General features: G+C 42.4%; 3 protein-coding genes and 1 pseudogene across 3 annotated transcripts; all 4 read left to right on the forward strand.

Moving 5' to 3' along the window:
- Positions 1-5,779: 5,779 nt before the first annotated feature.
- Positions 5,780-9,230, forward strand: LOC130485116 (beta-1,3-galactosyltransferase 5-like). The gene is made up of 2 exons (XM_056858228.1): positions 5,780-5,860; positions 8,307-9,230. The coding sequence occupies exons 1-2, from the start codon at positions 5,780-5,782 to the stop codon at positions 9,228-9,230; spliced, it is 1,005 nt and encodes a 334-aa protein (XP_056714206.1).
- A 351-nt stretch (positions 9,231-9,581) lies between these two features.
- On the forward strand, positions 9,582-27,814 carry LOC130485117 (beta-1,3-galactosyltransferase 5-like). The gene is made up of 2 exons (XM_056858229.1): positions 9,582-9,588; positions 26,808-27,814. Exons 1-2 carry the CDS (start codon positions 9,582-9,584, stop codon positions 27,812-27,814), a joined length of 1,014 nt encoding a protein of 337 aa, XP_056714207.1.
- An 8,304-nt stretch (positions 27,815-36,118) lies between these two features.
- Positions 36,119-86,018, forward strand: IGSF5 (immunoglobulin superfamily member 5). The gene is made up of 8 exons (XM_056858230.1): positions 36,119-36,159; positions 46,803-47,164; positions 50,075-50,380; positions 52,832-52,963; positions 55,007-55,031; positions 60,993-61,108; positions 64,694-64,770; positions 85,923-86,018. The coding sequence occupies exons 1-8, from the start codon at positions 36,119-36,121 to the stop codon at positions 86,016-86,018; spliced, it is 1,155 nt and encodes a 384-aa protein (XP_056714208.1).
- Positions 78,546-79,206, forward strand: LOC130485185 (60S ribosomal protein L13a-like; annotated as a pseudogene).
- Positions 86,019-102,427: the final 16,409 nt, after the last annotated feature.

Here is a 102,427-nt window from a genome sequence, read left to right on the forward strand (position 1 = left end):
CATCATAAACCCCTACATTCAGGGGACTCTGCCCTCCAATGGGACATATGTTGTTTCCTGGTCCAAAGTCCAGTTCTTGTGCTGTTGTGCTCCCCCATTCTCATAGAGTCCAATGAGAGCAATGAGGGAAGGAGGTTGGCTGAACTACAGCTTGCTTTATTGGCCAAGAAGTCATAACTGGGTGAGCCAGGATCCCAAAAAACAGCTCCGCGATCCTGTCACACCGGGGCAGGGCAAATGCAAGACGTTTTATAGACGTTTGACATTCCAATACAACAATGATACATTTCCTGAACATCCGATGTTAGCTTGGCATTAGCTCCTGCGTACACGCCTTGCTACATGAATGAATGAAGCCTGTTTCCTTGAGAAAGCTCACAGTGTCCTTTTGCAAAGCGAAGTGAAAGTTACTGAAGGGGAGGGGAAGCCTTTGGAACGTGTGTGCGTACGCGCTTGATGCTAAAGGAATGGGGCCCACTGGGAAGCGGCTTAAGCGGTTTTGCTTGTAAGCAGCTTATGCGTGTATCTTGCGTGTATGTCTGAATAGTGATGCAGGAGTGATTACTCAGGCACAACAGTGCCAGCTGCTCCAAAGTGGAGTGCCCCCAGGCAAATACACATACAGACACTGAGGCCTAGCTGCACCCCAAAACAATATTTGGACCAACCTGTGAAGTTCTTGAGCTGCCCTCAGCAATCCCAAAAAGTCACTTGCTCAGACAGGTAGAATCGAAGCAGGTAATTCTTTATTAAGGAGCATGAAGGTATACAGCATAAGCAATCCACGGAGTCAAAGCTGCTAACGGCGGCCAATACTGTAATGCCCAGATATAAGGGCTGGTTTAGAACACTATGTATTCATACACACCCACATGGAAGCTTTGGGAAGTTGGCATCCGGGAGCCATGAACCAACAAATCATGCTCTCTGTGCCTGGTACGGCCTCTCACCAGTAGAGAGCTCTGGGTTACGTTCATCTTCAGGAATGCGGTTTCTGCTTACCAAGCTCACAAGATCAGGCACTCACTAAGTGACGCCTTCAGCCAATGTCTATAGGTTGTGCTGGTTGGAGTGGGGTGGGCACTTAATGTGCATTGGTGCTTTTGTGTCTCCATCTGCTTGTCAGCAGCCATGGGCCTGCCCCATGTGAAGGCATAAGTGATACTGACTTCCCTTTGTTTCTCTGGTGAGTACCCTGCATCTTAATTGTGGGCTATTTCACCCCAGCTCTGTTGTTTAGCTAAATAAAAAACTGATCGTAACCTCCTCCTAATTGCCTTTATTGGACTCTATAAGACAGTGGTTCCCAACCTTTTTTTGACCAGGGACCACTAGGACTTTTTTGTTCGGTGCAGGGACCCCAAGGTTCAAAATAAAAATTCTGAGAATTTGAAAATAAACTTTAATCATAACTGTTAGTTAAACATTAAACTTAGAATTATATTTGAATATATATTTTTATAATAGAGAACTTTTAATTGAAAATATTAATTTATTATGGGTTTATAACTTTGTTTCACGGACCTTAATTTAGTTCTCGCGGACCCCTGGGGGTCCACGGACCCCTGGTTGGGAACCAGTGCTATAAGACAATTACGCACTTCAGTACTACAAAGCATAACTTCAAGCATGACCCCATCCCAGGTGCACAGCGAAGCAGCTTGGGAACTAAAAGATAACAGCGCCTGGTAGGCAGCAGGGGAGTGAGCCAGCCACAGGTCTGAAGCAGCAGACCTGTAAGAGTTAAAAATTAAGAAATATTATTAAAACTCCAAACTCAGAGGGCCTCTGGAGAAATATGTTTAGAAGTTAGAAACAGACAAGAATTAGATAACTATGCAATGCTACTTGTTCTTCCAAGGTTGAAAGCAGACAAGATGTCTGGGAACTATTAGGGAGGAAAAGGTTAATTGCAACTAGATAGAAATGCCAGGTGGTAGAACAATGACTGTACACACAACTTTCCTTAACCAATCATGAGTATTGCGGCTTTATGATTCACCAATCAAATGTCTGTATAATTAAAACCAATGAAAGTTATTCTAATTTGTATGGATCATCCCCTAGACCTCTGAAACCAATGAAAAGCTATTACGTAACGTGTATAGTTAAAATATTATAATGAGCTAATTAAAAGGTTATGTAAGTCTGAACCCAGTTTTATCTGGTGCTCCAGCTCCATCCTGAAAAGCCTCTGAAGGGCAGAGTCTGGAGACTCAAATAGCAGCTATTTGAAATAATAAATCTGATTTTTCCAAAGTTGGTTTTGAGTCTTTGTGTTTGAAAATCTAACTCCTAAAGTCTGCTATAACAGTACTGAGAGGCCTGCTAGGGGCTCAAGGTCGGAGCAGGGAGGGAGGGCGGGAGAGTGGGGCTGCAGGAACAGTGCAAGGGAACGAAACTCGACGGAGACGTGAGCAACGGGCCCATAATCCGATGCACGACAAAACCAGTATGAGACAGCCAGGACCCTGACCCAACCCACAGCACGCATCCTCACACTCCGGAGACTCTCCCCTGCAAGAAAACGTACGGCGGTGCCTGGTCCAAACACTGGTTCTCCGGCACCATGAGCTTGCATTTGGGCCGCCACCAAGAAGCCAGAGTTGCAAAGAAGTTTTGAATAAGGAACTGGAAGAGCTGCATGCCCTCCGCACCCCAAAATAAGGTTTGCACCAGCTCACATCCTGCACCCCCACATTCAGGGGACTCTATCCTCAGGATTCAGGATCTAGGACACTGGTTCCCAACCGGGGGTCCACGGACCCCCAGGGGTCCGCGAGAACTAAAATAAGGTCCAGGAAACAAAGTTGTAAACCCATAATAAATTAATATTTTCAATTAAAAGTTCTCTATTATTAAAAATATATATTCAAATATTATTCTAAGCTTGATGTTTCACTAACAGTTATGGTTAAAAGTTTATTTTCAAATCCTCGGGATTTTTATTTTGAACCTTGGGGTCCCTGCACCGAACCAAAAAAGTCCTAGTGGACCCTGGTCAAGAAAAGGTTGGGAACCACTGGTCTAGGATATGTGGATGAGAAACTGGGGACGGACTGGGAACTGGGAACCCACTTCCGCCTCGCCAGGGAGGGAGGGTGGAAAGACTGGATTTGGGGACGGAGGGAGAGAGAAGGAGGGACTGAGCATGCGGGTGAGTAGGTTCAAAATGAGTGCAAACAGCAAGGAGGGGGCAGCATGGAGGACCTCGGGAGGGACATCGGTAGATGGGCTAAAATGCCTGCGGAAAGCATGGGGAAGGGACAACGGGGTGGCCTGCGCGAGAAACGTCTCTGGGCGAAAACGTGGGGAAGGGACAGTGGGGTGGAACATGCTTGGGACTGGGAAGCGGCAAGGTGTCCCCAGGCCTGGGGCCTAGCAAAGAAAGGCTGGGCCTAGCCACGCAGGCCCAAAGGGACCGGGCCTAGGCCTAGTGGGACGGAGCCACGAAGGCCACAACGTTTGATGGAGAAGGAGGGTGGGAGCTCGGACGGGATGGTGTATGCCAGGTATCTGGGGTTTAGGAGAGCAAAGGCAGGCGTTTGAATGAATCCACCCAACGCTGGTGCAACGGCGCTGCAACTGCACAGTTTGTGGGTTGCTCAAACCCTACTAAGAAACCAGTTCCTTAAACTCACTTTGCCACCACGCAAACAGCGGGGTGGGGTTGCCGGCTTCCAGGTGGGGCTTGGCGTGCTCCCAGAATTATAATTGCCCTCCAGGCTGCAAAGACCAGCTCCCCTGGAGAAAGTGGCAGCTCCAGAGGGTGACCTCCGGGGCATCCCATTTGTTGGTTACAAACCAAAGGGGTTGAGCTGAAAAATGCTAAAAGTGCAAATATATAATTTTTTAATAAGGTGCACGTATAGATTGAAAGCATAAAACTCCTAGTACGGACAAAACTTACACATTCAATAAATACAAACGTGAACAACTGCGATGTACATTCTTTCATTGACCAATATGAGATCCAAAAAGGACCAGACGCGTTTCGGCCTGGAAAGGCCTTCCTCAGCGGTCAGTATAAAATTATAACTTATCACACATCCTAATAAAATAATCGTATCCTAATGGGCAGTAAGAAATATCTAAAGGCCCTTCTAGTACAGTGAAGCTCCCTGTAAGTTTCTTTGCTTCTTATATGTTAAAACCCGGCTTCACTGTCTCCCCTTCTGTTGTATGCCGGGCTCTTAAGGATGAGGATATATCCAGCAGTGTACTAGGTCAAAATCACATTTGTTGTGCCTTGTGGTACATTTATTTTACTGACAAACGTGTCATGCTCTTTCCAGAAGTTACAGGTGAAAGGAGGAAACTACTAGGATTGCCAGGTCCCTCATTGCAACCGGCAGGAGGTTTTTGGGGCAGAGCTTAAGGAGGGTGGCCAATTGCCAAAGCAGCCATTTTCTCCAGGTGAACCGGTCTCTATTGGCTGGAGATCAGTTGTAATAGCAGGAGTTCTCCAGCCTGGAGGTTGGCAGCCCTAGAAACTATACACATTCAAGCATACATTGTCTCCCTCTCTTTGTCTCATGCACATTGTGCTGTAAACACGAAGGAAGAAACATATCCCTAATAAGCAAACAATAGTTGCAAAAGACTAATAACTGAATCCACTATGTAAAGTGAGCATTTCTCTCTCTTACGTGCACATTTGCACAAGGCAAACAGTTAAAACCTGTAACTGCAGCAATACTTTATAAACTTGCTCATTTTAAAGAGAAAATCTGTCACAGCCCATTCTATGTTTCATGGTAGGAAAGGACTTGACCTGATGCTTCTTCAGAATTGATGAGATTTAGAATTATTTCTTAAAGGTTTGGGGAGGGAATTATGGAATATGAAAACAGAGAATAATTATGGTTAGGGTTGCCAAACTCCAGGTGGTGGCTGGAGATCTCCTTCTATTACAATTCATCTCCAGGTAACAGACATCAGTTCACCTGGAGAAAATGGCTATTTTGGAAGGTGGATCCTATGACATTATGCCCCATTGAAGTCCCTCCCCAAACCCCGCCCTCCTCAGGCTCCGCCCAGAAAAATCTCCAGGTATTTCCAAATCTGCTGCTGGCAACCCTAATTATGGTCCTGTAAGGCTACTTCTACACAGCAGTTTTTCTTTGTTTCGGCTACCAAACAGCAGCACTTTTTTGGGAGCACCCTCATAATAATTACAACTGAATCTATAGGCTGGAGATCAGTTGTACTAGCAGGAGATCTCCAGCTAGTACCTGGAGGTTGGCAACCCTACTAATTACTTTTTCTTGGGTCAATGCAATCTGACTCCTGGATGCTCAATTCAGTCACAATTTTTTAAACTAATTTTGTCGACTATTGTTTGTTCCTTTAGATTTTTTAGAAAGCAGCTTTTCATATTCATTTAATTTTCAAAAAGCTGGCAAATTGCGGGGTGTGTGTGTGTGTGTGTGTGTTCTGTGTGAGGAGATTCAAATCCCTCATCAAAGGCTTCAAAGCAAAGTAACGTTTCTACTCCGAGAGACACTCAACTACCCATCCACAATGTCAAACACATTCCTTTGGTAGTGTGGTCTTTGTTGAAACAGGATCTTAAAAGTCAGATGCTCTCATCATTGCATGTTTCCTTATTATGTACAGATGTAGTAAAGAGTCTCATCATCGTTTGAGCTGTTGATATATCACCTTTTTACCATCTTGGACTTTAAGAAGGGAGGTGCTTCATTAAGTTGAAGAGGCATCATCAGGGGATTGCTGCAAGATTCTGTGTCATAAAAACTGTTATGTGCATGCAACAACAATGATGTGCACACAGCAATATTCTTTCGGCACACATACACGACTGTTTGGGTGGTGGACCAACAATCCCTTGCGGTTATTGGTAAGTTAACAGATTATTGGTAAATTAACGGATGGGGGCGGACTTATCCATTTGGCCAATTAGACATAGGTCCAAAAACCCCATAGAAGAGTATGGCCCACAAGGCATGTCATACAAAATGGAGAATAAAAATGGCTCACCATGAGGTTCTAAAATATGGATACCATTCCTGAATCAGCAAATGCACGGAGATCCTTAGGGTGGTGCCTGGGGAGGGTGGAGTTTCAGGGGGATGGCTATGTATCTTTGTTGCAAGCCTGGTCATTGTTGGGTTTTGCCCTGTGTGTCAGATTGGCTTGGCACCACATCTGGGCTGGCAGCAGTGCCCCCAGACCTCCAGCTACCTGGCATTGTGTGGCTGGACGTGGGTTTTGTTGGGCATGTGCCACCAGAGCGTGCCTTCTGGGTGATGCTTCTGGGTGATGCTGTAGGAATGTCCCCTACCTCTACGATAAAGGCCATAGAGATGGGGAAATTCCTATACTGTCATGGATGATTTGATGTTATTTCTAAAATGAGACCTCACATCCAGGCAACCACCTAGGGAAATTCCCTCTACTCTCCTCCCCCCATTTTTTTCTGCTGTTCCTTAAATTATCAAGAGCAGGGAATGGAGGGGTGGAGTATTGCCCACTGTCAGTAAGGTTGCCAGGTCCCTCTTTGCTATTGGTGGGAGATTTTTGGGGCAGAGCCTGAGGAAGACGGGGTTTGGGAGGGGAAGGACTTAAATGCCATAGTGTTCAATTGCCAAAATGGCCATTTTCTCCAGGTGAACTGATCTGTAGTGGCTGGAGATCAGTTGAAATAGCAGGACATCTTCTGCTATTATCTGGAGGTTGGCAACCCTGTCAGTGAGCAAATAGCCTATTCTAAAATCCTTTGCTGTAAGTTGAAGGTGAGTGCTATAGTTTGAAGGTGAGTCTGTGGGGGTCATCTAATACTATAAAAGCAATCTTAGGGAAAGTTGCCACCATTTCCACTCTATTAATGTTTCCTGCAGATTAGAATTTTAATTTTGATAAGTTTTTATATTGTATTTTATCTGAAATGTTGTATGCTTGCAACATATAGTGTACATTCATTGGTCTTTGACTGCAAATAAAAGTCATTCATACAGATAAGAAACCCCTAACTATTGGTCAGGCAATTGAGGCTAAATTTGTAGAGGAGTCACTTGATAAGCACTCTTTTCACCCATGCCATGAGCACTATTGGTTAAAGTGGCACAGCGTATATGCTTTTTGACACATGCAGACCTATGTTGGTCACACAGTCACATATTCCCACTATGATTTTCCAGCAAAATGGCTCTCTCAGAGTAGGGACTTCAGGAGGTAGAGTACTTGTCACTTTTACTTATGCCATCATTTTAATAAGTGGTCCACCCTTATGTTTATTCTATCAGTTGCATTAGAGGCATAGAAAGTAACCAAATAATTATACGTAAAAAAACTTGCAAAACTCTCAAAATTTGGTCCTTTCTATTCATTTCAGCCTTTTCACAGTTCATGTTCTCTACATTATAAATGGTGCCATTGCTTGGTTATGTTGCAGAATAGATTGGCAAGTCTAGATTTTTAAATCTGGAGTCTGCTAAATTGGAAAAATGTGCTTCTGTAATGCATTATCTATTATGGATTCTAAACACCTGGTTATGCCAATGAAGTAAGTAGGAGTTAGCAAGTTGTAGTGGGTTCCAGTAGGATGATGCTTCCAGTGCCAGCTGGGAATTGCACTTTCTCAGAATCAAATCACATTTTTAAATTGCTGGAAACATGATATTCCCACATCCTTGAACTATGTTTAACCGTTGGTAATTAGAGCTATATGGATGGCGATTGTTGAAGCCCAACAGGAATATACCTGGAACAAATTAAATGATTGTTTTGTTTTCTCCACCAGTGTTGCTAGTCAGCTGTGTCTTAAAATGGAGGACATTTTCCTATTTATTGTGAGTGTGTATACAATTATATAAAGTATGAAGAGGTTCAAAGAAAAATTACATTAGAGATCTTTCACAGTGGGTAGCCGTGTTAGTCTGTCTGCAGTAGTAGAAAAGGGCCAGAGTCCACTAGCACCTTAAAGACTAACAAAAATATTTTCTGGTAGGGTAGGAGCTTTCGTGAGCCACAGCTCACTTCTTCAGATACCAGAAGTGAGCTGTGGCTCATACGAAAAGCTCATACCCTACCAGAAAATATTTTTGTTAGTCTTTAAGGTGCTACTGGACTCTGGCCCTTTTCTACTAATAGAGATCTTTGTGATGACAGATCTGTAGAGATCTCTGAAAAGTCCTACTTCCCTCAGAAACTGAATGGTGTGACCTTGTACACCTAGCAACAGAAAGAACTTGTTAAGCTGGTTAGATATATTACATTGAAAAGGGCATTGAATAGGAATTTCCCCCGTTATATTTATTTTCTTCTTTTTTCAGATAACCTTCAAGAGACATGGCTTTTTTTTCACGATGGTATTTGCTGTAGCTTGTTTTGCCATGTTGAATTCTATTGGAATCTGCCCAGTGTGTCAAAGGGACATGCCTGTTATTGACAGAAACACTGGAGATTTTGTGAAGCTGCCTGATGCAAATTGTGGGAGGAATCCACCATTCCTAGTAATACTGGTGACATCTCAACTCAGTCAAACTACAGCCCGGCTGGCTATCCGTGAAACATGGGGCCAAGAAAGAATAATCGCTGGTAAACGCATTGTGACATATTTTCTCCTGGGAAATAATTCACGTCCCTATGACCAGTTTGTCGCTACTACAGAAAGCTCACTATATAAAGACATAATCCAAAAGGATTTTCTGGATACATATTACAATTTAACTTTAAAAACTTTGATGGGCCTTGAATGGGTTCACAAATTCTGTTCACAGTCTAGCTTTGTCATGAAAACTGATTCTGATGTGTTTGTTAATACTTATTACTTGACAGAACTTCTTTTAAAAAGAAACAAAAAAACTAGATTTTTCACAGGTTTTTTAAAAATGCACGAACACCCCATAAGGTATCCAGGTAGTAAATGGCATGTTAATAAACAGGAATATCCAGGAAGCAAGTATCCTCCATTTTGTTCAGGAACTGGTTATGTATTCTCCACTGATCTTGCTAGTCAGGTGTACATCATTTCCAAAAAGGTCCCATATATTAAACTGGAAGATGTGTTTGTTGGTCTGTGCCTTGATGAACTCAAAATTAAGCCAGAAATGCTTCATTCAGAGCCAACATTTTTTGCAGCCCGGGTTGAATTTTCTCCTTGCCGCTACAGGAAACTTGTCACGAGCCATTTTATCACTGCTAATGAAATGATGGTGTACTGGAATGAAATGGAGAAGTCAATTATTAAAGAATGCCCAGGTGGTTAGTATTCTTCAATTTACAAAGATCTAAAAATATTGGTCAAAAGACTAAACAAACAAATAGCAAAGTTTTCAGACACTGGACTAGGAATACTGATATGTTAATTAATTTACATATAAAATGCAGTTCTACTTCAAATTATACATTTTTCAATTTTAAAAAAGCAGTTGGTTCTTTACATAGACCATAGTTTTCCCGGCTTCTTCTTCTTCTTTTTTTAATAAAACCTTGATCCCAAACATGTTAATATGGTCATAGGTCCAATTTGGTTTAAATGAAATTATTTTCCAAAACTGGCCAGGTTTGCACACACTAATTATCACATAGTAAAATTTTCTTGGGCTGTACTGGTTCAGATGGCAGGTGAGGAATTGCATGACTAAATGCTCCCTCATAAAATGTGGTTCTACTTCAAATGGTGCATTTTTCGATTTTAAAATAGCCATTCTTGCTGCATCTGGAAGATGATATGCTCAGAAAATATGCTTCCTTAACATGATAATTTTAAAAATATATTCAGAATTTGCGTGTCTAAGGAAGCATCTTAAGATGCCGTTAGAAGTTTGACAGTCCAGGAACAGATGATGACTTGTGTGTAGATGACACTTTAGTGTGGCTAGGACTGGGATGTTGCAGATTTTCTTATGAAAATCCTGTAGGAGCAAACCAGTTTTCTTTCTCAAAGCGATGATAATTATGTCCCCAAACTAAAGAGTATTTTGCCATGTTAAAAACTAAAATATTTACTGTAACATACACTTTTGTGAACTAGAAACCACTTTAATCAGAAGGTCTTGGTTCAAATGTTTGTGTATTGGCAATTGTATTTTGATGTCACTGCAATTTTTCTGTCTATGCCATGGCCAAGTGAATTCTAGTCCACAAAAAACTATCACAATAAATGTGTTAGTCTTTAAAGTGCCATAACAGGCTAACAAAAGTATGTCTCTGGAACTCTGATAGGGACAGTGGCGATGCAATTTTTTTCATCTTTCCATTTTTCCAGCTGATAATGTTCGCTTTATATTTAATTGTCAGCCATTATTGCAGAAATGAGTAAACTTTTGACTTATGCGTAAGAAATGTGCAGCTTTTACATGTGTTATTTACTTATTCGTTTACCCTGTCTTAAAGGTAATAATATTAAAGTGGTTTACAGAACCTCTGTTATCTGTTTGAAATGGGCTCCACCCCAAAAACCTCCCACAGGTGGGATTACTTTGGAGGGCACTAAGAGGCAAGGGGGCAGCAGGGGGGCGCTAGAGGTTGGTCCTTTCAACTGTGTTGTCCAGTAATTTACAATAGATCAAGCTATGGCACCATGCTGGCAAATTTGGTGGAAACTATCAGAATTTTTTTCCAGACTTTGAAGAGCTGGTACCATTAGATCAAGTTCATCAGTTTTGTTGAATAAATTTCAACTAAAGAGTTTTAATTTGATTTTGAATAGATCTGCAATTAATTGTTAGTGTTTTGAAATTTTATTGTTATTCTTTAGTGAGTCATGCAAACCCCTATTTTGAATATTGCTTTTTATAGGATAGGGTTTGTGGGACCAAGGGGACGATGGCCCGAAATGTTTGGGAACCACTGCTCTAGAGGAACTAGGGTTGCAACCTCCAGATGAGGATTAGAGATCACCTGGAACTGCTCTCCTGCCTTACCCCAAAGGCAGGCGGGTTAACCCCTCCAAAGGAACTCTTCTGCACTTGAGCAGAGCTGCCTTCGGCCCCACCATTGCTGCGTCTCTTCAGCAGCCTCTGAGGTAGTGAGGCAATGATGCTGCAAGTGGGGGAGCCTGGGGTAGCACTGAGCAGGGAGAGGATGAACCACCACCAACACTAGCCCTCCCATTGCTACCTCTCCTCACCAGCCTCTGAGGCAGCAACATTGCATACAGAGGAGGAAGACATAGGTGTAAACTTGGGGGGGGGGGGCTGAAGGGCTCGAGCCCCTCCCCAAACTTGGCTGGGAGGTGGGCTGAGCCTCCCTGGGCAACCAGTGCCCACATAAGGGGCTCAGTTACAATGGCAGCCGAAGCACAGTCCTGTTCCTATAGCCCAAACAAAGGATCTTGCCACTGAACTCTGCAGGTTTGTTCTCACCCACAACTACTTCAGGTTTGGTGAACCTTCAAATCAGTGGCACAGCCGTGGGCACCCGCATGGCTCCACAGTATGCCATTATTTTCATGGTGGATCTAGAACAGCATTTTCTGAACTCCTACACATTGGCATCTCTCCTTTACTTGAGATTAATTGATGACATTTTCTTTGTCTGGACTCATGGCAAAGAAGCCTTCAAAAGATTTCACCGGGCTTTCAACAACTTCCACCCCACCATCAATCTAACTGAGAATTTCTCTGAACAAGAAATAAACTTCCTGGGCACCGCAGTACAGATACATGAGAGACACCCAAGCACCACATTATACTGGAAACCAACTGATCAGCAAACATATCTACATGCCTCCATTTACCACCCCAACCATATCAAACAGTCCATTGTCTATAGCCAAGTCCTACGCTATAGTCGTATCTGCTCCAACCCCCCAGACAGAGATACTTACTTGAAGGAGCTACAGTGAACATTTTTGCAACTACAATATCCTGCTGAAATGGTAAAAAAGATGATTGGAAAGGCCAGAGTGATACCCAATCACAGCTTGCTACAAGACAAACCCAAAGAAAATGACAATAGAACACCTCTGATGGTCACATACAGCTCACAACTCAAATCAGTCCAACATATTATTAACGACCTACAACCAATGCTGGATTGTGACACTTCCCTCTTCAGAGAAGAGAGCTTCTAACGTGAAGCAAAAGTCAGGCTGACACCTAAATGTAAACAGGAATGAAAAGTTGCAGAGTGGAGTGATTGCTTAAGTTGTATTGTTGACCAGTTGTTTTAACAAGGGTAACCTTTTGTATAGTGTTTTAATTGTATACTGTCGCTCTGGGTAGGGAAATGTTCCTGTAAATATTTTATGTTTGGTCAAAGGACCATAATAAACTATTTATAAGTTATAACATTAAAAAAAAAAGTCAGGCTGACAGTACCAAGATACTTCAAAAAGAACCTGTGAATGGCTCCCTTATGATGTGGCAATGGGAAAAGCATATTGTGACAACTGTCACTTAGTAGCAAATGACATGAATGTTCCACCTCCAAACACATGAAGAGACAAGGATGCACATGAAACATTTGTTCAAAGTGGCTTCTCAGACTGGAAGAAGTCACTATTTAGATTTCAGACCCATCAGAATTCTAACTTGCACTATGCAGCTGTCCAAGCTCGGTTAAAGCAGGAGTAAATGTACTGAGCAAGTTTTCAGAAGGCCAGCAGAAGCAAATGTGAGATGCTAGAGAGAGGTACTGCTTACAATTTTAGCAACAGTAAGGTACCTTGCCTGTCAGGGCATGATGAGGAAGAATCAAACCTGAAACAGCACTTACTGCTATGTGCTGCAGATGTTCCACAGCTGAAATCATGGTTGAATCGTACAAACTACAAATGGATTTCACCTACCATTGTGAATGAAATGCTTGAGATCGTGGCTCACAACGTTCTACGTACACTAGTGAGAGAGATTAAAACAGCTGTTTATTACAATTGTAATTGTTGATGAGGCCACAGATATCAGCATACAAGAACAGGTTTCAGTTCGCTTCTGCATTGCAACAGAGGATATGTTTGGGGAGGAATTCTTTTTTGGATTTTATGAAACTGAATCCACCACTGCTAAAATTCTCTTCTATTCTGAAAGATGTACTCTGTCGCTTTGATCTTTCTCTTGACAGATGTGGCAAATGCTATGATGGAGCATTGAATATTGCTGGACATCCTAGTGGAGCTCAGGCTCTTGTAAAGGCTGAGGAGCCAAGAGTACTATATGTTCATTGTTTTACACTTGTTTTGAACATGATGTGTCAGGAAATGTTACTATGTGTAAAAATTTCCTGAGTGAAGTCTCTGACATGATCACCTTTGTGAAAAGTTCACCAAAAAATCTTGCTTGGTTTAAACACTTTCAGCAGGCAGAGAACATAAATCTGAGACACTTTTGTCCCACTAGGTGGACTGTAAAAGCAACTTCCTTACAGTCAGTGGCTTCAAATTATAGGGAGTTGATTCAGTTCTTTGAGAATATATCATAAGAAAAGAACATAAGAAAGGCCATGCTGGATCAGAACATGGTCATCAAGTCCAGCAGTCTGTTCACACAGTGGCCAACCAGGTGCCTCTAGGAAGCCCTCAAACAAGATGACTGCAGCAGCACCATCCTGCCTGTGTTCCCCTGCACCTAATATAATAGGCCTGATCCTGGACAGAATAGGTATGCGTCATGGCTAGTATTCATTTTGACTAGTAGCCATGGATAGCCCTATTCTCCATGAACACCTCCACTTCCCTCTTAAAGCCTTCCAAGTTGACAGCCATCACCACATCCTGGGGCAGGGAGTTCCACAACTGAACTATGTGTTGTGTGAAGAAATACTTCCTTTTTTGTGTTTTGAATCTCTCGCCCTTCAGCTTCAGCTGATGACCCCACGTTCTAGTATTATGAGAGGGAGAAGTTTCTCCTTGTCTACTGTCTCCATTCCATGCATAATTTTATATACTTCTATCATGTCTCCCCTTAACCGCCTTCTTTCCAAGCTAAACAGCCCTAAGCGTCTTAACCGCTTCCCATAGGACGGTTGCTCTAGTCCCCTAATCATTTTGGTTGCTCTTTTCTGCACCTTCTCAAGCTCTGCTATATCCTTTTTTAGGTGTGGTGACCAGAACTGTACACAGTTTTCTAGGTGTGGTCTCACCACAGATTTGTAAAAGGGCAGTATGATAGCAGCAGTTTTATTCTCTATTCCTTGTCTAATTATGGCCAGCATGGAATCTTCTGAGGAGAAAGGAGATCCTGGGGCAAAAGCAGATGCATATGCTCAAAGCTTGTTGAGATTTGCTACTTACTTCATGCTGCTTGTGTTTGGTCGTTTGGACACATTAAACACAGCTCTTCAAAAAATAATCTATAGTTCCATCAAGCAGAGCTGCTTCTTGCTTCTGCAAAGGAGAGTACAAAGCACCTGCGGAACAACTTTGAACAGTTCTGGTCACCGACAGTCATGACAGCGCAAGACTTAGATTTAGAGAGTCCTACTGATCCTAGGTGCAGAAAGCCTGCACGACATGTTGATGCCGGGTGTGATCCTCACCAGTTTCAAACTCCTAAGGATTTCTACAGGAAAATCTTTTATGAAGCCATTGATAATATGTTTACACAATCACTTTTCTTCAGATGTGTCCCATCACATTAGCAAAATTGTTAGATAATTGAGCCCATGGATCGGGATTGTGGTTAGAAAGAGTCAGGTCAGAGCACACAATAAAACAGAGTCAAAGACTTTCTCTTAATCAAACAAAAATCCTTTACTTTCTTAAGCAGGGTAGGTGACATGGGATGAAAACAAATAACAATCTTTCTATCTAGTTCCCTATAAAACTTGCTAGAGATTCTAGCAGGTACTATGGCTTAAATCCCTTTGTCTGTGTCCCAGCTCAAGAGAGCTGAAACAAATATCTTGCATCTGTGAGATTCAAAAAGCAATGGGCCATCCTGCCCTAAACTTTTACAACCTTAACAAAGGAACAGGGCAATAAAGACAATTCTAACTCCGTGACATTCTGCACGCTTGCAATGGCGATTTACTAGCCAATAGACTACTGACATCTGTCATTTCATCTTCATCTTGAGACTATCTAAACTGCTGATATAAAAAGTTAACCCTTTAACTGCCTTGATAGAAATGGAACTTTATTGAATCCCTATACCTTCAGATCCCTAGACATGAACGCCTATGCACATGCGGTTTAAACTTGTTAGATACAATTGACCACATCCTTTTAGATTGCCCCTTCTATGTGACTCTGCGGGATAAACTGCTATCTACTTTGCTCCAGTACAAGACATACAGGAGTAATGAAGTGAAATGCAAATTTCTTTTGAGTGACCATGATCCTAAAATTACGGCTACCATGGCTGAATTTCTTACAGGAGTTCTTAAAGAACAAAAAAAGTCTTATTAACCCGACTGTAACTTATATGTATTGCCCTTTGGAGGTATATTGTTGTTGTTTTTCTATCTCTGTCTTTTGGTATGCCAATAAAGGTTAATGAAATGAAATGAAATGAATCCCAAACAAAAATTGAAAGGTTTCCTTAAGAGAGGATGACAGTACATACATTCTAAACTTTTACAAAACTGGCTTGGATGCTGCCCGACTACAGCTTCATCGGGAGTTTTTTTTTATATTGCAAGGGAGAGGAAAGTCAGACTTTTAGCTCTTTGTGTTGTGATTGATCTATCTAGTGGAGATCAAGGGAAATGTCTGCAACAGCTACTACCAGTATTAGCTAAACTTGTCAGAATAGCCCTTACCATACCCGTTTCCTCCTACCCCTCAGAAAGGCCATTCTCCTGCCTTCACAGAATAAAGACCTTTCTATGGTCAAGCATGAGACAGGCAAGGCTCAATCACATGGCTCTTCTTCATTGAAATAAACAGAGCTCTCAGGAAATTGATCTCAAATTGCAAATCCCTTCCCTCATAATGTGTTCTGTTTATGCCATGTTGAGCACCACCTCCCTCACAAGAAAAGACGGAGGAAAAATAGGAATTGAGGAGTTCTGCTCTCTCTTCATCTACCGTTACAATTTCACTTTCGGGTCCCTGCAATGGGCATATCTAGTCCTTGTTCTTTTTTTAATTTGTAATATATGTGTTTTATTTTAATGAGGGGATACAGGAGGAAAAAAAAAGGGAAGGAGGGAAAGGAAATCATCCAATATAGAAAAAGCATTTTCCCAAATATATAAATACATAAACTGAGTCGGATTTGAAGAATTATTAAACAAGCAAACGTAACAGTCCAATATGTTTATGTTCAACTAAATAAATGTTTATATTCTTAAGATATATATGTTGATCATTTTATCATCCTATATATATTAAATGATTAGCTTTTCTTAGGAAAACAATTCACCATAGAAATCAACCAATTATCGTTCTAACTAGACTTTATGCAATTCACATATGTTTGTCTATATATTTTTTGTTGCTTTTTGTGTTACAATAATAATTAATCTGTTGACATATAGTTATAAAATGGTTCCCATTTCTCATTGAACTGTTCTATGGTTTCATTGTAAATAGGATTTGCCATAAAGGTCATTCTGGCCATATTAGCATATTGAAGCATTTTATCTTTCCATTCTTCTATATTAGGAATTTGCGTTTGTTTCCAAGTTCTTGCCAATACTACCCTTGCAGCAGTTGTGGCATATTTAAAAACATCTTTAAGTTTCATTGGTAGATCAGGTGGTAATATACTGAGCAAGTAATATTTAGGGTCTAATGTTATTTTAATTCGGGTTATTATCTGTAATTCTCGTTGAATCTTCTTCCAATATTTTCTTTCCTGACGTTTCGCCAGCAGCTGTGGCAGGCATCTTCAGAGGAGTAACACTGAAGGACAGTGTCTCTCCTTCAGTGTTACTCCTCTGAAGATGCCTGCCACAGCTGCTGGCGAAACGTCAGGAAAGAAAATACCAAGACCACGGTCACACAGCCCGGATAGCCTACAAGAACCGATGAACTCTGACCGTGAATGCCTTAGACAATACTTCTTCCAATACTTTTGTAATCTGGGACAAGTCCACCAAACATGAAAATAAGAACCGTCTGTCTCCTGACATTTCCAACATTCACCTTTTGTCCCAGAAGAGGTCATCTTGGAAATCATGTTGGGCGTCAAATACCATCTGTAGAATGTTTTGTACCAGTTTTCTTTCACTTCTTGACTCGCGATATATTTTAATTCAGAGGTACAGAGTTTTCCCCAGGTTTCCATCGTAACCATCTCACCGACGTTTTGCATCCACTTAATCATATTAATATTTACTTGTTCTTCCTCTGTATCATATTTCAGTAATAATTTATTAATTTTTCCTAGTAGATAGTCTTCAGTCTTAGTTATTGTCATCTCGAATTCAGTTAATTCTCGGAATGCTTCAGATATCAGACAATCTTTTTTTAAATTGGATCTCAGTTGAAGATATGTCAGCCAGTTTAATTTTTGGAGGTTATCTTGAAGTGTTAATAAACTTTTAATCTCTCCTGTAGAATCCACCACGTCATGATATGTTATCAGTGATGTAGTTTTTAAGTTGATATCATCATGGTATGCTTTGATCGGAGACATTATAGATGGCGGTGAAGGACTGATCTTCCTTTTGTATCTTTTCCAGATTTTTAAAATAGCTGGTTTAACATCACAGTCTTCGGGAGTTTTATCTGGTTGTGGTGTTAGTGAAGAGTTCCATAAGACTTTATGAAAACCTTGCCTAAGACCTGCTTTTTCCAGGGTGATATTTCTGTTGATGGGATATTTGATCCAGTCTGTAATCCAGGTTAGGCAAGCAGCGAAGTAGTATAATTTAAAGTTCGGCAACACTAGTCCTCCTCTTTTCATCTTGTAATACTTTAAATCTGATTCTTGACTTCTTGCCATTCCATACAAATCAGTTTATTCTTTTCTGCCAATTATCTATTGTCTTGTCAAATAGGTGTATTGGCAAAAACTGAAATAAAAAATTCAGTCTTGGTAGCACATTCATCTTTATTGTAGACATTCTTCCTAACCAGGAAATGTTCATCTTTGACTTAGATCGTTTTCTATTTCACCTCAGATTTTTGCATAATTCATTCTGAAAAGTGTCTTATTTTGTGAAGATATGTTAATACCTAAGTATTTAAGTGAGTATTTCATTATTTGACACCCTGTGATTTCATTGATGAGCTTGTCTTCATTATTTGTAGTATTAAATGTCATTATCTTCGTTTTTGCCTTATTCAATCTATAACCCAAATAAGTTGCAAATTCCCTGATGTGTTGTTGTACAAATGGAAGAGTTTCAGTTGAGTTTTGGCAAATTAGTACCACATCATTTGCATAACTTTTGATTTTGTGTTCTTCATTACCGGATTTGAGACCCTTGATGTTAGAATCATTTCTTATACAGTTCGCTAAGATCTCCATTGATAAATTAAAAAGAAGCAGTGAGAGTGGACAGCCTTGTCTGGTGCCTTTTGCAATGTTAAATTCTGTTGACAGACAACCGTTAACTAAGAGACAGGCCTTTTGAGCTGAGTAAATTGCATTAAATACTTTGAGGAAGATGTCTCCACAACCCATTTGCTCTAATGTCTTTGAAATAAAATGCCAAGAAACATTGTCAAATGCTTTTTCTGCATCAAGGAAGATCAGAGCGGTGTTTAATGATTTTGATTTAATGTGTTTAATTGCACTGAGAACCAATCATGCATTGTCTTTCATGAACCTCTTGGGAATAAACCCGGTTTGGTCTGGATGTACCAGTTTGGTGATGCATCTTTGAAATCTTTTAGTCAATATGGAAACAAACAATTTATAATCAACATTCAACAAGGACATTGGTCTGTAGGCCTGAGGGAGATATGGGTCGGAACCTTCCTTCGGTAGCAGAGATATATGCGCATCTTGCCAAGATACTGGAATTTTTCCACTGTCTATTGCATCATTAAATAATGATAACAAGGTGGGTGTAAGTTGTTGTTCGTAGAGCTTGTAGAACCTTGGTGTAATTCCATCTGGGCCTGGTGCTTTGTCAGGTTTCAAATTGTTAATAGCATCAACAATTTCTTGTGTTGTCACCTTCTGATTAAGAGTTTCCTGTTCTTCTGATAGCTTGGGTAATTTTGCAGATAACAGATATCTTTGTAACCCTTGTTCTTATAAATCATCCTTTGTATAAAGTTGTGCATAGTAGTCAACTAATATTTTTTCAATTTCTTCTTGCTTATTATAAGTTATTCCATTGCTTTTGGCCCCTATTATCTTCCTCTTAATCTCTTGTTGTCAAAGTTGATTGGCTAAGAACCGGCCAGGCTTATTTGCTTTTTCAAAAAGTATTTGCTTGGCATATTTAGTCTTTTCATGGATTTTTTCAGTCGCCATGGCATCTACCTTGTGTTTAGTCAACTTAATATTACAATTTCACTTTCCAGTCCCTGCAATGGGCTTATCTTGTCTTTGTTCTTATTCTTACTCTTTACATAGGAAAAGAACCTTTTTTTGTGTGTGTTTAGCATCTCTCGCTAGCCTAAGCTCATACTGAGTTTTAGCTTTCCTAACACTCTCCCTACACGCACTAGTTATTTGTTTATAAGGCCCTGCTTCCACTTCCTAAAGGAGTCTTTTTATTTGGTTTTAAGGCCCTGCTTCCACTTCCTAAAGGAGTCTTTTTTATTTCTCAACTCTTTAAAAAGTTGTTTATGGAGCCACCCTGACCTCTTTAAGCTCCTCCCTTCTTTAAGCTTTTCCTTCTCATAGGAATGGTGTGTGATTGCGCCTTCATTTTTAAGAAACTCCCACCCTTCTTGAACTCTCTTCTCCTTAAGTATTTCTGACCATGGGATTCTACCCCGCATCAGTTTAAGCTTGTTGAAATTTGCTTTCCTAAAGTCCAACCTATATGTCTGACTACATACAGTTTTTCCTTTCCCCAAGATTGTAAATTCCAAGATGACATGGACACTACTACCCAGGGTGCCTACTACTTTAACCTCATCAACCAGTTCTTCCCTGTTGGTGAGAATCAAGTCTAAGATAGCAGATCCCCTTGTTTCTCTGTCCACTTTCTGGAACGGGTATAGCAAGACAAGTCAGGAATTTATTGGATCTTGTATTTTTAGCAGAGTTGGACATCCCTATCAAGAGCTGGCAGCAGTACAGCAGAGGAGGAGCAACCAGTGCCCATCATGCCACCAAAAGAGCCGTCTCCCCTGCCATGGGAGCTGCCCCTTCCTCCCACCATGCTATCTGCCATATCCCGAATCCCTGTGTGTGAAGTAGGAGTGACAGTACCACTAGCAGGCTAAATCCAAGTAAGTACTGGGAGGGGGCAAGAGAGGAAGAGAAAATCATAGGGGTTGGGGAGGGAGAAAGAAAGAAAGAGAAAGATAAGGAGTGACAGTACGTATGGGTGGAGAGAAGGAGATAGAAATAGTGACAGTTTGGGAGAAGAAAAATAGAACAAGAGAGAGAGAAAGAGAGAAGGTGTGGGGGAGGGAAAGAGAGAGAGAGAGAGAGAGACTGAGATAAGGGATGAGACAGTAGGAAGCAAAGTGGGGGGAAGGGGTGCACCCTCTCCTCAAGTTTTTTGCAGGTTCCCACTTGTCTATGTACTAATAGCAAAATCAGATAAATCTGAGGACACTTAAATCTGGTAACCGGACCTGTGAACAGGCAAGACACATCTTTCTACAAACCTGAACAACACCCCAGGTTTGCAGAAAAACGTGAAATCTTTAAAAATAAAATAAAATGGGAAGTTTAAAAAACCTCAAAATGGTAAAAGGAGAGCGTGTCGCTTAAAAAAAACCCTGAAGCCCTCAGTGGCTGTTGTTAGGCAACCACAGCTTTCCAAGACTTGATTTCTCTCATTAAAAAGTGTGGGGAAGGGGCAGGGCCCTTTCCAGGGCTTTTTTTGGCCTTTGAGGTAGGGTTCATGAAGCCTCGGCCAGGCAGCAATCTCTGGGTGACTTGATTCCACCTGACTGCATGACTCTCCTAGGCCTGGCTGCTTGCTACTGTTTAACAAAAAATATAAACTCCTATGCTGCAAAAAGTGGGTAATAAACCAAAGTACAGTACAAGGCTCAAAAATATTAGAAATAGAAATAGAAATAATGACAATACTTATTTCAGTGTGATAACAATCACGTCAATATATTGTGCATGTAAACTTCATAAATGTATTAAATGTTCTTAGCATGACATTTCCAAGAAACAACAATTCAATTAATTTTATAAATACAATAAATATTCCTATATATAATTAATGGCAGTACAAATTACTAGCATCTGTTGTTAACTGTGTGCAAAAAAGCTCTAATATATAACCACAGACTGTACCAAACAGCAGCTAGTATTAATGGTAGAATGCAGTTGTGAACAGGCAAAATCACTAATAAGGCTTTTCAAAAAGCATAAAGTAAATGATACCAATTGAAACCCCTCCACATGCACAATTGTATAAGCATATAAAGCAAAGGGGCCAGCTACGCTGTGAACTTAACTCTCATTACAAAGACAATAATGCAGCTAGATTGAACGCACGCACTTGGGTGTGCCGCTTGAAGCGGAAAGAAGGAGCATGTGTGTAAGGCGTTACAAAGTTGAAATCCCCCGGCGGGGGGAGTTGGGAGTGTCAAAGGTGGATCAGTAACAGGCTGCAATAACAAAATAAATCACAAAAAAAGTTCGCTAAAGAAAATAAATGCGGCTGCGTAGCAGAGCTGAAACAAGCGATGTAGACAAAAGAAATACACAAGGAAATGTCCCGATATGAGAGTTAGGAGCTGGAAAAAGGTTGTAAATTGAAGGTGTGAGCCTGGTGAATGGTTGAAAAGCCCAAAGCAATGCTAAGGGAAGGTGGAAAATGTAACAGTGTTGTACAAACTCTCACTTCCCGGTGGTAGAATTCTTGTCCGGGACAGTGGCAAAGCTCGGCAAGGCCGGGAATCCAGGAGGGATCCCGTGAGAAGTTGTAATGATGGAGAGTTGTGCTGGTGGAAATGCTTTTTCCGGAATAATCTTGCACTTTCACTAAGAATTTAGCTTCATCAGCCTATTTAATAAATATATAGTGCATTTAGCTATATTAAATTGTCTGTAATTATAAGACTCCTCCTCCCATTAGCTGAACAAATCATTATACATACCAATAATTAAGTTCAAATTCTCAAGAGGAACCACTCTTCCTTCTGACAAGTTTTGAACTGGTGTTCTACTAGTGTGTTCTGTGTATCTTTTATATAGGTTTCAGGAGAGTAGTTAATTGGTAACAGGTATGTTCTCATTGCCTCAAGTTTAAAGAGCAAATGACCCAAGGTATATATAATATGTATAAACTCAAGAATAAAGAGCCTAAGCATGTGAAACAGTTAAAAAAAGTTATACATAAATACTATTTGTGATATTTTAACATTTTAAAGATATTTTAACATATTTTTGGATTTTATAAATTTAATTTTTTTTTAAAAAAAACACTTTTTCAATTATTATAACATTTACACTTATACATAATAATACTACATGCCAATGTTATTTACAAATTATATTGCACATTTTCAAACATTTTTAAATATATTTTAATGATTAGGAACTCTTAATAACTGTATGGAACTGCATCAGTCATAAAAAACAAGACAAGTCAAATTCTGTATTGAGTCCAGATAGATGGAATGTTTTAAATAAATATACAAAACGTGTTTCTTGTCTGTGTAGAATTTGTTGGACGTTACATGCATTGTGAGGATGATTCTTATGTGCCCAAATGACAAAAAATCTCAAATCTTCAGCTTTGTGGCCTTTGGCTAGAAAATGTGAAACTAATGAATCGTCCATAATCTTGGCATTGATACGTGAGCGGTGTTCTTCATTTCTGACTGTAATGGCCCTCACTGAACACCCTATGTACCAAAGCCCACAGGGACATATAGTGGAATAAACAACATTCGCTAGTGCCACAATTGGAGAACTGTCTCAATTGAAATCTAAACCCTGTACTCAAGGAACTCATGTTTTTCACAGGGAGACATAAATTGCAAACTGAACAAGAGCCACAACGATGGTGGCCATTAATTGGTACAGAAGAGCTTGAAGTTGTCAAAGATTGTCTTTTGTTGTCTACTGTTTAACAGCAAACACCCTATTAAAGTCAGTGTGGTGTCGCAATTAGAGCTTCAGAGCAAGGTCTGCGAGACCCAGGTTCACCAGTCTGCCAGGAAAGCTTACTAGGTGATGTTGGGCCAGTCACATAGTTTCAGCCTAAGCTACTTCACAGAATTGTTGTGAGGATAAAAAAGAGGTGACGAGAATAATTTAAGCTGCTTTGGTTCCCACTGTGGTGAAAGGTGGGGGATGAATAAAGTAAATAAATACATTCCTGGAGATTTGGGGATAGAGCCTTGGGAGGACAAGGTTTGGGGGGGGAGGGAAGTGATCTCAGCAGGGTACAATGCCATAGAACCCATCCTAAAAAGCTGCCATTTTCTCCAGGGGAACTGATCTCTGTCATCTCGAAAGCAGATGCAATTCCAGGTGATCTGCAGCCCCCACCTGGAGATTGGCAACCCTAGTTCCCCTGGAGGAAATGGCTGCTTTGGAAGGTGGAGTCTGGCATTCTGTCCCTCTCAGGTCCCTCCCCTCCTCAAACCCTCCCCTCCTTGGGCTTCATCTCTCAAATATCTAGGAATTTTTTAACCAGGAGTTAGCAGCCTTATCTCCTTCCCACCCAGCAGCCTACTTGCTTTATCTGCCCCTCTGTCTTTTCTCCCGCCCCCACCCCAGTAGCTCTACCTAAGAAAACTGTGGTCCAGTTGTGTGGTGTTGGCCACTGGGCCAGGCTCACTTGCATGGAAGGAACCCTCAAGGACCTGTGAGGAAGCACCTCATTTCCTCCATGTCCCCCTCCCCACATTATTTCCTCTTTCCCTCTGCCTGGCAACCCCCTTATCCTCTCCCCTTCCCCTGCCTCAGTCTCTCCTTCTCAGCCATTCACCAACTTACCTTTTATCTGCCTCCCATCTTCATCTATATTTATGATTTATTTACTTCATTTAGACCCCACCTATCTCCACGGTGGGGACCAAAGCAGCTTACATTTTTCTTTCTTCCTTTTGTCTCCTCACAACAACCCTGTGAGGAAGGTTAGGCTGACTGGTCCAAAATCATCCCCAGCAAGATAGGGATTTGAACTGAGGTCTCTCAGACCCTACTCTGAAGCTTTAACTGCTGCACCACACTGGCTTCTCAGGGTTGTTGTTGTTGAAGAGTAGCAAGCAGCCAGGCCTATGCAAGTCGGGTAGTATCAAGTCACCCAGAGGCTGTTTCCTGGCCTAGGGTTGTCAACCTCCTGGAGATGTCCCAAAATTACAGCTGAACTTCCGATGACAGAGAAATAATCGCGGAGGTGGTTTCCCAGCCATGTGCCCAATGTGAGAAACTGTGTCGTCCACAGACTACAACTTGATCAGAGTGGATCAGGAAATGACAGCTGTTAGAGGACTTCTAAGGGCTGAAAGGGGGAAATGTGCACTCTGGGGATAGCTGGAAAAGGAAGTAAAGTTCATATGCAAATTCTGAGTTAAGATGCCCTCTGAGCTAAAATGGGAGTTCTACAGTGATTGGTGTCCAATAAGAAGAGAGTTATAGGAAAATCAGCTGTTCATGTAGATAATTTTATAGACAGCAGAACTTAAAAAAAAAAAAAACCCTGATACAGTCTTTAAGAAAAAACATGGATCTGCTAGGGTCCTACTGCAAAAAAGGACAGAAATTATTTTTTGAAAGCAAGGAGTTGTAGCTGCTAGAATGGAGACTGGTGTAAATTTAAGTCAGAGGGCTATGGGAAGATCTGGAAAAAAATTGGAAAGCCTAATTTCATTTATTATAATTTATCATGATTTCGCGAAGGAGTCAGCTGTAGCTAAGCTCTTTGAGAATGTTCCTGTCCAAATAATTTATGATTCATTTCAGGCATTTTGCTTGTCTTTCCCATTAATGAACACTGTGTCAGGGAGTTGTAAGGAGCATAGATGAGAATTGCTCGATTCTCAAAGTCAGCCTCTTTGAAGGTGACTGAAACAGTATAAATACAGGCAAAGAGAGAGCTAGAAAGGATCTCAAAAGGGTGTTTTGAGGGTCTCAAAAGATGGTGTTGGTATGTATAGCTTTACAAATATATTATTCTAAAGTGTGAATTAAATACTTTAAACTAAATCAAACTTCTTTAACTGTTATATTTTAAGTGTTGGATTTTAAAACTAAATAGTATGTAAAACTTGCTTGCTTTACTGTATACATTGTTACTAAATATTAAAACTTTGTAATACTTGCATATACACACATATACACACACACAATTACATTGGAGTACATCAATAAAAAACTTACTTTTTAAGGGAGTAAATAGTTAAGTCCTGCTTAGTAGGTGACTAACTAAAATAGCATACCACTTCTCAGGAAGGGGCCAATTCTAAGAGTATAGTCACTCAAAAAGCACTGATCCGCTTCAATTACACTGAGTCAAAAGTTGTTTAAAGTAGGATTAGGTGAGACAGAGCAAGCTACGCCCTGAAAACATCTCCAGTTCTTATGTTTTCATATGCTGTTCATCCTGCATGACATTCTTTAGACTGCTGCTACATAATATTCTTTAGGTTGCGAGAAAAGACAATCTGAACAGTAATAAGGTTTCTTTATTTGTTTTCTTATGGGCAAGATCTTTGTTCAGGTTTAAACCCAACTTTTGGGGGGTAAAAAAACATTTATTTGGAATTGACATCCCTCCCACCTGTGCTTTTGAGTGTATATACTGGATACACTGGATTCGATTTATCATTGATCCTGGAAAATTCCTTCTCATCCTGCCAACTAGGGCTGTCAAAAAATAAATAATTCGGTACAGTTCGGATTCGGCCGAATTTGGCCCTTGTGGGTTCGGTACGTGCCGAAGTCCGAACTCCCCCACTTCGGATCCGTTCAATTCGGCGGGAATTCAAAGTTCGGAAAAAAAATTCGGCCGAATAAAGCCATTAAAAACACAATCGCGCCTTTCCGCGGCTCTGGAGGGGGCATTTTTGTCCCAAACTTTCAGCAGAGCTTCAAAGGACGTATATTGAAAGACTCCCCAAGTTTTGTAAAGATTGGGTCAGGGGGGGCTGAGATATGGGCCCTGAAAGGGGTCCCCCCCACCCTTAATGTGTATCTCTCAGCAGAGCTTGCCGCCCATGCACAAAGCTCCCAGCCCCGACAAACAGCTGATGAGAGCAAGGGCGGGGCAGGTGTGAAGAATTTTGCAAAACAATACAACTGCAAAGCAACACAAGCACGCAATGCAACACCTTTGCAACAGTGCAAAGCAACACCTGACACCTGGGAGTTTGCATACCATGGAAAGGGATAGAGGCAGCTAGCTATGCATAATGAGCAGGAGGGGGTGGAATTTCTCCTTTTGCATTGGACTTGGGACCAGGCAGATGCATTCTTTAAGTCACCATTTGAAAACCAGTTTTGAGCAAGCATCAAAATAACCTAACTGATCTTATAAATGAGGAAAAACCTGAAGAATAAAAATGAACCCCCCCCCTCAAACCAGGGAGAGAGAGACTGGAGGGGGAACACACACCCCAGGCAGAACCGGCAAAAGCCCCCTTTGGCTTCCCCCCCACCCACAGAAACTGCTCCCTCCCCACACACACAGAGAGACTCTGCTTTCCCCCCCACACACACACAGAAAAGAAAAATTATAGATTAAAGCCCCCAAAGGGGTCTTACTGTGGCTGTCTTCTGTTCCAGCAGGAGGGGCTGGGAGGCTGGGTAATCCAATATGATTCCATTTGTATCCAATATAAGATCCATATGTATGCATCTCTCGAGGGTGATCCATTCATCCCAATAGGGAAAAGGGGAAAGCCCATATCTCGGGGGGCCCTGGGAATTTGCTATATTATATTTATTTTCCTCTTTTTCAGATGATCATCAAGATAAAAGTTTTTCTTTTCACTATGGCATTTGCCATACTTTGTTTAAGCATATTCACAATGCTGAATTGTACTGAAGTCTGGTCATTCTTTCAAAAGGATGCATCAATTTTCAAGAGAAAGGATAGTGATTTTTTCAAACTGCCCGATATAGATTGCAGTAGAAATCCACCATTCTTAGTAATACTTGTAACATCTCGTCTTGGCCAAATTAAGTCCCGGATGGCTATCCGTGAAACGTGGGGCAAAGAAAGAGTAATTGCTGACAAACGCATTGTGACATTTTTTCTCCTGGGAAACTCTTTGCAGTCCTATAACCAGCTTATTGTTACTGCAGAAAATTTACTATTTAGAGACATCATCCAAAAGGATTTTCTGGACACGTATTATAATTTAACTTTAAAGACACTGATGGGCCTTGAATGGGTTCACAAATTCTGTCCACAATCTAGCTTTGTCATGAAAACTGATTCTGATATGTTTGTTAATACCTATTACTTGACAGAACTCCTTTTGAAAAGAAACAAAACAACCAGATTCTTCACAGGTGTTTTAAAAATGCATGATGGTCCAATAAGAGATCCAGGGAGTAAATGGTATGTGAGTAAAGAAGAATACCCAGAGAATAAATACCCTCCATTTTGTTCAGGAACTGGTTATGTCTTCTCTGCTGATGTTGCTAGTCATGTGTACATAGTTGCAAAAAAGGTTCGTTTTTTAAAGCTGGAAGATGTGTTTGTAGGTCTGTGCCTGGCTGAACTCAAAATTAAACCAGAAATGCTTCATTCAGAGCCAACATTTTTTGCAGACCGGGTTGAATTTTCTCCTTGCCGCTACAGGAAACTTATCACAAGCCATTTTGTCACTGCTACTGAAATGATGGTGTATTGGAATGGACTAGAGAGGTCCATGGTTGAAGAATGCCCAGGAGTTCAATGATCTACAACCCCCACCTTTTTTTGCCTTTAGGGTAAAAACAGCAAACTGTTCAATGTTGCAATGTTAGTTAATTCACTGATTAGAATCACCAACAATCACCTCTCTGTGATTGACACAGATCATTTTGAAAATATATTAAAATAATATGTGAACAGAATACAGCATATTAAATTAAAATATTAGCATATTATTTCCTTTTGTTCACTGTTTTGTCCCTTTGTAACAAAGCAGTCCTATGAATATATACCAATAAGTAGTTGTCCCAATCATGTTTCCAAAAGAACTCACTTGATCTTACTCATTCAATTGCAATCAGATTAAATAATAATTTGGTCAATTTTAGTCTATTATAAATTATTTGGAAATTTTAATTAGGAATGTTTTAGTTGAACTGGAATAATTTTTTACCTTTTGTATAAATGATACATGTGTTTTACTGGCTTATGCTGTATGAATAATAAATCTGAATCCGATTTTAATCATTCTGAGTAAATTTAGGTGCAGAATGAAAAGTATCATCATCATCAATACTGCCTTTTGGTTTAACCTTTAAATTCCCCTTTGTCTTTTTACAATTTTTGTTATAAAACCTTGATTCCAAACACATTTATTTGGCAATAAGAAAATTATGCTTCAGCTCATAGGGGTCATACAGTTTCTCCACATAAGCCTGTTGCATATTCATGAATCTAATCACATATATGCATTCATGTCAATCTATTGGAACTTTCACACAGCCCAAATAATGCACTTTCCATCCACTTTCACTGTTTGCAAGTGGATCGTTTGCAAGTGGATCGTTTGCAAGGAATTCGCTGAGGTTCTCTGCCATCTCCCTGTCTAAGGGTAATCTTAAGGATTCTGGAGATCTGAGCAAAAGACAGGGATGGGGCTTCCCACACCCCATTTGTTCTCACCCAACCCTCTCTGGAAAAGAATACATGCAGTACCAAATGTACAAATGGTTTGAATTCCAGAAGTTTATTTTTAAGGGCTTTCTCCACTTTTTTGCCCCCCTGTTAATTCTGGCTCCAGGTTGGGAAATTCCTGTAGATTTGGGGGTGGAGCCTTGGGAATGTCAGGTTTGGGAAGGGGAAGTGACCTTAGCATGGTATAATGCCATCGACTCCACCCGCCAAAGCAGCCATTTTCTCCAGGGGAAATGATCTGGGTCATCTCAAAAGCAGTTGTAATTCCAGGTGATCTCCACCCCCCCCACCAGGAGTTTGGCAACCCTAGTTCCCCTGGAGAAATTGGCTGCTTTGGAAGGTGGAGCCTATGACATTCTGCCCGTCTGAGGTCCCTCCCCTCCTCAAACCCTCCCCTCCTCAGGCTTCATCTCCCAAATATCTAGGAATTTCTTCACCAGGAGGTAGCAGCCTTATCTCCTTCCCACCCAGCAGCCTACTCGCTTTATCTGCCCCTCTGTCTTTTCTTCCCCCCAACCCCGGTAGCTCTACCTAAGAAAACTGTGGCCCAGCTGTGTGGGGCTGGCCACTGGGCCAGGCTCACTTGCATGGAAGGAACCCTCAAGGACCTGTGGGGTGGCACTTGGCAACCCCCATATCCTCTCCCTTTTCTTTGCCTCATTGTCTCCTTCCCAGCCATTCACCAAACTACCTTTTTCTGCTTACCATATTCAGCTGTATTTATTATTTATTTACTTCATTTACACCTCACCTGTCTCCACAGTGGAGACCAAAGCAGCTTACATCATTCTCCTCTCTTCCTTTTGTCTCCTCACAACAACCCTGTGAGTAGGGTTGCCAACTTCCAGGTACTGCTGAGATAAAGATGCACTAGTACTACAAAAGTCTGGCTGAGAAAGCAATAGTACAAGGCTCACAAAATCGATTGCAAAAACATGTATTGGACAAGTACAAAAGTGAAAGTGCAAGCGTGTGTTGAAAGGAAACTTATCGAACTATATACACATAAACGTAATGTATGTAGGGTACAAATCAATTAATATGCCTTAGTATGTAGTCAGAATGACTCTATTACAGTTCATAAATAACGCGTCCTTTGGAATTCATAAGGATTGAAGACAGAAGACCATAAGACGGAAAAGATCGGAACACCGTCCGGATGCTTCGCGTTTTCGCCGCCCCTCGAGGGCAGCTTCTTCAGCTCTCCGTTCAAACAGGAGGCAGGACTCCTACAATTACAATAAATATATACAAAAACCTCTCAAGACTAGTTCTCTCATTGTTCTAAACTTACAGTGTGAATTCTAACATTACAAACAGAAAACATGGATACAAAACCATACCTTAACTTGCACAAAAGTTCTTATATACAAAGTTCTCAGAAAGACTCTTCTTGCTCCCAACAGGGTTGCTCAATGGAAATGCATGATGGCTAGAGCACCGGTGTTACTGATTATAAAGCTCAACAGGTAAGGCTTCATTATGGCCACAGCTGGAACTGATTGACCAGGTAGGTTGTCAAAAAATATGTAATCATATAGTCACAGAAAGCAAGAAAAATCTAATTCATTATTCAACCCATAAGGGTGATATGACTTAAACATACTAAGGCATATTAATTGATTTGTACCCTACATACATTACGTTTATGTGTATATAGTTCGATAAGTTTCCTTTCAACACACGCACTTTCACTTTTGTACTTGTCCAATACATGTTTTTGCAATCGATTTTGTGAACTTCCAGGTACTAGCTGGAGATCTCCTGCTATTACAATTGATCGCCAGCTGATAGAGATCAGTTCACCTAGAGCAAATGGCCGCTTTGGCAATTGGACTCTATGGTATTGAAGTCCCTCCCCTCCCCAAACCCTGCCTCCTTAGGCTCCGCCTCCCAAAAAATCTCCTGGTATTTCCCAATCCGGATCTGGCAACTCTACCTGTGAGGTATGTTAGGCTGACTGGTCCAAAATCATCCAGTAAGCTTCCACAGCAAGATGGGAATTTGAACTCTGGTCTCTCAGATCCTACTCTGAACTCTTAACTGCTGAACCACACTGGCTTTCTCAGGGTGGTGATTGTTGAACAATAGCAAGCAGCCAGGCCTATTTGAGTCATGCAAGTCAGGTGACATCAAGTCACCCAGAGGCTGTTTCCTGGCCTAGGATTGCCAACCTCCAGGTGGGACCTGGAGATGTCCCAGAATTACAGCTGAACTTCCGATGACAGAGAAATTATCTCTGAAGTGGTTTCCAAGCCATGCGCCCAGGGTGAAAAATTAAGTGTCGTCCTTATCTACAAATAACAAGCTAGAAAGACAAAACACCTAACTCCTCCTAACACGATGTGCCCTTAACTAACCCCAAACAAGAAACAAAAATTAACTTAAAACACAAATAAAAATATTAGTACGTCAAATTAAAAAAAAATGGATGAGGCGAAACACAGACTACAACTTGACAATCAGAGTGGATCAGGAAATGACAGACGTCTAAGGGCTGAACGGGGGAAATGTGCACTCTGGGGACAGCTGGAAAAGGAAGTAAAGTTCATATGCAAATTCTGAGTTAAGATGCCCTCTGTGCTAAGATGGGAGTGCCACAGTGATTGGTGTCCAATAAGAAGAGGGTTATAGGAAAATCAGCTGTTCATGTAGATAATTTTATAGTCAGCAGAACTTAAAAAAAAACAAAACCCTGATACAGTCTTTAAGCAAAAACATAGATCTGTTAGGGTTAGGGTTGACAGGTCCCTCTTCGCCACCGGCGGGAGATTTTTGGGGTGGAGCCTGAGGAGGGTGGGGTTTGGGGAGGGGAGGGACTTCAATGCCATAGAGTCCAATTGCCAAATCGACCATTTTTCTCCAGGTGATCTGATCTCTATCGGCTGCAGATCAGTTGTAATAGCAGGAGATCTCCAGCTACTACCTGGCAGTTGGCAACCTTAGTTAGGGTCCTACTGCAAAAAAGGACAGAAATGATTTTTTGAAAGCAAGGAGTTGTGGCTGCTAGAATGGAGACTGGTGTAATTAATCAGCCTCTGAATTATAAGTCAGAGGGATAGGGGAAGATCTGGAAAAAATCTGGAAAGCCTGATTTATTGTAATTGGTCATGTAAATTTCCCTTTGAACTATTTATAATAAAACTTACTTATTAATAACATTGAGTTTTTATTGTTATTATGTTCTGGAACTATGTGGTTGGCATATTAAACTTTACAATGCAAAATTAAAGTTTGCTGCCCATTGATGGAAGGCCCAGTGTATGGAATTAAATGTCCAATGGAGACAGACGGGCTGCATCTATTGAGTACTGCGCTGTCATTAGGGTTGCCAGCTCCAGGTTGGGAAATACCTGGAGATTTTTGGGGTGGAGCCTGAGGAGGGCAGGGTTTGGGGAGGGGCTTCAATGCCATAGAGTCCAATTGCCAAAGCAGCCTCCAACCCAAAATAATCAAATCACTCCAACCCCTCCCCAACCAACAGGCCAAGGACTGCTGGCTTCTAGCAAAATTTAGTAAATAAGCCCCAAATACAACAACTTGTTTAAAAGGAAAATGATGATATCTCAGACTAGGTCCCTCATCACCACCGGTGGGAGGTTTTTGGGGTGGAGCCTCAGGAGGGTGGGGTTTGGGGAGGGGAGGGACTTCAATGCCATAGAGTCCAATGGCCAAAGCGGCCATTTTCTCCAGGTGAACTGATCTCTATTGGCTGGAGAACTGTTGTAATAGCAGGAGATCTCCAGACAGTACCTGGTGATTGGCAACCTATCTCAAACACTTCAGTGTCCTCTCCTCCAGGCAGCAGGCTGTAATCCAGCAGGCCAGGATGAGGCACCAGAATTCAGGATCGCAGAGGAAGAATCAGACAGTAGGAACTAAAGCCAAACTATGACACCAACCTCTCTTAAATGGCCTGATCTGCAAACCAGACCTGCTTGTATGGTCTTTGGCCAAGCACAGAATATAATTCCAGCCAAAAAACACCTTCTGGTATTGGCGAAAGGACACTGTTCCTCCTTACCTGTGTTCCTATTGGCCACTGAGAATTCCTGGCCCTCCTCCTCTCTAGGTTGTCCTCTGTTCCAATCCAGGCAGATTGCACGAGCTGGTTTTGCAGCAATGCAAAATGCATTTCTGCCATTGGCCACATTGGGAGGGTCAACTGAGGAAGGGAGGGTCAAAAGCCGCCAACGGACTGAAGTCAAAAGCCAGCAACGGACAGAGTCAGAGACACTGTCCTTCAGTGTCCCTCCTCTGAAGATGCCTGCCACAGCTGCTGGCGAAACGTCAAGAAAGAAAATACCAAGACCACGGTCACACAGCCCGGATAACCCACAAGAACCAATGGACTGAAGCCTCCTTGGCTGAGCTTCTGTTTATATTTTGCATGGACGGACCCCCCAGTCCGTTCTGTTCCCCCCACACACCTTTTTTCAACAGTCATTAACTGCTCTCTATTTTTCACCCCTCCCTTTTGCTCTGGGGGAGAGAGCTGATTGGCCACCAGGCAGCAGCCCCCCGAGCCCCTAGCCCGGCACAAAAATGCCACCCTCTCGCCAATATTAAGATGCCGCTGCAGTTTTGATGCTCCCACGCTCAGGCGAAAGGTTGGTTCAGTTTGCTTCAGCTTTTTCCAAGGTGTGCTGTGCTTCGCGATGGCAATAGGTGTCATCATTTCCTTACCTTCTCAGAATATTCCTTTTGAAATGAGTTTTGTATCTGCTGCCTTTTTTTAATCCATGTTTTGGCAGGACCTGTTAATGATTGAAAACTGGAGCCTGCACATTGGTTGCAGAACTAAGCCTTATCTTAACAGAGACAAAACCTTACTGACAAGAGGGCAGAGAAAACATAGCTGGCATGAAATGTTTTTCCAGTGAATTGTGAAGTGAAACCAAATGGATAATCTGATTGTACATAGGAGGAGTCATTCAGATGCTAAACAGAGCAAAGAAGAAATGATTTTCTTTGAAAGAATCACTGGGACTTCACAAGAGGCTTTCAGGCTATGATCTTCAGATAAAAAGGTAAAGTAACTCTCAATCTGGGGGTGGGGTAGGCTACTGAGTGACAAAAGGTACTGGTCATTGTATCTTTTCTCTCCTGGGGTGGAGAAAAAACAGAGAAAAGGGCGACTTTGAGTAAAGAAGATCGTTTCAGAGGATAGCCATGGTGGTCTGCGGTAGAACTGTTAGATTTGAGTCTTGTAGCACCTTAGAGAAATTAGTGGGAAGGAAGACTTAAACTTGGGTTCCCACCTCCGCGTTGGGAAATACTTGGAGATGTTTGGGCTGGAGCCTGAGGAGAGCAGAGTGTGGGGATGGGAGAAACTTCAATGCCAGAGTCCAATTGCAAAAGCAGCCCTTTTCTCCAGTTGAATTGATCTCTATCAGCTGGAGATCGGTTGTACTAGCAGGAGATCTCCAGCTAGTACCTGGAGGTTGACAACCCTACTTAAACTGCCCCCTTCTTTCTTGTCTTCTGTCCAAGGTGCAACCACCCACAGCTTCTGCACCTGATAAAAGAAAGCCCTTGAGGAAATGGATGTTAACTCTCCAATGTTAAATCCTGAAATGGATACAAGTTAATAAATAACAAAATCCAAATGTGGAAATGAAGCGTGATAGTCTAAATGCCTCTTCTTTTGCATTTCTCCTTTACCTTAGCTTTCTAATATCACAAGTATGGACATAAACCACTTGACAGAAAGTTAAGGGGGGCCCCCAATGCCAGAAAAGTTTGCCTCTCTTCGCTTATGAATGTAACGAATTTTTATCTGAATTGTTCTTACTGAACTTTGCTGCCACCATCCCAAAGAAACTTAGAGTGATTTGTTGTGTTAAGGGCCTTCAAGTCACTTCTGACGCATGGCAACCCTATGAATCAATGTCCTCCAAAATGTCCTATCATTAACATGAATGTAATCAGTTTCTTCTGCAAATAAATAAAATAAAATTTAAAAAAGAATGGTAATTCAGAAACAGAATTTAATAAGCCCATTCCTGTCTGCTACTGCACCTATTGTGGGTCAAGAACTGAGGTCTGCCATAACAACTCTAATGACATCTTGTCCCAGGTAAGCATGGAAGAGCTATCACAAAATAATTTTAGCTTTTCCATATGAAAAAATATTTTACCAGTGCTAAAACTCTGGGACTATTCTGACTGCCTTTAGCATGTTTTACTCCCTGTCCCCCACCCCTGGCTCAGCATCCTTTACACCTGTGCTCACCCAAATGCAATGTTACGTTGCATCAAAGTTAATGTCTTTAGAAATGTGTAACTGTGCTTAGGATTGCACAGCCCTCTGGACAAATTTATCTGCTTTTTACTTTGTGCTTTACACACATATGTATAATATATGCATATGCAATATACACACAAACTCAAAAGAGGAGACCCATGAGGAGAACAATATCATTTTCTCCTTCTCTCAGTTGCATGTTGCCTCTGTTGGCTCTGGATTCTCTGTACTCTTCTAAGGGCTTGTTGTCTCGCCTTCTCCCTCCCTGCACTGGCTCTGGCTCACTTCTTGCTTCCTTCTCACACTGGCCACTGGAAGCTTTGGATTTAGCACCCTGAGAATGATTCAGGTTTGCAGAGCCCTAAACTATATCCACCCTGATCTGGATGGCCTAGGTGAGCCAGATCTCATCAGATCTCAGAAGCTAAGCAGGGTAAACCCTGGTTAGTAATTGGATGGGAGACCACCAAGGAATACCAGGGTAGTTATGCAGACAAAGGCAACGGCAAATCACTTCTGTAAGTCTCTTGCCTTGAAAATCCTACGGGGTTGTCATAAGTCGGTTGTGACTTGATGGCACTTTGCACACACACAAACTATATCCAGCCCTAACCTGGATGGTTCAGGCTAGCGCAATCTTATCAGATCTCAGAAGCTAAGCAAGGCCAGTCCTGATCAGTATTTGGATGGGAGACCACCAAGGAATTCCAGGGTAGCTATTCTCTATGGGGCCACCATAAGTTAAGTGTGTCTTGACAGCACTTTACACACACACGAACTATATCCAAGGCTAGCCTCATTGTGCACAAGCAGGCTTGCCAACCTCCAGTTAGTGGCTGGAGATCTCCTGCTATTACAACTGATCTCCAGGCAACAGAGATAGTTCACCTGAAGAAAATGGTCACTTTGGAAGGTGGACTCTATGGCATTATACCCCACTGAAGTCCCTCCCCTTCTCAAGCCCTGCCCTCCTCAGGCTCCACCCCCAAAATCTCCAGGTATTTCCCAACCCAGAGCTGGAAACCCTAAAGGGAGCCAGCCCTTGACTATTAGGTGTGTGACAACACAGTGAATGCTTCTCTCTTTCAGTTTCAAGGGAGGAGTATGCCAAATGGATAGCCTTCAGAAATGCTTTTGGATGACATTGAGCCTCTTGGGCTTTTTAACAGGTATGTTCCTCTTTGGATAGACAAAAGAAAAGTTGCAGCCTTTAATTTAAGTCACCCGCTTGTCATGTCATTTTTAATCCAATTACTCCATTGAACACTGAATGATCAGAATGAAATTTGGTAAATGTGTTCAGGGCACAATTCTGTGATTCTTCTTTGAAAGGAAGCTCAACCCTCCCTCCAGTTATATTCAAAAGAAGTAGGAAACTGCCAAACAAAACAAAATTGTGTTGCCTCCTTTGAACAATGAGGGCAGAACGATATATTATGAGAGAAATCTGACATTAGATTACTTCTTTTTAAGGCTTCAAAGCAGTTGTGTGGGGAGGGAGGGATTGGAGCAAAACTCCAAGGGAGAGTGTAATGTTTCTGGGTTCCAAAATACAGACTAGACGAACGAGGAGTTGTTCAAACAATTTTAATCTCTGGAGCAACTCCAACACATTTGCACAAGCACTCTCCACTAGCTGAACTGCTTACTTGAACATACGCTCTTAGGGAAGTTCTTCAAATCAACACACTAGACTAATATAAGGGAATATCTTTAAGTTATAAATTCTTACACTGCAGAGGGGTATATCACTTTCCTCCCAGTACCTTTCACTTCCTTAAAATCACCCTCCCTTCAAAGCTGCTACTCACCATAGAGAAGAAAAGAACTATTTGGTTCTCATATGGTATCTACATTACATGGCTAATAGCAACACTGGAATGAAATTTTCAGCAAAGGAAATGCCAGGAGGGAGGGTTAAACCACCATTCCCAGAACTGTGCCCCCCCAAACCCAGTATTCCTAAGGCTATTTGGCCTTTAGAGGAAGCTAGCTGATTCCCCCAGGTCGGATGGCACTCAATCTGCTACTGGTGTAGAGCAGAGGACAAGTACGAGTAGCGCTGTTCTTAATGATGCGATTGGACTAAAGCCGAAAGGACGTTCAGTGGTTGACATGAATAGATGCAAAAGGAAAGCTGTTCGAAGCATATAATAGGAACATGGAATGTGAGGAGCATGAATCAGGGTAAGCTTGAAATTGTTAAACAAGAAATGGAACGTATGGACATTTCAGTCCTGGGAGTAAGTGAATTAAAGTGGACTGGATTAGGACATTTTCAATCAGAAAATTACAAAGTGTTTTATTCAGGGAATGACAAAAAGAGAAGAAAAGGAGTTGCTTTAATAGTGACGCAAGATGTAACAAAGGCAGTCAGGAGCTATAATGCAAAGTCTGACCGAATAATATTAATCAGACTTCAGGGAAAGCCTATCAACATAAGTATCATTCAAGTTTATGCCCCAACTACAGATGCTGATGAGGAAGAAATTGAAAGTTTTTATGCCAGTGTTCAGGAAGAAATTGATCACACACCTAAACAAGATATGCTGATAATCATAGGTGATTGGAATGCAAAAGTAGGAAACAAAGCAGAATCAAATGTTGGCAGATTTGGGCTAGGAGCACGGAATGAAGCATGAGAACGCCTCGTAGAATTCTGTGAAGACAACAATCTGTTCATTGCAAACACATGTTTCAGGTAACCAAATAGATGATTGTATACATGGACATCACCAGACGGCCAGTATAGAAATCAAATAGATTATATAATTGGAAGAAGATGGAGAAGCTCTATTCTCTCATCCAAAACAAGACCAGGAGCCGACTGCGGTACAGATCATGAATTGTTAATATCGAAAATCCAGATAAAGCTTAAGAAAAATACCAAAACATTCATAGCACCGAAATACAATCTAAGCAATATTCCGGAAGAGTTTAAAGACCATGTAAGGAACAGATTTGCGTTACTGAGTTCAAGTGAATGTAAACCTGAAGAACTATGGGTGGTAACTAGAGATATTATCAAGGAAGAACGTGCAAAGTCTATTCCTGTAGCCAAAAGAAAAGAAAAGCCTCGATGGATGTCTGAGGAAACTCTTAAAATTGCCAGAGATAGACGAGAAGCAAAAGTAGAAGGTGACAGAAATAGAATCAAAAGTCTAAGTGCAACGTTCCAGCGACTGGCACGTAGAGACAAAGAGACCTATTATAATAACCAGTTTAAAGAAATAGAAGAGAACAACAAAAAAGGAAGAACACGAGATCTGTTCCACAAGATCCAAGAAATCAAAGGGAAATTTAAAGCAAGGTTAGGCATGCTGAAAGATCAGCATGGAAATACATTAACTGAACAGGACAAAATAAAGAAAAGGTGGGAACAATACACTGAAGAACTATACAAAAGAGATGAAAGGATAAAAGATTCTTTCCAAGAAGAATCTTTTGAAGAAGAACCTACAGTTTTAGAAAGTGAAGTGAAAGCTGCATTGAGAGCAATCGGGAGAAACAAATCACCAGGAGCAGATGGGATATCAATAGAGTTATTCCAAGCCACAGAAACAGAGTCCATCAAAATCTTGACAAGAATATGCCAACAGATATGGAAAACAAAAAAATGGCCCACAGAATGGAAACGATCCATTTACATTCCAATTCCTAAGAAAGGAGACATCAAAGATTGCAGCAACTATCGGACCATCGCATTAATTTCTCATGCAAGTAAAGTGATGCTCAAAATCTTACAGCAAAGGCTGTTACCATATATGGAACGAAAAATGCCTGATGTTCAAGCTGGTTACTGGAGCATACGAGAGAATTTCAGAAGAAAATCAGCTTGTGTTTCATAGATTACAGCAAAGCTTTTGACTGTGTGGATCATGAAAAGCTATGGCTGGTTTTAAAGGAAATGGGTGTGCCACTGCATCTGATAGTTTTGATGCGCAACCTGTACTCTGGACAAGAGGCCACAGTTAAAACAGAATATGGAGAAACGGAAGGGTTTCCAATTGGCAAAGGTGTCAGACAAGGGCCGTGTCCGCACTTACCATTTGCAGCTCTGTTTTCTGAGGGGTTTCCTTGCATGTTCCCACTTCATCTCACCCGAAGGATTCCCAGGACGTCTCCAGAGCGCAGTTTCTCCATGGTAAGAGGACCCGCTGATAAGGCGAGTTAAAAAAATAAAACGTCCTCCACACTCGGTGCCTTAAAGTGGGAACATGCAATGTGTCCTCAATCCTGCTGCCAGCCAACCCCTGCACTCCCCCCGCCTCCCTTACTAAAGCTGAACCAATCGCTGTCCTTGCTTGGAGCGCCGACTGGGCATGGCTGGAAGCTTGCCGGTTTGGGGATTTTCAAGTGCAGCGGGGAAAGGAGGCGCGGTGGGAACAGGAATTTAAAGGCGGTCTGGATTCTTGTGTATTGGATGCGTGTGATTTGCGAGGTAAGTTGCTGGTGCGTCAACGGGCAAGGATGTATTTTATCTCCCTATCTCTTCAATCTATATGCAGAACATATAATTAGGAAAGCAGGATTAGATTTAGATGAAGGTGGGGTGAAAATTGGAGGGAGGAACATTAATAATTTGAGATATGCTGATGACACTACATTATTGGCAGAAAATAGGGAAGATTTGAAACGACTACTGCTAAAAGTTAAAAGAGAAAGTGCCAAAGCAGGACTACAGCTGAACATCAAGAAAACAAAAGTAATGACTACAGGAGAATTACACAACTTTAAGGTTGACAATGAGGAAATTGAAATTGTTCAAGACTTTCTATTCCTTGGCTCCACCATCAACCAAAAGGGAGACTGCAGCCAAGAAATCAGAAGGAGATTGAGACCGGGAAGGGCAGCCATGAAGGAGCTAGAAAAGATTCTAAAGTGTAAGGATGAGTCACTGGCCACCAAGATCAAGTTAATTCATGCAATCGTATTCCCTATTACTATATATGGGTGTGAAAGTTGGACAATGAAAAAAGCTGATAGGAAGAAAGTAGATTCCTTTGAAATGTGGTGTTGGAGAAGAGTGTGACGGATACCCTGGACTGCCAAAAAAACAAAAACAAACCAGAGGGTTCTAGATCAAATCAAGCCTGAACTGACCCTAGAAGCTAAAATTTCTAAACTGAGGCTGTCGTATTTTGGTCACATCATGAGACGACAAGAGTAACTGGAAAAGACCATGCTAGGAAAAGTTGAGGGCAGCAGGAAAAGAGGAAGACCCAACAAGAGATGGATTGATTCAATAAAGGAAGCCACAGCCTTCAATTTGCAAGATCTGAGCAGGGCTGTCAAAGATAGGACATTTTGGAGGACTTTCATTCATAGGGTCGCCATGAGTCGGAAGCGACTTGACGGCGCTTAACACACACACACACAGCTAATTCACAATTAGAGGCACTGCAGAACATGCAGTTTGTCTTTGAGACAGCAAATGACAGTTGGAATGCAGGACAATTTTCTGTATTTCAATGAGAAACCCCAATTCAACCCCACATATATTTTCCAGGAGAGCAGGAAGCTGCAAAACACAACGTAGTACTAGTTCTTCCTTGAAAACTGAGACACTGCAATGAAATTCAGTGTGCAAATTCAGGAAAACTTTCTGAATTTCATAGGAATCACAGCCCAATTCATGCATCTGTTTGCAAGTAGACAAATAAATATACTGTAATATTGTAGGTTAAGTTTTTATGGAAATTGTCGACATGATCTTATAGATAATGAGTTTGATGTCAGAGAGTGTAAAACGTCTCATTGTCAAAATGTAGCACTTATTGTGAAAGAGGGGCCCACACACTTTCAAAGAAGGCACTTATAGATAGCAAAGAACGCTAAATTCCAAACCTTGTCTCAGTTTAAATTTCTAGAGTAAATGTCTTAGAGCTATTTCACACATTGCAAAATACACACCCAGAAGGCACTTCTGTTTAGGGATCAGTATGATACTCACATTCAGATAACAGGGAGTAGCTTTTTTTTCTGTATAAATGGTGGAAGTTCAGATCAGCTGTGGCTGAATCAGGCTTGGAGTAAAGTGGACATGCCCATGTTGTGTTAATTCCACCATAGGGAAACTGCCTCCTGCAGTGGATCTTCACAATGCAGTGCCCTTTATAACGGAGGTTTTACAGTAGACATATATCAGTTTTGCATGGCTGGTTTGTCTCATGATTCTCCTGCGATTGTACCGGTTCTCTGTCGGGGTTATGCAAGATGTTCCCTGTGAACCAGTGGGCTCAGCTGACTTCTGTTCCGTGACTTCCCTGGGTTTCCCAATCCCTGTTTTATCCCAAAATTAAGTTCCAAGCTTATCTCAGATGTGAGTAGGTGCATAGATCATCCAAGGGTCGATCTTCCCACACGGCCCCATTCTCCAACTCCTCCTTCAGCCATCCTCTCCACAATGCCCCAGGAAGCCATATCGGAGATGGAGGCAGCTCGTGGTCGCATTGGTCGGCTCCTTCTCTGGGTTCCCTCGCTGTGTTTAAAATTTTATTTCTGCTGCTCTGATGTAATATCGCTATATCATCAAATCACCCAAAATACTATTCAAAATCACAGAGAAAGGCAGCGGAGGCTAGGATCATATGTTTGCTCCCCCTCCCTGCATTTTGGAGATGATTTAATGCGGAGGGGGAGCAAGTGCAGAATTCTAGGCTCTGCTGGATCTCTCTGCGATTTTGATTAGTATTTTGATGTGCTTTGATGATATATCAATATTACATCAGATCAGCAGGAAATTAAAAAAATAAAAAACCCGGCAAGGGGGCCCAGAGAAGGAGGCTTCTTTCAGCAAGTTCGTGTATGCAACCATGGGGGGCTTTTCTCCGGCCCGCAGAGCTGAGGCAGCCAGCCCCCGCTCCCTCCTCCGCCGTCCCTTCCTGGGATTCCTGGGGTGGCGGCGACCCCGCAAACCCAGCCAGCCACCCTCTGCCGTCCTTCTTTCCCTCTCTCTCCCTTGCTTTCTTTCTGTTTCTTTCTCTCCTTGTTGGATGTAAATACACTTTTTTCTGTGACCAGATTTTATTATCACAAAGCAGAGACGACGCCAGGTTTAAGAAGCAAAGGGAGAAAAAAGCTTTTTTTATTTTGCCAGGCAAAAGAGGAAGACATTTCAGCCCTTTTCGGGTTCAAAAGTGAAAGTTTCCTAACAGACTCCGCCTATTCCTCATATTTATACTTTTCCAGAGTTCTTTGTTTTAAGAGGATTTGAATATCTCCTCCTCTCAAATCCACCCTAACTTTGATTTCATCTTTGTGGTCACATGCATATGATCTCATCTGTTATTTGGTGATATCCTGTACCAGATACGAAAAATCACCTGCTTTGTTCAGTTTAAGTTAGACAGGACTATTTTCTACTGACTTATATAAATAACCACAGCTTACAAATATAATAGAAAAATAACATTTTTCTAATATGCTAGAATAAATTAATTAAAATTTTACACATCCCACATCCTCTCACTTTCTCTTTCTCCCTCTTTCTTTCTCTCTCCCGTCCCCTTTCTCTCTTTCTCCCTCTTTCTCTCTCTCCCTGTCTTTCTGGAGTGGGGGAGGGCAGCGGGCTCACCAGCCATGGCAGCCACCCCTCCCCTAGTCCAGATCGGGGCTGGTGAGTCCGCTGAGGGCTCACCAGCCAAGGCAGCCACCCCCACTCTAGTTTAATTTTTTTTTATTAATGCCAGGGACCAGAGTTACAAATTTTATGGAAGACACAGTCAAAGCCAATTAATGATATTCTTTTTAACTTTATTTTAAATTTAAAATACAAACATGCTTAAAACGATAACACTCTTACGGAATTTTCTTTTCTTTTTCTTTTCTTTAACAGTGTTATTGGTTTGAACCGTCTGTTCTAGCCAGTTGCAGCAGTGTGTGTGTAGCCGAGAATCCCTCCCCACTTTTCTTTTGTGGATCCAAATCTGCACTCCATTTTGTGAGAAGTGTTGTGAAATGGCCACTGCGGGGGGGCGGTTACATTTTTGTCAAAGTAATCACAACTGCTAAAACAGATTAAGGTTTAGTTGGTGGGTGAGTGGGAAGGGGAGAAGAAAGGAGGGGAATCCAGTACTCAATCTGGAGCCAGTGCATCTTGCTGGGCACAGGTGTTATATGTGCCTTCCATGGGGTCCCAGAAAGGACCCGTACCGCTGCATTCTGGACCAGTTGAAATTTCTGGGTCAGGCTCAAAAGCAGCCCTGCGTAGAGTGAGTTACAGTAGTCTAACCTGGAGGTGACTGTTGCATGGATCAAAGTGGCTAGATCGGTGCAGGACAGGTAGGCAGCCAGTTGCCGGGGCTGATGAAGATGGTAGAATGCAGTCCTGGCAGTGTTTATGACCTGGTCCTCCAGGTGATTTGTATTAGAAGCAATCTGTCTAAGAATGTAAGAACATAAAAGTAGCCTTGCTGTATCACACCACTAGTCCATCTAGTCCAGAGTCCCATGGTCATACAGTGGCCAACCAGTTGCCCTGGAGGGCCAAGAAATAGGTCATAGAGGCCAAGGCGTTCCCGGATGCTGTCATAGGCTTGCCAACCTCCAGGTGGTGGCTGGAGATCTCCCATTATTACAACTGAACTCCAGCCAATAGAGATCAGTTCACCTGGATAAAATGGCCACTTTGGCAATTGGACTCTATGGCACTGAAGTCCTATCCCTCTCCAAACCCTGCCCTCCTAAGGCTCCACCCCCCAAATCTCCAGATATTTCCCAACCCAGGGTTGGCAACCCTATGCTGTCATCTAGCACTAGTATTCAGAGGTTTGCTTCCTCTGCATATGGAGGCTTCCTTTAGTCATTGTGGCTAGAAGCTATTGATGGACTTCTCCTCCTTGAATCCCACTAATTTCCTTTTCAAGCCATCTGTGCTCACTGCCATCATTACATCTGCTGGCAATGAATTCCACAGTTTGATTATTAGTTGAGTAAATAAGTGATTCCTTTTGTCTGTCTGAACCTATTGCCCATCAACTTCATTGGGTGCCTCTGAGTTCTAATGTGAGAGAGGGAGAAAAAGTTCTCTCTATCCACCTTCTCCACCCTCTGCATGTTTTTGTAAACCTCTGTCAAGTTTCCCCTCCGTAGACTTTTTCCCCTTCTAACATAAACCCAGTGTAAAGGCAGGAGAGGGGAGAGAAGAAACAGGGCCTCTCCTGAACTCCCAGCTAGAAACTTCGATAGAACAGCAGACTTCTTTCCAGGAGTGGTAAGATAATATGCTGAGATGAAACCCACCTGAAAGCCCCAAGGTGGCTAGGCAACCACAATGTACCCCACACCTGTACCCCAACCCAAATAAAGCATAAAACACACCTATAAGCAAGCCTTTTATGATCCAACTGTTCTTGTGCGACCATGCAAGAGTGGTTCAAACTGCCCCAACTCTCCTAGGGCTGACAGAGGGATAAAAATGTACCTAATTAAAAAACAAATTTTAAGGCCAGATCATTTTTAAAAAAACAACTTCCTTTTGGTTTCCACATTGATGGTTTCTATTTCATCTTTTCCTATTTCCCCAAAATAGCAGAAGTGAAGAATGCTTATGTGGGTCAGCCTGTAATACTAAGAATACTTCTATACTAAGAGTAAGCCTGTGAAATAAATAGGGTTGCCTGCTCCACATTGAGAAATACCTAGAGATTTTGTGGGTGGAGCATGAGGAGGCACGGTTTGGGGAGGAGAACAATATCAATAGGATATAATGCCATAGAGTTGACCTTCCAAAGAAGCCATTTTCTCCAGGTAAACTGATATCTGTCGCCTGGAGATCAGTTGTAATCCCAGGAGATCTCTAGCCATCACCTGGAGGTTGGCAACCGCATGGGAAATAGTTCTCAGTAGACCTGCTTAAAATTGTGCCATCTCTAACACTGGGTAAAAGTGTAATAATTATTTTATTAAAACTAAGGGCCTTTCTGCACACTTGACTTGCTCCTGATTTTCTTGGCAGTCGATCTACAAGCATTGGAATTGCCTTGGGCACATCTGCCCTCCTGCTGCATTTTCAGAGTTGTGGAGTCAGTTTATTTTCTTCCACGCATGCCTTGAATAATCAGGATTTTCAAGGGCAGGTGCTGTTGTCGTCATAGGTGGTGTCACAGTACCCCTTTTAAAAATGGCCCTAAAATATTGTTATATCAATATAGCATTGTGCTGATAGGTTAAACATGTTCTCTGAATTCTCAACTTTCAGTACAACAATATATCAATATTTTAGGGCCGTTTTAAAAAAAATTATATGGAGGGAGTGGGTTGACGATGACAACAGTCCAATAATCAAAAAGTGGGTTTGAGGTGTGTAGGAGCGGGCAGGACAAAGAAAACCGACAGAAACAGTATGCACAAGGAAAAAGGTGACTCAAAATCAGCTACCAGAAAAAGATTGGGGTAAAGGTGATCTCAGAAAAACGGGAAAAACAAACAAACCAAGAAACAAATAAAATCAAAGTGAAAACTAAAGGCACAAAAATACATGCGGAAATCAGGGGATAGACTGAAGCACTATGGGGCCTGAACTGATGGGGGCAGAGGGAAACCCATGCAGAAAAGCCCTAAGTTGTATATCCATCTAAATTTCAAAAATTTCACAAACATGCCATTTTGTGTGCTAAGCTCCCTCTCTCCCTCTTTCTTTTCCTCCCCCCTCTAATTATATTTTTATTCATTGAGCAATAAAATAAATTTGAATCTAAAACAAACTGTGCATATTTCACTTGTCTGATGTAGAAAGATACACCTTTAAAAAATAGCATTTTTTTACATTTAAATGTCGTCCCATTGATTTTAGTAAGAAAAACTGGTGACAGCTAACACATGTAAAATGCCCTGGTGCTTTTTTGTTTTTTGTTTCTAAGTCAAGCCATGGGAATTGTAAGGGAGAGATTACTTACAGCAGGAAAATGGTACACTAAAGGAAAGGTGTCACCAAATCCTTGCCCTGCTCCCTGCTCCTTGTTTTACCTCCTCAAACTGCTCTCCTAGTTGTTTCCTCTCCCTGTTTCAAAGTTCGTTTGAAAAAAAATCATCAGGGCACATCAGTACTTATTAGCATGTACTGTGTACTTTGACCCATATTTGCTGCTCAGCAGGTCACATTGGGCGGAAACGCCCGGTCGCTGGAGCCTCCTTTCTTCCCTGTTCCAGCCAGGATTCAGCCAGGATCGAACGCACGGACGTGCGTTCGATCCTGGCTGCATCCTGGCTGGAACAGGGAAGAAAGGAGGCTCCAGCGACCGGGCGTTTTCGCCCATTGTGTTCAAGCACATCTGCAGGGCATCTGTATAGTACAGAATCACTGCTTGCTTTTTATTACTGACATACACAGGGCTTTTCATCCTTATCTGGTATCCCTTTGTGTTTCCAAAGCGCTAACCAAGTTAAATGGATCACTGACTCTTTTTTTTCTTTCGATTAAAGTTTTAACGCTAGTCAGGTATCAAACACTTTCAAGTACGTTTTATAGCTGTTAGCATAACAAATGTGCAGGATAATCTAGAGCACTGGTTCCCAGCCGGGGGTCCGTGGACCCCCAGGGGTCCGCGAGAACTAAATTAAGGTCCGTGAAACAAAGTTATAAACCCACAATAAATTAATATTTTCAATTAAAAGTTCTCTATTATAAAAATATATATTCAAATATTATTCTAAGTTTAATGTTTAACTAACAGTTATGATTAAAGTTTATTTTCAAATCCTCGGGATTTTTATTTTGAACCTTGGGGTCCCTGCATCGAACAAAAAAGTCCTAGTGGTCCCTGGTCAAAAAAAGGTTGGGAACCACTGATCTAGAGACATCTTTATTTAGGTCTTGGCCTAACGGTGCCTCCTGTTTTTTCTCCTTTTCAGATCCTGGGTTTGGCTCTTCCATCAAAGACGGCCCCAGCAATGTAACAGCACTTGTTGGTACGGAGGCCCGTTTTAACTGTACAGTGTCAGAAGGCTGGCAAATTTTGATATGGCTTTTTGAAGGGCAGCCTGTACTATCTATAATTTATCCTGAAACGGTAATAATAACAGATAAGAGCTACAGTCAACAAGGGTACAACAGAAGTACCGAGTTTACCTCAGAGCTGATAATATACAATGTTCAGCTGAATAATTCTGGAAAAGTCGAATGCAGCATCCAGACGCCGGGTGGCAGTCAGTATGCATTTCTTTCTGTTCAAGGTGTGTATGTTTTCATTGGTGCATTTTATGTACAAAAAACTCTATAGGTAGTAGGATTGCCAACCTCCAAGTACTGGGGAGAAAAACGGCACCTCTGTACTCGTACCAAAAGGTTTAGAAAAACAGTACAGGAAACTGTGTATACACAAAGTGCAAATTTTTATAAGCTACTGAGGTGAAACATAGACCATATACGTGACATATACACAACACAATTATATACAATATGTACAGTTCACACAAAAAATGTGTAATCCTTGTGTACATATAGAGCCACATCGATGATTGTGGCTCTATATGAACTTTACACAAGGATTACAATATTATCATTCATTTGGTACTCAGTTGAGACCTTTGGAACTTCCTCTACATTTTTTGTGTGAACTGTACATATTGTATATAATTGTGTTGTGTATATGTCACGTATATGGTCTATGTTTCACCTCAGTAGCTTATAAAAATTTGCACTTTGTGTATACACAGTTTCCTGTACTGTTTTTCTAAACCTCCAAGTACTAGCTGGAGATCGCCTGCTATTACAACTGATCTCCAGGCGACAGAGATCAGTTCACCTGGAGAAAATGGCCACTTTGGCAATTGGAATCTAGGGCATTGAAGTCCCTCCCCTCACCAAACCCTGCCCTCCTCAGGCTCCGCCCCAAAAACCTCCTGCCGATGGTGAAGAGGGACCTGGCAACCCTAACTATAGGCTTATGGCAAGAATAGTACATGTTCCATGTAGATGTTATTTCCTTTTTCTTCTATATTTTGTTCTCTCAAAATTCTTTTAAAGGCTTGTAGCATTTTTAAGACTAATACATTTATTGTGGCATAAAATTTTGTGCACTGCAGAGTCCACTTCGTCATATGCATAAAGTGAATTCTCAGTTGACAGACATACATTCTCACACATAAGAATGCAGGAAAATAATTAAACCACTGTGCCAAAAGATCATGACCTGGACGTGGCTGCAGTAGGTCTGTGACATTGCTGTGTATCACATGAGAATATAGAGGTAGGAATAATGACCTTTTCACAGCATCAGGAACCTCACTAATTTAGAATGGCTACCCACCAGCAAGAGTGGGCCTCCAAACAGAGGACAAACTCTGGAACAAACCCAAACCATCATTCTGCTCCCATATCTGCTCAAGTATTACCGAAGGACATGGACACACGTTATGACTAGAACTACAGCCATGACCAGTATGGTTGTGGCACTTACATAGCAGATGGATGGGGGCTCCTTGACAAATTCAGGCCTCATATAAAAATGTTCTTTTAGATCCCTCATCATTATAATAATATCAAGTTTTACACACAGCCTGCTCTGACATGAAAAATAACTATATTTATCCTTGTGTGTGTGTGTGTGTTAAGTGCCGTCAAGTCGCTTCCGACTCATGGCGACCTTATGAATGAAAGTCCTCCAAAATGTCCTGTCTTTGACAGCCTTGCTCAGATCTTGCAAATTGAAGGCTGTGGCTTCCTTTATTGAGTCAATCCATCTCTTGTTGGGTCTTCCTCTTTTCCTGCTGCCCTCAACTTTTCCTAGCATGACTGTCTTTTCCAGTGACTCCTGTCGTCTCATGACGTGACCAAAATACAATAGCCTCAGCTTATCCTTGTCTATGTGTATAAAAGAGCCCTGTGGGGCAGAGTAGTAAGCTGCAGTACTGCAGTCCAAGCTCTGCTCACGACCTGACTTCAATCCCAACGGAAGTTGGTTTCAGGTAGCCAGCTCAAGGTTGACTCCATCCTTCTGAGGTCAGTAAAATGAGTACCCAGCTTGCTGGGGGTAAAGGGAAGATGACTGGGGAAGGCACCCCGTAAACAAAGTCTGCCTAGTAAACGTCGGGATGTGACGTCACCCCATGGGTCAGGAATGACCCGGTGCTTCACAGGGGACCTTTACCTATTTTTTACAAGTTTATAAATTTTCTGTGACCACTGAGGAAAGCCTTAAGGCTGAAACACATCTGGTTACAATGATTTATGTGTGCTACCAAACTGTATTTTTTAAATATATGGTGCCTTTTATACCTTGATGAGGCTTTGGTTTTGAATCTTTTTATGAATTTGTGCACACAACAAAGAAAGTACTATTTTGTTGTTTTATGATAGCTCAACCTTTTAGGTTCCTAACCTGGTTTTTGGGTTTGGTTTGGTTCCCTTCTTCGTCGTTTCAGTTGCAAGAAAAACAACAAAACCAAACCTTTTTAGGAGATGAAATTATGCCCTTGGCTGTGTTGCTGACCATGGCCCAAACTGCTAGAATCTTTCACAAGATCCACCATTATCTCCGAGGATCCATCCATTGTTTGCATCTTTTTCTTTCTTTTTTTGTGTGCTTCAGCTAGCAGTCTCCAACCACCCCAGCGATTTGCACCTTGGTAACTCCTCCCCAAAATTTCTGTGATTGGTGGATACTGAAGCAGCAGTTGGGAATCATTGCAAGAAACATTATTTACATATAGCTGATGTACTGCTTGTGTAAACAATGCTGTCAATCACAATTTTAGCTAATGCATTCAGAAAGGTGTCATCTGCTTCCATACATTTGCACCAAAGAGGCAAAATGTTACCTTTCTAAAAATATTGCTCAGTCAAAATAAATGGCATGATTTTAAGGTGGCAATAAAAGAAAAAAAAATAGTATGTGGATCTCTTTTTTGAAAGAGCGATATCAGCATGTCTGCAATGTTATCAGTATTTTTGCTTCTGTATCTGAAGTTACCTTTGGGATGTTACTTGAACAGACAATGAAAAATTATTTAAATTAATCTGTTTTAGAAAAAAAAGTAACAATATTTTTTGTGCAATTTCATAACGGAGTATAATGAAACCAGAACTATGAACACTGTAAAATAAATTATTCTGAAGGAAGAAAACCATCTTTTGTCCAACAGTTAATGGATCTTTGAATATCGAAGATCACAACTTGACAGTAAGAGAGAACCAAACAATTGAAATAGTTTGTGAAGCTGTTGGATGGGATCCTGCTCCACACATTACCTGGATGGTAAATAATGTTTCAGTAGATAATTCAGATTACATTACCAACCAGAGTCAAGGATCTAATGGCTTGTACAATGAAGAGAGCATCTTGACCCTGACTCCAGTGACCAATTCCACTGTGATTTGCTTAGCTGCCATACTTGCGCTCTCTAAACCTCAATCTGCTACTATGACACTTGTTGTGTATCCTCCTCCAAGTAAGTGAATAGTCTCATCTGTGCTTCTTTGGTTACTATTGTGGGATGGAATAACTCAAAACCAAAGAAAACTAGATGTCACAAAATGCAATTGCTATGTACTTACTGAGGTCTCAAGGACCACCCTTTATTGTATTTTCCCCAGAGAAAATGGTTGTGCAGCAGCAAGTTGTCATGGTTGGGGAACCACAACTGTTTTAATTATTGGAATGTTGAAAATAGTCATTTGTTCTCTCATACAGAGTTTCCTGATTGTTTTTTGCTCCCACTTCACATAGCTGTAAGAAGTTTTTTTTTTTTGGGGGGGGGAGTTTTTTACAGGGTCATTTTTTTGTATGGAGTATTAGTTATATTTGTGATTTATAAATGTACCAAAGGATATTCAAGTTATGTTTCTGCATATGTTAACAGCTGCTAGAACAGATTTTGCGAGAAACTGGAAAAGCAATACATTCCCTGATTTAAATAATTGGCTCAACAAGGTTAAAGAAACCTATGCCTTAATTAAGCTGACGTACTATAATAACGATAAAAATACCAAAGAACTTGATGCTCGCTGGAATTCAACAATTTTATGGATGGAGAAAGCATTCTAATATGTAAATTGTAGAGAGGGAGTGATGTAATAATGCTGCGGATTTTAGTTAAATAGACAAATAGAGTATTATTTGATTAAGTGCTATGGGTATTTTAGTTATATTAGCGCTGTTTTAGGTGGGTTTTTTTAAAATAATTTGTACCACCAGTATTTGATTTTTTTAAAGTAATGTTATATCTAGTTTCCCCCCTTTTTCTTTTATTGTAAGATTAAATGTTTCTAATAAATTTGAAAAAAATATGAAAGGCATATTTGTTATGCTTTCATTAATTCATCAATAATCTCCTTTTTTATATACTTGTACATCACTAATTCTCCCTGGAGTTGCTGGCTTTCCTGTACCTGAGAGTAATTTAATTCATTTTGCATTTTGACAATCTGCTCTCAATTTTTGAATTTATGCAGAAATTCCTAAGGAAAAATTATCAGTACGCAGCCACTAGAATGCGAATTAATTTTACTACTCTTGAGGTACTTTCTTACTTATACAAAACAATATGCCAACGTACAAAATAATGATACGGTGAGCTATTTCTCATACAATTACACATTATATAACAAACGGGTATGGATTGTAAACAGTACGCACAGAGTCCCCTGAGATCAAGGAGATCCTATGCCATTGCAGTCCTGTGCCGTTTGAAGATCAAAATCTTAATTATATTGTAATCCACTGTATGGTAGCGTGGTTCGCCAGGGATTTTTTTAAAACATTAAATTCAACGCAGCTGCGTGGATCCTTCGCGCCACGAAAGCCAAAGAGATGCACTTGCTCCTGTAGTCAGCTGATCATTACTTGCCAATCGGGCAAGGTTCCTTAGAGATATCGCTGCTGTGCCTGCCCAGCTGAGTGTTGCTGTCACTGCTGTGCACAGCTTGAGCGTTACCAAATATAATATGACAAGACCCCGGTTTTTATCTTGTTTTGCTGGCTTCTTCAGACTATATGTTTCCTGTTATCCAACCGCAACTTTGCAGTTCATGGAGTATGACTCTTAACGGACTCTTAATGGATTCTAGTGGCTGCATACTGATAATTTTTCCTTAGGGATTTTTGCATAAATTCTACTTCAGTACACTCAATTTTTAAATGGCTTTAAATATTTGAACTGTTTAAGATGTACCGTTTAATATGTAACATTCTAGGCAAATGTGGGCTAACAGGAGAATGTCCGTTTTAATTGTTTTATTTACTTGTTATCACTGCTATTCACAAACCTTATATATAGGCAATATATGCTTTGTATTATTATGCATTGTATTTGGTGTTAAAGCCAGAGAACAATTTTCGGCTTTCTTCCATTCATTTTCATTTTGATTATGCCTCATTTATGGAGGGTTAGGGTTAGGGTTAGGCACTGAGTTCACCCCCTCCAGTTTCTCCATAAATTAGTTCCCAAATGTCTCCATTAATGGGCTTCAAAACATTTTTTTGTTGGTCCTTTGGGGCAACTGGTTGACCAGTGTGTGAAAAAGGATGTTGGCCAGATGGCCTACTGATTTGATCCAGCAGGGCTCTTCTTATGATTTTACTTTCTTAAAGACAGACCTGCTTATAATAGTTTCAAAATAAGTTTAATAAAACTGAATGGAAATCATTGGCATGGCTGGTGCCTCCTAAGACAAATAACTTGGATTTGACTGTGATAAAATAACATAGAAAGGATGGAACATAAAAGAAAAATGAATCTGATAAAAAAGATCATAGAAGCCATCTTTAAGGAATGTGATCCACCACTGTTGAAAATGAGTAATCGACTAAGGGTAATTGGCTAAAATTAATAAAGCAATACATATAGTGCTCATAAAATGTTCATTTACTGCACTGTTTAATAATTATTAATTTTATCTAGTAGAATCTGACACAAATGAAGATGATGGACGCATCCAGGTTATAATATTAGCAGTTGTATTGTCTGTTGTTGGTTTTCTTCTTCTGATCCTTATTATTCTACTTATTGTGTACTGCTGCAGAAGAAGGAAAGGTGAGTGGGCTGTTTGTAAACTGGCTATACATCTTTAATCCTAAACATTACATAATAGAAAGGATGGCAGAAGACTAGGAATGCATAAAAAATAACTGGCTTTTAAGAGAAAAAATTGCTAGCAGTAGTTGCCATATATTTGGTATAACATTTCAGAAATGGATTTACCATTAATTTATTCAATAGTAATAATGTGTATAAGAACTGAGTTATGAATCACAATACAAGGTACAGTGCTTAGCACACAGAGGGGCTCTTCTGGCATAGAAGTTAAGAGCAGAGTAGTACTCTAATCTGGAGAACCGAGTTTAATTCCCCACTCCTCTACATGAGTGGTGGACTCTAATCTGGTGAACCAGGTTTGTTTCCCCACTCTTACACATGAAGCCTGCTGGGAGACCTTGGTCTAATCACAGTTCTCTCAGAACTCTCTGAGCCCCACCTACCTCACAATGGGGGGGGGCTGTTGTGGGGAGGGGAAGGGAAGGCGATTGTAAGCCACTTTGAGACTCCTTAAAGTTAGAGAAAAGCAGAGTATAAAAACCAACGGTGATGGTTATTGTTGTTGTTCCCTCTTGTGGCTTGCAGTATGTATTAAAAATTAGCCCGTTAAACCTTACTTTTTAACACCTGCAATTGGTAGGGTTGCCAGGTCTCTTCTGCCACTGGCGGGGTGAGGGGTAAGATTGTCATTTCCAGGGATGGGCCCTGGGGAGGACAGGGACCTCAGTGGGTTACAATGCCATAGAGTCCACCCTCCAAAGCATCCATTTTCTCCAGGGGAACTGATCTCTGTAGTCTGGAGATGACTTGTAATTCTGGGGTGTCCCCAGGTCCCACCTGGAGTTTGGCATCCCTAACAATTGATGATGTGGTAGATAAAAGCAATGAGGTTTAAAGGCAAACTGCTTAAGCTTCCTTCAAACTGCTTAAGCTTCCACCCCATCACACGGAGTAGTCCAAGCACTTGCAGCTCTAAATTATGTGAATAACTTCCCACTGAGTTTCTTCAGGCTCGGGAAAAATGCTGGGGAGGGGAGCAGGAACTCCGAGATGCCAGTACTCATTATCAGGAGTGTGTGTGTAAAATGCCATCAAGTTGCAGCTGACTTATGACAACCCAGTAGGGTTTTCAAGGCAAGACACTAACAGAGGTGGTTTGCCATTGCCTTCCTCTGCACAGTGATCCTGGCATCCCCGGGTGATCTCCCATCCAAGTACTAGCCAGGACTGACCCTTCTTAGCTTCTGAGATCTGACGAGATCAGGCTAGCCTGGGCCATCAAGGTCAGGACCACTACCCAGAGTACCACCACAAAAAAAGCCCTTCTGCCTGTCGTTAGCAAAATCAGCTTCTGAAGCTTTTAAGGGCATGTTGGCCTTTTATTCATGGCTGTTTTACCTCGTGGTCAACCCCCCCCCCACTACTTCAGGGCTTTGTTTGATTATGCATGCATTTTCTGACCTTCAGAGGTCACTTCACTCTCTCCACCTGTTGTCCCTGCGTTTTCCGGATGCTGTTTAGCCAGGCAACCAGAGAATGTGGGGAGAGCAAGGCGGTCTCTGAAGGTCGGGAGATGTATGCATAATCAAAACAAAGCCCCAAAGTAGTCAAGAGGGGAGTGATCACGAGGGAACCAGCCATGTATAAAAGTCCATCGTTTGAGCTGATGTGTGACTGATCAAAACAGTGTACACAGAGACAACTTGCAAACAAACATATCTTGCATTTTAGCCCTAAGAGTAAATGATTTTCCAGTTGCATGCAAAAAGGCAAAGAGGAGTACTTTAAGAGCATGAACTGGAAGCCTCTCATGCCTAGGAAAGGTTTCTTGTCCATTTCACTGGAGGAGCAAGGCTAAGCAGTCTTCTCTGCCTATTGAAATGACTGATAATTTCTGTGGATGCAGAATCTCCCTCTGTGTACTAAAGCAACTTTCCATATTTAAAAGAGATCAGCATTAGGAAAGTCTGAATATAATTTTCCAGTAAGTTGTTATGCTACTTTTCCACAATAAAAGGCCTGTGCTTTTTCTTTTCACAGAGTCCAACTATCAGAAGGAGATGCGGTAAGCTAATTCTCACTTTTGTTCCACTTATTGGTAATTGCTACATAGATGACAAAATTTGCACTGCATTTCCCTTACAGTATGTTGGTATTCTTTCAAAATGTTCAATGAGTTTAAAAGTAGATATGTATGTAACTGTGCTGGGGTTAATAACTTAAATGGATCTAAGTTGCTGAGTTCAATGCCATCCTGTAACATTTATATGATTTCAGAAGCTTTCATATTTGAAGCTTTAATTGCTGTCGAGCCTTTGGTGTATTATTTATATAAATGTCTGATCTTGCTCATGAAAATGTGAACATGGATTTCGACAAATGCAACTCGTCCACTTGTAGTACAAAGTTCATTGCAATAAGAACTGCTTTAAGCCTTGTGAAAAATGCTCTCACAGTCTAATCCTGTGCTATGTAGTATTTGACAAAGGGTGCTTTGAATCTCAAAAGCTTATGCCCTGAAAATTTTGTTGGTCTTCGAGTTGCTACTGAACTAGGGTTGCCAACCTCCAGGTTCTAGCTGGAGATCCTGCTATTACAACTGATCTCCAGCTGATAGAAATCAGTTCACCTGGAGAGAATGGCCACTTTGGCAATTGGACTCTATGGCATTGAAGTCCCTCCCCTCCTCAAACCCTGCCCCCCTCAGGTTCTGCCCCCAAAACCTCCTGCCAGTGGCAAAGAGGGACCTGGCAACCCTATAGTGAACTCAAATCTAGCTGTGCTTACGTAGTGTATTATACAGTAGAAGGGTGATCACCAGCTGCCAATGCAAACCAACCCATTGTCCCTCTTGCCCCAGGTAGTGGCAGCTGGCATGGCTGTCAATGTGGCAGCATCTGCACTGCAACTCTGGCACTTGCAAGCAGGGTAAAAGTAACTTAAATTGCTTTTCCTCAAAGCAGAAAATGGAAGGCACCACTTTAGTCCCTTTTCTAGTGATACTCCATATCAGCTTACTTTAACCCCTCTCTGCAAGACCACTGTCTCTTTTTTGGGTCATGGAGGAGAATGGAGAGGGGTTAGAGTTGTTCCCAGAATAATGTAATATGAACCCCAGGCTTATAGAAAGAGTACATTTGAAGAAGCAAAAAAGTGAGAGGGGAGTTGAATAAGAGGGGGCAAAACTGGTTAGCAATGCTTAGGGTTGCCAGCTCCGGGTTGGGAAATACCTGGAGATTTTTGGGGCGGAGCCTGAGGAGGTCGGGGTTTGGGGAGGGGAGAGACTTCAATGTCATAGAATCCAATTGCCAAAGCGGCCATTTTCTCCAGGTGCACTGATCTCTATTGGCTGGGGATCAGTTGTAATAGCAGGAGACCTCCAGCTAGCACCTGGAGGTTGGCAACCTTATCTATGTTCCACCTCTCGCTCACTAAGGATGCTATTGTAGCTACAGCAGCACAAGCAGAGCTTTTGCCAGACCTGTTACAACCAGGTGTAGGCCTGAACTGCATATTAGAAATGTTGGAGTAAGGCGACTCAGCATGCCTGGACATTAGGGTTGGCAGGTCCCTCTTCACCACCAGCAGGAGGCTTTGGTGTGGAGCCTGAAGAGGGCGGGGTTTGAGGAGGGGAGGGATTGTAATGCCATAGGTTCCAATGGCCAAAGAAGCCATTTTCTCCAGGTGAACTGATCTCTATCAGCTGGAGATCAGTTGTAATAGCAGGAGACCTCCAGCTAGTACCTGGAGGTTGGCGACCCTTCCGGACATTAGGGAGTGCTACTAGATGGGTATGTGTGTCACTTTCTTAATGAATGAGATGCCTCTTTTTCTAACCTGAGAGCTTCTCTCTGACTCCTCCTTCTCTTCCTTTGGCTTTGTATTCTCTCTCCTTATGGTCCTGCACAGAACAGGATACGTCTACAGGTCTCTCCTGTAGAATCCATGCTACTGGGTTAGCTGGTCACTGTTCTTTAGATTAGGCTTCTTTCTCGCCTTTCAATTCCAACATGGAAATAAATTGATTACATCTACCTCAATAAATGTAAGGTTTTAAAAAACCTTTTTGCAATATACTTGCTTGGAGTTCATTTACTGCATGCAATACCATGCTTTGATGACTGTGCAACTTTGCTATTTTAACTTAAACATAATTCCAATAAGAACTATGTTCAGCACCTTGCAGAATTAGACTCTCACAAGTGAAGACTTGTGAGGTCTCCTGGGGGAGGAAAGGTCCCCTTCCTGTTTCCACTGGCTTGTCCTCCCATCTCCACCTCCTTTAATCACTGCAGCTCCAGATTGCTACCCTCACCTACCCACTTCAGCTTCCCTCCCCTTCCCTGCTTGCTCATTCTGGCTTCCCTCACCCTTCCTGCCTGCACATTGGCTTCCCCACCACCTATCCGCCTGCTCTGGTTTCTCTGCCCCCTCCAAACCACACACCTGCCTCTCCCTCCGAGTGAATCAGCTTCCTCCCATTTTGTGCCTACCTACCTGCTCACCCTCCAAGCTTGCTGGCACAATGAAGGGGGCAGGAGAGAAGTAGGTGGATGGGGGAGGCAATATGCTCTAGGCAGCTCTTGCTATCATGTTTTTGTGTGAAATATAGCATATTTTTTGCATAAGCCCAGATGTCTCTATTAACTTGATGAGGACTGTAGCCCCACATCAGTTTTTAAAAAGATTTTCCCTGTTGAAAACCTGGGGATTACTCTGGGTTTGCAGAACTCTATATCATAGCTGCATCTGGTCCTGTTGTGTGTATTTGTCTATCTGCACAGGGCCCAGCCTAGGCAGAAAGATTAAACATAGCACTCCCATAGATAAGGGCTGCAATAAGGGCTGAGACATTATCAAGTACGGTATACTCCCCACTCAGAAACTTAGTTAATGGGATGGGAATCTAGATAATGCAGTGGGTGCATTCAGAGGCCATTCATGCTTGCTGGCAGTATGACAGGATACAATCAGAACACTGAGCATTTTTTTCCTAGAGTAGAAATTGAAATGTGGGGAAAATAATTGCTAACCAAGTAACACATTTAGAGGCAGCTATTTTCTATAGTCCAAGGTAAGTTAAGTCTCAGCAATTGACAAAGAAATAAATCCTCTGGATATGAAGCCAGTTTTCATACACCACATCACCTAAAAGCATAGTTGTTGAATAAGAATGTGAGTAGTCTCCATGAAGCCAATGGAGTTGCTTGCGTGCTTTGAGTGTACCAGTCGTCCTCTAAACTTTAGCACAGGACTTCCATAAAGGCTTGTTTTGATGCAGGCTTTTCCTGTAGCAGTAGCCTTAATATTTAGTATTTGCACATTTACCACAGGAGGTCACTGTGCACCAGAGTAGCTCTGTCCTTTGAGCTACAGTAAAGGTTATGGCAGATGTGGCAATTCCATAGGGTCTTGGAGTATTGGATTTCTGTGGCAAAGAAAGGGACACAAGTTAATTGAGATGGAATGGCAAGCAAGTTAGGTGGCCTATTCTGTTTTCTAAGAATTATTCTAAAGCAGCCTTTATATAAAAAAGTGCTTGGTAATAATTGTATCTACCTTCTAAAAAGTTTAAAACCATTGAAACTGACTTGGAGCACAATTTTGTTTATTTTAGGGCTGTAAAGGCTTAAAAATATGAGAGCCCTTTTATCAATATGAAGGGCCTGCTAATCAATACTGTAATGTGTCAACCAACCCATTTGTGCCAGTGATTGCAAGGGTTAAGAACATAAGAAAAGCCACGCTGGATCAGACTAAGGTCCATCAAGTCCAGCAGTCTGTTCACACAGTGGCCAACCAGGTGCCTCTAGGAAGCCCACAAACTAGACAAGGTTATTGTTTGCATTTACTTTTGAGGAACATGAACAGTAATCCTCTAAGATTTGAAAGTCGACTGATGGCAGAAGAAGAAAGAGGATAACAAAGCCCAAACTTAGCCCTATCCAATTGCTATCTATGTCCTATTCATCTTAGCTTGACTGGTGCTTTTAAAGGCCACATTTCCCCATACATTCCTGACCATGCTCTTCCACATTTCCTTGAGTTCTACCTCATTTAGGGAGGTGAGGTCCATTAGTACATGGAACAGGGCATTTTTAGTAGGGTTGCCAGGTCCCTCTTTGCCACCTCCAAGAAGTTTTTGGGGCGGAGCCTGAGGAGAGTGAGGTTTGGGGAGGGGAGGGGCTTGAATGCTATAGAGTTCAATTGCCAAAGTGGCCATTATCTCTAGGTGATGTGATCTCCATTAGCTAGAGACCAGTTGTAAAGCAGGAGATCTCCAGCTAGTACCTGGTGGTTGGCAACCCTAATTCTTAGAGATGGCACCCATATTTTGGAATAATCTTGCTCAGAATAGTTGCCCAGAGCTGATTTCAGAGACCCGGGAACCCTCAGGCAAAATGAAGAGTGGGCTCCTGGGCCTGTTCCACAATCCTCATGTCCAGTTCTTCACTACAATTGTGGCCTATCCACCATTTCCTTCACAGTGGCATGATGACTTCTCCTCCTGTTTCCACTCATGTTGATGCCCACCATCATCCCACAGTGAGTGAGAACAGGCAGGTGAACAATGATAGTAAATAGCAGTGGGGGAGGATGAGAAGCAGCAGTTACCATTGCTTCCTATTTCCCTCACCATAGATGTTAGTGGCAGCATCATTTAAGCATCACGGGACAGATGATAGCTGTCACTCTCCCTCTGGGTGGGACCTCAAGTTAAAAGCTGAGTGAGTGAGCAAATGGGCAGAAATAAGGAGTTGCAGAGCATTCCTTTCAGTCAGTGAACACATGAAGCTGCCTTATACTGAATCAGACCCTTGGTCCATCAAGTCAGTATTGTCTACTCAGGGTCACATCACCTACTTAGTCCCTTTAATTGGAGATGCTGAGGATTGAACCTGGGATCTTCTGCATGCCAAGCAGACGCTATACCACTGAGCCATAGTCCCTCCCAAAGGGAGAAGCTCCAGATAGGTGCATTATGCTGACTATTTGCTGGAAAGGTGACTGATAAACATATTAAAGAAATAAATGTCAGTAACTTACATTTTGTCAGTTCCTGTCAAATTTCTGTTGAGAATTCTGGCTAGCTCTCATTGAAAGCACTGACGTTCTTTACAATGAGCTCTGGGCACCTTGGCTTTGGGTCAAGTTCTACTTCAGGAGTGATCAGACTTACTGATTTTCCTCGGCAACTCTTCAAAACCTGAATAGCCATAATTTCTACACGCCTTTTGTGGCTTACACTATCATATGGACATTAAGAACAGGGGGCGGTGGGGGAAAGTGGCACAAGGACTCTTCTTCATTTCTACAGCCAGTTGAGGGAAGGCAGTACGAGAGCTGATGCAGTTGCATGAGGATAGGACAGTGACCAATCCTGCTGAGAGAGAAAAGGCATCGGAGTACCGTGAGCACACAGAGCACCTGGGCCTGTGGACCGTCCTTTAAATGCCACTGGATTGGCTCTGGCAGGTGATTTGCAGAAGGAGGCTGTGAAATACTTTAAATCTTAGTACTTCCGCTTAAAAATGCTGTGGGTCCAGTGGGTCCCTAACCTGAAGGCTTTGGTCCCTGCCCAAAATACTTACATATTACTTTCATACACTAACTTGGAGCAAAAACTGCTTAAATTAAAGCCTTCTGTGAAGCTGACAGGACTCCTGCCAAAGTGACTGTACAGGCCAAGTTGAGTTGACTCAGGCTGCAATGCTGAAAGCATCTTGGGAATCGTCTCCACTGAAGAAAACGGGGTGTGCTTCTGAATAAGCCGGTTTAGGAGAGCACCTTCAGTCAGGAGCAGTTGTGCTTCATTTCTGTCCCCAGTGCATGCTCCCTGGAATTAATAGTTACGCTAAACAGACACTCACTCTGCTGAGCTGCTGAGCAGGGGTCGTGGTGAGCCTTATGACAATGCCTGGATGCTTGCAAAACCCAAAGGGTTGAAGGGTGGCACTCTTTGCTTGCACAGATAACATGGCTTCAAATAACACGGATTCAAATGTAAGTAATTTTTATTTTCTAGAAATGCTTCAGTGAAAAAGAAAGCCGCAACTCGAAATTTGGAAACAAGGAGTGACAGTGGAAATGAAAATTATGGCTACAGTCCAGAGGATCAGGAACATACAAAGCAAACACCAAGTGAGTAAAAATATATCCGTGTTTAAAAGACTATGCACATGTGCATTCTCAATTCTAGATAGGCCTTCAGAATGATGGGATGTATGATGCTTTTCACTGTTTTGTGAAGTTAGATGAAACAACAACACAGAAAATCAATTGTCTTGGATGCTTTCTTGTCACTGTGTGTTCACAATGCCGGTGGGACCATGATACGGAGTTGTTCCAGTGTGAAGCAGCCTAAAGTATCCTAAGCCTATACACATCAAAATACATTTCATTTAAACCAGTTGGTGCATGTTTAATTTCTTTAAAAAAAATAGAATTACAGATTTTCTATCAGCTTTTTATTGGATTTTTGAGTACCATGGTGGACAACAAACACCCATGCACCACACGTAGATGCTATGGTGCTTTGTTGTAAACTGAACTTCCTGATCTTTTGCCCAGCTTTACAAATTGAAGCACCGATTAGAACAGCAAAGGTGGCACCTTTTTGCAACAGATGTGAGCACACTGGTCCCGCTGTGCCCCTTGCTTGCCCTCAGCAGTCAGCTCTTCTTATTGCAGCAGTTTATTGACAAAAGATACACCTATTCTCATCCCTGCCCACAAAAGTAGGATGAGACATAAAGCTCCATCTGTGACTGGTTTTACACTAGCCATTTGATGTGGAATCACCACAACTCATTTACTTATTTTTACAGATAATCCAGATGATTTCATGATCAACAGATGGCATTCCAGTATTTTCTGCATTTTTCAAAAAAAAAATTCCCGACCTGAAATGCAATGATTTAAAAAAAAAAACACCTGAGAATGTGATTGCAGTGCCAAACTGTCCCAGGTGGACACTATTGACACTTCCTAGGTCTGGTGTCCCTTTAGAATGTTCTCCTAGGAGCCTTTTTAGTTGTTTCCTGTTCTCTCCCAGCTGACCATTTCTCTCATGGTTCACGGGGTTGGTCAGGGGAAACAATGGGAGGAGAGCTGATCTTGGAGGAAAGGTGGTATAAAAAAGGATAGACAGGTCTTGTTAAGGAGAGCTTAAGGGTTGGATCCAACCAGCTTTTTTGTTGGTGACAAAAGGAGGAGAGGATCCACATGACCACCCAAAATGGCTATGCTAGGAATCATGGGACCGGTATGGACAATAACCTTGAGGGATGGGGGGGGGGTCATAATAAGGAAGAGGACTGGAGAATGATTGAGCAAAAAAGTTGGCTGGATCCAGTCCTAAGATTAGAGGCTTTCTTTGTGTCATTGATCTTTCACCCATTTTTAAATCATATTTATATTTATTAATCACAGTAGCAATAAAATAAAAAAATTAAGAGGCGATTTTGCTTGCTACAAAGTAAAATAAACAGAACTTAAGCCCTTCTGCCTAAATCACCTTTTATTCCTCAGTGCCATAAAAAAATAGCCAGCCAAGAGAGAACAGAAAGTAATTATTGTAGCAATTAGGCTCAAAATGAATACATACAAAAATGCAGAGAGAGCATATTGAAAGAGAGGTACTTCTAAGTAGTAGTAGTATAATTCTAAGTAGCCATATAGTAGGATCTTGTCCTTGGGGGCAGCATTACCAGATTTTAAAAGGAAAGTGACATAGTAATTGCTACAGGAACCCTAATTTCAATTTCACCTGCACCAAAATGTGGAAGAATGTGCAAAACAGCCATTGTGTGGAAGTGGCCTGTCTTTGTCCTTTCCTAGCCTCTCATAAGCCCATGGTATAATAAAGGGAAAACTCAAGCGACTGAAGCACCTTCTGCTGTAAGACCAAGGTCTTTTTGCAATGATGCTGAGAATCCAGTGTTGCTGCACTGCCCAAATGGGACTTCCACTCCTCTTTTTAAAAATGATGTTTGCACCAAAAGCTTTTTAAAGGAAAACCTGGAAAATATTGTCCATTGCCAGCTTACACCCAGCCCAAGTTTCAAAGTCATACCCGGTGGGAAGTAAGGGAGTAAGCCTCAAGCTCAAACCTGCCTTTCACCCTTGTAGAATATATCCTGTGATGGAGATCCCCCTAAGTGTATTGTCATATGCTGAAAAGGGCAGGACATGAGCAGGACATGTGCATGTATGGGCATAGATGTGAGGGCTTCCATCATATGTTACACCTGGGGTTCCCAACACAGCACCTGTAGGTGTGACAGTGCCTGCCAACACCTTTCCTAGCACCCACCAAGTGTTTTTAGAAACTGGGTGGAGCCAGGTGAGACCTTTTGCCCAGTGGGGCTTCTAATTGGCCACTGGAGATCTGATTGGCTGTGCAGATTTTTAAAAAATGCTTTGGCAGCAGCAACAACCACAGTACAAGCTCTTCACTGCATGACTAAAGGGTTTCTGTGTGTAAGCAAGAACATACTTTTAAACAAAATGTTCATTTAAAAAGGCATTCAGTTAAAAGCTGCCCGAAATGCTGAAGAGTTACTATTACAGTTATGCATAGCATCACTGTCTCATAGGGTTAGGGTTTCCAATCTCCAGGCACTAGCTGGAGGTTTCCTGCTATTTCTACTGTTCTCCATGCTATAGAGATCAGTTCACCTGGAGAAAATGGCTGCATTGGCAATTGGACTCTATGGCATTGAAGTCCCCCCCTCCCCAAACCCTGCCCTCCTCAGGCTGCACCGCAAAAACCTCCCACCAGTGGCGAAGAGGGACCTAGCAACCCTACATAGGGAGTCTGTGGGAGGGGGGACAGGGAGATGAGGGAGTGCTGTTAGAACCACAGCATTGCATCACTTGGGAAAACTCAGAAGTGATGTCATGCTGCTCTGGAAATTGCTGGAAACTCTGTGATTTCAGGCAATTCCTAGAGAGGCATGATGTCACTCCAAGATTGTCTTTGAAAGTAACAATGGAGATTTTTTGCTTTATTTTTCTCTCAATAGCTGCTGGAGTGATGGCAGGCAATGCGAGCTGGGGGCAGGAGATCTCCTGGCCCCAGTAGGTAACTGGCAACCCTACTCTCTGACATATTGTGATTGTCTCCATTTCCTGTGGCAGCCATTCTGTGATTGCCTTCATCTTCTGTGGCAGCCATTCTCTGGTTGAGCCCACCATCCTATGCCAGAATTCCATAAGACGCCTGCAGGCTTAAAAGATTGGGGACCCCCGTGCTACACCTTTGTTTCAGTTCTGTGTCTAATCCCCCATACCCCAGATACACTTTGGTATTTGAGAACTTTGACTAAAAGGTTGGAAACCAGAAAGAAATCTCTGCTCAATATGGACTATAAATTTAAACAGGCTATCTATATGCTGCCTGATGGTTAGTTACATGGCCTCATAATGTCTTTCCACCGTCTATAAATTTTGCAATATGTAGTGAACTTGTAGTTTATTTGAATACACGTGGTCAAATGTCAGAAAACGTTTTCTCACCTTCTTAGCAGTGTTGTACAAAGCATTAACTAATCTTAGACAAGCAGATTATCCTAGTGCTCGAACAGCTGTCTCTGTTTAAAAGTCCCTTTACAGAAAAAATAGCAGTACAAAATTATTATTATTTGTATTCTGAAGTGATTTATACTTCCTGCCATTCTGAACAGTTAATAACAATTATCCTGTATATATTCTGTTCGGTTGCAGGAGTTCCTTCTTTCTCCCCAGTTGACTCTAGCTTTTATGGTCTGGAGGAAGATTTAACAGTGGGCTCTGCATCAGAGGTAATTGGAAGCAATCTCGTTGATATTATGACACGCTTTCCATAAGCATGCAAAAGATTTAAACCATAGCTTTCTAAAGGAGTAGAGAAATGTAAAATTATTCATTCTAGCTTCTTTCCTTAACTATCTTTCTCTTACTGAATTGTCTTTTTAGAATGCCCTGAGAATAGGGATACATTTTTAAAAGAAATTGTATTTTAATATCCAAACTTGAACACAAAGGTTAATGATTGCAAAATGATGACATGGCACCATCTGGCATGCTTGGTCTAAAATTCCACACCCTCAGGGACTTCAATGAAGGGAGTCATTATGTTAAGAGCCTTCTTTTGCTTAGTAACAGGTTAAAGCTTGACATTGCAAGGCAGGTACACATAGTAGCCTTCCAGTGATTACTTAACTGAAATTGAAAAAAGCCATGGGATGGTAGGGATTTTGATCAAAGGAGCGTAGTATCCCAAAATGTTGGATGGATGGGGAGGGGGCTGACTATAACTGAGAGTGGCCACTATAGTTTAGTGAAAAACAGGTGACACTATACTCCTAATACACAATTGTTTTAGTTTATTAAAAGTACTTATATTGGATTGTAAAATATACTGCCAAATTGTACCATATTTTAAGCATGGCATTCTGTATTCTACGTAAAAATGAGTGTAATTTATTTCAGCGGGACATACAATTGAGCTTATGTGTGTTTTACTTCCCATGCTACATGCAGAATGATGCCTGACCCAACTAACAGAAAAGTCTACTCCTCCCCCCTGCAACATTAAACTAAAAGTAATGCTCTGTTTTGTGGGCTAGATCCTATTACCCAGAAGCATGAAGCTGGTTGGTTATATAGCTGGAATTCAGAAAAGAAAATTCTCCCTAGACAGGAGTCTGAGTTTCAGTAAGGCTTCCATCTAATAAAATGCTAAGTAACTTCACTTGCCTTCTTTCACTCTCACACACATGTCCTCTAGCCTCCAGTTCAAACCACTGATTTGACTTTGAGTCACTATGAGTTGATGTCTGGCTTGGACGTAGAATATAAGAAGAGCCTTGCTGGATCAGACCTGTGACCCATCCAGTCCAGCATCCAATTTCACACAATGGCCAAAATACTGCCCCAGAGAGTAGGGCATAGTAGCCAAGGCTTTACTCTGATGCTGCCTCCTAGCACTGGTATTCAAAGTTTTGCTGCTTCTGCATATTGAGGTTCCCTTTAATCACCATGGCTAGCAGGCAATGATGAACCTCTCCACTATGAATCTGCCTAATTCACTCTTAGCCATCTATGCTTTTAATCATCGCTATGTCCACTAGTAGTGATTTCCATACCATTTAAATAACTTGTTGAGTAAAGAAATATTTCCCTTTGTCTGTCCTCAACCCATTGTCTATCAACTTAGTTGGATGTTCCCAAGTTCTAGTATTATGGGAAAGGGAGAAAAAGCTCCTTCCATCCACTTTCTCCACCCTATAATTTAATATATTGTTGTCATATTGTTGCCTTTTTCCTAAACTGAAAAGTCCCAGGCTCATAGGAAAAGTGCTTCAAACCCTTAATTGTTATGCTTGCCCTCTCCGGTACTTTTTCCAGCTCTGCAATGTCCTTTTTGAGATATGGCAACCAGAACTGTACACAGTATTCCACATGTGGCTGCACTATAGCACTATAGTCCATCAAAGGAGAGAAATTGTATGTGCCCCCCACCTTGAGAAGGCATTGTGAAGAAGCATTTTATTTATTTACATTACTTATAGTCCGCCTTTCTCACTGGGACTCAAGGTGGATTACAACGAATCAATTACAACCAAGGTCAATACAATCAACAGGACGAGACTTTCAATAAACAGAATTAGGGTTCTGGAACCAACTAGAAATCTGAAACATGTAAGCTCCTGACCCTTCGAACCAGAAATCACCACAGAGTCATATAGAATCCAAGCAGATGGCTTTTACTGGTCAAAAAGGCAATACAGTGCATACAGGGAACTATGGCAGCTATGAGAGTCTTACTAGCCGAACGATAATATAAGGCAGTAAATGGCGGGAGATTATACAACATCAGCATACACAGACAGAGGCAACTTTCCCAGGAGCAGTATTCCCAGGCCTTGGTATGTGTGGTCGGCCTTGAGGCTAGACAGTACAGTACCGACACAGAAACAATACTGAAACCGAGATAGCAGCCTGACATCCTGCTCCCCTTAAGGCCCCCTCCCAGTCGGCTAGGGGGATGGTCTGTCCGGGTAGGCAGTGTGAAAGGCATCAATTAGTTTGGGGGCGGAGACATCTCGTGCACGAACCCACTCGTCGTAGGCAGGGGGGAAGTGCTTCCAACGGACCAAGTACTGCAGGTTGCCATGGTGAACACGGGAGTCAAGGATTTTGGAGACTTCGAAGTGCTCTTCCCCCCCCACCATAATGGGCTGTTCGGGGGGCGGATCGGGATGCCATTGTGGAGAGGCCGTATGGGGTTTCAGGAGGCTAATGTGGAAAACGGGATGCACACGCCTCAGAGTTTTCGGGAGAGCTAATTCCACCGTGACAGGATTTATGACCCGTGTGATTGGGAAAGGGCCAATGAATTTAGCATTGAGTTTAAGGCACGGACGGGTGGAACGTAGGTTTTTGGTGGAAAGATAGACTAATTTACCCACTCGCAGTTCGCCCCCGGGGGAACGATGCTTATCAGCTTGTGCTTTGTATTTGCGCTTGGCTCGGTCGAGATTGCTAACGAGCCAAGGCCAAGTGGTACGGAGGGTGTGTGCCCAGGAAGCAACGTCAGGATCTCCCTCCCCCTCCACATTATTTTTGGGCGTAACAGGACCGAAATCCTGTCCATACACTGCATAGAATGGGCTAAAACCTGTAGATTGATGTACAGCATTATTGTAGGCATATTTTGCAAAAGGTAACAGTTCTACCCAGTTATCTTGGTGGTAGTTTACATAACAGCGTAAATAACATTCAAGGACAGCATTTACACGTTCAGTTTGACCATCGGTTTGAGGATGGTATGCAGTAGACAATCCCTGTTCAACCCCCACCAACTTGAGGAATGCTTTCCAAAACTTGGAAACAAAGCCACTGCCGCGGTCACAGATTATTTTGCGCGGAAACGAATGTAATTTGAAGATATGTGTAACGAAGAGGCGGGCCATTTTTTGAGCAGAGGGGATCCCTGCGCATGGAACTAAATGGATTTGCTTGGAAAACAAATCAGTAACAACCCATAACACAGTTTTTCCCCCGCTGAGAGGGAGATCAGTCATAAAATCCATAGCAATCACTTCCCATGGTTTGGTGGGTGTTTCTAGAGGTTGCAGTAGCCCCGGGGGTTTGCCTTGTGATCGCTTCACTGTGGCGCAAACAGGGCAGCTGCGAATAAAAGAGTCAATGTCGGAACGCATTCCCCCCCACCAAAATTGTCTGCGCAATAAGTGGAGAGTTTTTAGGAATCCAAAGTGTCCAGCTGTTTTTACTCCATGAGCTAAGTGTAAGACTTCTTTTCGAAGTGCCTTGGGTACATACAATTTAGAGTCTTTGTACCATGAGCCTCCTTGTTCTATTACCCCAGGGGGTAGGGTGTGAGTGGAGCGTTCAGAGAGGCAGTGGTTCCGAAGGGTATTTAAAAAGGATTCGGAGATGGGAACCTTGGCGGGAACCCCCCCCCCGGCTATAGTAGTCTGAGGACCCGCTATGGGGGTAGTGCTTACGTGCGGTGGTGCGCAGATTGCGGTTTTTGGGTGCCTTTTTCCTTGTGCTTTTGACGGACTAGGGAAATAAAGCGTCGGCGGCTTTCCACTTCCTCGGCCAATAGAATCCAGTCTTCAAGGGTATCGGGATCGCCCCGCATATATGACCAGTTCAGAACGTCAGGGTGCAAGGCTTCCCTGAAATGATGGATTAGAGTGGTTTCGGGCCAGCCTACAATTTTGCTTGCCAGTCGTTGAAATTCATCGGCAAACTCTCGAACTGTAGCGGAGCCTTGTTTGAGTTGTAAGAGTTCCGTTTTGGCTCTTTCCCCCAGGAAGGGGTCTTCAAACCTCCTTCTTAGAGCAGTCATGAAGTTGTTGAGGGAACGAATAGCTCGAGAGCGGGTGTCAAACTGGAGGACCATCCAATCAGCTGCTTTACCTGTCAGAAGGGAAGCTACATAACGCACCCGGCTATCTTCCGTGGGGAAAAGTTGTCCTTGTTCTCGCATATAACTGTCCACTTGATGCAAGAAACAAGGCAAAGTCTCGAGAGATCCGTCATACGTAGTCCTCAATTTGAGTTGCTTCCAAGGGCCGGGCGCAGGTTGGCCCGGTTGCACGGGTGGTCCGGGCGGAGGAACAACAGGAGCTCCAGGAGGCAAGGGTGGAACAGGCACATTAGCGGGTGGTTGGGGTGGCTGTATGGGTACCCCCTGGCCCGGTATCGGAACGGGCTGTCTCTGGGCTATCAGGGTTTGTTGTAATTGCCTGTTCTCCTGAAGCATACGTTCCATTAGTTCCTGGAGTTGATCAACACGGTCGGAGAGCTCCCGATTCTGGGCTCGTAAGAGGTGAACCTCCTCACTTGGGCCACCAGTAAGATGAGGTTTACTGGTCCGGAAGCTTGTGGCCCATTGAGAGCTATCCCCATATAGATCCTCATCTTCAGACTCTCCTGAGTCTCGACGTCGGTCAGCCAAACGGCGTGCGCGTTGGGTCGCGCGCGACGGGACAAATGCCGGGGAAAAAGACAGACCTGATAGCCCTTGTACATTGTCCTTGGGGCACGTGTCCATGTTCGCCCGATCCCTAGCTCTTGCTGCGGCCGCCCTGGCTGCTTCAGCAGCTTCTCTCTCTCTTGCGACCTTAGCCGCTTCGGCGGCTTTCTGATCCGCAAGAACTTTGGCATTCTCAAGTCTTAGGGCAGCCTCCGCCGTAATGCGCGGCAAAAGTTCCGTCTCCAGGAGTGAGAGTATGGGGTCGGGTTCCCCGCCCAGCAGAGGTTGTACTCGAACCGCCAGTGCGGGTGCCTCGGCTCCAAAAGTCGAGGTGAAAACTTGAGCCAAGGTGGCTACCGGGGTGTCCTTTGTACATTCCACAAGGAGAAGAGCGGTGCTAATAGCGACTCGCTTGGCCTCAGCCTGACAACTGGCTGCATCCGGGATCAGGGAAAAACCCTCCGGCGGGGCTCCCGCCATGGTAGAACTAGAGGAAAGAGTTTCTCGAGAAATAAGAGTATCCAAAAGTCCAGTTAGTACTTGTAAATCCTCAGTTGCCAATCGGGCATTGTCCAGTAATTGATCCAAGTCTTGAAGATCTAAACGAGTATCAGTATCCTCCGACGTCAACATCCAGAGAGTCCCTTTAAGAGATTGCCACTGTTCCTGTACCAGTCCCCTCAAGCGGCAAACCTCTAGGGTAGTCCTGAAGAGTTCAGCGACTATGTCCTGTAACAGGGTGGGATCCTTCCGAGAGGAATCCAGGATAATAGGTCACTCGGAGAGCTTCTCAGCTCCCATCCAAGCGGCAGGCGAACCCTCCTGGGCTCCAGCCTGACTAGTAGGACAATAAAGAAGGAGATAGATAGCTGCCATAATGTAAGCTCCTGACAAAACAAAAGCAAAGCATAGGTATTAACATGACACATTTATGCTTTAATGGATTTGCCGCTCTGCAGACACATGGTTTTCTGCCCCGAATTTTACAAGCCCTGAGCATGGGGGGGCTTTCTACCCGAAGAAATTCCTGAGTACTTTATGCATCACCAGAGCTTCGGAACTAATAGGGGAGGGGTCACTGATGTCATCGTTTTTACGTGGCTTGCCCCCCTTTTTTGTTCACCCACAGGCTCTAGCTATAGATTGCTAGATCGCTAGCTTTAAAAAGTACCTTGGCATATGCATTATTCCCCTCCCCCTATGTGATTGTTTGACTTGCAAATGCAGAGAGAGAAACTGATACTCATGGCTAGTTTCAGGACTCACTCTCCCCCCTCCTGTCGTTCTCACCCAACCGCCCCCTTTCACTCCTCCTCCTCTGTTCCCCTGAAGCAGGTCAGTGCCTTTCAGTGACTATGCTCTTAGAATCCACCCCTTCCAAAGAAGTGGTATGCTACCTTATTCAGATAATCACCTAATAAGCAGAACAGAACTTAATTTCCTCGTTCTAAGGTATCTCAGAGAGTCTCCGTAATTTGTTATAGTGAGTAAAACAAAAGTGCTAGGGACCTAATCTTGTGACTAACCAGACCTTGGTGACAAGAGCCCCGTTTTTCTCCCTTTGTTTGTGGATCTGATGAACAAATGAGTCTTCTGATATTACTTTCCCTTTCAAGGTAACAGAAGAGGTTAGCTGTGTTAGCTCTTAGATGGTGTCTCTTAGAATGGACATCTTTTTTAGGCTATTTAATTTGGAGCTGAGAACAATTAGTATTGAAAGAAAAGATCAAAGTCACCTCAACTGTTGGCTGTCTCTTGATTGAAAGAGTCAGGCAACTGTGAGAACAATAAAGCATCAGAAAGAGTGAAGCAGATCAATTTCATAATGACCTACTCTGTAAGTCTAGGTGCTTTTTACCAGAGGAAGGTATAAGTTACCAAGAAGTGCTATCTTGGCAATGCTGTAATTCATCAACAAGTAAATCAAGCTTTAAAAACATACTGTTTTCCTGCAGGTGTCTTCATGACCTCAGATTTACCCTGACTCCAATTTCTGGGCCAGGGGTAAATGATGCATGATGTTTTTGCCTATTTGTAAGCACCATGATGACAGTTGGTATATTACATTTATATACCTACTTTTCTCTCAGGTATCCCAGGACTCATGAAAACAGTGTTGTTTAACTGCTTTATAAATATTAGTATTTTATCCTCTTATACTTTTCAATGTTTTGGAAATTTTGTGTGATCTCAATTGCCTGTGATGTCTGGAGGAGCAAGCAAAGTTCTGTTTTTATGTTTAGTTTGTTGGCTTGTTTACGCATATAAACTCATGAAGTTACCTCCAGGCTCTTAAGTAGAAGTCTTTCACATCACCTACTACCTGATCCTTATAACTAGAGATGCCAGGGATTGAAACTGGGATCTTTCACATGCAAAGCAGGGGTGCTGCCACTGAGTCACAGCCCTTTCCCTTGAACTGCATTGCCCCCACCCCCCACCCCACATAGCCTAAAACAAAATTTTGTTCTATTTGGTTCCTTTGTTTTCTTTCCAACTCCTGAGATATATTGGGAGTTTTTTAAAACCTAACTGATCTTCAGTTTGGTCAAACTGATTTAGGTTGCAGTCCAATATGAATGCTGAGGGACATAGAGTAAGTATTCACACCATGCCCAGCACATTCTCTCTCGATTTTCTTCTGGATTACACCAGTCCATTCTGGGTCAAGCAGAATGCGGCATGGTGGGATCAACACTTCTCAGGTCAATCTGGGAGTGAGGCTTGAATTCTTTCAGTCTGAGAAGTTGTCACCATGAAAAGAAATATATTACTTATGCGATAATGTGTACTTGAGTAAAAAAGGATTATTTTCATCAACCAACTGATCTTATAGTTTATTAAGGACTCTCCTGATATAGCTTCTGACCTAAACTTATGTTAGTGCCAACTGCTGAACAAGACATGCCTTGAAAATATGTTGTCACACTGAAAAAAAATTGGAAATGTTTAGCACTTGTTGGACTTTTAAAAAAGAAATTCTACCATCTGCTTCAGATATGAGTCCAACAAATTTATTATTTGTCAATTACTGACAATAAATTATATCGTAAATTACTTTTCACGGACAACCTTGACTGTGATTATAATATTCACCGATCATTTATGAAATCTGAACGGCAAGCATCTGAGAGGAGGGCATTTTGGGGCAACATTCCAAGGAAAACCCTACCAATATCAGTTACAAGGCTCCAACTGCGCTGTGGGCCCCCTCATTTTTGCTATTTATGACAATTCCGGTATTCTACGAACAACATTAGCTAAAACCCATTGCAGTTTTGCAGTGTTTGGGCCTGCCATTGCTAGATTATTCCAAGACCAAAAAAATAAAACCACATTTGGAGATTACTTTCTTTTCCTTGAACCTTCAGTTGACCAAATTAACTATCTGATGCATGACTGGATGCACCTGAATTTTAGTCTTCCTGACACAGTGTTTGCCTGCCAATCACATTTCAAGTACATTTAATGTGAAATGTTTTGATGATCTCATCAACATTTGCCAGGTAATTTGCTGTTTTACTATTAGGATGCAATATATTAAATTGAGAAGTAGAGCGGCTACTAGAATATTTTTATTCTCCTGTCCATGGTAAAACTGCATTAAGTCACAAGACCAACTGGAATCTGCATGGTTCTGCTACAAGCCTGCTCTAGACCATATTGTGTATATACAGGTACCTTCTAAACCATCATGGCATCATTTTGAAGTCAGTGATGGAAGCATGAGTGTGTGTTTGACAGAGCCTACAAAGTTAAGGAAGGCTTCTGAAGCAGCTGAAATTTAAGAAGAACCTGCCAGGTTCTTATTTTTGTGGAAACTGAAATTGATTCCTGAGTGGAAGGAAGAAGCAGATATTAAACAAAATCAAGGGCAGAGAGTTTTATTCTGGAGCAGAAATATGATATTCTGCCCATCAGTACTGAAAAGAGAAATACATTATATGAATGAAATCTCTTCATGAAATCCCAAAAGATATACTTGAGCAATATAATGCCCTGACATAGGTCTTATGTGACTAAATAAGGATAGATAGATAATTAGATAATTTATGTGCGGCACTTAGCCAGTCAAAACATGATAAAACGGAAAGCATGGACTAATAATTTCTTACAATCAAAGAATTACAGCCCGAGTCTTTAAACATTTTTAAAACATTTAAAAAAGGAATTACAGCTGGGATGCATCTGTCAATTGCGCTGTTCTAAGGCGACGAATTTTCATTGCTGCTAAACAAAATTTCGCTACCTGAAGAGTGGTTGAAGGAATACCCCCTTGTAGGAGCATCTCAAACCTTTCAACTGCCCTGTCAGGTCTCAATCTCGATAAGAGGGGCTCAATAAACTTCGAACAGGGTAATGTATAGAAATTGCAGTTCAGGAGGGCATGCTCAACAGTTTCTAAGTCCCCTGATTTGCAGGGGCAGAATCTCTCTTCCCAGGGTGTCTTCTTATATTTCCCCTCAAGCAAAGCAGATGGTACGGCTGCACATCTGGCCAGGGTAAAGGCCCTTCTATAATTATTTATCTCTAAATAGTGGAGCTAGGCTGCTGGTGCTAGGATGTATTTAGTATGGAAGGGTGCAGTGAATAGAGATGCCCTTGCTACATCTGTTTGTCTCTCGATGTCTTTGATCCTTTGGGATATAATTAACTTAGTTTGTTCCCACCCTAACTGAAGTAAAGCTTGGGGTGTAAAACCCAAGTTGTTTAATTTGACATCTACGGCTGTCACCCATCTGGATCTAAAGGAGTCACATAGGATCAGTGGGAGAAGACCATTAGAGTTGAAGTTAATTTTCAGCCAGAGAGAGATCGAGGACAGGACAATCCTTGCCTCCATCTTCATCATGCCAGTTTCTAAACAAATCAGAGCATTTGGAACACATCTTGGCAATTGCAGGGCAGGTCTAAGGAATTTAGATTGCACACGTTCAATGCATGAGCAGTCCTGTTTCATACATGGTTTTCTTAACCAGTGGACATATTTACCCATGTTTCTGCATACTACAAACACTATTTGTTGAAATCCTTCCTATATCATGTCAGAGCCATAACGTTGTCAAGGAGGGGTAATTTCAGTTACATGAAACCAAACTCCTGAAAAACACAGGAATGAAGACAAACCAAAATAAAAATAAGACAGAGGAAATGGTACTGAGGCTTCAGAAGACAGACTTAAGTTGAGGACAGCATTCAATATGAAGACTATATTTATGTAAAAGCAGGCTGAAATAAACATAAATTGTACACCTGCTGAATGTAATTGCTTTGTGAATGAAATCTCTGGAAAAGCAAACATTTTTTCTAACCACGTCGAGTAGAAGCCCCATGTAAAACTGTATGCAGAAAGTGCCCCCAACACATATCACTGCATTGTTGTGACAGCCTGAAATGGCTCAGAATTCCTAGAACCACAGCAATGCTTACAATTACCTTAGTTCTAGTGCTCACCCACCTGTGAGTCTTTGATGTAGCCTGGAAATCCTGGATTTCTACACCAGATTATGCATCTTACATGCTTGTCATACTCTACTTCCTTTTCTTGCACAGATCACACCACATTTTTCTAATTCATCACAGTCTCTTCAGTGCATCTCCCCTCTGCCACCTTTGCATCATTTTAATCAGCACTCACAAAAGCACACTGTAAATCAATCCAGGAGGATCCCTCAACTGCAATCCAGAGTAATCTCTTCAAAGATTCTGAAACCCACAGTTCATTGGCAACACAGGAGGAAGATGAACCCTCAAGCCAAGCAATCAACTGGCGAACATTACTACACCAGGAAGGTGTACTTCCAGAAGTGGCAGGCTAGCGGTCAGCATACCTATGCTAAGAAGCCATCTCATCAGCCTAAGCAGCCTGAGACCCAAGATCCTCAGTTCCATGCCCAGCATGTCAGGAGGCAGCATAGGTATCCCAAAACACAACAAAAGAAGAGTCAGCATCCAAAATCTTGGGCTCCAGGGCAACAGCACAAAGTACAAGCATCCCAGGGAAAGCAATTACATCCCGGCGCTAAGACAAAAGCAACCCGAGTTCAGTTTCTTCTATAAAGGAAATCAAAACAAACAAAATATAAACCAGAAGTCTGAGCCGACTGAGCAGAAGCACAGTAAATCTGAGGTCTCCACAAGATATCTGGTGGTTCCCTCTATGTAATGACAGTGGCTGGCCTCCTATAAACAGAAACACATTTATTTTGAAACCAGTTTTCTTTATGTTTCCTATTTATTCTGTTTCTGTCATGGATAAATGAAATGTGATTTTTCATTTTTTTTCTGTATGAGAAATTATCTAGTTTTTGTGAATTATAATAATTTTTAAAAATAAAATAGCTTTTGTAGCATTGACATTAATGTTGCCTCATTAAGATGTTCTCTATACAGTTGCAATGCAATGCAGAACATTAGTTTCTCATGGCATTTTGAAATTAAGTCTTCCATTAGATTCCCCAGTTTTTTGGTTTACTCTTTGCGTTTGCACCTAATCATCAATATATGACAAAATAAAATTTTGGTCAGCCCATACCACTTTTATTATATGCAGACGATGCAGTTTTGTTGGCGACATCAGAAGTGGGGCTGAGGTCCACTATCAATCTCTTCTTGGAATATTGTGATCAAGAAGCACTCACTGTGAATTACGTCAAATCAAAGGTGTTTCGCTTTTCTGCCACCAAGAGGCTCCCACTTTTTCAAGGTCAAAAGCGGACAACTCGAATGGGTTTCCACCTTCTGCTACTTGGGCATTGTCTTCAGTTACAACCTGTCTTGGTCTGCCCATCTGGACCATGTGAAGAAGACAGCAAGATCCACCACTGTAATGGTAGAGAAGTTTTTTTCGAACTAAGGGGACCAAGCACATCCCGTCTGCCATTGATGGCATCAACGCGAAGGTAGTTTCCCAGATTCTGTATGGAGCAGACATTTGGATTTCCGGCGTGGATGAGACTGCCTTTTGAACAATTTTCTCAGGAGAATTACTGGAACTCCGACGTGTGTTGCTGGGCCTGCCCTCCGTATGGAACTGGCCCAACCCTCGCTTGAGGCACGTGCGTGGAGGAGAGCAATTAAGCTTAGGTTTAAGTTGCCTGACGACAATCTCCTGTCCCAGGTGGGGTTTCTCCATCTTACTCTTAAGGACCTGGCCCCCAGCCCCTGGCTGAATCTGTTAGCGGAAAAACTAAAAGTACTGGGACTCCCAATCTCTACTCCCTCTGACAACCTGGTTCCATCTCATTTAGCGGCAATCTTAAAGAGATTGAAGGAGTTAGGTTGGGCCAGTACGGTTGGGAGGGCCAGACATACTTGCTCCGGTCTGGTCTTGGGACTCCCTCCACCAGAGAAGCTTCCAGAGTTCCACTTTACTGTTTCAATCTTCTCACATCGTTGGGCTCTCCTTTTAGCACGTTTAAATGCTTTTCCATCCATGGTCATGTTGGGCAGATATACTGGGATACCTTTTCCGGACCGTCTCTGCCCATGTAACATGGACGAAATTGAAACGTTGGACCATCTGATGCTCTGCTGTCCTCGCTGGTCTCAAGACAGAGATGCTCTTATTGCTCCAATCCTCACCAGCTTGAACCTCCCTCCACATGCCTGGGTGTTGCCTTTTTTGCTTGGCGACTCAATCAATGGTGCAGCCACATTGAATGTTGCCCCTTTTTGACCAGAGTGGCTGCTCTTAAGAAGAAAGAACTCCCAAAGCCTTCCTCTGGCAACTTTTAGTCAGTTCGCTCCGCCCCGTTATTTTAGCTAGGAATTTTACTTATTGGGCTGACGCCTAATTTTTAGCACTGTTAAGATTGTATTATCCTTATTATGTTTACTATGTATTATGCTTCCTACCCTCCCTCATCTTCCCTTCCTTTCCTTTCCTCCTCCCTTGGTCCAAGACTGCTGTCATAGACCTAATAATAAATTATTATTATTATTAACCCCCCCAAAAAATTTTTGAAGTGCAAAGGTATTTTTTGGAATAAAAATGGATGCTTAAACATATATTTCTGTTCTTTGCATTACTATTTAGCTCTTAAAACTTTTTATTATATTCTGCCTTTCCAGAAGACAGTATACAAGGGATCTCAAGTTGCTTTGTAGAGGCAGTGTTTTTTTCCCCCCTACAAGCAGGTGATAATAGATAGGGAACCACAATTTAAACAATCATCACAAATTAAGCTTGCTAGGTAGGAAGATTTTATTCTGCCCTAATTAATTCATCACATAAAAATTATTAGGCAAGTAATTATAGGGAAAATTAAAGCAGTAAGTGGGAAGTAAAATCCAACACTTTTGTAAATGGACCTATTAAGCTGATGAGAAAATTGCTGATGAGCAAAATGGGTGTCCAAAAGTCTCTGGATCCTACGTTGCCATCATCTGAGCAGAAGGCTCTCCTACTTGTACAAGAGAAGCATTTGTAGGTCTGAGTTCTACCAGAATTAAAACTGATCTCTAGGCTACAGAGATCAGGTCCCCTGGAGAAAAAGGCAGCTTCAGAGGGTGGCTTCTATGGCATCATGTCCCTGTTGAGCTTCCTTCCTTACCAAAACTCTGCCCTCCCCATGCTCCACCCCCAAATCCCCAGGTATTTCCCAACCTTGAATTTTCCAGCCTGGAATTGGCAATCTTAACTGGGTCTGTGATTATCTTCTTGAACTATAGCCTCCTTGTGCTGCAGCCCAGTCTATTCCTGAAGGTCCTAGAGCCCCTTCCCCCCCAGCTGCAAACAGTTTCTAGGAGATCTGAAACATCATATTTGCTATGAGTAGGCGCATACTTTTGTCAGCTAGATTTGAGTCCAGTAGCATCTTATAGACTAATAGGGTTGCCAACCTCCAGGTGTGGCCTGGAGATCTCCTAGTAGTACAACAGAGCTTCAGAAGACAGAGATCTGTTCCCCTGGAGAAAATGGCTGCTTTGGCAGGTGATCTCTATTAGGGCTGTGCACCTCCCCCCCCCCGTATTTTCCAGGTTTGGGTTTAATAAACCCAGAAATCTTCAAAAAGCCGAAAAATCCAAATACAAGCAATTTGGTTTTTTTGAATAAGAATTTTTTGGGGGGTTTAGCTCTTTCCCGTGCGGCCACCGAGAAGCAGCCATGGCGGAGCCGAAGGTCTTGGTGATTGATGGACATGGCCACCTGTTGGGTCACCTGGCAGTGATTGTGGCTAAGCAAGTCTTGCTGGGATGCAAGGTTGTAGTCATGTGATGTGAAGGGATCAACATCTCCGGCAACTTCTACCACAACAAACTGAAATACCTTTCTTTTCTGCACAAGCGTATGAACACCAACCCCTCCCAGGGCCCATACCACTTCTGTGCCCCCAGCCGAATCTTCTGGAGAACAGTGCGAGGAATGCTCCCACACAAGACCAAATGTGGTCAGGCTGCCTTGGAGAGGCTGAAGGTTTTTGATGGCATTCCTCCTCCCTACAATAAGCGCAAGAGGATGGTGGTGCCGGCTGCCTTGAAAGTAGTTCGCCTCAAGCCCACTCTCAAGTTTGCTTTCTTGGGCCGCCTTGCCCACAAGATGGGCTGGAAGTACCAGGCCATCACAGCCACCCTGGAGGAGAAAAGTAAGGAGAAGGCCAAGCTGCACTATGCCAAGAAGAAGCAGCTGATGAAACTCCGAAAGCAGGCTGAGAAAAATGTGGGGGGCAAGATCACAAAATACACAGTTTTCCTGAAGCAGTATGGCATCGTGGTTTAAATAACTGCCAGGCTCATTAAACAATAAAAAATACTTTACACTAAAAAATAATAATAATATTTTTGGTGTTTTTTTTTTTTAGTAAACCTGAACCCAAAAAATACGGCCACACAGGGCTGAACGCTGGGCTCCAAGTAGCCCAGCGGTCAGTTCTGCACCACCTGCCCCCCTCCAAAGTCCCTGTGGACTTTGGAAGGGGCCAATAGTTCAGATCCCTGCCGTCTGCCCTCTCCGGACTGTGGAGAGCGTGGGTGGATCTGGGTTAGATCTCTGCTGCCCGCCTTCTCCGGACTTCAGCAATCTGACTCAGCCAGCAGGTAAGCAAGAGGGGAAGGTAAAATAGCGCTGGGGCCAAACCGCCCTGAATAATGACCAAAAAAATTGACATTATTTGGGATCCACTTTTTTGGATCCTTTTTATTTTTTATCCTTTTTATTGTCACCATTTTTTTTTACCGGTAACGCCCTCTCCAAATACTAAAAAGGTATTTTTCGGGGTGTGGGGGTGTTCTGATTTGGCTTTAGCTGAATGCATACCCCTAGTCTCTATGGTATTATACCTGCTGAGTTCCCTCCCCTCTCAAAACTCCACCCTACCCAGGCTCCACCCCCCCAAATCTCCAGGTGTTTTATAACCCAGAGTTGGCAACCCTAGAGACGACCAAGATTTTGGGGGATTGAGCTTTTGAGATTCAAAGCTTCCTTTGTCAGATATGAAGGGAGCTTTGATTCTTGAAGCTTGTTGGTCTTTAAGGTGCTACTAGACTCAAATCTACCTGTTCCACTGCAAACCAACCTGGCTGCACTCTGAAACTCAGTAGGCCCTTCTAACTTGCCATACAAGACTCTGTGAGGCAGAAGAATATAACTTCTATTAAAACAGAGTTTTTTCATCTTTAGACATTTTAAAACTTGGCAGTGACTGAAAGCCATATTTTCAATTTGGATCACCGCACTATTATCTGGAGAATCATGTCTGGTTCCCATGCACTGAATATTCCATCAGTCTGTCCTGCAGGACATTGTTAGACTATGGCAATAGAAATGTAATCTAATTGCACAGCAGTCATGACTGGAGATGTGTGTGTGTGTAAAGTGCCATCAAGTCACAGCTGGCTTATGGTGAAATTGTAGAATTTCCAAGCCAAGGGACTAAAAGAGGTGTTTTGCCATTGCCTTCCACTTCATAGTGACCCTGAAAGTCCTTGGTGGTCTCCTATCTAAATAATTACCAGGGCCAACCCTGCTTAGTTTCTGAGATCTGATGAGAGCGAGATAGCCTGGGCTATCCAGGTTAGGGTGATTGGAGTTGTTGAATGGAGTTATTGTGGTTGAGTTATTTTGATGGACTTGGAAGGAGAGCTTTTGAGATGCTGCTTTTTTCATAAACATATTTGTGTTTCTGAAATTGAATTGTTTGATATTTGATCTATGATGTCATATTGTAACCTGTTTTAGGGTACTTTGGTATAAAATAGAAATAAAGATTTGTAGCACTGGAACACTTGGATAGGTCTTAAGTGTGGAGCTGGATGTGTATTGAAATAAACGACCTCTGTTAAAATAAACAATGCAAAATGTAATCTAAGAAAATGCTGCGAAACAAGACTAGTGGAGATTTACCTGCTAGACAAGAGCTACATAACTGCAAAAAAGTGGGTGTGCCTACAGTGCTTTCTCTAATGTGGCTCATTGAGTAATAAACAGAGAACCCCTTATCTTTAGTCCAGTCTGTCAGCGTAACTCAAATGTAAATAAAATGTTCATGCGAATGTTTATTTAAACACAAGAAAACACCAGGATTCACAGAAGCCCTGTTTACATGTTGCAGTGAATGCACACCCATCCCATCTGTATGCCAGTGCACATTCACTTTATGTCCATGCTGAATGTGTGATATAAACAATCAAACATACAAAGAACAATCAAGTGTACACTGTACACAGATTGTATATGTAACTTGTGAACAGGGGCCAGATGGCTGCAGAACCCCCTGTCATTCAGCGGCGCCTCTTCCTAAGCTGATTCGCGCATGCCGCAGGAACAAAAAAAGCCTTTTCAAGGCTTTTTTTGTTTTCAACGGGGCTAAAAGCCCCATTGAAAACAGCGAGGCTGCACCTACTAAATAGCAGGCACAGCACCACCGTTCCTGCCACCGGCGTAACCAGCCGAACCGGGATAGGGAGCTGCCTAAGGGGCATCTCCTCCCCCCAGAATGCCCCCGGAATGCCCCCCTGCACCTGCGTGGCCCCTCTATGCCGTGGCCAGCGCCACAGAGAGGCCACCCCAGTGGAGGGGGGAGGGGAGGTCCCGCGGCGCTCGGCCACCGGCGGAACTGGCCTCACCACCAGCGTAAGTGCGTGTAATCACGTGCTTACACGCACTTACACTGGCAGCGGGGTCACGTCACCGCCTAAAGACTTTCAGCCCCATTCTCAGGAATGGGCTGTTAATGGTTTAGTGTGTTTTTAAAATGTAAAGACTTTAAGACAGAGGAGAAAAACAGGAGGAGAGAGAAAGGGCGAGAAAGTAATAGCAAAAGAGGGAGCAGAGGGGAAAAGGATGGGTTTTCAGTAATAGTGCATTTAGACTATGATGACTTAAGAAAGGAGAGGGGCTGTGGCTCAGTGGTACAGCATCTGCTTGGCATGCAGAAGGTCCCAGGTTCAATCCCCGGCATCTCCAGTTAAAGGGACTAGGCAAATAGGTGATGTGAAAGTCCCCTGCCTGAGACCCTGGAGAGCCACTGCCGGTCTGAGTAGACAATACTGACTTTGATGGACCAAGGGTCTGATTCAGTATAAGGCAGCTCCATGTGTTCATAAAGCCTAGTCTTGTCTACCCAGCATGCCACAACACACATAAACATGCCGCTGTGATAGTCTCATTCTGTTGATAGAACACCAAAGATAAATATTTGTTTAGAAACTTGATTCAGTCTATGTAGGCAGGGGTTCAACTACTGTTCTTTACATATGTCTGTGTAAGTGATCCATGACTTGCCTTCTGAAGATAACCCACCCATTATTTTTGATATGCTAATAAATAAGGAGTGGATTTCAATATTACAATCGTCAGGAACCCAAGGGACCTCACAGCTCCCAGACTACAAGGGGATTTGAAGAGGCACACTGGGCACCCACTCACTAAGTCAGCAACACATGTGGCACCTTTAAGGTCATGGCATGTCTTGCTCCTCATGTTGAAAGGAGCAGGTTTAGGAGAGAGCTGGAGGACAAGGGTGAATGGCCTGTGGGAGGGTCTGCAGCACTGACTGCAGGGGGTGGGGAGCTGCCAGAGCTAGGCCGGTCTTCTGCACAACAATTAAAATAAAGACGTTTGTATGTGTTTGAAACCAAACCAATAATTTTTCAGATGTTCCAAGAGCACTCTGTAGCTTTTCAGTGGTGTTGGCAGTTGTATACCAGAGCAATATGGAGCACATGTGTTATCTAACATCCCCTTTTATGGCCTTTTAAATAATTTAAGTATGCTGGATGCATTATTTAAGACATTAAATACATATGGGAGTACCAAAAGACCTCAGATTTACTGCATACAGTTTTAGAGACCAGTAATATATACATGTAGATGAGACATCTTATAGATAGAAAAACATAACACGTATATATGTAGTTCCAACTACAGTTTGCCACAAATCTTTTATGAGCTGGTTAGTACAGTTTATATAAAGGAATCACAATGAGGCAAAAAAGAGTGTCAGATGTGTTAAACTTCCTTAGGTGAGCCTTTGTAATTACTGAAGTTCTTATTTTAATTGGAACAAAAATGTGACATTGATTATTCAGTTGGGTGTTGTTGTTTTTGTTGTTTTAGTAGTAAGGAGGATGCAACAATAAAATGAAAAACAGGCCTGAATTTCTGTGTCAGAATAACCTCTCATTAGATTATCCATTGTCTGCAGCCAAGCTGTGATACAATTACATTTATTCTAGTTCCTTGGACCGGTATTCACACCTAAAGGATTTCCATCGCACATTCTAAATAAGGTTGCCAACCTCAAGGTGGTGGCTGGAGACCTCCCAGTTACAACTGATCTCCAGGTTTCAGAGATCAGTTCCCCTGGAGAAAATGACTGCTTTGGAAGGTGGACTCTATGGCATTATACCCCATGAAGGTCCCTCACCTCCCCAAACTCCACCCTCCCCAGATTCCGCCCCCCAAATCTCCAGGAATTTCCCAGCCCAGAGCTGGCAATCTTAATTCTAACAGTATGATGCACATCCCATGAAGTGAATAACAGACTGACAAAGTCATACTGGTACCCAAACTACACGTTGTCACCCACAGTTCACAAGTAAAACTAATGTATCGTTGATGATCTGCAGTGCATTGCAGACTTTTTCACAGCCCGTGGGCAGCAGGTCTTTAGTTGTTTACAGGCTGCCCTCGGACTGAAACAGTGGCTTACCAGCAACAATGGATCACCTAACAGAGATATTAGCCCAGGGACCAGACCCCATAACAAACCCCATTCCCAACTCTGCCCCTTTATCCACTCAGGCAACAGCTCTTTCTGGTTCTTTGGAGACCACTTTTACCTCAATGTTTTTCTGGAAGCCTATTTTGAGTTGGCTTTTTCCTAGAGCATCATGTTTCTATAGGTTTTCTTTGTCGCACCCACCTCCAGCCCACTTTCCAAGGATTGGACTGTCATCAATGTTAAACAACTTCCTTTCACCCCAGATGTGTTTTCAATTTTTTTAAAGGCCCTAAAATATCGATATAACGCTGTAGTGTTACAATGGTAGTTTCAGCAGGTTCTTTGAATTTCCAGCATTCATTTTTTTAAAAGTAATTCTCTAGCCCTTCCCTTGCAGAGATATGCCCTTTTCCTTATATCTCCGTGAGGGAAAAGGTTAGAGACTTATTTTTTTTAAAAAAAATGAAACCTGGGAATTCAGGGAACTTGCTGAAACTATAATTACAACTCTACAGCATTATATCGACATCTTAGGGTCATTTATAAACAAAAATAAGGGTGTGTGTGTTGTGACACCAGTCCTATAATGACACCAGTGATGAAAGCACCCTCCCTTGAAAACCCTCATTATTTAAGCCAGGTGTGGGAGAAAATAAACTGAAAATTAACAGGGTGGCAGACATGCAGAAGAGCTCTAGTGTGCGGAAAGGGTCATGAAAATGGCAAGATTCAGAAACGTGGCAGAGCAGGTCAATCTACTAGGACCCTCCATTGCTGACCATTTTTCAAGTCACCATTCTTCACCAAAGGAGTTTCTAAGGAAGACTTTCAGCATGAAATTGCTGAATTTGAAATTATCAGTAGGTTCAGCTGTACCACCCAAGACTTAACTATGATGGTACATTTCTTGGCCACTAAAGGGGTTAAATTGCTTATGATGATCTCATACACACTTGATTTTTATTTATTGATTTACTTTATAACCCACCTTTTTTCCTGAGACTTAAGGAGAGTTACACAGTGTAAAACAATGCAATCGAATAGCATGGGACATCGCATAGACAGTGCAATGGGACTAGGATTACAAAAACTGGAAACAATGCAAAAAAAGAGACAGACAGAGAGAGGTCAGACATTATATGTCAAAAACAATGCAAAAATTGAATTACAAAAGTAGAAAATAATGCTGTATGCTAATGATTGACACCCTGTCTTCAGAATGTGTTTGGTCCCTCTCTCCCATCCATCTTCCTTGTTTATCTGCCCCCTCTTCTTTATACATGTGGTGTTTTACTTTGCTCATTGATACTTTATTTGTATGAATATGAACTCGTGTTGAAAAATTGAAGTTTCTCAGAAATTGCAATTATTGGTGAATGCTCTCTATGCTTATTTTGTATATCTTACATGGTGCATATATTTCTGCTGAACGAGATACCATTTCATGTATCTGATAAAGTGAAATTCAGAGTTTATGTTGTCTTTATATCTGTCTGTCTTTATAAATCTGCCATAAGAGACCTCTTTATTTTTCCTGATTACTGCTAGATCTTTATCAAGACATACATTTTTCCATAAAATGCTGCAGTACAGAATACACAACGCTCATTTCATTTGGCAAAGAAATCAATTAAATAATGACAAAATTATTGACACTTGCAACTGATGTAATATAAACATCTGAACCAGATGAAAGGTAGTCTTCTTGACTAACAACACAATCCTAAGGGGGATACTTACTGTGGGCTTGGGGATGGTGCAGCTGTATGGCCTCCTGAGCGGCTTTGTGGCTCAGCACAGAAGGGGGAAATGGGTTTCCCCCCAAAACCCCGTGTAACTGCCCCATTGAGTTACATGGGGCCTTCCTGAAGCAAAGGGGCTTAGGGAGCTGACTAAAGTCAGCCCTACCCCTGGGAATGCCTCTGGCGTCGGTGCGAGCCCTCACACTGGAAAAATGCTGCTGCAGCGGCGGTTGCTGCTCTGGTGCTTGAGCACAGCACTACTGTGCCGCTCCTTGTCACCGACATAAGTGGCCCGCTGCTGGCATCGATGCCCATTTTCACACTGCAAGTAGCATCTACGCCAGCACTGGGGTCACACTGAATCCAGAAGCCTTCCGCCTCCTCAGGATTGCTTTGCCCAGTTAGTCACACTGAGTGTTAATCTGTCCTGTTGGTTTGGAGGGGATTTTGTCATTACTATCTTTAGTCAGATCAGGCCCTTGATTTTTAATGACACTATTTATATGAAGGTCAGAGGCATGTTTTATTAAATCCATAATCTGTCTTGTTTATAGGTCCCTCACCATGGTAATTATGACAGAATTCTTCCTTCAAGAGCTGCTGCTTACCCCATCAATCCAAGAAAAATCAGAAATGTGACACTTGTATAGGAAAGCCTTCTCTTGAGCCTTTGAATACCATTCCCCCCCCCCCCAAAGCACTGTTTATTGCCATTTCTTCCCTACACTGCTGATATTTCTTATGGCCAAAGACTCAACAACTTTAAAAGACCTGCATTTTCCATTGTTTTACCTGAAATATACGTAAGTATAATTCACTGAAGACTACAAATATTATCTAATTAAAATCTGCTGCCTGCTGTCTTTGTTCCCAGATAGCGCTGAAAATAAAAACAGTGGATACTTATAAAAATACTTATTTTGCCTGATGAAGAATGGTATGAACAGTGCACCATTTAAACTATTGGTAAGCCCAACAGAATATTGTCACATTGATCAAACATTTTTCCAGTCTTGATTAACCAAAAAGCTAAAATGATTATGAAATCAGCTGAAGTTAATTCATGAAGAGTCATCTATTTCAACAGTTTGCCATTTTGGAATAGGTACTATACAAATAATCATATATTCTAACAACATAATCAGCCAAATCTGAGGATACTTAAATCTGGTGACTGGAGCCATGAACGGACAAGACAGACCTTGAAAAACCTGCTAGGCAACCACAGCATTCTAGGCTTGGTTTCTGTCAATACAAAGTGAAGGGGAAAGGGCTCTTTCCACGGCTGCTTGATGAGGGAGGACTCATCAGGGCCAGGCCTGGCAACAACCACTGGGTGACTTGATACCACCTGCACTGCATAACTCACCTATGCCTGGCTGCTTGCTGCTGTTCAACAGCAACCACCGTCTGAAAGCCAGTGTGGTATAGCAGTTAGAGCTTCAATCTAGAGCATGGGAGACTTGGAATTAAATTACCAGTCTGCCATGGAAGTTCACTATGTGATGTGCCAGTCACATACTTTCAGCCTAATCTACCTCACAGGATTGTTGTTTAGATGAAAAGGAGGAGAGGAGAATAATCGAAGCTGCTTTGGTCCCCAGTGTAGAGAAAGGTGGCGTATAAACGAAGTAAATAAATATAGCTGAAGATGGGAGGCAGATAAAAGGTAGATTAGTGAATGACTGAGGAGAGAAAGAGGCAGGGAAAGGGCACAGGATATGGAGGAAGGGAAGAAGAAATAGTGTGGGGAAGGGGAAATGACATCTTTCCTGCAAGTCCTTGTGGGTTCCTTCTTGTATATTCTAATAGCGAAGTTGGCCACATCTGAGGATACTTAAATCCAGTGACTGGAGCTGTGAATGAACAAGACAGATCTTTCTACAAACATGAAAAACATCCCAAGTTTGCAGAAAAATCTGAAACCTAAATAAAAAGGTTAAAAAAAACCCCAAAATGGTAAAATGAACATCTGTAGCTTTAAAAAATGCTAGGCAACCACAGCACTCTAGGCTTTACTTATGTCAGTAAAAGGCAGGGGGCGGGACGGGGCTCTTTTCAGTGTTGTTTTTGCCTTTGAAGGAGAGCTCATTGGGGCCAAGGCTGGGCAGCAGCCACTCAACTTGACACCACCTGATTGCATGACTCACCCGGACCTGGCTGCTTGCTACTGTTCACCAGGAGCCACTTTATGAAAGCCAGTGTGATATAGTGGTTAGAACTTCAAAGTAGGGTTTGGGAGACCTGGGTTTAAATCACCAGTCTGCCATGGAAGCTCACTAGGTGATGTTGGGCCAGTCAAAAAAAAATTCACCCTTATCTAACTTATAGGGTTGTTGTGTAGATAAAAAGGAGGAGAGGAGAATGATGTAAGCTGCTTTGGTCCCCACTGTCGAGAAAGGTGCGGTATAAATGAAATAAATAAATAATAAGTATGTCTGAAGTTCAGAGGCAAATAAAAGGTAGATTTGTGAATGGCTGAGAAGGAGAGAATAATGCACTGAAAGGGAAGAGAATATGGGGGTTTCCAGGAGGAGGGAAAGGGGAAATAATGTGGGGAAGGGGATACAGAGGAATATGATGTGCCCTCTCCACACAAGTCCTTGAGGGTTCCCTACCATGCAAGTTGGCCTGGCCCAGCAGCTGGCACTATACAACTGGACCATAGTTTTCCTAGGCAGAGACTCCAGGGGAGAGCTGAAGACAGAGGGGCAGATAAAGGTGGGTTGGCTGTTGGGTTGGAAGGAGAGAAAGAAGCAGGAAAAGGGGAGAGGCTATGGGGGGTTTCAGGGAAGAGAAAGAGGAAATAGTGGAGGAGGGGGAAATGAGATGCCCCCCCACAAGTCCTTGTGGATTCCCACTGGTCTACTATATTTGCCAATATTATATGCTTACTGTGAATATTTGATTCAGCTCTTACTGAACTCATCCAATTCATCAAAGTTATTGTGCTGTTCATGGCAAGTCTGTTCCTTTAACATGGGTTGGTGTTTTACACTGGCTGAGTCCACTCCAAGCCTTAGTGTGGACTAGAACCCAGAAAAAAGAAGTCATTACCGCAGCTCCACACAGAGAGAAAGAACCTGAGTTATTAAACTGTGCTCCTATTTTAAACTTTGCTGTCTCCTTATTCTGATGCCTATCATTGACACAACAGGCATCACAATCTACTATTCTATGGAATAATGTATATTTTATTCTTTTTATATTATTTAATGTATCCTGATTGCCTTCCTTTTATTCATTTAAAAAAACATATATGACGGATTATATTTACTTGGGAAGGGAACCCATTGAAATCAATGGAATCTCCAGTGAGCTAACTTTAGGGTATAGTTTTGGATGGCTGCTTTTTTCATCTTGTACAGGGATTTCTGCAGTTATTATAGTATTGTAAGATCCCAGTGAAACAAGTTTGTAATCATATTGTAGAATCTATGCTGCTATCATACACCTCAATAAAGCATTTTTTTTTTTTTTTGGTCAAGCTTGTGTGTCCTCTCTACAAGTTATCAAGTCTGTACTAGGGTTACCACTTTTCTATTAGCTAGGGTTAATGCATTCCCATCTAGGATGCTCTTAGGCCGATACCTCCAGATCCCTAGACATGAACGCCTATGCACATGTGGTTTAAACTTGTTAGATACAATTGACCACATCCTTTTCGATTGCCCCTTCTATGTGACTCTGCGGGATAAATTGCTATCTGCTTTGCTCCAGTACAAGACATACAGGAGTAATGAAGTGAAATGCAAATTTCTTTTGAGTGACCATGATCCTAAAATTACGGCTACCGTGGCTGAATTTCTTACAGGAGTTCTTAAAGAACAAGAAAAGTTTTATTAACCCGACTTGTAACTTATATGTATTGCCCTTTGGAGGTATATTGTTGTTGTTTTCTATCTCTGTCTTTTGGTATGCCAATAAAGGTTAATGAAATGAAATGAAATACTAGGGTTACCAACTCTGGCTTGAGAAATTCCTGGATATTAGGGGGGTGGTGTTTGGGAAGGGCAGAATTTAGGGAGGAAGGGAGCTAACAAGGATGTGATGCCATAGAGTCTGCCTTCCAAACCTACTGTTTTCTCCAGGGGAACTGATCTCTGTGGTCTGGAGATCACAGAACTCCAGGCCCACCTTAGGGCTGCCAGACATACCTGGCAACCCAGGGGAAGGATTTGGAGGGCAGGGACAATCTGTTGAGCATTGTTTCAATGCATGCCATCACTTTTGGTGCTAAACTGGGAGTGATGTCATCACAACAAGGCAATGCTCTTGGATTTACTTAAAACTCTATGTAAATCCTAGAACATCACCCCAACATATTGACATCACTTTCAGTTTTGCACCAGAAGTGACAGCATGCATTCACTTGATGCCAAAGAGCTCCCAAGAGGTGGTGGGGAACAAGGGGCCTAGGCTGGACAGTCTCCAGCTGTAGTGCTAAAGTGAGAGATCTGACCCTCCTATCCCACCTGCAGGTCGGCAACTGTCTGTACCCTCTTATCTTCAGCCACAGCCTTTATTCAGACTTCTGAATACCACCTCGTGGTAGCCTGAGGAAATACACTCCTGGCTTGTTTTACATAATACATTTCCCCCTCTCCCTTGAAAAGCCCAACATCCCCTAACAGCTTTTCTTATAGTAATACATAGTCCCTCCAAATATTTGGATTTTTCTGTTGAGCTCATCTGAAATAGTGTCTGCCACCTCCACCTGGCTTCCCCTCACCTCACAGAGTGATGGTGGCTCCTTCTTCCAGTTGCCACCAGCCAGTCACTGCCGCTTTCCCTTCACCTCTACCTGGGGGACGGTGTGGTGGAGGACCATGGAGTGCAGAGCGGCAGCGGCTCCTTCCCATATGTTCGGTTTTTTTAAAGCGAGTTCAAAAAAGGTGAACACAAACCAAACACAGGAACAAAATAAGTGGGATTGAACCATGCGTAAATGGCCAGTCTGTTCACAAACTGGCCTCAGATTTAACTGAGGAAGTTTGAATAAGGTAAGTTTCCATGACAATCTTGTTCATAGTGGAGTTTTCTGCATACTTAATTTTGACATAGGTACATACATTTGTAGTAAGTTCAGAATGAGGCCAGGAAGATTATTGCAGCACTGTGATAGATTCTAGCAATAAAGTTGGTGGTGGGCAGCTAAAAGGGCAGGTGGTAGAATACAGAGGCTGTGCCAGCAGGCTTCCTACTAACTGAAGGTGCAAACCTGTATCCATGGCCTTATGTGCATCCCTTACATAGACTCATAATATACTTTGTTATATGACAAAATCAGTTGTAGGACAACAGCTATGCTGACTTAAGGGGCTTGATTTTCATATCAAAATTATCACTTTTAAAAAGCATACATTTCAGTTAACACAATAGCAAAATGTTCTGAAATGACCAGGTTTAGCTCCAAATCATCAGGATGTATTTTGACAAACCAAGTCTGCTCGTGCTTTATGTTTTTTATTTTTAGTTGATCAATTCCATGTGTTTCTGTCTATATTATTAGATTGAAGGAACATTTATGTCTGGAAGCCAATCAAATAGTATGCAAGAAATGGGTTGGCATTAGGTAATGACATATAACTTCACTGATCAAACATAATCATATGTGTCTATACTGGCCAATAAGAAATCAAGCAGAAATGATAAAAAATGGCATACAACAATGACTTTGAATTAGAATCTGAGTGCATGACCACACAATTTATAATGAATGTTGATGGTATAGTAAAACGAAACCTCAATAAACTCCCAAAGTGAAAGCAAACTAAACAATGTGAAAGTTATTTTGGTTCGATCCAAGGTACAGCTGCAAAATGTTCTGATTTTATTGAAAAGGATAAAAGCTTGGCCTTCAAAGCCCTTCAAAATACCTGGAGTTCTTTCCATTCACTTGAGTGGCTTTGGCCAAGGTTTTTTATTAGCAAACACAACCGTTGGTAGTACTCTACACAGTACTTGGTGATGAATAGCTACATAGATCTTTTGAGGCATGAGGAAATTAATTTTAAAAATCTCTTTTTGGAACAGTTTCAACAGTTAGGTTTTCAGAAATTTTAATTATATATAATTAGAATATATATATATCCAAATGCTGCTCCTCTGTTTATTGCATATAGAAGAGTTTACTGTCCTTGAAATATTTGGAACTCCAGCTATTGGTGTGTATCTGCACTGGTCAGGAGAAATTTTGTCCTTAAGGAACCTTTAGGTAGTTTCTCAGTATAATTGTTTTAGCATATTCACTGTTTCAATTGTTATTTCCATGCGTTGCTTCTGTTGTGCTAGTCCTACGCTGTGGGTTATAGGTCCATCACACATTGGCAACCTTTCAGCTATGGAGCAAATTTCTAAAGGAAAGAATCCCATGGGGTATAGGTTCTTCAGGGGTGTCTTTCAGCCAAGCTCATTCATTGAACTTCTAATCTACACTGTAATTTAATGCAAGTCAAACCTATGTGCTCTTGGTTCAGAGAGGATGCGCCTTTGCATCTTTCCTCTTACTGTTTCCAAACTAAACTGCAAAGATGCTTTTTTTAAAAAGGGGAATGTGCTGAATTTATTCAGCACAAGCCACATGTGCCTTGACCCAGGCCCACTCTAGTCCTCTGCTTATTTGCATGCAAATAGAGGCAGAGTAGTGTGTGGTCCTTGCAAAGTGTGGGGCTTCCAAACCATCAGCTGGCCAAATTCCACTCCATGATTCTCAGATTTCCACAACTCAGTATTGGATAGATAGGATTCTTGGAGATTCTTTGGGGGGGGGGGGTTGCTTTTGAATGTTTTCTAGGATAATGGATGCTTTCTAGGGCCAAGTGCGGGACATGCATTTTGTAGGACTTAAGAACACTTTCTACAGTATTTCTGGGAAACACTGGTACATTTGTCTCAAAACCCCATACAGTGTACATTGGCATGACAATGAAGAAATGTAAGCAATGAAATCTATACTACTCAGATATCCTCATCGCTCCAACAACGTTTCCCCTGTGTAGCAAATGCTCTTCAGTTACTCTCCCCCATTAATTATTTCTGATTTATTTAATGAAGACCTTCCAAAGTGTCCTTATAAAGCATACACCAATGTTGTCATACTATGTGGTCAGAAACCCCAACAAGTTTAGCAGCATTTCAGAATTCCTCTAATAATATGTTACTGGGAGAGGAGCCAGTTGAGGGAATTAGTATCAGAAGGAAAACATGACCCCAGAGAGGGTGTTCTGCAACAGAAACTGTAAGAAAACCCAATGAGCTACAATTACCAATGTTGCATTACTGAGATTCCATCTCTTGTATAGGCTTGCTCCATGGCAGAATAAGATTGCTTAACAAACCATGCATATTTTCACCTCTTGTTTTACACCAAGATGTTTTATTATAATGCTGCTAGAATAACCCTACATGAACAATGTGTGCATCTCAGCACCCCTCCTCTCTAGAAATATCTCTTGCTTCAGCAACCTTCACATAAGCTGAGCTGCCAACACATTACAAGCCTAGCCTTGAGAAGCAGCTAAAAGTACACGTCTATACATGAAAGAACCTGGAATACGTCTCGTGTCAGGCTCTTTACCAATCAGACAAAGCCAACACAACTTATCAGGTTGAATGGATAAGCAGAGATGTCATTTTCAGATTTTGGGGAGGCTTAACTATGCATAAGCCAAATAATTATTTCTAAAGCCTGAATGCAGAAGGCAGCAATGGCTTCGTTCTGTTCCGCTCCAGCAGCCCCCATGTCTCCTAGACACCACTTCTTCCCCTCACCATTATCCTTACTGTGTGTACCTCATTTATCTCCTGTATGGCTGCTGGTGCTCTAAGCCTGGCTGCCATGCTTTGTTCTTATGCTGAGCATGCACAAAACAAATGAAGCAGTAGCCCAGAACCTGCTGTCATAGGTTATATTTGCACTTCAATGACTGCTGCTAAGGGAGCCATGATAGAATGTATCTGTTTAAAGAACACCACAGGCATACTGGAGGACTCTACCCTCAGCACAAGCACTATTCCCTATGCACTGCAAACAGAATACTGTCAGGGGCAATTGTGTGGGTAGAGTGAGCATAATGGTCACATGTGCCAATTAGTGGCCACAGAGGGTGCTGCACATCAAGGATGCATTTAGACATACCCGAGATGTACATAGAAATGCTGATGGAAATACACAATAGGATGCACATCTGTATCCACATCAGCTGTGTGTGTAGAAGGCCATCCAATTCTGCACATGGGTCTCTCTTGATGTAACTCAGTATAATGCAGATTTCACAAAGTAGCTGGACTTCTGATGTGCAACCAAAAGCTCTTGATCTATGTTAATGTAAGTCAGGGGAAAAGACAATGGGATAATTGGCCTAGTCAAGGTACTGAAAGCCTACATGATTCTGAAATAGGGTTGCTGTCTTGGGTTGGGAAATTCCTGCAGATTTTGGGGATGGAGCCTTGGGAGGGGAGGGTTTGAGGAGGGGGGGGCGACCTCCACTGCCCTAAAGTCCACCTTCCAAAGCAGCCAGTTTCTCCAGGGGGGCTGATCTCTGTGGTTTGGAGATTAGTTGTAATTCTTGAAGACCTCCAGGCCCACGGAGAAGGTGAGAGTTCCAAATTGTTCCTTTGTTCTGTGATTCTTTACAGTTTGCCAGCTTTTTGCATCGGATGTATCAAGACAAGCATTCTCCAGGTTCACTTTGTCTCTCTTGTCTTGCCTCTTACACATTTCCAAATGGCCACTGTTGCTAGAATTGGTATACATTTTCCCATCTTTTCCTGCCAAGTGCTAAGGAGCAAATCAATTTGATGTCAGTTCAAAAATCTGGCTGATTGTTCAAGTGGTATAATCGGCAGTGTACATAATGAATTGGTCATCATTCTTTCAGTTTCATGAAGTCTTCAGTTTCATGAAGTCTTCAGTTTCATGAAGGTACCCTGAGACGACTGCCAAGACACCCATCTCGGGCTTCTCTGCCCCCCGCCCCCCGACCAACCCCACCAGGAAGGAAGACAGTGCGGGACCAAGTCCTCCCACCAGCTCACTTTCCAGGCTGGGCAGAGGCAAAAGGGTGGCCAGTGGCCAAGCCACGGGGGCTGCGCCGACCGCCCAGCAGGCCCAAGCGGGGATTGGCTGCCATCTGGAGAACCTGCCTGGAAGATCCCATGCAGTGACAAACCTCACCCCCACAGGAGGAAGGAGAGCGTGCGAGGTGAGCCACACCCCTGCAGGGGGAAGGAGGGTGAGTGCAGCTGCAGCCAGGGCCAGGAAGACGGCCTCCAGCTGAACAGCGGCAGACAGCCCTCTATAGCCTTGGATAAGGGTGGGGCTACGGAGGGCGGGTTGGGGAAAAGGGTGGCCTATATGAGAGGCAGCAAGGCTAAGGCCGGGGAAGAGAACAGCTCTGATGGTGCAGAGGCTAGAGAGAGGGACGGACCAGAAGCTGCAAAGAGCTAAAAGGAGAGTGTGGCTTAACTCTCCTTACCCCAATCTGAGGCCAGCCTGGGCTCAACTCTTGATGGGAGAGCGCCTCCCCTTTCTTTAGGGGAACAGAGTCAGCACCCGGGCAGCGCCCAAAGGGGAAGACGGCCTCACCACAGCCACCAGCAGGAGCTGTTCCTACCCCAGCGGGGAGGGCTGGAACATCATATGAAGTCTTTCCCTTAGACTTCGGTAGACTTAGCCAGCGTGGTGTAGTGGTTAAGAGCGGTGGTTTGGAGTGGTGGAGTCTGAACTGGAGAACCGGGTTTGATTCCCCACTCCTCCACATGTGCGGCGGAGGCTAATCTGGTGAACTGGATTGGTTTCCCCACTCCTCCACACGAAGCCAGCTGGGTGACCTTGGGCTAGTCACACTCTCTCAGCCTCACTCACCTCACAGGGTGTCTGTTGTGGGGAGGGGAAGGGAAGGTGATGGTAAGCCGGTTTGAGTCTCCCTAAAGTGGTAGAGAAAGTCGGCATATAAAAACCAACAGCCCATTCCTGAAATGACGGCGGGGAAGAGGCACAGCGGTGCTTCTTCCTAAGCCAATTCACACACACCATAAAATAAAAAAAGCTGTTTTGGGGCTTTTTTTTGTTTTACCGGGGTTAAAAGCCCCATTGAAAACAGCGAGGCTGCATCTGCTCAAAAGCAGGCGCAGCACCGCCGTTCCCGGTGCCGGTGTAACCGGCCGAACGGGGATAGGAAGCCGTCTAACCAGCAGCTCCTCCCCCCGCCCTGCCCCCGGAATGCCCCTCTGCGCTGGCGCAGTCTCTCTATGCCGTGGCCTGTGCCACGGAGAGGCCGCACCGGTGGAGGGGCGAGGCACGGTCCTGCGGCACTCGGCACTCGCTGCCAGCGTAAGTGCATGTAATCATGGTTTTACACACACTTATGCTGGCTGCGGGGTCACGCCACCTCCTAAAGACTTTCAGCCCAAATTTTCAGGAATTGGCTGAAACTCTTCTTCTTCTTCTTCTCAAGGCTAGTAGGACAAAGTTTTGCAACAGAGACAAAGACAAGGCCTCATTTCAGTTTTGTGCCAGTTCATTGATGGCTGTTTGTAAATCATAATATCAAAAGGCCATAGAAGTTAAGCACTGGATTTGTTAATCACATATTTCTTGAAATTACAAGGTGCATATCACAAAGCGGGCAAAACTGTTGTTAATGTGATTAAAGGTGTGCATTTCAGGATGCCAAATGTACTTGGCATGGCTGAGCCAGAAGGAGAGGAAGCTTAGGGAGGGGAGCTATCTGGTGAAGGCTGCTTGAATATATGTGCTAAATGATGGTACTTTCTCGGTGCACTGCCCTCTGCAAAAACAAAGAAACAAAAACTACACCATTTTAATGAAAGCACTCCCTGCTTTGACTCAGCTCTACTACCTGGATATCTTTCTTTGAAAGTTCAAGCATTCTGGGATACCAATGTCCTCTGTCTATAGCAGGGGTGTCAAACATAAGGCCCGGGGGCCAGATCCGCCCCCTTGAGGGCTCTTATCCGGCCTGTGAGCCAGCTGAGGCAGCCACCCCCCACCCCAGTCCTGAGGTGTCAATCATCAAAGACTGTTAAATAAAAGAAAACACTATGTTATTGTTTTAAGCATGTTAGTATTATAAGTAAAAAAATAAAGTTAAACCCCCCCACAATTAATTGGCTTTGCCTGTATCTTCTATAAAGTTTATATCTCTGGTACCTGGGGTTAAATTTTATGGTACACCTGGCCCGGCCAAGTGACTTATGTCATATACGGCCCTCATAACAAATGAGTTCGACACCCCTGGTCTATAGTTTACATTCAACTATGCTAGAAAGCCAGTCATTAATATTATTTGGAATATCAGTGGAACAATCACTGCAATGAGACAATCTCTTTCTACTAGGCATACACATCGTGCATTAATTTAAGCTCCCAGGCAGATTATTTCCCCATCTCATTCTATCCACCAGAATGTATGCTTCTTTCTTATCCTGCTCGGAGTATTTGGAAAGCAACAGTCCTGTACCTAGGGTTGCCAGCCTCCCACTATTACAACTGATCTCTAGGTGACAGAGATCAGTTCACTTGGAGAAAATGGCTGCTTGGGAAGGTGGACTCTTTGGCATTATACACCACTGAAGTCCCTCCCCTCCCCAAATCCCGCCCCCTCAAGCGCCACCCCAAAAATCTTCAAGTTTTTCATAACCTGGAGCTGGAAACCCTACCTGTACCCCCACCCAAAAATCTATGCCTTACTCTGTAAGGAAAAGGAAATAAAGAGACAATAGAACAGAAACCTTTAGCAAATCAGAGCGCCTGGAAGTGCAGGCAACCTCATTACTTAGCTGCAGCTTTGCATGCACATTCGCACAAAACAATATTGCTCAGAACTGCCTGCTCCACTGACGTCAACGGAGAAACCTTTTGCTCCAGCTGAAGCTCCGGGCCCATAATGGAGCATCTCTGAGCACAAGGAGCTCCTGCCAAGAGCTTGATTTAACAAAACCTCTGTAGCCATATCACCAAAAATCATGTTTGCCCTTTGCACTTACACTGTGTGGTCATGTTACAGTATCTGCAAATTTCACTGAGCAAGAGTGAAATAATTCTAACAGGTAATTTCTATATTTTCACAGTGACATTATTTTGGCAGAGTAAGCAAGTTACTAATCTTCCATGAATCAATAGTATGTTACCCAGCACTCATTTGGAATATCAGGTGATGTCATCTGTGTAGAGTTGCAAAGCATCATTAAAGATTTAACTTCTGAAACTTTAAATACAAAGTGATAGGAAATAAATATTCAAGAGAGCCTGAGATTAAATTTCCTTGACCTTTGGATGTTTGGAAGCCATCTGTTGAACAAAGTTGCAATATAAATGCACATAGTAAACACATGCAGATACACGATCAGTCATGCCAATCTATCAACAGTGCAAGGCCAGACCAAGTCAGTGGCTGAGGAGCGTGCATTCCTGTTCACACTCAATGGTGTATGCCTCACATCCCAATATACGTCACAGTGCACATATGCATTCAGATGTGCAGCTGCATCATTTCTAGGGTTGCCAACTGTCAGGTAGTAGCAGGAGATCTCCTGCTAATTCAACTGATCTCCAGCCGATAGAGATCAGTTCAGCTGGAGAAAAATGGCCGCTTTGGCAATTGGACTCTATGGCATTGAAGTCCCTCCCCTCCCAAACCCCGCCCCCTTCAGGCTCTGCCCCCCAAAAGAGGGACCTGGGAACCCTAATCATTTCTGTACATGTGGCTCCTGTACTGCTTCTCACTGACAAATTGATTTTGAAGAAAAGACAGGACTCAAGAGGCTGCATGTTGGGGGGTTTCTTGTGGTTCTGACATCACTGCTTTGGCTGGGAAGCACAAATGCCTCAGCCCTGATTTCTCACCAAGACAGGGCTGCTGCAAAGTGAGGAGATGCCTGTCCTACCAGCCAACAGGACATGTAGGAAGAAAGCCACTCCTCTGAATCATCCTTTAGAGAACCAGGGAGGGGCATCCTTTCCAGAACCTTTATCTCCAGAATATGCTAGTTCCACAGAGGCTAGATGAATAAACTTCAGCCATGGATGCTATTAGGGATGCCAGCCTCCAGGTGGGACCTGGGGATCCCCTGGAATTACAGCTCATCTCCAGACTACAGAGATCAGTTCCCCTGAAGGAAATGGGAGCTTTGGAAAGAAGACTCTGTGGCATTATACCCCACTAGTGTCCTCCCCAGGCTCCACCCTCAAATATCCAGCAGTTCCCCAACCTGGAGATGGCAACCCTACTCCCCCCCTCTGCTGGCCTGGCAACCCTTTATGCTATGGTGTGCAAAGTAGAAGTATCATTTTATGAACAATTATAATGTCCAAAGCCTTTAAAAGATTGTTGCTTTCAGTTAATGCAGGTGGATCAGTATTTAGTCCTGTATACCTTCTATAGATTATCTTACTGTAGAAGTCCGGAATGATGAAAGAGGGACAGATGCTGAATGAAAGGATTTTGTTCTCTGCCTTGACTTTGCTCAGTGCCACTAGAGAAAAGTTTGGGAAAGGGAGTACTTTTAGCTTCAGCCTTTCAAAATGTAAAACAATAATGGCTGAGGACTTTCTCGAACATGTTAATTCCCTTGTCGGCATGGAGATTGAAAATGGTTAACTGATAATTAATATGTCATGTTACCTTTTAATTAAAAAGCTCACTGCCATAGTAAATGCCAAGGAATCGCTTTCTGACACACAGTTTTCTGGAAAAAAAGAGCAACATTAAAGGGTGTGCGCAAAACACCCTAGTTTGTGGCCAGAATCCACCGAAGTGGGGAGCTGGGTCCAGGAGCCCTAGAGAGGTTTAGGGTTGTTCTGCTGAAAAAGCAGCCCATCTCCTCCATGCCACATGGCAAGCTGCCGGGCAATGTCACAAGAGCCTGTCATTCAAACAAAAAGCAAACCTTCCACTGGGCCAACACAGTAAGCACCTCTTTGCATTTCACTCTGTTGGAATGAAACTTGTTCTGTCTTGCAAAAGGGTCCATCTATATCCAAGGGAGGGGGACGAATTGATAATGGCAAACTTCTGAAAAAATAAGGGTAAAACAATAATGTAATAGTAGTTAAAATGGGCCAAGGAAGGAAAGGTTCATTTTTAAAGGGAAAAAAAGTCTTGAGAAATATGACACTCTTCATGAACACTGTCCTTGTGTTTCTCTTGGGTGCCATCCATCCCAAATTCTTTGCATCATTTTTGTCACACTGCAAAGCTTTCGGGAGCAGTTGTCTGCTATCCCTTGCAAGGATAATAGAGTTTACTGGATCATAAAACTTGTACCCATGTCATTAGACTTACCAGGTTGCTGCCACAGCAACCTTCTGCTCCCACTGCTCCCCCCCCCTCGCTCAACTGAGTGACGGAAGCAAAACTGGGGGGGGGATTTGCATTGGATGATGCTCTAGGAATTCCTCTAATCTCTATGGTTTTACCATAGCATTTTGGGGAATTCCTAGATTGTCTTGTAACGTCATATTCACCAACCTCCAATCCCACATGCTCCCAATCCACCAAAGCTCTCAGCTGGCAACCCCAAATGACATATCAGCGTACCTGCAGAAGAAAAGAATCAAGGTGTTGAATAATTCCTTTATTGTTACTTCCTGATCCCAACATGGTTCACCTGTGGCTTCATTGGGGCATCTATTGTAATCCGGGAAAATACATTCATAGAATTAAAAACAAGTCATAAAACATGTATAAACATATACTATTAATTTATGCCTGCTCACCACAAGAAGGCACCCTGCCTGTGTGTGTATTACCTTCATGTGTGTAGACTCCATCCCTGTGACTGGGAATGAATGGTTCTGATGATGGGGATAGAGTCTGTCTGCATGCACTGTGCTTGCATGTGGCAAAGAAGCATAGTGAGGGAGTGGGACCAGCACACTTGCTTCTGTTCCTTCTGTACACATTGGCCTTGCACACTCATATTTCATTTATGGAGCTGGTTTCTTTAACACTCCCTCCTTTACTGAAGAACTGAAGCCAGACTCAAGAAGGAACCAGTTCCATTATTAGTTGATAATAAATTCACTAACAAAACACACAGAAGCCTCCAAATCTCTAAGAAGAAACAAACCCTACCAAACAAGCAGACTTCCTTCCAAGCAGCCATGCACTGGGCTAGGTTGTATTACTATCTACATTTGCTTGGGAATAATCTCTGTTTAACTCGGAGAGGATTGCTTCTAAGTAAGATGTATAGAATCAAGCTTTCTAGCTGAGTTCATATATTTAAGCTTTTTCTGCTCTTGAAATGGGATTTTTATTTCTGCATTATTCAAATTTTACTCAGGCAAATTACCAGATAAATGTGGATGTCCAATTACACATCACACAGTGTTTGCTAAATCTCTCACTATCAAGGAACAAATTAAAGCCTGTAATTACAAGATGCACAGTGTAATTAAGGCTGGGGTTTTTTATTTCCATTTTAACCTCCATTTCAGCTCCTCCTTTTACTAGAGACTGGTTTTGTCAAACAAAAGCCTTTCAATCACGGCAAAGTTTTCCTCTCCCTTTTAAACGTTTAATGCTCCGGGGGGGGGGGGGGGGGCATTTCTGGAGGTAGAGTCCCCAAATTGGCAGCTTGGCTGCAAGGGACTCTCCTTTGACGTGTGCTGGTCATTGACTGTAATAAAAATCTAATCTAATCTCCTTTGACTGTCACCAAAGTTTGGTGAACTTTGGGACAGGGGGTCTAATTTTATGGGCCCGCAAAGGGGTTGCCCATCCTGCAGGCATTTGCAAGCCAAGCTGTCCATCAGGTTCAAAAGTTCAGCATTCTGGGTTGCTTTGCACTATGTCCATGCAATTGATTTGATGGGCTGTGTGGTAAGCTGCAGTACTGCAGTCCAAGCTCTGCTCACGACCTGAGTTCAATCTCAACGGAAGTCAGTTTCAGGTAGCTGGCTCAAGGTTGAATCAGCCTTCCATCCTTCTGAGATCGGTAAAATGAGTACCCAGCTTGCTGGGGGTAAAGGGAAGATGACTGGGGAAGGCACTGGCAAACCACCCCGTAAACATAGTCTGCCTAGAAAATGTTGGGATGTGACATCACCCCATGGGTCAGGAATGACCCAGTTCTTGCACAGGGGACACCTTTACCTTTACTTAAAACAGTTGTAATATCAGGAGATCTCCAGCTAGTACCTGGAGTATGTGAAGACCACATACTGTAATTTTTTTTTTTGCAGTTCTTATTGCAGCTTATTTTACTGTTTAACTATTTCCACCTTTATTGGGTGCCACTCATGAAATTGACATTTTCCAAGATGAATAGAATCTTTGGTGTGTTATGTATGTACAATATCTTAGATGAATGAATCTTTGGTGGGTTTTGTATGTACTTTTGTCTTGTATATATGCAAGTGGTTTTCTAGGTTGATGTTTAATATGCTGGCTAACTCTAGCCCACAACACTATGTCAGAATTCCAAAGGTGCCCGCAGGCTCAAAAAGATTGGAGACGTTTGCTATATATACTCATGATACCATGATTCACAATTTGTAGTGATGTGTGGGAGTACTGATAATAATATTGTTATTTAATATGAGATCACCAGGACTTGCCTCACTGCCACATAGGATTGCCAACCTCTAGATATTTGCTGGACATCTCCTGCTATTACAACTGATCTCCAGGCTATAGAGATCAGTTCACCGAGAAAATGGCCGCTTTGGCAATTGGACTCTATGGCATTGAAGTCCCTCCCCTCCCCACCCTCCTCAAGCTCCAGCCCAAAAACATCTTGCCTGAGGCAAAGAGGGACTTGGCAACCCTACTACCACACCCAATGAGTCTCAGAGAATGGGATTCTGGGGATCTGGCAACCCTAGTTGTGTTTATGATTGAACCATCAATTCACTTCATGAGCAGAACCTGGACGACTTTCTCTTAACCACAAATCTAGCTCTAAAACAAGCCAGTTTTCAGATAATAATAATTTCATTAAAAACCTCCTTCAGTTCCTGGAATACCTAAATTTGTACTCTGTCTACTCCATAGGGTTGCCAACCTTCAGTTGGAGCTAGGGTTGCCAG

This window comes from Euleptes europaea, chromosome 12 (genome assembly GCF_029931775.1).
Source record: "Euleptes europaea isolate rEulEur1 chromosome 12, rEulEur1.hap1, whole genome shotgun sequence".
Lineage (NCBI taxonomy): Eukaryota > Metazoa > Chordata > Lepidosauria > Squamata > Sphaerodactylidae > Euleptes > Euleptes europaea.

What these genes read in the sequence shown, in the direction of transcription:
- IGSF5 (XM_056858230.1), top strand. Translation starts at nt 36,119, where the DNA reads ATGCTTTTGGATGACATTGAGCCTCTTGGGCTTTTTAACAG. An exon ending in CCTCTTGGGCTTTTTAACAG is followed by an intron (nt 36,160 to 46,802) that starts GTATGTTCCTCT and finishes ATCTTTATTTAG; the next exon opens with GTCTTGGCCTAACGGTGCCT. An exon ending in AACTATCAGAAGGAGATGCG is followed by an intron (nt 55,032 to 60,992) that starts GTAAGCTAATTC and finishes TTTATTTTCTAG; the next exon opens with AAATGCTTCAGTGAAAAAGA.
- LOC130485116 (XM_056858228.1), top strand. Translation starts at nt 5,780, where the DNA reads ATGATGTGCACACAGCAATATTCTTTCGGCACACATACACGACTGTTT. An exon ending in ACAATCCCTTGCGGTTATTG is followed by an intron (nt 5,861 to 8,306) that starts GTAAGTTAACAG and finishes ATAACCTTCAAG; the next exon opens with AGACATGGCTTTTTTTTCAC.